We start from the raw sequence: 144,179 nt of genomic DNA on the forward strand, positions 1-144,179 counted from the left end.
GGATGGTGTTCTCAGGATGATGTGCAGTGTTAGGCTTGCGCCAAACATAGCGCTTAGCATTGAGGCCAAAAAGCTCTATTTTGGTCTCATCAGACCATAGAATCTTCTTCCACTTGGTCTCAGAGCCTCCCACATGCCTTCTGGAAAACTCTAGACGAGATTTGATGTGAGTTTTTTTCAACAATGGCTTTCTTTCTGCCACTCTCCCATAGAGGCCAGTTTTGTGAAGCAACTCAGTTTTTGAGGACAGCTTGTTCTCTCCATTTCTTAATAATGGATTTTACTGTGCTCCGCAGGATATTCAATGCCTTGGAAATGTTCTTATATCCTACCCCTGATTGGTGCTTTTGAAGAACCTTACTCCGGATTTGCTTTGAATGTTCCGTCATCTTCACGATGTAGTTTTTGTTAGGAAATGTACTAACCAACTGTCGACCTCTCAGAGACAGGTGTATTTAACCTGAAATCATGTGCAACACATGTGTGGACTCCATTATGTGACTTGTAAAGACAATTGGTTGCACCAGAGCTTATTTAGTTGTGTCATAGCAAAGGGGGTGAATACTTATGCAATCAATTATTTTCTGTTTTATATTTGTAATTAATATAGAACAATTTGTAGATTTTGTTTTTCACTTTAACATTGTGGACTTTTTTTGTGTTGATCAGTGGCAAAAACTCCTAATTAAATCCATTTTGATTCCATGTTGTAACACAATAAAATGTGGAAAAGTCCAAGGGGGATGAATACTTTTGAGAGCCACTGTATAAAAAACAAATTTCACAAGAAGACAGACAGCAAGTTTTATTCAAACTAAGTTTCATCGTTTGCAAAGACCTGCCAAAATACATTAAAACAGCATTGTTTACCTAGTAAATTATATCTATAATATATATATATATATATATATATATATATATATATATATATATATATATATATATATATATATATATATATATATTATTCTGCAAATTTCTAAATTTTAAAATTGATTTCTAGATATAGTATTGTATCAGGGAAATAAAGTGTGACAAGAACATTCATATCTGTCTCCTGGGTGTCAGCGGTTCAGTCTGGCTGTCAGTATTTTTTCAGTGAGTTATTGGTGTACTTCTAAAACATCATATTTTCAAATCATAAGCTAAGTGCAGTCCAGTGACAAATCAAGAGAAGCCGTGATTGTTTGTGTATAATGTTACTGAAACATTTTGGATGGTTTATTTTACTACATGATTTCAAGGGATTCAGTGTTCTCATTAAAAGAGAGATCAATAACAAACAAGCCTTGAATGAAAATGACCTCTGGGTACAATCAGAGTCTTACTTGTTGAACAGATTCATAATTCATACATAATTCACCTTATAATTTATGAAAACATAAAATATTAATTAATACATTCATTCATTTTCAAACTAGCAAATTTCTCCTCAACTTAATACAAAATATGTAGTGCAATGTGCAACCCGAGAACAAAGGGGCAATTACAGAAAATCTGTATTATCTTCCAACACTTTGTGCTTACAAAGCCTTTCAACAAAAGCTTTTGTAAATGATTGTAACAACCCGAGATACGGTGTCCATTTTAGGACATCCTCAGGTATCACTCCTTCAGGCATCAGTCCTCCTCAAGTCAGTCGTCGTGCATCAGGTATCAAGCATCAGTCCTTCTCGAGTCAGTCGTCAGGGATCAAACATCAGTCCTCCTCGAGTCAGTCGTCAGGGATCAAGCATCAGTCCTTCTCGAGTCAGCCGTCAGGAATCAAGCATCAGTCCTCCTCGAGTCAGTCGTCAGGTATCAAGCATCAGTCCTCCTCGAGTCAGTCGTCAGGCATCAGACATCAGTTTTAAAACCAAAAATTGAGGGGAGAGTGAGAGGGGCCAAGTCGTCTAAATCACCCAATCAAACAACAGCAAAAAACTTTCAATTATTCCAATTGATGACACAAATATCAATCAATTGTGGGTGAGTAAGAAGTTATTAAGAAAAAATGATTATATAATTGTCATAAAGACGTGCTGGAGTGGGGGGGGGGGGGGGGGGGGGGGGGGGGGTCAGACCAGAAACAGGAACCACGAAATAAACAAAGAGACATGGAGTTTGGTGAAGCTGAGCGAATGGTCTCACTCAGTATTTAATAATGAACAGATGAACAAAAGGTTGCAAGATCAACAAAAACACAGGACACGGCACATTCGCCAAATTAAAGAGACAAACAAAACAGACTAACACTAAACAAACACGGTGAGCTGATATTTTTAACTACTATTATTATTCCTATTATTATTACCTCCATGTCCAATCCCGTTCTCCACTCACCGAACACAACCCTGAGTGATTGAAAATATGCTGCTTTTATGCAGCTGTACCGAGACTCGATTGCTAATCAGTCATTCAATTGAAGTCGCAGTACAACTGCACATATTATTACTTTTTACCTGCACGTGAAGTGCTGTGCAATCCTTGTGCCTAAATACAAATATACATTTTAAACACTCGTGTTACACAGACCCGTTTATATCCCGTGTACCAGTGACTATACACCAACATTAACACAACATACAACACAAAATACACACAGGGGCAGGCACTTTGCCACAATGATTTAAAAAAAAAATATGAAAATGTAAACTAATTGCAAACAATGCAGTGTAGCTGCTGATTAGTTTATTATTAAGATTAATAAAGAAAGGTAAAAATTCATTGACTAATCATCTGTTACAATATTGTGATGCCTGACACAGGAAGGAGTGATACCTGAGGATGTCCTAAAATGGACACCATACCAGGGGTCTGCTTTACTACAACAGGACAAAATTGTGTGTTCACAGAGTTCTAGAATGTTCTTTGGCCTAGAGCCAAGTTAGTTGTTACTTCAGTGATGCCAAAAGTGAGAGAATTTCCACCAATCATGAGCTCAGCTTGTAGAATGGAGGGGCCCCAATTGCAAGGAAAAAAGGGATGGACACTTTGCAGAATGAGGGATGGGAGGTGGGGCAGATCATGCATGCATGGGATTGGTGGGTGATGTGCTGGGGGGGCGTGGATTGGACGAGGGCATATATTGGCGCGAAGGAGATCAGGATTAGAGAGCTAGTGGATACTTTACTATTTTACTGCTTTTTAGTTGGCATGGCACACGGCCGACAGTGTGCTTTACTTTTGTTTCTACAGTCTGCGACACTGCGTTGCTCAGTTGTTGCTGTACTACTCGTTTAAAAACAGCACGCTTTACTTGCCGAGTATAGAATCCCTGCCTGCAACAAACCGCAGAATTAGAGAACCTTCAATATCTGTGTGAGCCTGCTTCATTTCCTTCAGATAGGTTGGTATTTTATAATGGGGTTCAACTGAAATACAGATACCTATTCTTGTCACGTTGCATATACTGAAAGTGAGACGAAGATTTCCTATCTAAAAGCGATTGCGGATTTGTTTTTGTTTATGTACCATATATATTGTTAATTAGGTGAAGACAGCTCTCAGCAGGCTCAATGTCAGCTTAATGCGTGGCCCAAAGCTCAAAATAATTAACAGATGGAAATTTAAACTCTACAGAGATGAAGGCATGTGGCTTTCACCATCTCATTCAATTTGTGGATGTGTATTGGTTGGGGGGGGGGGGGGGGGGGGGGGGGGGGGTCATCCATTCAGTAGCTTTCTTTTCCTAACTGCTTAAAACTCACATTCAAACTGTTTGACAGATCATTTCATGAGAAGTCAAGCAGAGACTTGGAGGCGAAGACATGTAGCAAGGAGTAATGGTCAGCAGGGCCCCACACTGAGGGATCGAAACAGTGAATACATTATATAAGCAGGTATATCAGAGCTTTCATCACTAACATGTCTGGGGCTCAGCTAACTCACTAAAATGATTTATGTGTTGGGTAGGGAGTCTGAACTACAGTATAAAAATAAATGTAGATTTTGTATCATGTGTAGCTTCCTCTGGTGATTGATTTAAACCATGCTACTCAGGGCAGCTGCAACACAGTTAGAAATGTTCACCCTGACCAAGCAATGTTCCCCAGGTCGGGGAATTGATCCATTTTCATGTAACACTTAATATCTTGAAGTTAATTCTGTCATTAATTTCCAATGCCCCACTAGAAGTATGTACCATTGTACATTATAGATGTTCTAAATCAGATAACACCTCCTTACAGTTTAACATGCTGAATTAAGCTCTATTTCTCGCTCCTGTGATTTCTGACATCAGCCATAGCACAATGAACAGACACAATATGAACATGTTGCCGTGAGCATTAATAGCTTTATACATTTTTCATATATAATCAAAGACGATTTTTCATGAAAGCACGCAGCCTGTGTAATCAACCACAGCAGCTTTATTTATGCACTGACAGTGCAAAAGGATTAGAAATGTTTTTATTTCCTAACAACAAGTGCTCTGTCTGTGTCAAAGAATTAAGTGGTACATTGGTACATTGATAATTCCTCCATGAATAAATCATAGAAACAGCTCCTGCAGCTCATAAAAAAATAATAAAAAATTGGGCTTTTTGTACATTCCGGGAAATAGGATGTGCCTGGTAACCAATCGGACAGAGAGGGGTGTGTGTATGTATAATGTGATAAATGGGATATATTTCTCACTGTTAGGAAGGTTACCGACAGAACAATGTGAGTGAGGACTAGGAAACAGTTACCAGGAGACTGTACCTTTTGAAAAACAAAACTTGAGTTGCAACCTAACCAGGATAAAGGGATATTACTGTAATGTAACTTTTGGGTGTTAGTCTGTTTGTGAGGGGAATACAACCAACAAAGCACCTAAGGCAAGACAGGTTTGGGGTTGCCTGGAATTTACGTGAATAGTGGGTTATGATCTCTCAGAATAACTCTCAGAACTTTTCCTTGGGTGAAGCCCAGCTCTGTCTCCATGCCTTCTCCACGGAGATTCATTGTGGCTTCAACATCGTTGCCCATAAAGGTGAACTGGGATTTGAACATCATCATCTACACGGCGATTTTCATTGCCCTGCTGCTGCTGCTTGTGCTGCTGCTCGTCCTGGTGATAAAGCAGCTCAAAAACTCAATGGCAGCTCTCGCTTTGCAGCCGAGAAGCCAGTCCTTCAAAGGGCCCCGGAATTTATGCCGAGAACAGGCAGTCTAAAGACAGTGAATGCTGTGTTATGCCAGGAGCAGGCACTCTAAAGACAGTGAATGCTGTGCGCTGAATGTACCAGCTGAGCTTCAGTATCCTCGCGACCTGGGTCTGATGACAGACACGTCTCAAGGAAGGTGTATTGTGTTACAGTTAACTGGCTTGTGGTCCGCACCCTGCTGTTCTACAGAAAAGCCACAAAGATCTCCGTGATGTAAAATGTCTTACTGTAACTTGTTTCTGTATTTTGTATTAAAGGAGAAATACAGACTTAATGCATTTTTAAAACAGTTATTGGTAAATAGTCACAAATCTTGAGTAAATCCTGAAACATGAACTAATTTTCTTCTGCTTCAGTCTATCAGCTGTGCCATGCCACCTGCTATGAAAGCCTTGCCATATGTTGGACGTTATTAAACCATCTTTTAGATATAATTAGGAAGAGTCATTGTGCCTGGAATTATTTCAGTTTTGCTTTGCTAGATGACATTTTAAATTTAGCAGCTCTTGCATATAAAGATGTTGTCAGACTTATTAAGCTTGTGCATGTATATTCTGGGAAAATCCCCTTAGAAACTGGTACTTTGGTTATCATGGGGATGCTATTAGCTGCTGCTGGCTAAATATTTTACTATAAATCTATTGTCCCTATTTTAGTTCCCCTTATAAAACATATTGACATTAACTGCCATATTCTATAGTAAACCCTACAATATTTAGTAGTAACTTGTTGAAAAAAAATTGCTTTGAGATCTCATTGGAAGGTATAAAACTGTAATACATCCTATGGGTATATTCTGTGAGAAATGCTGTTCTTAATACTGTTGTAAAGAATCCTTAATATTACACATAAGTAAAGGTTGCAGTAAATGTTTTAATTGTCATAAAATTTCGTATTACAAAGATTCTGAGATATTAAATTAGGGGGTCTGATTTTTGACAGGTAGTGTATAGAAATAAGTTAAAACATAAGATTTTTAATAGGGGTTTCTATGTAGTGCATAGTGATAACTCATAAGTCATGATTCTCTTTAAAGGGGTGAACTTTATCGGCCAGTTTCACAAACCCTGATTAGCACTAGTCTTGGACTACTTTACCTAAAATAACATTAGTTAGTCCAAGATTAGTGTCTATTTTTAATCCAAACAAAATCCTGCCACATCAAGGCAACTTATATATATATATATAATCAACCCCTAGTGTTTATCTGCACATTATCAGTGAGCTGTGTTATCTAAGGTTGTGTTTATATTACACAAACAACACATTCAAAGCAGGAGGGCTATAATGGTAGAACTACATTAACACTAGTGAATGATGTTGGTCTTTCTATCAGTATAATGCAACAATCTGAACTATCTGATTTTGCAGATTGTTCAAGGATGAGGGGAAGTTCAATTTCCCCATCTTGAAATTGCAGCCTTGTCAAGATCACTTATTTAACAATCTGTGTAATTTTCAAAAACGATCAATATTACTTCCATTAGCCTTGAATCCTGCATTCCCCAATCATTTCTACACTATGATGATAGTAACTGTAATGCTTACGACCAACTGCGTTCCTGAAAAGTTGTATTCATGAACATCATCTAACATTTGCATTGCAGAAACACTGTATTTAAATGTAAAATTAAACATAAAATGCTTTAATTTTATAATGAGTGCATATACAGCATGACTACAAACAGTGAAAAAATATAATAAAATACACATTTCAGAAGAAACGTGTATGTACAGTACATATACCCATGTACTTATAAACACACATACAAAACTATAAAACCAAAATCATTGTTTCTAATACTACATAAAAATAAAATATAACACTACTTCCGGTATGACGGCTGCATTGTTCTCTGTGTTGTAAACACAGACGCAGTTCCATTGAACACTGTTGTGTAATCACATGTAAACTAGTACATACATACCTGCAAAACCAAAATTTTTTTTTTTCTAAAAGTAATATAAAAGAATATATAAAGTATGTTTCATATTAGGCACATAATCTGTTATCCTACCTGTCATTTCAGTTTGCTGTATGCATCTGAGTGCAGCTTGCCGTATTCCAATCAAAATGACTACTTTCAAGATTAAATATTTCCTTCTGATATATTCCCAGTTGCATTTGTGGAACAAACCGAAGGATTGTTGTCCCCCAGGTAAATTGAAAAATAAGTAGCTAGGCTTTTACTGAGTTGGCATCTTGACAAATCCACTATTATAGCAATCTCTGTCTACAAAGGCTTGAAATAAAAAAAAAACACATGCTAGGAGGAGGGGGTGTCTTGTTATATTAAAAAAAAAAAAAGACATGCATTGTAAAGCATTTGTAGTCATTTTTGTATTACTTTAGTATAAATACATGTTAATTTGGATTCATATGTTGTTTTTTTCTGACTTTATGTGAATGAAAAGACACACATTTGCCTGTTTTCCCACTGGAAATAGTGATATTTTGAAATATTACTGTCCTGGTCACAAAAGCAAAGTTTGTGGGGAATAATAGCCATTTTCTATACTTTTGAGGCATAAGCAATTAGGAAATAACACTTAATATCCAGGAACAAAAATTGTGTTACATCAAATTTAAAATAACATGCACAAACTAATTTCATACTTTGACAAAAGTATTTGGGCACTCTTGCATTAGTATTTTGTGTGCACACCCTTTACTTCCTTTACAGCTTGCAGTATTTTTTTTGTTTTTTGAAACCAGTTTCTGGCATCTTTCCAGATATATTTCTGCCCATTCTTCAGCACATACAGCTTTGAGCTCTGCAACCGGCTTTGGTTTCCTTTTTGCAACAGCAACCTTCAAGTCAATCCACAACATCTCGATGGGATTCAAGTCTAGGGCTGAGATGGCCAATCCATAACTGTTATCTTCCTTTTTTCAGAAATGTCTTTGTAGACTTTGCAGAATGCTTAGGGTCATTATTCTGCTGGAATACAAACTTCCATCCAGTAAGCCTTCTAGCACTGCATAACAAATGAGAGTGCAAAATGCCTTGATATTTTGCTGCATTCATTGATCCTTCTACAACACAAAGGTTGCCAGTTCTCAAAGAAGAAAAACAAGCCCATACCATCATACAACCTCCACCATGTTTAACACTGGGCATGATTAACTTTTCTTTAAATTCTTCTCCTCTCTTCCTCCAAACATATTGTTGCTTTCTTCGTGAAAAACATTCTATTTTGGATTTGTCTAAGTATAGAATTTGGTAGAAGAAATCATCAGGCTTCTTGAAGTATGGAAATCCAATCGGTTTCTTTTGTGTATTGAAATTAACAAAGGCTTGCATCTTTGTTTTTGCCTATGGACATTCATCTTGTTAAGGTATCAGTGAATTGTTTGTTTGTGAATTTCTTGACTATCTTCTCTCAATTCTTGTGTCAAATATTTTGCAGTAATCCGAGCTGCTTGAACGATTCCACACTTGGAGCTAGTTGCAGTAGTTTCTGTTCTTCTGTGTTTGTCAATAATAGCCCACACTCTGTAAATTGAGTCTTTCTGCTACTTTTCTGGCCATCATCACTGCCATTTTGAGATTGTTGCTGTACTCTTTAGTTTGAACAATGTGTGTTCCTTTTCAATTGCACATTTTCCATTTATTTTTCAGCACTTGATGAATATTTATTTATTTATTCTATAATTACCATCAGGTGTTGGTTTTCAATCATGCCTTTTTGGATTAGGCTGCAAGGGGCACAATGAAGCCACACCCACAGTTTAATACCAGGGAAGATGCAGAAGCCCTTCGCGCTGCAATGAAAGGGCTGGGTAAGTAGGGTTTGTTATCCGTTAACTTTGCTCAAGAAGGACAGCAAAAGTGAAAGAACTTGTATGGGAGCAGGTCAGTGACACCAAAAAAGGTGAGGTGGTAGGCAGGGCAAATTAGACCCAGTTGTATATTGTTTTTCCTAGCTAAAAAGGAAATTGAAAGACCCCTTGGAATTATTCTCACACAGGACACTTATTCAGTAGGTTTTGTTTCAGGTAAACTCCTAGAAATGTTGGGTATCAACAATCTGAATTGCTGTAGTTATCAACCCATAAGGCTTAGTAGGACAGTATTGAGGCGAACATGTTCATCTTACATCAATTTCGACCGTTTGTTTTCTAATCTGTTTTCAAATTGAGGAGCTCATTACAATCTTAAACTGTTTTATTAATCCACTGCTGTTCTGTACAATTTTCGGAAGAAAGTTTTTATTCTGTTCGCATTCATATAACTTTTTGACAGTCAATATAATTACATATGACTGATCTGTTTTTTCATGTAACATAACCTAGGCTATTTTGGTAGTTTTAAAGAACGCTGACCTAATAAAGGCTATGTCTCAAAGTGGAATACATCTTTACGGCTTTCAAAGGCTAATAGATTGACTTGAAAGTGTTTGTTGGTATGCAGGTACGGATGAAGATGCCATCCAACGCTTCTGACACCCAGGACCAATGATCAGCGACAAACAATAGCTGCAGAATACAGGTAATTGTTTGGAAGATTAAAAATTGTTTCCATGTGTTTGGCCAGGAAGTGAGCAGCAACAGAAAGGAATACGTTCAGTGTCAGCTGGGAGTGTCATGTGTTCCTTTGGGGGTTTCCCTCTAATGCAAATATTCATCCTGGAGTTTGAATGAAGGTCTTGAAAGCCACCTTTTTGAAAATGGCACCCGGTTGGCTGAGTAACTGACATCTGTAATTTTGAAACTTTGCATTTGCAAACTTGTTTGTTTGTAGTATACAAGGGGGCCCGATTGGGTATTTACACCACATTTGTAGTAGTCGTAGCAGCTGTAGTGGTGGTGAGGTGAACCAGCCCCAGATGACTTCCCTACCTTGTCAGTGGAAGCATGGAGGCAATGTAGTATTCGGCTCGCTAATGCAGTTAATCTAATTCAGTTTTGCTTTGTCTTTCTTAGGACCTGGTTGATGACTTGAAGTCTGAACTTGGTGGGAAGTTTGAAAGTCTGATCATTGGTTTAATGATGCCTCCAATTCTGTATGATGCCCACGAACTGAGACATGGATTAAAAGGTAAATCTTTAATTTATTGTTGTCTTGGTGTTCTGTAATATCAGTGGTATGGGCTGAGCCTGCTATGTAAGGACAAGGCTTCATTTAATTTTTGTTGTCAAAACATAGTTGGTTTTGGAGTCCCAGGAGAAGGAAACCGAGCTTCCCAGAAGCAGAAGCTCTTGTGATGTGATGTGACAGAGAGAGAGATACTAAAGAACCATTACACGCAAAATATAAAACTGAAAAAAATCATAAAACAAAGCCAAATCATGTTTAAAAAAAATCAATAGTAAAAAAAAGTCGAAAATATCCCGCAACACCTTGAGTAAGGGTGATCTCAGAAGCCAGACTATGGCATCCAGCACAACATGTAAACAAAGGGAAGTGCAACTGGGGCTCCCCCCACCAGGCTGCAGTGGACAGTGCAGTCAAAGCTGGTTATTGCTGTATTTAATATGCAAGTTAATGTGTGTGTGTGTGTGTGTGTGTGTGTGTGTGTGTGTGTGTCCCCCAATCTCTTGGTCTGAGTAGACCAATGCAGCTTTGTGAAGCTGAGTCGTGAAATTCCTTTGCGTAATCACGAACTGAGATCTCTGCAAACAGGCAGTTCTGGACATTTATGTGAACAACAAGACAAAGGAAATTAGACTGAACTGTCAATCACAAGCTGTGGGCAAGACCAAGGAGTGGCCAGAGACGAATTAACCAGTGTTTAAGCAAGTTACGTGATGTTAAACACCACCCACGAATTCAACGATCCAATCAAAACGCATCTGAGTTGAATTCAAAAAGACTGGAACAAGGTCTGATGTGGAGAAAGCCGACTATGAAAGTTAGGTGCTGAAAGTGGTCAGAAATGGAAGTGACTGAAAAAGAAATGTTCTAAGAGTTCAGAAAATGAGAGAGAAGTGGGTGTGAAAGTGGTTCTAAAACTCTGTTATGAAATCCGTTCTGAAGTGGAAAGAGAATCAGATACTAAAATGGCTAAAATCGTGTCCTGAGAAAGCTGAAATCAGTTCTGAAGAGAGAGACCTGCTCATGCCCTGCGAGAGACCAGGAAACAGGACACTGCATTGATATGAAAATGGATCTTTGTTTTATTTCACTGCTGGAAATCAACCACGAGACAAACTGAAGCAACTAGCCAGCAGCTGTGCATCTGGAAGGTCCCTTAGCTTTACCAAAGAATTGCAACAAGAACATTGTTACAAACTACATAACTTCTCAAGTGCAGCGCATTCTTTGAACTGCGAGTATGTCTGATCATCGGAACCCATTCTAGTCTGAAAGCCAAAGATTAATATTGCAAGACTGTTAGAAATCAACAGCTGCTTCCCTTTGAGAATAACTATTATCTTGCTGCTTGCCGACACAATATAATGCCTACAAGAAGCAAATAACTGTCTTCCTTCGGTGGAACGTCAGACCCAGAGAGATGGGAGAAGCTGCTAAGGATATTGACTTCTTTGTTGAAAATCGGTAAGTATTCAGCGTATCAAATATAAAACATTTTACGATTCGTTAAATTAACTGTAGCAAATGCTGTCAAGTTAGTGGATAAATTGTTCTAGGAATATAATATAACTTCCTGTTTTAGAGTGCAAGAAATGTAATTTGTTTGTTGAAATGTGTCATTCAAATAAGTTGCCTAGTAAATGCAGAGAATTTGATCATTGCTCCATTTCTGAGTTAATTTGATTATAGAATCAGTTGAGATTGATAATGTATTGTCAGTTTGGTAGATCACGTCTGAACTAAATTAACACAGTAAAACTAATTTGATAAATTAGTTATTGGAATGTCGGATTCTGTTCTGAATGGGAAGTTTGAATTATTTATTGTGCATTTTTATATGAAATATTGATTACGATGAGAAGTGAGTATTAAACACTAATGCAAAGTAGACACTTTGTGTGATCAATCATAATTAATTAGTATATTAGCTATGTTTGCTAATAATATTGTGGTCGTTGTAATCGCTTGATCATAGAAATCAATGAACTGTATACTATTCACACATATCTCTAACCAATCGCCTTTCCTTTCTGTAATCTTAGATTAGTTGTGCACCGTTTTATTCTTAAATAAAATCTTGTTTTATATTTCTGACACGTTGTGTGGACTGTTGATTTAAACTTGTTCTCTTGTCAAACCAGATGTACTACGTCTTTGAGAATGCCATCCACAACACAACACTATACACAGATTGATATCTGTATATATATATATATATATATAGATATATATATATATATATATATATATATATATCTCCACACAGACACACACACACACACACACACACACACACACACACACACACACACACACACACACACACACACACACACACACAGACACATACATACACAGTGGCTTGCAAAAGTATTCAGACCCCTGACCAATTCTCTCATATTACTGAATTACAAATGGTACATTGGAATTTCGTTCTGTTTGATATTTTATTTTTAAACACTGAAACTCAGAATCAATTATTGTAAGGTGACACTGGTTTTATGTTGGGAAATATTTTTAAGAAGATTAAAAAACTGAAATATCTTGCTTGCATAAGTATTCAACCCCTGTGCTGTGGAAGCTCCCAGTTTGCACCAATGAAAGAAATTCCCCAAACGAGGACACAATTACCTTACCATTGGCCTCCACCTGTGAACCATTAAAGTTGCTGTCACATTTTCTGGATAAAAACCCCACTGTTGAAGGATCATTGGTAAGGCTGTGAATCTGAAGGAAAATGAAGACCAAAGAGCATTCTACAGAAGTTAGAGAGAAAGTAATACAAATGCATAGATTAGGGAAAGGGTACAAAATAATATCCAAGTGTTTGGATATCCCAGTGAGCACAGTTGGATCAATAATCAGGAAGTGGAAGCTGCATCACACCACCCAGGCACTGCCAAGAAAAGGCTGTCCCTCAAAACTCAGCGCTCAAACAAGGAGACTTGTGAGAGAAGCCACAGAGGCCAACAATCACTTTGAAGGAGCTACAGAGTTCAGTGGCTGGGAGTGGAGTAATGGTGCACCAGTCAACCATATCAAGAGCTCTGCATAACACTGGCCTGTATGGGAGGGTGGCAAGAAGGAAGCCGTTACTCAAAAAGTACCATCTGAAAGCAGGTCTGGAGTTTGCCAGAAAGCATGAGAGTGACCCAGCTGCGATGTGGGAAAAGGTTTTGTGGTCAGATGAGACCAAGATAGAGCTTTTTGGCCAAAACTCAAAGCGCTATGTGTGGCGCAAACCTAACACAGCCCATGCCTCAAGACACATCATCCCTACAGTGAAGTATGGTGGTGGCAGCATCATGCTGTGGGGATGCTTCTCATCAGCAGGGACTGGGCATCTTGTTACAACTGAAGGAAGAATGGATGGAGCAAAATACAGGAAAATACTGCAAGAGAATCTGCTTCAGTCTGCTAAAAAACTGAAGCTTGGGAGGAAATTCACCTTTCAGCAGGACAATGATCCCTAGCACAAGGCCAAAGAAACATTGGAATGGCTCAAGAACAAAAGGTGAGTGTCCTGCAGTGACCCAGTCAAGGTCCTGATCTCAATCCCATTGAGAATCTGTGGCACTGTTTGAAAATTGCAGTCCACAAGCGTAGTCCTACCAACCTGAACAACCTGGAGCAAATGGGCCAAAATCACTCCGACACTGTGTGCAAAGCTGGTACATACTTACCCCAAAAGACTTTGCAGCGAAAGGTGACTCTACCAAATATTAATGTGTGGGGGTTGAATACTTATGCAAGCAAGATATTTCAGTTTTTTATTTCTTAAAAATATTTCCCAACATAAAACTAACGTCACCTTACAATAATTGATTTTGAGTAAGTGTTTTAAAATAAAATATCGAACAGAACGAAATTTCAATGTACTATTTGTAATTCATTAACATGAGAGAATTGGTCAGGGGTCTGAATATTTTTGCAAGCCACTGTATATATATTGAGCATCAAAAGAAACTTAACACTTATATTTAAGCATCAAAAGAAACGTATCGCTTATTTTTGGATAAAATTCACTAGATAGGATCGAAAAATTACAAACTGTTTTAGTGCAGGTGCAGTGACTTTTTATAGTGCTGATTAATAACTGACATCACGAAGATGCTGCAAAATGATCTGTCGATCTTGGCCAGGTGTTGTGACTCTTGGTCTCCAAGTTCGTGGCCTATCATTGACAGAGTGTGTGGTTATACAGTCTCGCCAGGTTTGAAGCTGCTGGCTGTGAGCACCCAAGAACCACAAGACGCTGCCCTAGTCCAGCCTCCTTTTTTATGTGATTTTCTTTACTGCTTTTATTCAAGCTTGCAATTCAACAGCTGAAATCACTCTATATCCTGTGTCCAATCAACTGTCTCACTAATTAAGTGATTAAGTGTATGTGCTTCAGTCACAGTCACTCAAAGTGTCATTGTCAAGCATGAATGATGGAGTGATTAAAGAAACCAAAAACATTTCTTCAATGGCCATCATTTATGTACCTTTTTTTTTCAAAAATAAATGTGTTATAAAAGTGATAAGTTTCTTTTGATGCTTGGTATGTATATTTCTCTACATTTTGGCACCCCTGGGTGGGCAACCTAGAGACTTATTTATTATTAAATAAATGGTATACCTAATTCACTACAAGACTTTGCACTTGCTTTCTCTCACAACCCAAATAAACATGGCAGAGGTTACAAGAGGTACCAACAACATGGTTCATTCCCTTCTGGTCTTCCAGGGGGCACTTCACTCCCCAAGCCCTATGCTTCACAGGTAAAACCAGGGAAGTGGAGAATTCTATCATGTTGCTACAAAATCATATGAGAATCTAACAGAAGTCCCATAATTTACTGTGGGTCTGTTCTGTTTGTATTTTAATTTTATAACATGTGGTACATTCAGTCAGACAACATCTTCAGTACTTCTTATATCAAGCGTTGATAACAAAATACTTAATTTACTCTCAAGTGTAAAATAAATACTGGAGCTCTTTCTTTTTTCCCCAGTCTTGCATTCATGACATAACTATACTGCATTAGCTTGCTTTAGTACTTGTAGACAAGTATTCATGCTCGGTTTGTCCTGCAAACATTCAGGTGACTATATATGGTGTTGAATCAATGATGTAACTTCTGTACAGTATCTATAACCATAAAACTGTGATCTAATGTGAGGACGACTTTGGATAAACAGAATATAGGACACTTTTCAATACATGTTACTGTTAATACATGTACTGTGTTTTAATAGTTGCTAAAATAGCTGGAACAATACACTCAAGTTGCTCATGCATGCTGCTTTTTGTAGGTAGCACACTGCCATCTAGTGGTTATATATGGAAATTATATTTCATGTCAGTAGTTACAGTTGAGTGCTGTCTTTTAGGAATGTGTATTCAGGTATGAACAGAAGATTCATCATCTGTTTTGTATATGTTAGGATCCTAATGTGAAATATAACACCTTCATAATGGGGATCATTGAGAAATCTCTCTCCCTGATTCATGGATTACTTTTTTGGTTGTTAAATGGTAAAATCAGATGCTTTGACAATTTTTAGCAACATGCAATATGTTTCGAAAAAATGTCAAATTGTAAATTCCTTTATTTTTCTTTGTCTGGTTAGAGCTGTTGGAATGGCATAATCACTTCCATCATTAATTCCTTAATTTCCATGTCATTTTTATTTTCAATGTAAGGGCAAACAGAATATAAAAGCATTCAAACTGCCTTTGCTTATACATAAAGGGTGGAGTCCTTCCATAAAACTGTATATTGAGCTTGAGGCATTTCAATTACAAACTGAGACAATGAGATTTCAGCCTTAACACTCATCAAGTAATCCACCCTCAATAGACTGAATTACTATGAGGCTGTATTGCAGCTTTTGATTCGAACATGTGGTATCTAAGCACAGCATTACAATCCCTAAACCCCAAATTTCCATTTGACATTGTGACTAATGTAGCATGTGTTTCAGTCAAATTGGATGAAATGTGACTTGTGTTTTAAGTGAGGATTAATAAGTGGGCAGAATTATGAAGCCTGCTTAAACTGCACACCACCTTTTTAAAATCCTCAATCTTGGTTTAATAAAATTACTCTTATCAGTTGTACTTTTTATAGTCAGCAGGGTTTTTTTTACAAAGTGAAACTTATCTCTAGTTCACAAAAGTCATGACCCTGACAAAGGGTGGATTTTATTTGTTATTTTTTTTACTAACAATCTTTCAGTATATCTATGCACCAGGACATCTTTGCTGCTGGGGAAGAGAAATGGGGCACTGATGAGGAAAAATTCATCACTATCCTGGGGAACAGAAATGCTGAACTCCTAAGAAGAGGTGAGTTACATCATTTATTTAAGTGAGGGCCTGTTGATGATGGCTCTGTTGTGTGGTAGTTGACCGCAACTGGCGATGGTGTGAAAGAAAGTCAAGGTCCACTACCACATGGTTGAGCCTTCATCGAGAGGGCACTATTAGTATTAGAATTTCTTTTTCATTTTTTGTTTAAAACATTTAAAAACCTACATTTACCTTGAACTTGTAGCGATTCATGGGTACCCTTCCACTGAGAAGTTTTAGGAGAATTGTCCCGAAAATGTTAATAAAGGATCACAAACAATTGGAGAAAACAATAAATAACTTTTTACTTCTCAGAGTCGTTTATAGTTAGATCTTTTTTTTTTAAGATTTCATTTTCACTATTGGAGTTTTATGTAAATAGTTTTTTTTCTGGGCTTTCGCTTTTTACATACTGTATGAAATTATTGTTTTTGGTTACTTTCCAAAATTCTTGGGTGTTTATGTTTTTTTCTGTCACAATATGTATAGTAACTCGACAGTACTTGCACACTTTAATTGTAACTTCTTTCCTTTGCTGTCTTCCAAAACAAAGTCCTCTGGGGGTTTGTTTGTTTAGGCATTTTTTTTTTTTTTTACATTGTCACAAATTGAAATTCTGTTTAAATTCCACTAGCGTGTAAATACTCCCTCTCGACCTGTAAAATAACTTTAAATCTCATGAAGAACAATGATCCGTTTCTAACTGTAATCTCGTTTTAAATCATGCAAGCGTGTTACAGTCCTCCAGTCTGTGGAATCTGTGGAGAAGTGTGGAGACCCACTGTGGTATGCCCAGGTATTTACATTATTATAATAACATAATGTAGTGGTGAAGAAGCAGGTGTGTCATTTAAGGTCTACTTTCTAAATTTCAAGCATACTTTTATAACAAATATGTAACATTTTGGTAAGAGAATGAAAGTCCTGAATCCTTTTACAGTTTTTTTTTTTTTTTTTTTTTTTTTTTTTTTTTTTTTTTTTTTTTTTTTACAGAAAATATCTGGGTATGAAATTGAAGAAAGGTTCTTTTGGCTTGCATTTATATTGTGCTTAAGGCAGTGCCATATGTTGTATATACCGTTAACTGTAAGGGTTTCTCAAGTCAGGAGGGATAAGAGAGTTGTAGGGTTTATCTTTAACACATTTTAGTTTAGCTTATGCTTTGACCCATGTCTTAAGTCAGTACTGTGCTATATTACTTTCTGAATGTGAGCACTATTTTAAATACTCAATTTCTCAATTTTAGTTTGACTTTCATTGGTGTAGCTAGTGAATTTGCACATTCATCGACTGCAGGCAGTGTACATGGTTACACATTGGTGGAATCTCTAATTGGGAGTTATGTTAAAGTGGCTTCTAAGAGTGTATAAAATGGTATATCAGGATTAATTTCCGAAGACTGTTTGCAACCTCTTTACTCAGTGATAGAGGTCAAATATCAACTATTAACTCTGGAAACAATACATTTATAACTGATGGGAGAGCGAGTGATGTAATGGTTACCATACGAGGCAAGGTTTAAAGAATAATTTAAAAAAAAATATGTTGCACCTTGCTCACCTACTGAAAGACACCATTAATCCCTTTTCATGATTAAATTTGATAGTAAATTTGACAAAAATGGCAACTTAATATTTTGCTATTGCTATAATACTAATAATATTTTAACATTATTAGAGCCTTGTATAGCCAGGATATATATATAGTATGCATGTAATTGTGTGTGTGTGTGTGTGTTTGTGTGTTCCTAATCCTAGCCCCAGAGGAAACAGAAGAAGCAGTGAAATCCCCTATCCATAAGCTGTTAGTCAAAATATCACTCCAGTAAAAAGAATGAGGTAAACAGAGGAAAATATTGAAACTGCCAGATCCACAAGTCCACGAGAGGGAGGAGAAGGAGAAGGCGGCTACAATAGACAAACTGAGCCAGTTGTGTTATAAGTCCGAGACCCCCCCCCCCCCCCCCCCCCCCGGCAATGGAAGTGATGCAAGTCTATAAGTAGCAAGGCCCCATAATAAGGAACTGTATCTTACTTCTCTCCTGGATCAAATAACCAAACCATCCTGATTTGTTGTCATGAGGTATTCAAGAAACTGAAACTGCAGGCCATATTCATAAAGCTTATTTATCTCTCAGACACATGTAAGCATTTTCACTGTGTTTAAACCCTGTGATTTTATTTAGTCTCTTATCCTTACACATGTTTAAGTCTGTTCCAAATTTGACACAGCTAACCAAATTACAGTATAATTGCTTAAATAAGGGAAGGGCTTTTTTTAAGCTCTTCCATTTGCATTAATGCCGAGTTAAAATGAATACAAGGTCATTCTTTTTTCTACTGTTGTAAATATTTACATGATTTTTGTTGTTGTTGCAAACCTTAATTTCATAATCTTTTGGAAGTTGTAAAAAAAAAGAAGAATCGTAGTTCCTGATGACTTTCTGAATTGATAGCTGAGACATGACAGGCAATTTGAAATAAATGTGCCCCCATCTCCAAGACTAATAATGGCACTAGTTGTGTTGACTTTCTTTTTTTTTTGTTTATTGAGGGTTGAAGTTTATATGCATTTTATTTTATATATTGATTTTATTAATTTTTTTGTTAAGACTTGAGGCTGCTATATCTATCTATATCTCTCTCTCTCTCTCTCTCTCTCTCTCTCTCTCTCTCTCTCTCTCTCTCTCTCATATATATATATATATATATATATATATATATATATATATAGTAAACTGGAGACTCGCCACACAGGCTCACTCGGGTTCTTTTCCCTTCTTTAAACACGACTCCACACACACGATTCAAATGAAACCGTGCTGACGCGCACTTTTTGATTACAAAAATAAATAAAAACAAACACCTAACTCTGTTTTGAGCACTAACTAACCACAACTGGAACCTAAACTATACAACAGGACAGCTAAGCTGTTTACCTGTGAACACACAAAACCAGAACACACACACAAAGGCTTTACACAGTACCTTTTTTATTTTTTTTCTTACAGTTGAAAGTACTATCAACCAGGCAATCCACACAGCAACAGCCCTGAGCACACTGGCTGCTTTCTTTAAATACCCTGCACCTGGCTCTAATTTACAATGATAGCCAGGTGCAGGGGATAATTAATAAAACAAATATCATTAAACTAAACCAATTAAACCTAAATGTGCATTCTTACTTGTTTTTAGGCAGGGAAGCTATTAATCCCCTCCCTGCCGTATTACAATATATATATATATATATATATATATATATATATATATATATATTTTATACATACACACATACATACATACATACTGCAAGGTCAATATAATTTGTATTTTTGTTTGTGAACTTTTCCATTATTTTACAGTTTTTTCCATTGTCACTGAGAATGGTTAAGTTCAATTAATTTTTTTTAAAACCCTGATTGTAAAATGTGCTGATTGGAACAGCACAGCCGTTTACATTTCTGTTTAACATTGCTTTTACATTTCACGCCTGCATGTTAGCAATGTCAATCAAGATGAACTAGGTGGGTGTTACCGTTTTACACCATTGGCCAATTCACTAGTGTGCAGTTGCAGTCAATTTACATTTGACTCCCAGCCTAGCCACTTGTATCTGCAAGAACAAAGCTAAACCGTGTTAAGTTAAAGGGTGTTTAAATCATTTTTTGAATACAGGTTGAAGTGTCATTGAAAGCCCTTTTAGCCAGATGCGTGTAACACTTTGCCACATCTAAAACTGTAAACACCTTTATGAATACAGCTGTGTATTTTCATCAAGAGCAGCATTTCCTTTTTCTCCGAGTAGTTGCTTTGAAGCCATGTGTGTGCAAAATTCTAAAATATTTGTAGTTCCATCTTATTAAATATGAAAATATATAAACAGCCCTTATCGTAAAGACCACAATATGGACACACTACAGTTGCATATACTCCAACAGTGATAATAATGCAGGCTGCCAGTCTAAACAGGTGACCTGGTCCCTTTTTAAACATTAATTTGGAATTGAATACGTACAGTACTAAACCTGCATTTTTTGCCAAAAACTAACTTGGTATTCCATGTCAGCCAGTCTGTGGAATTGGAGGCTTTCCATCCACCTCTTTTCCAGTCTGATGGAGAAACAGCTCCATATGGACAGAAAGTTGAAGACAGTCTGAACAGTTTTTTGCCTGCTATGGGGTGAAGTCCAATGGTCAAGCCCTGTCTATGCAGAGGCTGTCTAAATGGATAGCACACATGATCAGAAATGCCTATGAGCTGGCCAACTTGCCCCCTCCAGAAAAGCTCGCTGCCCATTCCATCAGGGGCATGTCAACTGTGTGGGCTTTGTTCCAGGGTGTATCAGTCAAGGACACATGCAATGCAGTGGTGTGGGCTACTCCACATACCTTTACTAGGTTCTACAGGCTTAATGACATGGATCCTCACAACCCTGGTTTTGGAACTAAAGTGTTAAGGGCACCTTCCCAGTCTACCCTTACAACACAGGCATAGAGGTGAAACTGTCCCTAAAAACTACTAGTTAGTAGGGTTCCGAATGGTAACTCACAAGGCAGCCTTCAGTTTAGCTTTCTGGCATTTCGGTCGTTCCGCAAATTTGCCCTTGTGACGGCTTTGGTATGCTCACCCATTTGGTTATGGTTACTTGAAAGGGAACATTATATCATAACACTACACCTACCTGACGATTCCCATGTAAACATTCTTATCATAGAGCTTAATTTAAAGAGCATTCCTCTTAAGTGCCAAAGTTTAATGTTGTCTTTCTGTTGTACTGAGAAACCTGATAACACTAGAAAAAAATGTATAGATTCCCAGCTGGATTTATAGTTATTTTTTCTCCATTTAGTATGGTCATGGTGTTTGTTAGGAACAGAATTCTAAATTATAAACCACTGATTATCTGCCATTACAATTTTATTATAAAAGGGTGAATAAGAGAGAATCTAGGCAACAAACTTAATCTATCCTTTACACAATTACAGTTCCTGAAACTGGTTGATCTGTCCACCATATTTTCCGCGAAGACGAGAGGCATCAGAAACCAACTTGGTCTGCATTCTTGCCTTGAGAGAGGGGCAGTCACCATCGAAGTGCTGGTAATCCACTTGCAGGCTTGGTTAAGGAATTGTAGTAGTCTTATAGTTCCAGTCCCCCAGGTACTTCAGTGGAGGATATCTAGAAGGCAGTCATAGACTACACCACACACATTCACTAGGTTTTATTGGTGCGTATGCTCCGATGGCTGGATGCCATTGGAATTGCGTTTTCAGAGGTAAGACCGGTGGTGGGCTACCTGTCTTGGGTCAGCTGGCTCCAGCTTTGGTGTGTATTCCCATAAATACATAGTCTTGATACATCTTAAAAGAACATTAGTTACCTAATATCATCCAGGTTCTCCTAAAGGTATCCATTATTTGGGAAAGGGGGTTGTCTTTTGCTGCTAGATTTCATCATAAGGGGGCCTCATCATATGGTCTGTTGCCCTATTGCAAACTATGATCTTGGGGTCAGGCTTACAGTTAAAGAAATCAATACTATAGTAGTACTGATTTGTTCATTTTTATTTATTAATTTATTTAATTATTTTCTCTGCTCCACTGGTAAGATTTTCATTTCATCTGTTTTTGTTACAGGGTGGTACATCTGGTTACTACAAGAAGGCCCTCCTTGTCCTTAGTGGGGGTGACGATGCGTGAAGCTGCTGAAATCACAATTCCATGCATAGTTTTGCTTGTGCCTTGTAAGAAGGATGCATAAAACATGTATGTACTTTTTAATGACTAATAACGCATTGGTAATTTTAGTATAGCATTTTAGTACAGTGTTAATTGCTTCCTGAAGTCAACAGCTTGCTTTGAAACTATGCTGTTTTCAATGTAATTTAATAATTTAAAATTAAACATAAATACTAACTACAGACAAACAGCAATGCAAATAAAAAAGAAAGCTATGTAACATTCCATATCATGTGGGTTAATTAAAAAGCGTTTCTGTTGAGAGTTTGTTTTTAATTCTTTCCAGCATCTTGCTGATAGACAAAAGGCCTCATTCACTAAACCTTAAGTAAAAATAAGATGTGTGTTAACACCGTCCCTTAACACGCACCTTATTTCTACAAGTAAGGTCTCTATTAAGGCATGGGCTACAAAATTAATTAGCATACCACAGCGCACGCCTGGTCTGATAAGGCATGCCTTAAGGAAATGACAGCATACAGAGGAAAAGATAGCCTCTATCCTGTTCCTTAGGGCTATGATACTTTCTTTTCCCCTCTCCTTTTGAAAATGCAGCCTTTCTCTGTTAGCAAGAAGTGCCTTCATGATGAGGAAAAAAAAAAAACTTTATAAGGACCTCAGCTCATAGCACCTGCTTTCCATCAATGCTACTAAGCACACGATTTAAGATGCACATTATGGTTAACATAGTTTAATGAGAACATTAGTGCTATCTTTCCACATCATTTTAATACATCATAATTAGGACTGTCAATTAATCACAGTTAACTTCTGCGATTTAACACGTTAATTTCTTTGGAGAGGTTTAACACGAGTTAATTGGACTCCAGTCAACACTCTTATCATGCCATAACTCATTCCCTGCATGTCATTTTAACAATATACTCAAGCTCATACAACTCAATGAGTGCAGTCTGCGTTTGCATAGAAAGTTAGTTATAAAACTACAATATGGAGCAAAGTGAAGAACTTCTGAATGGGAAGTTTATTAAAAAAAAAAAAAAACACACCACTGACATCTACTGTCAAATTGAGTTTCGGTATAACAAACTATCCATCCCGTCTATACAGAGGACTATCTGTATAGACGGGATGGACTGCACTTAAATAACAAGGGAACCAGTCTACTTGGAGAAAAGATCCTCGAGCAGGTTCAGAAGCATTTAAACTAGAAAGGAAGGGGGGAGAAATCAACAAAAAAACAGAAGGGAGACCGCATCAAAACAAGAACAACAACTCAGGTAAGACAACCATTAAATATATTTATCTAAATGCTAGAAGTATCAGAAACAAAATTCTAGAACTTGAAGCTACTGCACTAACAGGTAACTATGATGTGATAGGTGTTACTGAAACTTGGTTGTCTGAGAGTGATAGGGACGAATATAATATTTGTGGGTATACACTGTATAGGAAAGACAGGCAGGACAGAACAGGAGGAGGGGTAGCGCTATACATAAGAAACAGTCTTGAAGCCCAGGTGTTAAACCTGGACAAAGAAAATAAAACTGAATCAATATGGGTCAGAATAACAGACAAAAATTCAAAGGGCATAATAATAGGAGCATGCTATAGACCGCCAGATTCAGACGGTGAGCACAATAATCTGTTATACAATGACATTAGAAATGCGTGTAGCAAAGGAGAAGCCATACTAATGGGGGATTTCAACTTCCCCCAAATAAAATGGGAAAACCCGGTGGGTAGCACGAAGGATGAAATAGAAATGGTGGAAATGACAAATGACTGCTTCCTAACACAATTTGTCAAGGCACCGACTAGAGGGGAGGCATGCCTTGATTTAGTCTTTTCAAATAACGAAGATAGAATAACTAAAACAGAGGTCAGAGAACCACTGGCAAACTCAGACCACAACATGGTCTCATTTGAAGTGTTTTTTAAAACCCCAAAAGTAATGACTAAAGCTAAGGTTTACAATTTTAGAAAAGCAAACTATGAAGATATGAAACAGAGACTAACAGAAGTAGATTGGAGTAAAATAGAGAAAACACCCACAGAAGAAGGATGGTTGTTCTTCAAAAATGTAGTACTAGAGGCGCAAAACAATTACGTCCCTAAAGTAGACAAATCTAAATGTAAAACTAAATTGCCAAAATGGTTTAATAGATCAATTAAAAAAAATATTCAGTGAAAAAAGGCACTTTACAGAGCATTAAAAAAGGACCAAAAAGAAAGTACGCAGAAAGAGTACACAGAACTGCAAACTCAAGTCAAAAAGGAAGTTAGAAAGGCCAAGAGAGAAATAGAAATGAACATTGCTATTGGAGCTAAAACCAATTCCAAAATGTTTTTCCAATATTACAACAGCAAGCGAACATTGAAAGAAGAGATTAAATGTTTAAGAGAGACAAATGGCAAAATGGTAGATGAAGAAAAAAAAATAGCAAATATATTAAATGATTACTTTTCACAAGTTTTTACAAAGGAAGATACTGACAACATGCCCCACATGTCATTCAGTTCCTATCCAGTTTTAAATAACTTTAGCATAACTGAGGCAGAAGTGTTAAAGGGACTAGGAGCTCTTAAAATAAACAAATCCCCTGGGCCGGATGAGATCCTCCCAGTAGTACTCAAAGAAATGAAAGAAGTAATTTACAAACTGCTAACCAAGATCATGAGGCAGTCTCTTGACACAGGGTTGGTACCGACAGACTGGAAAATTGCAAACGTAATAGCGATCCACAAAAAGGGAAACAAAACTGAACCAGGTAACTACAGACCAGTAAGCCTGACTTCTATTATATGCAAACTTATGGAAACTATAATAAGATCCAAAATGGAAAATTACCTATATGGTAACAGGGTCCTGGGAGACAGTCAACATGGTTTTAGGAAAGGGAGATCGTGTCTAACTAACTTGCTTGATTTTTTTGAGGATCCTTTGATAATTGCAAAGCATATGACATGGTTTATTTAGATTTCCAGAAAGCTTTTGACAAAGTCCTGCACAAAAGATTAATTCTCAAACTGAACGCAGTTGGGATTCAAGGAAACACATGTACATGGATTAAGGAGTGGTTAACATGTAGAAAACAGAAAGTACTAGGACAGTATTAGGTCCTCTGCTATTCCTAATCTACATTAATGATTTAGATTCTGGTATAGTAAGCAAACTTGTTAAATTTGCAGACGACACAAAAGTAGGAGGAGTGGCAAACACTGTTGCAGCAGCAAAGGTCATTCAAAATGATCTAGACAAGATTCAGAACTGGGCAGACACATGGCAAATGACATTTAATAGAGAAAAGTGTAAGGTACTGCACGCAGGAAATAAAAATGTACATTATAAATATCATATGGGAGATACTGAAATTGGAGAAGGAATCTATGAAAAAGACCTAGGAGTTTTTGTTGACTCAGAAATGTCTTCATCTAGACAATGTGGGGAAGCTATAAAAAAGGCTAACAAGATACTCGGATACATTGTGAAAAGTGTTGAATTTAAATCAAGGGAAGTAATCTCAAAACTGTACAATGCGCTAGTAAGACCTCATCTTGAATATTGTGTGCAGTTCTGGTCACCTCGCTATAAAAAAAGATATTGCTGCTCTAGAAAGAGTGCAAAGAAGAGCGACCAGAATTATTCCGGGCTTAAAAGGCATGTCATATGCAGACAGGCTAAAAGAATTGAATCTGTTCAGTCTTGAACAAAGAAGACTACGTGGCGACCTAATTCAAGCATTCAAAATTCTAAAAGGTATTGACAGTGTCGACCCAAGGGACTTTTTCAGCCTGAAAAAAGAAACAAGGACCAGGGGTCACAAATGGAGATTAGACAAAGGGGCATTCAGAACAGAAAATAGGAGGCACTTTTTTACATAGAGAATTGTGAAGGTCTGGAATCAACTCCCCAGTAATGTTGTTGAAGCTGACACCCTGGGATCCTTTAAGAAGCTGCTTGATGAGATTTTGGGATCAATAAGCTACTAACAACCAAACGGGCAAGATCGGCCGAATGGCCTCCTCTCGTTTGTAAACTTTCTTATGTTCTTATGTTCTTAAATGTAGGCTACATCTAATCTGAAGCACCACCTGTGTGCAAAACACATTTCTCAAAATACACTTTCTAGCAGCAACAGAGCAATAAATGAAACCAGGCAATTTTGCCAAGAGTACACTTAGAAATTCAGGATGGCTGCAAGCCCATGAGTCAAGTTAAATGTGACTATATATATATAATATTTGAATATTGTAAGTTAATTGTAAAAAGAGAAAACTTTCTTTTTAAACGGCAATGAAAAACACCAGTAAAGGATACCCTTTTAAAGGAGACTGATAGAGAAGAAAATACACAGTACAATTTGAAATGCATTAAGGTGAGTAATAAACTGGTTCCATTGTGATTTAGCAGCTGGTTCAAACAATTTAACAAAAGCTGAAGGTTTTTGTGTAGAATTATGTGTAAATAAAAGTAATAATTATAAAAGGGGACTATTTGAATCCAGAAATAAGACAACAGGTTTTTTTAAGCTGGGTTGTTTTTTGGATGGTAATTTAATGACAATACAAATACACTTTTATATAGCACTCTTCATGCAAGCATACCAGGGTACTTTACAACAGAAATATAAAAAAGCCTGTGTCTAATACACAGTGCCGAGAAAAAGTTTGAACGCCAATGAGAATTATAGAAATTACCATGAGAGTCTTCTTGAATCAAAACCTTTTTCTTAACTATCCAATAGGGTTTATATTAACCAATTCCATGTCTTTTGAAAGAAAATGATGTCTGAATTAGACAAACAATGAGTAATTAAGATTCAGAGTATTGAAAAAGTAAGCGAACCTCTGGTTTTATCAGCTCAATTAAGGGGATAATTAGAGTCAGGTTTTTAAATAATTAGGTAGATCTTCAGGGGTGAGTCTGCAAGGCCCCATCCTATATAAAGATCAGAAACTTTGTGAGTTTGGTCTTCACCATACAGGTGTGTGGAAACACGTCATGCCATGATCAAAATAAATCTCTGAGGACCTCAGAAAAACAGTTATTGATGCTCATCAGTCTAGAAAACCATTTCAAGACCACAGTCACTCTACCCAGGAGCGGTCGTTAACCAAAATCTCTCCAGGACATCAAGGAAGTCAGGCCACTCTCGCCTTGGCTAATATGAGCGTTCATGACTCAAATATTAGAAAAAAACGGAACAAGAATGGTGTTCATGGAAGGATAGCCAGGAAGAAACCACCGCTCTCTAATAAGAACATTGCTGCCCGTCTGAAGTTCACCAAAGAGCACATAGATGATCCACAAGACTTCTGGAACAATGTTCTCTGGGCAGACAAGTCAAAGGTAGAACTTTTTGGCCTCAATGAGAAAACCAAACACTGCATTCGAACAGAAGAATCGTCAAGCATGGTGGTGGGAGTGTGATGGCTTGGGGCTGCTTTGCTGCCTCAGGACCTGGACGGCTTGCCATCATTGACACAACCATGAATTTTGCATTGTATCAGAATATTCTAGAGGAGAATGTCAGGCCATCTGTCTGTGAGCTGAAGCTGAATAGAAAGTGGGTTATGCAGCAAGACAATGATTCTAAACATACAAGCAGATCTATAAAAGAATGGCTGCAGAAGAAGAAATTCTGCATTTCAGAATGGCCTAGACAATGTCTGGACCTAAACCCCATCAAAATGTTGTGGCAGGATCTGAAGCTAGCTGTCCATGCAAGGAAATCCTAAAATGTCACTGAGTTTAAGCAGTTCTGTAAGGAGGATTGGGCCAAAATTCCTCAAAACCGATGTGAGAGACTGACCAACAGTTACAGGAAATGGTTAGTTAAAGTCATTGCTGCTCAAGGGGGTGCCACCAGTTACTGAATCTAAAGGTTCACATACTTTTTCACACATGGATATTGAATGTTGAATCATTTGTGTAGAAACAAATGTTGAAAAGGTATCATGTTTTTGTATAATTTGTTTAATCAGGTTATCTTTATCTATTATTAGGATTTAGATTAAGATCTAATAACATTTTAGGTTTGAAATATGTAAGTTCACAAACTTTCTTGGTACTGTATATTCCAGCTACAAATAAACAGACCCAAACAAATATTTTTTCAAACAGGATTTAAAAGATTCAACATTCCTGATATGAATCGACAGCACGTTATAACTAAATGCCCCGGCTCCGACAGAGTTCAAAAGAGTTTTAAGGACTATCAGAAGAGTTTTTGTTCTCAGGGAATGACCAGGGATATATGGGGTAAACAGGTCTTGAAAGATAAGATCCAATAAAGTTTAAAAGCTCTTTTAGTTATTTCACAGCAAAACACCATAAATTAAACTGATTTTATTACTATTATTATTGTAATATTGTTAATACTATTTATTTCACAAACTTGAAATTTTAATGATTGTTGATTTAAAGCACTAAGGGTATTATTACTAGTAAAACCAGATGAACACCGAACACAGAAGCGCACACGTGTCTTTGCTTTTATACCATAGCTAACATGCGGCCTTACACATGTTGATATACACTGTAACAATTTTGTGTGTGCTGTGCACATGAACAACACTCTGCATCTGCAGAGTAAAACACAACATCTCCTCACCCCTTAGCAGAAAACCCCCTTATATTCTTTTCTATAGCAGCATCTAAGCTTGGCCACCAAAACAAACAGCGAGCTAACATTTTAATTTTTACAATGCCTTGGTGCTGTTCGTGTAATTATATTAAAATTCTTGATTGCAAGATTTCTGGAATTACCACTCAAAAACCCCACAAAACACAGCCGTTCTCTACAGTTAGCTCTGTTTTCTGATTTACATAAGTCGTAAGACCATCCTCTTCTACAGGATTTGACCAGCCTATGAGTGTATAGTACCTCACTTTACTCAACACATCATCTTTATCCATCTCTGCTGCTATCTCTTTAGCTGTAATTGGCAGCTCATCTACGAACAAGACTTGATATATTGGATTTGGCTGTGGAGAGTTTTTTACATCTAACTGCAATCTGGATAATGCATCCGCATTAGCATTGTCTCCAGAACATTTGTACTTGATGTCATATTGATAAGCCGATGGCATCAATGCCCACCTTTCCATACAGGCAGCCGCCAATGACGGTACTCCTGTTTAGAACCCAGAATTGTAACTAAGGGCTTACGGTCTGTCACAAGAGTAAGCTTTATTCCCCACAAATATTCATTGAATTGCATAATTCCAAAAATTATACCCAATGCCTCTTTCTCAATTTGTGAGTAATTTCTCTCTGCTTTAGTCAGTGTACATGAGGAAAAAACTATGGGGCGCTCTGGGCCATCCCCACACACACTACTAGCAGCATCGGGTCATAATGCACTAACACTTTAGAAGACGTTAGTTTGGTTTTAGCTTCACAGAATGCTCGATCACAACCCTCAGACCATTTCCATTTTCCATTTTTCCGCAGCAGTTCAATCTAATCAGCGTGGACAAATTCGGAATAAACTTCCCGTAGAAATTTAGAAGGCCCAGGAATGATTTAAGTTCTGGCACATTCTCAGGACTTGTTTTCTCAGTGATGGGACTAATTCCCTGCGCATTTATTTCATGCCCAAGATATTTTACTGAATCCTGGAAGTTACATTTGGCTTCTTTAAGCCGTATGCCATGACTTTCTAGCCTAGACAGCACCATTTCCAGGTTTACCAGGTGTTCCTTGTCATTTTTCCCCATTATCAGTAAGTTGTCCAAATAACAAGATGACCCCTTACAGACCCTGCAAGATCTGGTCCATAATTCACTGAAAAACAGCGAGAGCGCTAGCTACTCCATACGGTAGTCGATTATACTTAAACAATTCCAGTGGTATGTTTATTGTTAAGAATTCATTCAGCTCCACCTGCTGGTAAGTTTGGGAGAGGTCTAACTTTGAGAATTTAGTTCCCCCTGCCAATTTTGCAAACAGATCTCTGGTTCTCCGGTATTGGTCCACCTAACCACGGATTTATGGTAACCTTGTAATCCCCACAAATGTGTACACTACCGTCCTGTTTTGGCACACATACTAAAAGGAGCAGCCCATTCACTAAAGTCAACCTTTTAAATTTCTACAGCTGGTTTTAAAGCATAAGGTACCAGTCTTGCTTTACAGAATTTTGGCTACAGAACTAGCCTTAACTCCGATCACACAAACAATTTCTGAAAACAGACTGGTATTTATTACACAGCTCCTACTGTATCAGTAACTAAAAATAACTTTCTCCAGTCTAGTTTCAGCTTGCTGAGCCAATCTCTGCCCAACAATGCATGGCCATTTCCCTTAGTAACTACAAGAGCCAAATCAAAGATTTCCTCTCGGTACGTTACACTGACATTTGGTTTACTCAACACATCAAACGTTTCATTTGTATATGTCTTTAACACACAATCAGTTGGCTGGAGCTTAACCTTAGGAAACTTTTGTCTGTACACTTTTTCCGAAATCAAAGTTATAACAGCTCCTGTGTCTATTTCCATTCTCACGACTACATCATTAACTTTTACATTTACATAGTACGGTTTTTCAAGATCAATGCTAGAATTGAAAGTGTACAATTCAACATCACAGTCAGACTCACGGTTACTGTTCTCAGAATCCGTGCTTAATGCTGGGGACTCTGGGGTGTCCACTGGCCGATTTGCGAGTTAGTGAGCCCCGCCAATGGCCCACGTCTTGTGACGTTCTCCAGCAGTCTCTATTTTCTTCTCCAGTGCAGTTGAACGGCAAGCCCGCTGTGCGTGTCCCGTTTTTCCGCAACCCGACACTGTAACTCCTTAATATAGCAGGAATCTGGAGCATGGCTCGTTCCTGAACAACAAAAACAATGGCTCCTTTTCACCATCGGTGCCGTCTTTCCCTTGATAGTGTTTTTAGACACAGTTGGCCTTTGAGAAAACTGCTTTGCACTTTTCTTCATGCTTTCGTACACAAGGCCATCTCCGTAGCAGCAGCCAGTGTTAGGTCCTTCGTAGAAGCAGCATTCAGCAACCTGTCTCTTCGTCCGGCAATTCGGAGTCCACAAACCAGACGCTCATAGAGCTTCCTCCAGAAATGTCTGAAAATGGCAATTGACCGATAGCTTCTTTAACTCCACCAGAAACCTAGCTACAGTTTCTCTTTCCAATTGGTTACGTGTATGAAAACTGTATCTCTCAGCGATAAAGTTCTTCTTTGGCATATAAAACCCGTTCAGCACAGTCTTTAGTGCATCAAACCCCTTTTCACTAAGTTAGTCTAGAAACATAAGGTCGGTGACCACGCCATGTGTTTTTCAGCCCACCATGTTATAAATAATGCCTTCTTTTTACGTTCATGTGCGATTTCATTAAAACAGAAGTACTTCTCAAGCCTATCTAGGTACACTTCGAAACTTTTTCATTTTCTTGGAACTGGAAATCCTCGGCTCTTCCAATAGTAGACATCCTTTTGCTCTTTTTTATTTTTAACTGTGCTGAATCCTTTTTAGCAATATCCCATCCTTATTGCCAATTTGTTATGAATTGTGGCTATTGAAATAAGTGAGCCCAGACAAGGAGAACTGAACAAAATCAAACGTTATTTATTCAGTCACAGTTTGTGGCAAAGTGCCCCGCCCCTGGGCTATTTGTGTTACACCATAAAACTTCAATTAAATGCCACTGGCATTTATTTACAATATTTGCCAGCAGACTCGACATGTATTTGAGACCGGTGTTTATATTAGATCACATGCTTCTTGAGTCATTGAGAAGCCGCTAACACACAGCCTTGTAGCAACATCGTAACTCAGTTTAAATCCAGCAACTTTGTTAAAATGTTGTGTGTGTGTCAGTGGGAGCTAAGTAACAGTTTTGTATTGTACACTCTCAAGTATAAAGCGAAAGTATTATTATGGTCTTCATGTGATTGGAGTTTGTGCCAAAATCCATTAATTGTCCATCCGCCCCCCATTTCATTATAGGTGAAATACGATTTTCTCTATGACCAGAATTACATTTGCTGCATGGAAAAGTGGATTAGTCAAGTTCATCAATGGATATACTCAACTTTTATTCTAGTAATCTTATTTATTTTGCCCTTGACACCGATGCTTGTGTTGTATGGCAAAATTGGATATGAACTTTGGATTAAGAAAAGAGTCTAAGGGGATACTTCTTTCCTTCAAACAATACATGGAAACAAAATTAGCAAAATAACCAGGTATTCAACTTGTTTTTGAGTTACTATAGTGTGATTTTCTGATTTTTGTGTACAGCAATAAACATTATCTTACTGGTATCATTTTAAACACATAACTGTTTGGTGCAGGAAGAAGAAGCGTGCAATCATTATGATGGTGAGCGTAGCTGCTCTGTTTGCAGTCTGCTGGGCTCCTTTACATGTGGTGCATATGAAGATTGAATACAATAAGCATTTCTAAACCTCAACCCTTGTAATATTAGAGAATTATCCAATCATTGGATAGCCCTGTTGTCTTTGCAGCCAATCATAGTAAGAATATAAAATTGGAACCAGTTAGGTTATACATAAACACACCCCCACACACACATCCAACTGCAACCATCGCAGACCAAGTTTTTTTTTTTCTCTTTTGCATTTAGTTTTATAAGGAATAAATAAACTGCATTCTTTAAAAATACATAATTTGATTTTGCTGAGCTCCCTGAATCTCTGAAATATAATGTATTTGTTTGCACTGAAAACAACAGAACATTGGTCACCTTCATAATTAAGTTTACTGAAAACAAAAATGAATGAAAAAAGTATAATCATATAAGTTAAAGTCATACTTAATTCACAGCAGAAAGTTGCTGTGTCATTAACTATTCTGTGCATTGCTTTTCCACTCATTCCCAGCACATGCCATCACTCTTTGCAAGCAACATCAATGAATTTACCTGGCAAATTTAAGTGTAAAACTAGGCACTAAAATCTCAAATCAAAAATTGCCTACTGTCAAACAGGAAGATATATTTCAGACTGATATGACAGAAGGACTACTTGGTAGCAAAAGAAGAACGACAACTTAATATCACTTAAATTTACCAAAATGAAAATACATTTATTATGGATGCAGGAAAAACGTTAACAATACACTGTGCAGTGTCAACCTAGAAATCTGTCTGAACTTAATTTAATTCCATTATGAAATACATAAATGTTTGTGTAAAAGAGAAAAGATAAAAAAAAAAAAATACTTCTCTGAAAATCTGAGATCAAATGAACTGAATCACAATCTCGTAAATGCTTCCTTGTATTACAGACTTAATACAAGTGCAAATGCAATGAAAGTGAAACATAACGTTTCTGTTTTGCAAAACAAATACAAATAATACAAAATTTACTATTTAAAAGCACAGTACATACAGTTCCGGCAATGTCTAAATCAGATTTGAACCGAATTGAAGTCACAGTAGATGCTATAGTTGGAGGTGAAAGTACCTTTAATTTCTTACCAGTGTAGTGTTATTTTCGTGTTAAAAAGTGGTGCTCCGCACACTGCGCTTGCACATGCCTAAATAACTTCCACTAAGACAGCAGGGAAGCGACCATTCAAATCTAGTAGATGATGCTTTAATTTATCATATTTCTCCACCGTTACGAAAACAGTATATTTATCATGTGCAATACACTGGGTCTTGTATGATTATTTTACTGCGCAACTTTGTGGTGGACTTCTCGTGAATAGTTTTTTTCTTCTTTTTAGAGACGTTATCTATTTCCAGTTTAAGTTTTAAAAAAAAGAATATCTAATTAATAGTAAATTCACCTATTTTTGACAATAGGAAAACACCCATCTGATCTCAATTGACCAAAATCTGTCAGCGTATCATTTTCTGACATTACACAGGTGAAGTTTTGGCGTGCATACCATATTTTGATGATGTCCCACTTTGTAACAGTACACCGGTTCTATAATCTAGATCATGGCTTCTATCAAAGTGAAAAACAACGTCCACAAGCATGAAGCTTATCGTTAAACTTCAGGTACATTCAAACAGTATTCCAATTCCAGTTCCAGTTGCAGTTCCAAAAGAAAAGATAGTGACAGACAAGTTGAAAAAGGCATGCTAATAGAATGATCTAGCTAGAAAAAATAAACACATTATTTTTTTGTTATGTGTGCATTTTTCCTGAGGGATATCACACATGTTAAGTAAACTGTTCCCCCACTACTACCACTAGTTTAATGAAAATTGATTGTAGTTTTGACTGAGATCCGAGACTCAAAGTCAAGGACTCGTGACTTGGACTTGACTACAAATCTGCTATATATATATATATATATATATATATATATATATATATATATATATATATATTAGCTCAAAGAGCCAGCTGCCCAACGTTTCCATATGTTGTACATATCTTTCTCAAGGGAGCCTGTCATATATATATATATATATATATATATATATATATATATATATATATATATATATATATATATATATATATATTTATAGCAGATTCGTGAGAACACTTCCAGTAAGACCTATTGGACGGGCCCCGCAACTGGGACAGGTAATTCCTATCAGGGTCTAGAAATGAACTAGAAGGACGGCTGATCTTTTCCTTGCGAAATGGACTATTAGAAAGGAACGGACTTAGGATAGTGGAGCGGGCGAGGCCCTGACTGTAGTAGCAGACCAGCGGAGCCAGACATGGAAACAGGATAGAAAGTGATTGCTGACTGAGGGCGACGATGCTAACACATCCCAGGGGCAGAGGACCCAGCAACCGAAACAGGATAGAAAGATGGTCACTGACTGAGGCGACGATGTTGACACATCCAAGGGGCAGAGGACCCAGCAACCAAAACAGGATAGAAAGATGGCCGCTGACTGAGGGAGACGATGCCGACACATCCCAGGGGCAGAGGACCCAGCAACCGAAACAGGATAGAAAGATGGTTGCTAACTGAGGGCGATGATGCCAACACAATCCAGGGGCAGAGGACCCAGCAATCGAAACAGGATAGAAAGATGGTCGCTGAGTGAGGGTGACGATGCCGGCACAGCCCAGGGGCAGAGGACCCAGCAACCGAAAACACCTACGAGGGTTATGACTTGGGGAGCCGCCTCTTGGGAGGAAGTCGGTCCCGGTAGACTGGGACATGAAAGAAGATAGAGAGGGAGAGGTACCCAGCATCTAACACTTCTGTAAGGGGTCCTCGTTAGACTCCTAATTGGCTGAGACTTCACGCTGCCTGGGACTTGAAATAAGAACAAGGCATAGAGGTTAATATGGGACTCAAGCACTGAGTAGCCACGTCCCAAAAGGCAGAGTATAGAACACAGCCTCAAGTAAGGTAAGTGCAGGAGCTCTCGAAAGAACAGACTGTGGCTGGGGGTCCACTCTGACTCACATGGTGAAAACCCCTTGAAGGTAAGGGAGGCGGATGCCTAGCCCTGAGGTCGGGGAAGTGAGACTCACTTGCCCCCCCCCCTCCCCAAAGGATGGACCTCCGGCTCCTCGCGAAATCTCCTACACTGTGAGACGAACAAAAGACAGCACATAAACAAAAGACCAAAAGGCCAAAACGGGAAAGCAAAAAGACGGCTGGAGTGGGTGACGTCAGACCAGAAACAGGAAATAAAAAACAAGAGAGAGGTGGAGTTTGGTGGAGCTGAGCGAATGGTCTCACTCAGCATTTAGTGCACAGACAGAAAATAAAAAGGTTGTAACAAACAAAAACAGGACACAGCACATTCACCAAAATAAACAGACAAACAAAACTGACTAAACAAAACACGGTGAGCAGATATTTTACTACTACTACTATTATTATTATTCGTATTACCACACCACCCCAAGTGAGTGAAAACATGTTGCTTTTATGCAGCTGTACCGAGACTCGACTGCTAATCAATCATTCAATTGGAGTCGCGGTACAACTGCATGTGAATTAATAAAGTGCAATTCCCCGTGCTCACATATTATTACTTTTTACTTTCAAGTGAAGTGATGTGCAATCCTCGTGCCTAAATACAAATATACATTTTAAACACTTGTGTTACACAGACCCGTTTATATCCCATGTACCAATGGGTATACACCAACATTAACACACAACATATAATATACACAGGGGCAGGCACTTTGCCACAGGGACAAACAGGAGGATGGTTAGTAATTTAGTAGGATGTGACTGTGTATACTGCTGCTCAGTGGAGAGGAAAACCCCCCTTGAGGCTAATTAGGGGGAAACCTCTGGTGGCCATGGCAGACAGGAAGCTCCCACTCTGGGCATACTAGCAATTTTAAAATGAGCAGCAACTATATCAGTGGAGGATGAATGAATGTAAGAATCCACTGCAGAGGAGGACCAGCTCCCCACATTCTTGATCAGGCTGTGATTGATGTTGGTCCTCGCGGAGGAGGTAGGTGCACCTATATGGAATTATGACCAAAATCACAAGCCGCCACAGGCTGAAATGGAGCATGAAATGGGCTGGATAGGTCTTTTAAAACATTGAACGTAGCTGATGGAAATCCAGGGCAGGATCTTCTGATGGAATGGTAAATTGTGCTGGCTCTGGGAGTGGAGGAGGGGCGCTTGATTGCAAGCGAGGAGTAAATAAAGATTCAGCTGACAGAGCTTTGTTGTGGATTTAAATAGATCTATGGCCAGGCAATCACTGACGACGGGAATGTCGATGTCTTGTCGAAGTATCTTTGAAAGTTTTAGTGGAGGGCCAGTCTTTCTGATAAAGACGCGGACAAGTTGAGTAATGAAACTGTGGTTTGGACAGCGCTGTTGCTGGGTTGGAGGCTGGATGGAGCAGGAAAGACTAACGTTGATTGAAGCTCCTGCAGCTGAGTAGAGAAGCTGAATGATGAGAAAAATCATCGGAGCAGGTAGGAAAATAATTGATAATATCTTGGGAGTGCTGAGCAGCGAAGTGATCTCCAGTGAAAGGCAACGAAGTGTAGATTAGTGGTGAAGCACGAAATGACGGCGTCTGTGCGTTTGGTACAAAACGAAACACTAGACAGCGAAGGTGCAAGTGATCAGGGCTTAAATAGAAAACAGGTACTAATTCACAGGAAATTAGAAGCCCCCAGCTCTCTCTCTCTCTCTCTCTCTCTCTCTCTCTCTCTCTCTCTCTCTCTCTCTCTATCTATATATATATATATATATATATATATATATATATATATATATATATATATATATATATATTATTATATATATATTTTACTATATAAATGAATAATTGTTATAAGATGTATAACTATTATACATATACTTATTGCAACATATATAGATTGTAAGATCTTATATGATAATATACATGAAATAATATTGTCCATGGTGTCCTGTTATTTAACAATCTATATAATTTACATGAGCAAGATACTCTGAATATGATTTGAATAAGTCATCCCTTTCATATGAATAGGTACTCAGTATAGTATTTCAATTACACTGTAAGTGCCTCTGGAAGCCGGAGATAAATTATATATGTGAATAGTTTATTTATGAAGGTATTTCTCTACTTGCACATTTCTAAAAGAGATACAAAATTATCAATTGTTTATTTTCTCTTCATAGGCAATTTTGAGCAAGAATATGATGAAGTAACCATCAAGATGATATTTGCTATTGTGCATGTAATTGGATTTTTCAATTCTATTTGCAACCCTATTGTTTATGCCTTTTTGAACGAGAACTTTAAGAAAAACTTCTTGTCTACCATTTGTTTTTGCATAAAAGAAAACACATTACTGTCAAGAAAATCACAGCACTCTGGATGTATCTCTTTGATCCCACAGCGATCAAGTTTCTCGAGGAGAGACATCATGCCTGGAGGTGAATGCTAAAAGGAAGGCTTTAGTGATGAAAATATTGAGGTCAGATTTCTGGACCATTCAGTTGCAAACAAAAATACCAAAAGACACTTGACCATATTTGTGTCTGAATCAACTGTCCATACTCCAAACACACAGCCTAATTATTGTAAATGTATTTCTAAATTTCACAAAATAGAGTTTCATATCTGTTCTTGTCAATGGTTCCTAGTTTAGTTTAATTGGTTCTAAAGATGGTCAGAAAATGACCCTTCTCTCAGACTTTCTTTTACTTTATTAAGAGGATACCACATTACTATTTTAAAACCGGCTCACAGTAATGCCACTAACTTACATTTACATTTTTTTTTTTGGTTTGAACCAATGGTATTACGTTATTTGATGAGAGAGAGAGAGAGAGAGAGAGAGAGAGAGAGAGAGAGAGAGAGAGAGAGAGAGAGAGAGAGAGTGAGAGAGAGATAGATTGACTCTGTCTATCCAGGATAGGTATAATAGGCTGTTGTGACGGAGAGCGAATGAATCTGAATCAAAAATCTCCCTCTCGACCAGTGAGGGAACTGTACAACAGGAGCTGCGGGCTTCCTACTGAATGGTTGGGCAGTTCATCCTGGGGACAGTCGGGAGCCAGCCATTCAGGAAGAGGGCGGCGTTACGGTACCTGGAGTCATCGCCCTAGTACGGTGAGCGAAGTTTCAGTCATGAATTGGAGGAGACGTGATTGAACTAGCTATTGGAGGGGACGGGGCTTAGGGTACTTTAGGGGGACGTGACGCCGTAATCGGCTCCTTTGTTGTGGTTAATGGGAGGAGACAAGGACGGAATCTTGAATGAAGTGTGGGTTCATTGAGGAGTATTGTGTTTGTTTTGCCAGACGGCTGATACGAAGCTGGAGCTGCAGCAAGAGGCCCGTTCCTGAACGCTCACGAGCACCAGCACTCACAGCACCGCACCTGCACCAGAGCACCCAGTTTGGAGACGTGTTTTTGTGTTTATTATTTCGGGACTGCAACCCCTTTGTTTTGTAGCTGGTAATACCCATTGCTGGGTAGAACCAGCTTTATTATTTTGGGTCCAGTTTTCACTGGCAATACCCATTGCTGGGTAGAGCCAGCTTTATTATTTGAAACCCAGTTTAAAAAGGACATTAAAAGAAACCTGACTGGTAGACTTCGTGTTTGTCCTTTGTTGGAGCACCTCAACTCACCTATACACCGGAGCACTACAAACCACTTTGCCACAGCTGTCCAGATATTTGTGTCTCAAACAATCTGTTTTATTATTATTATTATTTTTTTTTTAAATAAATGTAGGTTCTAGAACTCACAACATCCTACTTAAATGATTTGAGGAGGGCATTCTTACTATTTATAATATGTTAAACAGCTCATTAAACCTAACTGCAAAGTTGTTTAACTCAGGTTACATTTAATATGTTACTAGTTTTTATTTTGTATAAAAAGAACTACACATGAAATTATTATTTTCATATCCTGTCTTGCTATGCTCTATATTGAACTACACATAATAAAAACATACAACATATGAATATATACAAATTAAATGCAACAATTTTATCTCAAAAGATTAATTTAAAAGGCAACGACATTGCTGGAGCCTGATTGACTGGATGCTTAAAGATACATTATTTTGTTTTTATATATCTAGCCTGTGTGTATGTGTGTGTGTGTGTATGCGTGTGTATATATATATATATATATATATATATATATATATATATATATATATATATATATATCTCTTAAACGTTTGCTTGTTTTACCCTTTAGAACCACTTTCTTTAGCCTGCCGTCGACATTTCAAACTATACTTTACTCCTTTCTTTACTTGTATCATATTTCTTTTACTATACCTATAAAGAAACACCTAGAAAGTTATAATTTGTAAACATATGCTTGTGAGAACAATCTTCCTAAACGTGAACAAAAAACATGAACATGAAGAAACTGTACCTTTAAGAAGTTACATTATTTAATCTTCTGAGATATTGTGTAGTGATTGATTTCAAAACGTCAAATGTAATGTTCAGCCATCATTTTAAAAGTAATGACGGATAATGTCTTGGGTATTTTGACTGTTTGTCTTTGTAAAGTCTGTGAAACATGTCATAACTGTTTTTAAATAAAAGTTAAAAAAAAAAAAAAAAAAAAAAAGATAAATGTCCAGAACTTGCAAATGTTAGTACAGTATATGCACCTGAAAAGGGGTACCAACCTTTCAAATCTTAACTGACCACCATGTACACAAATTGGGGTTGGTACTAGATGTTACCAGTTATGATTGTATCTGTACACATGTGTTTTATGCTTTATTTCAAGTGTACCAATAGTTCCAGTCACTTATTTTCTTTGTTATATTTTAAAAGTTTGCAGATATACCTTGTTTAACTTGTTTTTTTGTTGGATGTTGACTGTTTTACTGCACATGGATATATTTTGAAGTGACACCCAGACTGCCCATGCAGAACACAACAACTATATTTCCTAAGACAGACTGGCAGCTGGAAGCGTACCTATTAACCTGTTAAACTAAACGGATGTTTGTTCAGTGAATAACCTCATTTAGCTGCCGTAGTCGGCAGGCCCGGAGGAAAGCTTAGGCAAATTAGGCAGCCGACTTGGGCGGCAAAAATAAAATAAAATGAAAGCAAGGAATCTGCATTGTGTGCCAAGCACCGCTCTGGTGACGTTTAGCAGCACAGTAACTGGCATTGCACTGAAGAATCCTATCCAAAAACGCTCTTTCGCATAGTATGGGCTGGAGTGATCCACAGTGAATTTAGTTCGCTTTATCTATTATGCCGTTCTATACAGAATTGCTTTATGACTGACTTAACCCATTGGTCAGGCATTGATTTTCGTCTTCAGAACAAGAATTTGGTACGTTAATAATATCAATTTATGTGAATTTACAATATTTTGACAGTAAATACCAATGCTAATAAAAAGTGTTCAATTCCAATCTCTGAAGTCCCAAATCAATCTATATATTTCTTAATCAGGATGTTGCCTATCCCATGACACTGGCAATATAAACCTGCAAATAGATTGGATAGTCATTTTAAAATGGAACAAAGCCAGAGGTGGCGGGACACTGAACTCCTGTTGACAACACTGCTGCCTGAAGCCTCAAATTCACTACTAACAGGTTTTAATAAAGTTAAAAACTGGCTTCTTTTTTTTTTTTTTTTAGTATAAAGTAATTTCTCCACATATATTATAGAATGACATAGGTTTGAAAAAGCAGCTAAAGTTTGGAATAAGCATGTTTTACACAGGATTGATCAATTATTAATCTATGTTTCTCTTTAGGAAATTGTAGCGATGTGGCTGTGTGGGATCAGAAATAATGCAATGTCCAGATATAATGTTCCCAAAACAGATCGTATTTATTATGATCCCTAATAATAATTCCGCCACTATCAATTATGGTATCTGGGGGGTGGGTGGGGGGTAGACAGCGGGTTACAGTCCCAAAACCAAACAAGGCTTCTGTTTATAATCCTTGGGTGCACGGAAAGTGCTTAGTGTCCCTTAATCCCAGTGCTGCTGTGCAGAGTTGGCCGAATGGCCTCCTCTAATTTGTAAACTTTCTTATGTTCTTAAGGGGTGAGTAGTGCACTGGATGCTGGCTCTGTGGTGACAGCTCCCTTGAACCTCAGTCCTATTTTACTAAAACACAAAACAAAAACGGCTCCAGATTCAGTAACACATTTCAGCATTAGGGGTCGACCTCACGTAACTGCATCCCCTTCGCATTACCAAACTCCTCCCTATGACCAGCCCTGCGCCATGGGGTATCCAATCACTGCAGGCCCCTCAGCTGATCACAGTGGAGCTAAGCGCTTCCTACATAATAGCTGACTTCCGGTTCTCATCTACCATCTTCCTCTCACGGTCACAGCAATATACAGTTTAATTTTATCAATAAAGTAAAGAGCGCCTTACTCCATTGATCATTTTTATACTGCATAGACAAAGGTCGCTTTGAAAGAACAGAAGTTTGGAGCAATGCAAGTGACTTAATCAATCTCTATTTTATATAGCGCATTTCATAGACAACCACCATGTGACAGGGTCTTGCTCGTGTCACATGTGTGGGTAGATGTTGAAACGCCGGCACAGGCGTGCAGGTTTTATTAACAAACAGAAAACGAAAGTAAATAAAGGTGGTCATGTGATGTTACCAGCAATGGTAACGCACAGAGGACTAATACAGCAAGCTGTACAAAAATACAAACTAAAACACAATACAACAAACTAGAAATTAAAAGTGCCGGATTCAAAACATTGTGGATGCATGTGTCATACGAATAAGAAACCTGAAATGGCAATTTAGACAACAGCTAGTAATAGATATCAGGTTTAAAGAACATTGAAAAGCAAAAGAGAACAAGTGGGTCTTAAGAGTTGATTTGAAGCAAGTGACTGTGGGAGCTGCAAGCACTAAAAAGCTGGGAGAGAGTTCCAGAGAGCCAGGGCCATGAAGCTAAAAGAGCACTCTCCGAGTGTGTCCAACATGAAAATACCCTCATCTACACCGGTGTATATTAGTCAATTATGGCTGGTCTTTCTATGCAAAGAACCCCTAGGAAAATATTAACTTATCTTGGGGAATGCTTTATTCATACAGACATGACCGTTGTGATGAACACATAACTGTGTGTGACCTTATTTCAGCAGTTAAAAGTATGTAAAATTGCATTGCCCCAAACATTTAACGATTTTTCTTAAGAGAGTCTATTGTGAAACATGTGGCACTGGCCTCAATTCATTAAAGTGTTGGTGTTATGAATTTTATTTATTTTTAATTTTTTAAAAATGTTTTCTGAAACTTTGTGCTTACATTTTTTCTTAAATGGGGAGTGATTCAAAGTTTTATTTTGAAAAATTGTCTTTCCTACAGCCTTTTCTGTCAGATTTTACACTGGTTTTATACATAAGTGAATGGTGCTTTACAACCCAATTTGAATGAGTTGCCTGAGTTGGTGATGTTTTTCAGTAATATGACGTTCAATATGTAGAGCGCTCTGCCGTGTGCCACAGTGTGTTAATAATGAAGAGAGAACTTTCAAGGTGGCAGAACACGCAACACTAGTATAGTTTTTAGATGAATTTATGAAAGATTGTGCAGAAAATCTGCTGTTTAATGCCTCTATGGCACTTGCATCGAAAGCCAACACCATGGCATTAGCAGCAGTGAATTCAAACACATGCAAGAGTCCTGTATGGATTGAAAACTGCATTGACAGCATTGTTCCTCAGTACTGTGATTGTAGGATATAGCATGTTTTATTTACAGGTGGCTACAGCGCAGTTTACATTTGCAATAAAGATGTTTCTATTATGTGTAGGTATTGCTATACAGAAAAATAAAACTGTCCAAAAATAGAACAATTATTTTCAACATTATTTAACCCAATAACATTTTTAAAGCAAATAATAATAAAAAAAACTTCCCAAAGAAATGTATTCAACGTTTCTTTTAATACATCTGTGAATAACCTTAGCAGTTAGTTTCTTTTGCAACCTCAAGTGCAACCTTCTGCATTTCCATGAGCTCCTGCCTTTTCTGTTCTTCTGCAGTCCTACAATTGAAGTACTACTGTTTTTTTCTCTCCAATATGATTTAAGTCTTATAGTCCTGTGACAGAATTACAATGAATCTTGGTTGTAAATCTCCCTCCTGACCTGTGAGGGCGCCAAGCAGGAGAACAGAGTTCTTTGGACGGGCTGGTCTGACAGTTCTTTCCCAGTGTCGGGAAGTCGGCTAGTCTGGAAGATGAAACTCCGTTGCAAGAACGCATTGACCCAGAAGGGAAACAGAGTGGCAGCTGTAGATTGGAGAGGTGGACGGAGAATTGTATTCTGTTCCTTCGCTTTGGTTACAAGAAATAACTCAGAAGGACCCGTGCAGTATTGTGATAACATATTGAGTGTTTGTCTTGTCTATAATTGTTCCTTATGTATAAATAGACGGCTAACGCGTTCCGGAGCTGTTGCTAAGGGCCAGCATAAAACCCGGAACAGCACTACACTATTGTCACGCATTAAACTATATCACCCACCACAAGCACTACAGCACGCACCCAGGACTGGGGACCCTGTTTGTACATTGTGGGAGGGATACTTTTATTTATTGTTTGGTACTGCAAACCCGTTATTTACCCTGTGCACTACACATTGCTGTGTATTGCTGGGGATCATTGTTTGGTCATCTGACCTGGATTGTAATTTTCTAAACTGGATTACAAATCTCTGTCTGTTCATTGCGCACTGCATCACTCCTGCCCCTGTACACAATCAACCACTTTGCCACAAGTACATATTGTAGCGATCTTGGTTCCCGCAGACAGGCTCATCACACAGGGCGAGGCAACCCACACACAGGAGGAGGGCGGGCACAAACCCGGTTCCTCTTGCACTAAAGCATAGCGCCAATACCGCTGTACAAAAGAGCCGGCTCCTTTGCAAGACGCGTATATTTTGTCTTTGTATGTGATTACGTCACCTACCAGCCCCGCTGCTGCCTTCCCCCGTGCACGCTACACTCTCGCCTGCCAGCCTCGTCCGCCCCAGACTTGCTCACCAGGCTACAGTCCAATGTGTGCGTGCCGGGGTACCTGTGTCCACCTCTGACACCAATGTAGTGTTCTCCATCGACTGACCCCACACAGGCACTCCACACCACATTGTTCAAGTACAAAGAAGTATTTATTGTCTTTCAAATGTTTACACTGTACAGCTCACGCTAACAGTGTACCGGAAAGTAACAACTAGCTCAGCTCTGCCTGGGGTAACCCCGCGCACCCCTATATAATCATTCCCTTATCCCGTCCACACAAAAGTCAATCTCCTATCATAATCTTATATTAAACCCACGAAAAACACCCATGGGACCCCCATTTGTCAATGAAGACCCCATAACATGTTATAGGCATGGTGTGTGTCTATGTAGAACCACCCTGGGAGCAGACGGGTCCCCAATACTGTTTCCCGTTTAAAGGGTTTAAAGTCTTCGGTGTAGATTTAGCTGCTGTGCTTTTTCGGCCGAGATACACTGTGAAGCCTAATCTCTCAGAAATAATAAAACTATTTAAAAAATAAATAAATAATAAAAAAAAAAAAAACTGTGTTACATAAGAACATAAGAAAGTTTACAAACGAGAGGAGGCCATTCGGCCCATCTTGCGCGTTTGGTTGTTAGTAGCTTATTGATCCCAAAATCTCATCAAGCAGCTTCTTGAAGGATCCCAGGGTGTCAGCTTCAACAACATTACTGGGGAGTTGATTCCAGACCCTCACAATTCTCTGTGTAAAAAAGTGCCTCCTATTTTCTGTTCTGAATGCCCCTTTGTCTAAACTCCATTTGTGACCCCTGGTCCTTGTTTCTTTTTTCAGGCTGAAAAAGTCCCTTGGGTCGACATTGTCAATACCTTTTAGAATTTTGAATGCTTGAATTAGGTTGCCACGTAGTCTTCTTTGTTCAAGACTGAACAGATTCAATTCTTTTAGCCTGTCTGAATATGACATGCCTTTAAAGCCCGGAATAATTCTGGTCGCTCGTCTTTGCACTCTTTCTAGAGCAGCAATATCTTTTTTATAGCAAGGTGACCAGAACTGCACACAATACTCAAGATGAGGTCTTACTAGTGCATTGTACAGTTTTAAAATTACTTCCCTTGATTTAAATTCAACACTTTTCACAATGTATCCAAGCATCTTGTTAGCCTTTTTTATAGCTTCCCCACATTGTCTAGATGAAGACATTTCTGAGTCAACAAAAACTCCTAGGTCTTTTTCATAGATTCCTTCTCCAATTTCAGTATCTCCCATATGATATTTATAATGTACATTTTTATTTCCTGCGTGCAGTACCTTACACTTTTCTCTATTAAATGTCATTTGCCATGTGTCTGCCCAGTTCTGAATCTTGTCTAGATCATTTTGAATGACCTTTGCTGCTGCAACAGTGTTTGCCACTCCTCCTACTTTTTGTGTCGTCTGCAAATTTAACAAGTTTGCTTACTATACCAGAATCTAAATCATTAATGTAGATTAGGAATAGCAGAGGACCTAATACTGATCCCTGTGGTACACCACTGGTTACCACACTCCATTCTGAGGTTTTTCCTCTAATCAGTACTTTCTGTTTTCTACATGTTAACCACTCCCTAATCCATGTACATGTGTTTCCTTGAATCCCAACTGCGTTCAGTTTGAGAATTAATCTTTTGTGCGGGACTTTGTCAAAAGCTTTCTGGAAATCTAAATAAACCATGTCATATGCTTTGCAATTATCCATTATCGATGTTGCATCCTCAAAAAAATCAAGCAAGTTAGTTAGACACGATCTCCCTTTCCTAAAACCATGTTGACTGTCTCCCAGGACCCTGTTACCATATAGGTAATTTTCCATTTTGGATCTTATTATAGTTTCCATAAGTTTGCATATAATAGAAGTCAGGCTTACTGGTCTGTAGTTACCTGGTTCAGTTTTGTTTCCCTTTTTGTGGATCGGTATTACGTTTGCAATTTTCCAGTCTGTCGGTACCACCCCTGTGTCAAGAGACTGCTGCATGATCTTGGTTAGCGGTTTGTAAATTACTTCTTTCATTTCTTTGAGTACTACTGGGAGGATCTCATCCGGCCCAGGGGATTTGTTTATTTTAAGAGCTCCTAGTCCCTTTAACACTTCTGCCTCAGTTATGCTAAAGTTATTTAAAACTGGATAGGAACTGGATGACATGTGGGGCATGTTGTCAGTATCTTCCTTTGTAAAAACTTGTGAAAAGTAATCATTTAATATATTTGCTTTTTTTTTTTCTTCATCTACGATTTTGCCATTTGTATCTCTTAAACATTTAATCTCCTCTTTGAATGTTCTCTTGCTGTTGTAATATTGGAAAAACATTTTGGAATTGGTTTTAGCTCCCTTAGCAATGTTCATTTCTATTTCTCTCTTGGCTTTTCTAACTTCCTTTTTGACTTGCGTTTGCAGTTCTGTGTACTCTTTCTGCGTACTTTCTTTTTGGTCCTTTTTTAATGCTCTGTAAAGTGCCTTTTTTTCGCTGAATATTTTTTTTAATTGATCTATTAAACCATTTTGGCAATTTAGTTTTACATTTAGATTTGTCTACTTTAGGGATGTAATTGTTTTGCACCTCCAGTACTACATTTTTGAAGAACAGCCATCCTTTTTCTGTGGGTGTTTTCTCTATTTTACTCCAATCTACTTCTGTTAGTCTCTGTTTCATACCTTCATAGTTTGCTTTTCTAAAATTGTAAACCTTAGCTTTAGTCATTACTTTTGGGGTTTTAAAAAACACTTCAAATGAGACCATGTTGTGGTCTGAGTTTGCCAATGGTTCTCTGACCTCTGTTTTAGTTATTCTATCTTCGTTATTTGAAAAGACTAAATCAAGGCATGCCTCCCCTCTAGTCGGTGCCTTGACAAATTGTGTTAGGAAGCAGTCATTTGTCATTTCCACCATTTCTATTTCATCCTTCGCGCTACCCACCGGGTTTTCCCATTTTATGTGGGGGAAGTTGAAATCCCCCATTAGTATGGCTTCTCCTTTGCTACACACATTTCTAATGTCATTGTATAACAGACTATTGTGCTCACCATCTGAATCTGGCGGTCTATAGCATGCTCCTATTATTATGCCCTTTGAATTTTTGTCCGTTATTCTGACCCATATTGATTCGGTTTTATTTTCTTTGTCCAGGTTTAACACCTGGGCTTCAAGACTGTTTCTTATGTATAGCGCTACCCCTCCTCCTCTTCTGTCCTGCCTGTCTTTCCTATACAGTGTATACCCACAAATATTATATTCGTCCCCATCACTCTCAGACAACCACGTTTCTGTAACACCTATCACATCATAGTTACCTGTTAGTGCAGTAGCTTCAAGTTCTATATATAGTTCACCTTATCACACATCCTACATTAAATAAGAAAACATAAATAACACTTTATATAAATAGTGAGTATTTCAAACTACTATGTATAAAAATCATACATGCACAACATACTGACCTACTTTAGTATAAAGTTGACCAGGGAAAGTATTTATTATAGGGTTAAATTAGGTTTAAGAAAGAGCTGAAGTTAGTGTTCCAATATATACAAGTAGTATTCCTAAACCATTGCATTTTCAACACATTGAACTGCTTTTGTATAGTGTTTAGCAGGGACAAATTAGTAGTGGGTTTAAGAAATTACTACAGTTAAATGCTCCAACTAAAAAAAATATTGACAAGTCAGTCATCAGACATATAAAATAAAGAAGCGGGAGAGAGAAATGCGAGAGATTTGAGAGACGGGCTTACTGAACTCTGTGGGTATCGCGAACACTAGAACCTCATCCCGCAACTCATTCTCTCATTTTGTTATCCTTCAGCCCCGGCTCTCAGCATTCTCCCATCGCTCTCACCCCCTCCCTTATATATTGACAACAATTAAGCTCCCTGCATTATCACAAGAATATTTCAATCAAACAAACAAAACGAGTGCATCATATCAAGTCCACACAGGGGAAGGAGGGGAAATTAGCTATAGTCATTACACATGCACTCATAAACAGCAGGCTGGCATTTGGAAATCCTCCTCCACCTAGTGGTATATGGCTGTACTGCATTTCCAGCTCATGGAACAAATCATCACTCATCTTATTGAGACAAAAATGTACTTCCTGAGATCACTTAAACTTGTTGCAAATCTTGTTTTAAGAAAATGCCTATTGTAGCTTAAAAAACCTGTATCCACATAAGGCAAAGTCACACATTTTAAGCTTTTCACAGCAGATTTTCCCAAATAACCCCAAAACATTTATACAGTATGTTGTAAACAAGACCAAGCTGGCCTTCTCAAAAAAAGAAACAAACCTGCAGAGACTTAGAGATACATTTGAGGTTTCTCACACTTTTATTAACACAAAACAAACAAACAGGCTTTTCCAAAAATTGGAAATAAAACAAACACAAGCATATGTACATTGCTATGAGGAATAGCTATTTTAATATAGCACACACTTAATTACTATAATATCACACCCATGTGAAATAACTTCAACGTTCAAGCTACAATCAAAACAAGCTACCTCTTTTTCTTGTAAACATTGCCATGTTTGTTTGTTTTTTGTTTTTCCATTTGATTTAGTCTTACTATACAGCTATAGCCAAAAGTTTTGCATCACCTAGAATTTTAATAATAATAATAATAATAATAATAATAATAATAATAATAATAATAATATAATAATAATAATAAACCTATATGAACATAATTTAGATCTTTTCTTTTACATCATGTAATCAAAGAAACTGATAAACTGAAAGATGAGGACTGGAATGAATCTCGAAGGCCAGAGTTGGGGGTGGAGTGTGGGGGTGGGGGTAATTTCATCCCTGCCATTTGAGGAATGTGGCTGGGTCTTGAATGAATGGTGATCATCTATCAAGCTGGGAGTAGCAGGGTGTGTGCACAGCGAAAGTCCTCAGATAGTGGGTGCATGTTTGTTTAAACCTTGTTGTCTGTTAATAAATTTGTGCTCTTGTGCTTCTACTGCCAAGCTCCTGTTTCTGAGCCTGCTTCCTGAGGTTATCCAGCCTGAGTCGTGATGCTACCTTTTCACAGATGTTTAACAGCATGACATTGATCAATGGTAAATGATTAGGTCTTAGTATTATTTAATGGGTGGGGAACAAAAGAACATTTCATACATTTTCAGTAATAAATTCCACAACATTACAGTACAAACACATGCGTTTACATATTGGTCCTAGTGTTCAAATGTTGGGTGGGGAACTTCTAACAAAATCAGAAATGTTATGACTCATACAGACAGGAGACTGTGTAGTCCAGTGGTTAAAGAAAAGGGCCCTAGCCAGGCAGTCCCTGGTTCAATTCCTGGTTCACTCACTGACTCACTGTGTGACCTTAAGTAAATCACTTAACCTCCTTGTGCTCTGTCTTCCGAGTGAGATGTTGTAAGTGACTCTGCAGCTAATGCAAAGTTCACACACCTTAGTCTCTATAAGTTGCCTTGGATAAAGGTGTCTGCTAAATAAACAAATTAATTTAATTGTGTACAGCTATGGCCAAATGTTTTGTATCACCGTATATTATTAACAAAGTGTGCTTCATAAAGTCGAATGAAACCTACTGAATAATGTTACATTAACATATTGAATTACATGTCGCTTTATAGTTTTCCATTTACTTAACAAAAAATGCCAACTGCCTTCATTTACTGTCACCACCAATCCTCCAGACTTTCAGGTTCAGCTCATCAGCTGAACTGACTTGCTTGATTGTTGGGAGCCATTCAGTCAACACAAGCAAAACTGCTTCCTTCTTTTTAATACACACTGATGCCTGTAATTACTGTAATGTTATTAATTGGAATACTTGACTAACCAACAGGAAGCATTGTCTAAGAGTTTAGTCCATCAGTAGGAAGATCCCCACATCAAGTTTTACTCAAATCCCAAGAACACTTGTGCATTTTACCGTCTCTTAGGAAATGCTCCTGTGTCTTTCACACTGTGATTAAGAAATGGTGTAACTAATTTTCCTTATACACAGGAAGCACTTCAGTTCACCTCTGAAGACCAGGACTGGCTGTGAGATTTGTAGAACTTTTTTTTGCTTTTCTCTCACAAGGCAGATGTGAGATAAAATGTTTCTCCAGTGTGATGTATGAGGGTAATTGGGTTTTATTTGGTAGTTTAATTATTTTACTGCTTACTATTTAAAGACACCCCTATCGAAACTGATTTGTTTTGAAATGTATTGAAAAGAGGGTTTATCTGGAAGTACGTATATCGTAAAATTGATAAGTTGTAAAACAATGATACGTATTTGTCATACAGCTGAGCACACCAGTGACTTCATACAGCAACATTAAATCGTCATTGAACAGACCCAGTCCTTGTTACTGCATAAACTTTCATTTCTCTCCTGAATGACTCTCAAGAATGTGCCTTTTTGGTACAAAACTGAAATATATGTGTAATGGTATTCCTCAATGTCATATTAACAGTTTATAAAAGATTCCCAAGGTCTTTATAACTACTTCAGTGTGTTTATAAATAGGCAAAGGTCATAAACAATCATGTATCATATTTGAATGATGTGAATTTGGAGCAAAAAAGCTTTGAGAATTGTATATGTTATCATTGGCTTCTTGTGGGTAAACATGTTAACTAAACAGATCAATTCAAAATGTCTATACATAACAGGAAAAGCGTTTACAGGCATTGTTTGTTGAAGCTCTGGAATAGGATACAGAAACTTAGTACACTAAAAGTAATTTCCTGTGTTAGCCTGGGATCAGCTTTCTGTTCGTCATACAATGTATGAGTCACACTGAAAGGAATTCCCTGCATTGAGTGAAACAGTATAAGAATGTGCACACAAGTCATGAATTCCAGACTGAACTACAGTACAAGCTACTTAAATTAAGAGGGTCACTGTATTTTTGGTTTGAAACCTTACCTAAGAATCTTATGTAAAAAAAAAAAAAAAAAATGTTTTTAAATGTTCGAGTCTTAATCACTGTCTTTCATGTTCATACATTAAACAACTTTCAATGTTATAATTAAACAGTTTATTTATAAAAAAGTATAATTTTTTTACCGTTACCATGGTGTACAGTGTATGTTTCTCTCATAACCAATATTTTGAGACAAGCATAGTAAATGACACTGCATTCAAAGTATGATTTATTCTATCGAGTTTATAAACAATGTAAAATACAGTGGAAAAAAAATGAAGCCATTTATTTTTGTAGTAAATATAGTACAAAAAAGTTACAATACAAAATCAAAGCAGCATAAAAGTGAATATCATCCTCAAGTTTAGAAAATAATCACTAGTGGCAGCAAAATAGATTAAACTACTGTACTGGTCAAAAACTGAAAGCATGCAAAAGCAAAAATCAAAAAAGTAACTGTGGGCATTCATTTGTACTTCCCCAACTTTCTTAATAAGCTTAAGTTTGAACACCACTCAATGTTGCAATGCAGAAAAGCCAAATGAAACATTATGCAGACAATATGATGTGCCTTCCACCTACACACCTAAACTTGTCGTCCTACACAGATTGTAATCTACAGGTTGCTGCCCCTATGGGTGTTTATCACTGCTCAAGATGCATAACGATAGCTTAAGAGATAAAAGCCCCTTAATATTTTCTGACAATTTGGGGAATACATGTGTGAGTCAATCACTGTGGGTAAGACCAATCTCTATGTTATAGGCTCAACAGAAAAGGAAACTGATTTTCTAATTGTGCTATCGCTTACTTTAGATTGGGGTGGAACATTAACACTATCTGGAGTATTGCTCCAGTTTCGTGTACAGAAGCAAGATCTTAATTGAACACACTGAAAACCTTGCATTAGCAAAACTCCATTGAGAGGATTTGGGTTATTTTTTCTTGTCTGCAGGAATGCTTACAGTATTTAAGATATCATATACTGTATATTGTGTTTAGCCATCCTCAGCTTTGATTAACTTTTTCACTAGACCTTACAACACTAAACTGTCTTTAGCCTAGAATCAGTAATGTCCACATATTTTCATCCTGTTAAATTCAATATCTGTGGAGATTATTGGGCCCCTAACGCATATTCATACTAGCCTGCAAATTGTTTGAACCTCTGTTTTGTAACGTGTTTTACATAAAGACTTGAGCAGTAGCTTTGATATACCCCAACGTGTCTTATAAGTGTTAAAAGTGTTTTTGAATATGCACTAGTACTGTCTATTTCATTTTAGTTGTTTAACTTTCATGAACGTGACTAATATCTGTGCAGATGATTGTTGCTAACTTCTGTTAGATATTGTAAAATGTGCTTTATTTGCTGTTTAATATGTGTAGATGATTCAAATTAAAATGCCAAACTGGTCTAAACAGATTATTGTACTGAATATTCCATGATAGCAAACACTACAATCAATGTTTAATGACTAATGTTTAAGGAAGATCTAAATGTCACAACTCCAGTCAATGTAAATGTCAGAAACATATTTTGATAGTGACTTAGAGTGAAAACACATTTATCTTCGTTTATTATTTTTAAATGTCAATGGATTCACAGAAATCACACTTTTATACTAAATCTAATAGACATATAACACATTGCCATGTTGTTAGCATTCAGTTACCAAAGGTTAATGGATGAGGACAATTTTAGATTAAGATTTACATTAAACGTGACATATGGCTCTAAATATTGCCATTTAATTAACTGCTTCATTTTCCACCATCTGTGTATTTGGCAACCATTACACATCCAAATTTAAAAAAGAAATCCCCAAAAGTCATTGTGTGTTCACTTTTTCTTAAGTACTGTTGTCAGAATATTTGTTTAGTGAAAATAAAACTTATTGCATTTACAAAACTTGGGGTAATTAATCCAAGAACAGTATATGTTTTCTTATAACGGTTTACCTGGCTTTTGAAATCGGAATTCCTTTTGAGAAACTTTACTGAAAACTTGATACATTCTTGTGTTTGTGTATCACACCGATTGGATAAATCAAAGATAAATCATGCATAACGATTAGTGCTGAAATTAGAAATAGTAAAAGAAACTTCATAAATTAATTGACAAACGTTTCGACTAGAAGTCTTGTAAAGACTTTGAAAAAGACCTAGTCGAAATATTTGTGATTTAATATATAATGTTTATTTTAGTGTTACGTAAGCAATAAGGCACGACAGGGTGTGGGATATACTCTGATATCCACACGCCCGAGACGAGCAGAGTGGTTTTAACCGCCCGGGGCTTGCGGATGTTGTAGTATATCCCGCACCCTGAAGTGCCTTATTGCGCTTATACAATGGATCAACCAACATTACAAAAAAACTAACAAACAAACAAAAAAGTAAAAACATGTTTTAATTAACAAAAAAAGTAATTTTTATTAAATATCCCTCCACCTCTGCCTGAACTTAGAAAAAATAGTCCATTAAAACATAAAAAAAAAAAAAAAAAATAATTAAAAAATAATTTCAGATGTTGAATTGAACATTGCTGTTGAAAGTGTAGTTTTGATTCGTTACACTTCTTGTAATTCTTGGTTTATTCATTACATTTTAAAGTAAAAATATAAATACTGCCTATTTTCATCACGACTCAGCAAAATGAGCCTGCCTTTAAATCACGCAGCACAAATAAGACTGCCTTTATTTTAAATCACGCAGACCCATCCTCACAAGACCTGCGACAGTATCAGGTGAGAGTGCGTTTTTTTGATCATCCTTTGTTATTCGGGGTAGTAACAGGAGGTATCCATAACAAGATTTGTGCTACAGCTTCACAGTAGCGCGAAAGACGTTATTTGCATGGAATACCCGCTATCAAACTGACTGCAATTCACAGCTTGGTAACGTGGAGGGCCAGTGTTAAGAAACAATTTTGAACAATGCAGAACAGAAGACATGATACCATCGTACTTGGTCACATTTAAAAGGTATGGCAGGAACTGCCGAGATGAATGTATAAATGTTCCCCGTTAGATCACACAGCTGCGAAGGGGGTGGGTCCAGTGGCAGCAAACAGGCAGACCGAAGAACGGACAGCGGGAGCAACGGCAAAAAAAAAAAAAAAAAATAACCCCAAATTCTCTTTTAAGAGGGACCCAAATATTTTGTGAAAAGCTGAAAGTTTAAGAGATATTTTTTAATATTTATTTTCAAAATGTGACAGGGAAACGCCGTAGTTCAGGGAGAAGGAACAGAGCGATCAGAATGGTGAGTTTTGAATTTATTTGAATACACTTTTTCTTTTTTTTTCACTACTTTAATTATTGGTGTCCGAGTCAGATTCATTTAATATCTCATGTACACTTCGGTTTCCCAAACGTTCAACATTTACATACATCTCGTCGGTTATGTTTATTGCGATAATTTTCAATATGTCTGCCTTTTTTGTTTTTAAATTCTAGTATATTGATATCTGCCAGTGATTTGCCCGTTTTTTTTTTTTTTTAAAAGTGCCGACCCATGGTGATATGCTGTAATAGCAACACCCCCATGTGACCTGTTTTGACCAATCAGGATAGAGTGTTTAAAATGCCTATTTTATAATCAAATATAAAAGTCTTTGGCAGGGTGAGTGCAATGAAATGGCATATGTGTTTTTTTGGTTATTAGGTAAGACAAATGTAATACAGCCATAATATATATATCTATATATATTATATCTATATTATATATATATATATATATATATATATATATATATATATATATATATATATATATATATATCATGGTATTATCATTCATAAAAAGCATATGTTGAGGAGAGTTGCCATGTAAACTTTTATTATTACACTGGGAGCGGCAACTTTGGTACTCCCAGACCAGGCCTTCTTTCCTATCATGTTGATATTGTGACGATCTCTGGGAGGGTGGGGGTTCCTCAGGGGTTAACTTGTGTGAGTGGCAGAGGGGTAGGGGAAATGCTGTTGGGGGTGACTGACTGCGAGTGCATGCTAGGAGCGGGAGTCGGGGTGTAGAGAGGAATGGATGCGAGTAATTGGAGAGGAACAGGAGTTGAGCAAGGGCATATATAGGGGTACACATGGCCTCGACACCTGCGCTCGACGTAAAAGGTAGATGTGACAGGATAGAGTGAGAGTGTGGAAAGAGAAGAAAGAAAGAAAAAGAAAGCTTGAATCACCACTTTATTTAGTGTTTGCTCCCCCCTTCCCATGCTTATATTTATTCTGTTGTTTCAATAACTAAAGCCACAAGTCTTAAAAATACCTACCTTATCTGACTCCATTCATCCTGGAACCCAGCAATGTTACACTATTATAGTAGCAAAGCCTTTGGCCAGGACTATATTTAATTATACCTGTTCAACTTGGAGTGAAATGAGTTGCCTAATATTACTATAACCTTGGAGGTGTGACATCACTGTAACAGAGTAACGTTTTTGCATATTTTCTTTTTTCCATATTATGTTTCCTAAATGTCACTTTTGCTTTGTTATCAGTGTGTAAAATGTACTGTATTTCTTTCTTTAAATTTCATTCTTATAAGGCTTGGTTTTATTGATATGTTTTGTAAAAACCTCTGAGATTAAATACCATGTGGTATGTGTTAAAAAATAAATGATGAAACCCATGAAGAGAATAACATTTAGAGGCAAGCCAATATACAACACTTACAAAAAATGACAACATTTACTGGCTGTAAGTACACTGCTTTTTCATAGTGTTTCCACTGAAGAGCAGTGCGTGCGTGTGTGTATTTTGTTCCACGGCAATCACTGTTTGCAAGGGAATCCTTGTAATGTGTGGGTAGGCTTTCTACATCAACCAAAGCCCTTGAAAGAAAGTTGACTTCTTAAAAAAGGGGGTTCCCTTTGAGTGGGTTAACCTTTATTAAAATGAGTAGTTCTACACAAAGCAGGATATTGTCATTTAACTTAGTCATAGTATTACATGTACATCATATAACAGCTCCATCCTATTTCTCAAAGCTTTGAAGAATGGACACCTCTTGTGACCACGAAGTGGTGAGTTCTAAACTAATATATTCTTTTTTTTCCTTTTCTTTTTTTCTTAAGTGTCCAAATAACACATACACATATCTTCCAGGTAACAATATTACATATTTCAAGCTGTTGTTATAAAAATAAAAAATAAAAAAGGTGCTATAGGTTTAAGCTCTTTTTAATGATGGTTGCAGGGCGAGGGAACAGTATAACTCAAATTTATTTTTGTGAGTTCCTCATCTTAATGCAAGATTTCAATGTATATTTGGCCTCACATTTTTTTAATCAGATTTTGAGAACTAAAGATTTGATCAAATCAATGGGCCATGTTTATTTATTTATTTATTTTTTTAATGCTGCTGTTTTTAATCAACATTTTTTTTTCAACAGGTAAAATGCCTAGTAATGTTAGAAAACCAGAACCCAGCAACCAAGTTATATATTTAAAGTTCTATCAAACAGTTTTGCTTTTCATTTTGTAATGTTAACATAAGTTTCTCTCCTTTAAAAAAAAAAAAAGGATTTAATTAAAGAATTAAACACTGCTCTGTATGATTTCAAAGAAATTCTCTTTAGATGTGTACACACTGTAAACTGTCAATGACTAATCTAAAACAATGTGAACCTTTGCAACTTGTGTCTCTAAAACAAAAGTGAAACAAAATTTTAGTTCTGTCTTGACCTGTTTTATGAATGTCCTGTTTAAAATGTATCATTGATTGCTGTAAGAAAATGAAAGACTTTCTTAAATCATGTACCACTTAAAGATGGCCTCTACGTTAGTATATATGCCTACATTATGATAATTCATACAGAAAACTTACAGATCAAAAGCAAAACCAGCTTGAATGAGAAAGGAAAGTCATGCAGGAAGATATTAATTTCTGTCAGACAATGTAGTTGTAATGCTTTGGTTATTTATCATTTAACGCACAGTAATTCAATAAAACTTGAAAATGAAAAAAACAAATACTGTAACAGCCGTTTAAATGAGTGGTGGGAGTTTCCTGGAAGCTGCACATACTGGTTTGCAGTTGAATGTAACCAGAAGTGTGGTGTTTTGACATATTGACATTTGTAAGGAGCTCCCACTTTTCTGGGGGCCTCCGACAACGGCAGATAATAATTGGTTTGCTTGTGATGAATGTTTAACTCATTGTTTCCACAGAATTTCTAGTGTGTATTGCGCAAAATGATGATACGCAGGTACCCCAAATGGTAATCCCCCAGGCCCTGTGCATTTGATAGGTTTTGAGTATTGTTATTGTTTCAGTAGCAGAGCATGTGACTCACAAAGTAGCATTTTTAGGTTCAGAGAGTTGGCTTCTATGTGGGGAAGAGGAGCAATATTCTAGTAAGCATGTGGGCTGATATTTTAAATGTAAATGTATCTAAATTGTATTAAATGAGTGTTTTACAAAACACACTACTGGGCAACAACCTATTTCTTTGTCAGTGTACAAATATTATCTTGTAAGTATGATATTATTTTGTTAAGTAGTAACATTAATATACAGTACATATATCAACCAGTTATGAAACTATTTTTTGAGAACTGGATCTTATTGTACAAGGTTGTTACTAATTAGATAATAAAGGTTACAAAATAACTCAATTTATCATTCAATTTCACATTTTAATGTATGTCTTGTAAATACATTTTTCATAAAATATTTGGTGGATTCAACAGTCTTTATTTACCTTTGTTTTAAAAAACCATGACGTAACAATGCTTGATGTTGTGTATGTATTACCACTCAGTTTATGTTATAGTCACATAGAAAATTTGTATAACTGCCATTCAGTAAGCTTGTGGTTAGAGTTATTTTATTACAGTAGACTATGGTTAATCTGAAACAGTTGGGACTGGACCCTAATGAAACAAACTTTTTTTTTTTTTTTTTTCCTGGAATACTGATTGTAATCTGTACCATACTAAAAACGCTCTGGCTGCTCTGGTTGTATGTTTTTTTTTTTTTTTTTTTTTTTTTTTTTTTTTTTTTTTAATCAGTAATAATAACCCTACTAACAAGAAAATTGAAGACTGTTGAAAATGTTTTGCACATTTATCATTGTTTTTAAAATACGAAGTTTGGTTTCTACAGCTACTACCAGCAAATTATGATGACATGGTTCAATTCGATTTACTTGGGTTTGGATTATCAATGATCTGCTACTGTATATGTAAATAATTGAAAAAAGTTAGGAAACTAAAATTCGGATCATTTTATTTGTATTTTTTTCAAAGTTCATTTTAATTTTAAATTACAGGTCTAATTATAAGTTTATACAACAGTACACAATAAATTTATACACTGACACGTATGTTAGGCGGCTGTGTGGCCCTGGTTAAAGCGGGGGGATGGATGAGTAATGATAAGTTGTAGTGATTGTGAGATTAAAATTGTTAGAAATGGAACCAGCATAAAATCATCATAAAATATTTTTGAGCTAGTTTTTCCTTTAAGTCTGTATTTCAAATACGTTTATTTGTAGCTTTTACTGTTGTGGACTGTTTGGTTGTCACTGTAGTTGCTGTTCTGTCTCTATGGCAGCAGGCTGTGTTTATTCGTTTTCAAAAAGGGAAACTCAAGAAAGAACAGAATTGTAGCCCTCTGACTGAAACATTTTACAGCCTGTTAATGCAGAGTCCTTATCGGCATGAGATGAGATATCGTGTGGTTAGTTGTACGTACCATGTGAAAGACTTCTGGGAGCGCGCCTGGATAAAAACATCAGCGAGTGTCGGGCATTGCAAAATAACATGGCAGGGGTGGTGCTATGATGCTCTATAAACAGATATGCTATAATTTGATTGGCGCTAAAATGTAAGATTGCACTGTTTCTAGAATTCGGGACAAAGGTCATCCCGGAGGCATTAAGCCTGGGATCCGGACTTGATCTTTACAATTCGGGACTGTCCCGCCCAATTAGGGACGGATGGTCACCTTATCCCCATTTCAAATCCAAGCTCAGCCACTGACTCACTGTGTGACCTTGAGCAAGTCACTTAATCTCCTTGTGCTCCATCTTTCAGGTGAGGCTCTGCACCTGATGCATAGATCACACACTGTAGTCTCGTAATGTATGTTGTAATGCGCTTTGTGATGGTGTTCCATTATGAAAGGCACTATATAAAAATTATTATTATTTATTATTTATTTTAGCAGCTTCAATACAAACTGCTGAGGGCAAAAAACAAAGAGCCGAAGAAAAGACTGGATTTTCAAATGCACAACTCTGAACTGTGTGAACATCAGAGGTATTGTATATGCTCCTTGTTTAATAGTACAGTATCTGCATTCTCTATAGCTGTTGTTTCTGCTTACCATAGATCATTACTTCCCATGCTGTCTGAAAGCTATTTATTACCGCGTCTCGTTGAAGACATCAGAAAAAAGAAAACATTTGTTATGTCGAGATCACAAGATAATTTATCTTATTGATATTACCATTCCGATTTCTCTTGAGCCTGAGATAAAGGATCTTGTGATCTCGATAAAACTAAGGCTTTTTTTTTCGATCTAATATATATATATATATATATATATATCTATATATATATATATATATAATATATAAAGAAAAATTAAATCACTGGTTCTTGAAATATAAAAGCTGAATTTATGTGAAGTGGTTTGGAAAATGACCACTAGGTGGGGTGCAGATGTGATTTCTACGTTTTTGGTAACCGGAATTTTTTTTTTTACAAACTCAGTTGCAGAGAGCGGAAATTACAGTTCCACACCCATACTGGTCATTTCTCTAACCATTTTCAACAACTTTTAGGAGTAGCTTTTTAGCTTTTTTAGAAGTAGCCACGTGGTTGAAAAACTAATTTTACTTTTATGGTGTGTTTTTCTTTTTTTTTTTTTAAATCAGCACCAAAACAGCAGTAGAAATAATGTTTCTGTTTTTTAAATGGTCACATTCCTGTTTTCTATATTTCTTGGTGTAGATCAAATTACAACACACATATATATATATATATATATATATATATATATATATATATATATATATATATATATATATATATATATATATATATATTCTTAGTTGCGTGCACAGGGAAAGGCAGCAGCATGGCTGGTAGGTTACGTAATCACATACAAAGACGTAAGCCCGATATACGCTCCTTGCAAAGGAGCTGGCTCTTTTGTACAGCGGTATAGGCACTATACTTTGGTGAGAAAGGTCCCGGGTTTATGCCCTCCCTCCGCCTGTGTGGATTGCCTCGCCCTGCATTAACCGAGATCGCTACAGTACATTGGTGTTAGAAGTGGACGCAGGTAGCCTGGCACGCACTCGTCGGACTGTAGCCTCCTGAGCAAGTCTGGGGCAGACTTAAGGCTGGCAGGGGAGTGTGTAGCTCTATGTGTTATTGGTAGATCTGAATCATAGCTATGACCTTTATTATACAATTGAAGTAAAGCTGATAGTATGAAGGACACACAGAATTACCAGGGATTACAGACCTGTCTGTGCTTATTTCGCGCTCATCTCATTTCACACATCACAAAATTGTGAATGTTTAAGAGACTAAAGTAATACAAAAAATGAACTACGGCAAGCGTGAAGTTACTTAATTCGAAAATGTACGATTGTTTAAGGGTTTTGTTATGGTAATTGTAATCCAAGCTGCTATTATATTTTTAAGTGTATCCTGTGGTATATTCCTCCAGTTTCTGTTGTGCCATTGACTGAAAATCATTTTTTAAACAGGACAACATTTAGTCAGACTGTCAATCCCATGATTTCTTATATTCACTTAAATGACTCAGCCCACCCAGAACATGTATGATACAACAGTCCTGTCTGCATTAAGGTATATGACTGTGTATGTTTAAATACCTTCAAACATTTACATATACGAGGAAGTTAACATGGTATACAGTTCAGTACATACATTATCTGTTTACCCAACTCCATTGAGTACAGCGTGTCCCAGTAACATCAGCACTCAAATGTTTTACTAAAGGTTATTGCCATATGTATTCATTCATGTGTTAATATAGCATATTTGTTCACAAACTTAAACTATATTTTAATTTTAACTTGAAATATATTTTAATTAAGTTATTGGAAGTACTATATCAAAATAAGAACAGCACAGGGCACACTGTAATGTGTCACACACCATAGCATTCCCAAACTCAGGTAACATTAATCAGTAGCAATTTTAATTTTGATGACAGTTGAAAACTGATGCAAAAAGTAAAGATAGATGCATGCTCATACTAGATAGGACTGTAAAGAACTTTTTATTTTTTTAAAAAAGAAAGCCAAACTAATACATGTAAGGCTAAAGTTTATTTTTAAATCTTGAAAGGAGATATCTGGTTATGCTTAACCAACAGCATATGATTCCAGTCGTCATAAAGTCTTCAAACAATTATCTTTTGAGCTACCTTGGAAACAAACACTGGGTGTTCTAAGACAGTGTGGATAATTAGTGACTGTGCTCACTTTAGCAGATGCAATGCTTTTCAGAATGTAGACATTATTTCTACATATATTTTATCGTTTTAATCTTGCATAGTTGTACATGAATGGTAATGGTATGTACAGTAAGTGTGGGTGTGTGCAGAGGAAGTCGTTTCCACGGACACCTCAAGATCTCGTTATCGTCTGGATAGCTCAGTATTTCAAGAACCCAATCAGTATTGTAACGAGTGTTACAGCATGTTTTCCAGCTCAAAGGTAGTCCTAAAATGTTCACACGCATGCTGTAGGTGTGAAAAGTCATTCAGGTAGACACTTCCAAGCAGTCTCGGTTTCAGTTTTGCATCATTTTTAGGAACAGTCAACTTTAGTGTTGTAAAAAAGAAATATGCTGCATAATTGTTTCCTTTTATTATATTTTTTAATAGATTAATTATTCCTGGACTGCTTCAAGCAGTGAGGCTTGGTTCACATTACATTACATATCACAAATAACACTCCATTATATCGTAATTATGCAGAGGACTGGGACTGCAGTACAAGAGTAATTATAAATGACATTTGTGGTGCAATTACTCATGTGGCTCTGTATTTAAAAGCCATGCAATAAAATGTATCATAAAATCAATTAACTTTACTAATGTAAACACAGCAGGAATCATAACGTTAATCAAACAATTAAGAGAATGTACCAACAATGCACACAGAAATCAAATATGTTTTTGGATCTTAAAGCAAAGCAGTAAACTGCTACACACCTAGATAGGGCCAGATTTACGAAGGTCTTACAATAAAATGTTACAAATAAAACACATATATTGATCTTTTAAAACAAGTAACACACAACTTGTAGATTCATTTAAGGACTCATTGGTGTGTCTGGGTGTTTGTTACTAGCTAGCATGGCACAAATTACATTTTGTTTGAAGATATTGATACTGGGCCCCTACACTCTTAGAAAATTAAAACACTGGCAGCAGTTGTTGCCTTACAATTAAAATGATTTTTTAGGCAGACTTCTTTTTATTTAACATGTGCAACAGATGAAGTGATGGGCATGATCATTTTTCAAACATTTGCTTGTCTTAAGCGAAGAAAACAATATTTTGTAACTACTGTATTGTTTTTGTTTTTGATATTTAATGAAATAAAATCAATGAATACATTTAAAATAATCTGATTGGTGTAGGTGTGAAAGCGTGGAGCTCGACAGTGGTATAAGATTACTTATTGCTGAAAGAAATACTTCCCTCCAAAAAGGAGAAACTGCTTGGAAGCATCGTCCAACATTGCAGGTAAGAAATGCATAGCTTTTTGTTTCTGGAAATATCTAAACATGAACACCATCACTGTGTAGCTGCTACAGTAAGATCACTTCCTTGACTGTTGTAATTGGGGAATGTACTATACAGTCAAACAAGTCAACTTCAATTACAGTAATTCTACTGTAAAGCAGAAATAAAGCTGGAAAAAAAAATGTTTCCCATAACCATGATGATAAAATACTCCAGTATAATCTCTATCTGTGTTGTGTTAATACATTATTTCATTACCATGCAATTCAATTTGGATAATTATCATATGGCTATATAATATTTGAAAATGAAATTACAAAATTGCAAATGTTGCAACTGCAGCAGTTGTACTCTAAACTGGCAAGAAACACAGTTTCAAATATTATCCAATACATTAGGTAGTTGCTGACAGCTCCAACTGCACATCAGTTTTCTTTTTAATGCCTAAACCAAGTCTGGTTTAAAACACGTCACATAAAGACCAGATAAACCCAAAGCTGTAATTGGATCATGCCCTGGTGCAAAATGTGAGAGAGGACCTAGGCTATAAAGCAGGACCCACTGCATCAAGCTACAGAAGTAATCTCCCAAATCTATAATGGTCTATAAAGCTTGTCAGAGCCAAGTAGAGGAATGTGTTTTGGGTGCAAGGGCAGTGAAAATGTTACCAACGTTTCTTTTGAAAGAGTTCAGTTTCAGTCACCTTCTCGTGTTATCACAAGTCTCCAGGAAAAGCATATTGCTTAGTTTACTGTCTAATGTAGTATACTGTACATGACCGGAATCACAATGCTGTGAATACAGCCAGGGAATGCATTTTTTTTTACAACTAACTTCCTCATTTAGTCTTCCTGTAATAAAAGAGACTTGTGAATTCCAGGTTGTGGCTTATTTTGGTAATATAAGCTTAGTCATGTCAATTGTAGACAATGCAGTTGTGACATTTTGGGCTGCCCCCTCTTATGGAAAGAAATTATATACCAACGAGTGATTACCATACTCTTGTGTATAACATACTATAATGTTATTAGAACTGTAGCATATTGAGGTGTGAGCACACAGTACACTTTAAACTGTACCACTGCATTTTGCTCTTTCTTTCATCTGAAGAATATTGATGTAACAAAGGACTTGGAAGGATACACAGGCGAGTTAAGCAGAATGACTGAAAAGCAGACAGATTTGTTGCAAACTGACACAGGAGAGGTAAGTTAAAAAAAACCAAACAACAAAAACAATTTTGCTCACTTATACTGTGGACTCTTATAGGTATTGACTGTTAATACATACAGTAGAGAAATACTGTAAACCTTTTTTTTTTTTTATGTCTGTGGCCTCCTTTCTTAGGGACTATAGAAACTTAAAGACTCTGTGCAGTTTAGCAAAACCATGTACAATTAGATATTTAGTTTGCAGTACATTGTACATAAAGAACTGCTGAAATAAATGTCAGACTGTATTAACAGAAGTAAATCTTTAGAATTATGTAATATAACTTAAATTGTACTACAATCATTTTTTTTTAAACTTAGCATTTACAATAAAACAAAACTTGCTTTGTATTACACATCCAAGACTCTCTACAGTTGTAAATAAGGCCTCATCTTTGTACATGATTAAATAAATTCACCAAATAATTAATCACATGTTATTTAATATTGCATTAGTTCAAATGTTGATTGAAACGTGTGTCTGAGAATCATGAAGTGATACTCTTATTTAAGAGGAACATTGCTGACACTACTGAATCCAAACTCGCATTGCATTACCGGTATACACTGTATCAGTCACCCTGAACTGCATCAAACGGGACACTTGTGTTGAATATCGAGAATAATTTCTCAGTGGGGTATATCAGGTTAGTATTTGCTTTTTTTGGAGGGGTCTTGTCATAGACTGTTTGTAGGTTTCTCAATTAACAGTTTAAAACTATACATGAATGACAAATAGTTTTTTTTTTTTTTTTTTTTAGTCAATGTTAGGCAAACTCACACAACTATTGTCACAAATGTAATACACATAACATAGCATTTATGTAAGGGATAAACAACGATGTGTTGAATCTTAACGATTCAACAATTTGAGTTGTTTATGCCAGTTAAAACACATTTTACCTCTTGTATTGCTGGAAGTTTGTGTAAATAGCACCATCTTGTGGTTACTTTTGGTGCAGTGTTTGATTGTAACAGCTCAACTAAGACCATCAAGATGAATATGGAGCAAGATAGATCATGAACAGCTATATGTATTGCTATGTGAACACCATTCACCTTTCATTATTGATTGGTGCTGATGTAATGAGCAAATGAGGGCACGATAACTACATAGACTCAACACTGTTTTTGTTTGTAGGGTATGACCTTGAACGGAAACCAAATGCAGACTTCCCCAGAAGATTTAAAACAACAGGTCACAATTCTCAAAAAACAAAGACAAGAGGTTAATAATGCAACTTTGATTAGTATGAAGCAGAGGTTGTAATCATTATAGATTAACTAATCAGTATCTCCAGTTTGCTTTATAGAATGCATGGATGCCAGTGGTCCATCCCCTTTAAAGTCACCTTGTAATGTTATCACAAGATGCCAGATAAAGGATTTTAATACCCTTGATTTACTGTGTACTGCATTGCACAGTACTTGGTGTTAATCCTCATCATCAGTAATATCCCTCCGAATTCACCACAAAATATAAAGAAAGACTTGTTTAAGCAACTATATTATTTAGCAAAAGACTACAAAACCTAAAATGCTTTAAACAAACAAATAAATAAATAAAGCAGATATAACTGTAATAATTTGATATTGACTTGCATACTTATGATTTAGGTGGATTCCAGCAGTTTTATATTAACACACCTTTTTTTTGTCATTTGATAGCTACTTGAAGTAAATAAGCAATGGGATGAGCACTTTAAAATCACAAAGCAGCGATATGAACAGAAGGTAAATGACTGTTGATCTTATTTAGTCTTTTAGTTCTGGACATTTTTTACCAGAAGGAGTGGAACTATTTTCAGCAGGGTAAATCTTTAAATTGATTTGCCCCAATGCCAAAATGTATAGACATACGTGCACTACAAGTATATAACATTTTGAATCCGCTTTTAATATTCAGATTTCAGAGACAAAACATAAATTGACTGATTGTCAAAAACATATCGCTGACCTAGAAGTGGAACGAGACCAGAAGCAGAGAGATTTTGACAAGAAGCTCATCCTCGCCAAAGAAATGATAGAAAAAAAGCAGGTTTGGTTTCTTTCTTGTCATGTTTTATGTGTAGTTGTTAATGACAAATATGACTGTAATACACATTAGGCTTTTTGGTGCAATGTTACATTTTGACACTAAAATACCATTGGTGATTGTTTGCTACTGCATATTCTCCCCCTGTTACTTCTGTAGTTACTGCTGCAGTATCAGCAGCTGTTTTTGAAAGTTGTATGTTGTACTGTAGCTGTAAAAACCAAAACTAATGTCTAAACAAAGCCCCTTCTACTTGCAATTAGTGTATACTCATAGCATTTTAAAGAAAACAACTATTAAGTCAGATGTTTTCACAACAGGTCATCCATAACTACATTTTTTAAATATGTCAACTATTTTTCTAAATTATGGATCGTCTTTTATCGGTGTTGCCACGTGTACTAATTAAAAAAATAAAAAAATAAATAAAAAATTAAGTATTGTTAGACAAAGCTATAGGACATGTTCATTTTGGATGCTGACTAATTATTGTATGTGCAAATACTCATAGCACTTCTTGATTGATTTACAATACATTTACAACATTGGTTTTGGTTTTGTGAATTAAAACAATTCCCAATTGTCAATTTTTATTTTTCCTCGTTGTTATGAATGGGATGTTTAGGTCATTGCTGCACTTAACACAGAGAGTAGCTGCACATAACAGAGATTAAAATATTATAAGAAATAATCTGTCAAGTGGCACCAGGCTGTTACATCTGCCTTTCCAAGGTAGACTATAGGCTGTAATCTATTGGTCAAAAGTTATATACCGGTATCCTTTTTATATCTTTATATCAGAAGCAATATCTGGCAAGACATAAACTAAAGCAATACAGAAACTAGGTGTTAATTGGTTCTGCCTTGTTATTAACAGGAAGAAAAGGAAATAATCTATAATGTCTTACAAGAAGTTAAAAGACAGAACCGATGTCTAAAGGAGCAAAATGCCTCCCTAACAAGAAAGAAGGAACACCATGAATGTGAAATTGGACGACTAAACAAGGTAGCGGAAATACATAAAAAGGCCCACACAACCTTAATATGTCCATTAAGAGACAATCTGTCCATACACGCTACAGATATGGCTTGGGTGGATTGGATTGGAGCTGCCAGTTTTCATGTATTTTGGAAATGTTCCACCAGCATGTATGATCTGCTTCCAGGATTCTGTATTGTATTAAATGTACTTATATACAGTACAGAGGGTGGAAACATTTTTGGAAATGCCGGTTTTATGTTGAGCACAATTGTAACTTGTAACATAAAGGCTAAATAGCCATGTCAGCTAAGCACAAAAATGGTCATACTTGCAGAGCATTACGGTACAAAGATTGTTACAAAAAAGGGAAGGCAATCAGCCATGGTCAGGATGTTCCCTTTTTGCCATCAAATGGCAGTGTTTTTGTGTGGCAGTTGCCCAAGACCGCTTACACCCCTGAGTGTGTGGTACCAGTGTCAAGGAAGTTGAAAGTTCTGTACTTCTCAGGGATTCATTTTGCTGGAGTGGGCAGTGTCCCAGCATTCCTCTGAAGGGCAGGGTAACAGAAAAACACTGTACCAGGAAATTGTGGCTGACCAGGTCCATCCATACACCAGTACTATCCTTGCCAGAGATGAACAGTCAGCTCCAGGCAGTGTTCTAATATCACACATGTTGCTGACTGGTTTGAAGAGGGAGACTTTCTTCATTTCCCCTGACCTGCTCAGTCATATATTCCTCATAGAAATTTACAGTGTTGTATGGGAAGTGTTTTTGTCCAGCCTTTTGAATTACGCATTTATTATTATTATTATTATTGTTATTATTATTATTATTATTATTATTATTATTATTATTAATTTCTTAGCAGACACCCTTATCCAAGGTGATTTACAGTTGTTACAAAATATCACAGTACAAATATCACATTATATGTATATCCCTATGTGGGGAGTTGTAGTATGGCTTTGTGGTACAATATTATTAACTACTTTGACTTTTAATTCCAAACCATTCTATGAATGCAAGCTGTTCAATAAATGCCCTTGAATCTAGAATACTGGCTTTAGCATAAGCTTTACTCTTGTGAATTAGAGATCATAGGGCCTCATTTATGAAAGGACACTAAACATTATGGTGCACCATAACTGCAATTAGTGTGCATGTTTATGATTTCCATATTTACTGTTGCAATTTTATTAATTATGGTGTGAAATCATAGGCAAATTATGGCACATACTGATTTTATTGTGTCACACCATGGTAATCAGATTTATATGGTAATGCATGATTATGTATTGATATGGACTTATTCACTCTGTATTTACTAAAGGGTTATAGTCGTAGTGTGTGCCTTAAAGTGAGCGATAATTAGTTTGGTTGGAAACCAGGCTTTACCCACTGATAGGCGCGCCATTTACCTGTTCGTCTGAGCTGGAATCTATCTGGCATCATGGAGGTGTTACTTGCATTAAAGTTTTCATATAGAGCAGTGAAAATTACCTGTAAATAAGTTATATTAATCGTGAATAAACATGCATTAATGGTATCATTTTTTTATTTTATTTTGTAGTTACATTGGTACAAATAATAGAGTGATTTAATAAACAACTGGATGAAACAAGGTATTATAATTTCAAAAACCTCCACTAGAATTTCTAACTCCTCTGTGTGCAGTTTTAGTTTGCGTTGCCTCTGCCTATCCCCTGCTGAGTGCTGTATCTGTTGATCGCTGATTTTCGGTCAGTGTAAGCCACCTCCACCTTTCACAATCAGCCACTGACCAAAATATGTACCTGGAGTCCTAGGGCTTTTGATATGACAGTGACAACTAGTCAGCATAACCACATTAAGCAGTAAACAGTTTTTTTTTCCCCCCAACGACAATATACTTAAGCTGGTAAACCACAAATGCTTCCTGAGGAAATACTGTGCTGCTAGAATAGATTCGTAACACCTTTAAAAAAGAATCTGAAATAACAGCCTGAAGTAAAGAAGGACAGATGAGAATGCTGTATAAAAAACAGGCACCATTGTCATTTAATTTCCAATCGTAAAAATATACCTTCCCTTGATGTAGAATATGGTGCTTTTTTAAAAAAAAATTTTAACCAACGTTAAAATAAGTGAAAGGCATTGACTGCTGAGCTAAAAATAAAGGGGGTTAGAAAGAGCCACAGATAATTCTGAAACGTAAACAGGAAGTGCTGTTTTACTTACATGTGCTGTTCAGACGGTAAAAACTGAAAACTGGTCTTATCTAGGGGCTTTGGAAGATCATACACAGTTGTGACTGTTAAGTAGGCTAGAAGTTAGTTGGCAACTAGGGGGAGACTACTTTATCTTTATTAGATAGAGATTTATAGTAATGGATTAAGCAGGTTCAGGATGGTTGGGTAAAAGAAAATCAATGCCAGGTTTTAAAGGTGTTGTAAAAGTGTACCACTAACAAGCCTTCATCAGAGATGTTATTTTTAAATCTTGGCATGGATTCTGTTTGCTCCACTGCTGTAATCTCTAAGGAGTTTTAAGATAAATGCTGGGCAATTTAGAGGATTAGGTTGTGCCCCATCCCTTATTCGTTCATTGTGTGTCTGCAAAATGCTGTCACTCAAAATAGTGTCGACTGTTCTATTCAATTACTATTTCTCTTCCATAACCTTGTAAATGGCATGTTACTCCTATTTATCATCAAAAATGATATTTTAAGATGTGGGTTGATACAGGATCTCCGAGAGAATGGCAGGCAAAAAGCTGTTGACATCCTCGCATTCCAGTGCAATCTCTTCAAAAGAAAACTGAGGGGCTAATGATCGGGGATTACACATTGAAGGCACTCTGTTTAGTATGCCTAACACAACACTGCAAAATCTGGACCCATTACATTTCATGTGCTTGACAAACTAATCCTGAAATAGAATATCTAAGTGTCTATGCGTACTGGTTGCTCACTATAAGTGTCTTCCGATGCATACAAAAAACCTTTAGAAAACTGTGAGGACCTACATTTGGTCTAAAATGTATTTTGTAAGGGAACATATGATAATACTATTGTTTGTTATATTATTTACCCCACGGTTTCAGATTCTAAACAAAATATATATATATTTATATATATATATAATTATATATTAATATATAATATCATTATATATATATATAAAACACACACCATACATAATATGTACATACACACACACCAACATTTGCTCCTTTCCGTGGAAGTGTAGACATGTATCTTAATGATGTGAACACAATAAGGACATGGGAGTTAGAATGTCTGTCTATAGTTGTAAAATAAGGGGCCTATATACCCCAAAACCACTTAAAAGCTACATGTGGAGCCACTTTATGGACAGTCAAAAGTGGACAGCTAATAATTAAGTGTCACAGCACCTTGTTTGTTATTATTTTTTAACGACAGGCCCTCTCAGAAGCCCTTAAAGCGTCAATTAGAAATGCTGGCAGAGAAGAGATGGTGACACAGATTGAAGTCCTTCAGCAGCAGGTACAGAAATATTACAAAGATAACCCTTATTTAGGGATACCCATAGGCTGTGGTTAATAACGTGACTAGCAGATAAATGCAGTGATGACCACATAGGAAAATCAGCAATGACATTTTTGACAAGCTCACTTAGCTGACCTTTATGGTTATGCTTTTATACCACAAGTAGTAAAATGTAGTTTAATATAGATACTGTACTAGAAACTGATGGTTAACCTTTCTGCTTGGACTGTGATTGTTAGAGCAGGCTTTCATGAGAAATCAGACAGTCTAATGTTCTAGCTTGTTTGCTTGTGCTAAAGAAGCTGTGGGTTAGAGTTCATATTTAAATTCTTCTATTGAGCAGAAAACAGCAGATGGTTAGTAGCAACTTTAATCTGATAGCATGATAGTTCATTTTCATATATGCGAGAACCCACAGTCAAGCTAAATGGTTCAAAATGAATTATTATTTAATGTATACATACTATTTGTCATTTATATCCTTTAGAAACATAAGAACATAAGAACATAAGAAAGTTTACAAACGAGAGGAGGCCATTCGGCCCATCTTGCTCGTTTGGTTGTTAGTAGCTTATTGATCCCAAAATCTCATCAAGCAGCTTCTTGAAGGATCCCAGGGTGTCAGCTTCAACAACATTACTGGGGAGTTGATTCCAGACCCTCACAATTCTCTGTGTAAAAAAGTGCCTCCTATTTTCTGTTCTGAATGCCCCTTTGTCTAAACTCCATTTGTGACCCCTGGTCCTTGTTTCTTTTTTCAGGCTGAAAAAGTCCCTTGGGTCGACACTGTCAATACCTTTTAGAATTTTGAATGCTTGAATTAGGTCGCCACGTAGTCTTCTTTGTTCAAGACTGAACAGATTCAATTCTTTTAGCCTGTCTGCATATGACATGCCTTTTAAGCCTGGAATAATTCTGGTCGCTCTTCTTTGCACTCTTTCTAGAGCAGCAATATATTTTTTATAGTGAGGTGACCAGAACTGCACACAATATTCAAGATGAGGTCTTACTAGTGCATTGTGCAGTTTTAACATTACTTCCCTTTATTTAAATTCAACATTTTTCACAATGTATCCGAGCATCTTGTTAGCCTTTTTTATAGCTTCCCCACATTGTCTAGATGAAGACATTTCTGAGTCAACAAAAACTCCTAGGTCTTTTTCATAGATTCCTTCTCCAATTTCAGTATCTCCCATATGATATTTATAATGTACATTTTTATTTCCTGCGTGCAGTACCTTACACTTTTCTCTATTAAATGTCATTTGCCATGTGTCTGCCCAGTTCTGAATCTTGTCTAGATCATTTTGAATGACCTTTGCTGCTGCAACAGTGTTTGCCACTCCTCCTACTTTTGTGTCGTCTGCAAATTTAACAAGTTTGCTTACTATACCAGAATCTAAATCATTAATGTAGATTAGGAATAGCAGAGGACCTAATACTGATCCCTGTGGTACACCGCTGGTTACCACACTCCATTCTGAGGTTTTTCCTCTAATCAGTACTTTCTGTTTTCTACATGTTAACCACTCCCTAATCCATGTACATGTGTTTCCTTGAATCCCAACTGCGTTCAGTTTGAGAATTAATCTTTTGTGCGGGACTTTGTCAAAAGCTTTCTGGAAATCTAAATAAACCATGTCATATGCTTTGCAATTATCCATTATCGATGTTGCATCCTCAAAAAAATCAAGCAAGTTAGTTAGACACGATCTCCCTTTCCTAAAACCATGTTGACTGTCTCCCAGGACCCTGTTACCATATAGGTAATTTTCCATTTTGGATCTTATTATAGTTTCCATAAGTTTGCATATAATAGAAGTCAGGCTTACTGGTCTGTAGTTACCTGGTTCAGTTTTGTTTCCCTTTTTGTGGATCGGTATTACGTTTGCAATTTTCCAGTCTGTCGGTACCACCCCTGTGTCAAGAGACTGCTGCATGATCTTGGTTAGCGGTTTGTAAATTACTTCTTTCATTTCTTTGAGTACTACTGGGAGGATCTCATCCGGCCCAGGGGATTTGTTTATTTTAAGAGCTCCTAGTCCCTTTAACACTTCTGCCTCAGTTATGCTAAAGTTATTTAAAACTGGATAGGAACTGGATGACATGTGGGGCATGTTGTCAGTATCTTCCTTTGTAAAAACTTGTGAAAAGTAATCATTTAATATATTTGCTATTTTTTTTTCTTCATCTACGATTTTGCCATTTGTATCTCTTAAACATTTAATCTCCTCTTTGAATGTTCTCTTGCTGTTGTAATATTGGAAAAACATTTTGGAATTGGTTTTAGCTCCCTTAGCAATGTTCATTTCTATTTCTCTCTTGGCCTTTCTAACTTCCTTTTTGACTTGCGTTTGCAGTTCTGTGTACTCTTTCTGCGTACTTTCTTTTTGGTCCTTTTTTAATGCTCTGTAAAGTGCCTTTTTTCGCTGAATATTTTTTTTAATTGATCTATTAAACCATTTTGGCAATTTAGTTTTACATTTAGATTTGTCTACTTTAGGGATGTAATTGTTTTGCGCCTCTAGTACTACATTTTTGAAGAACAACCATCCTTCTTCTGTGGGTGTTTTCTCTATTTTACTCCAATCTACTTCTGTTAGTCTCTGTTTCATACCTTCATAGTTTGCTTTTCTAAAATTGTAAACCTTAGCTTTAGTCATTACTTTTGGGGTTTTAAAAAACACTTCAAATGAGACCATGTTGTGGTCTGAGTTTGCCAGTGGTTCTCTGACCTCTGTTTTAGTTATTCTATCTTCGTTATTTGAAAAGACTAAATCAAGGCATGCCTCCCCTCTAGTCGGTGCCTTGACAAATTGTGTTAGGAAGCAGTCATTTGTCATTTCCACCATTTCTATTTCATCCTTCGCGCTACCCACCGGGTTTTCCCATTTTATGTGGGGGAAGTTGAAATCCCCCATTAGTATGGCTTCTCCTTTGCTACACACATTTCTAATGTCATTGTATAACAGATTATTGTGCTCACCGTCTGAATCTGGCGGTCTATGGCATGCTCCTATTATTATGCCCTTTGAATTTTTGTCCGTTATTCTGACCCATATTGATTTGGTTTTATTTTCTTTGTCCAGGTTTAACACCTGGGTTTCAAGACTGTTTCTTATGTATAGCGCTACCCCTCCTCCTGTTCTGTCCTGCCTGTCTTTCCTATACAGTGTATACCCACAAATATTATATTCGTCCCCATCACTCTCAGACAACCATGTTTCTGTAACACCTATCACATCATAGTTACCTGTTAGTGCAGTAGCTTCAAGTTCTAGAATTTTGTTTCTGATACTTCTAGCATTTAGATAAATACATTTAATGGTTGTCTTACCTGAGTTGTTGTTCTTGTTTTGATGTGGTCTCCCTTCTGTTTTTTTGTTGATTTCTCCCCAAACCCACCTGCAAGATATAGAAACAATAGACACTCGTGTGAAAATGTTTGACCACTTTGTGCTTTAATTAGGCATCTTAACAACTTCTAAAAGGTTTAATGTATTTTACCATTTGTGGCTGTGTTCCTGTCCTCATACGATTTTAAATGAATTGCATGTGTGGCCTATTAAAGTCATCCATTAAATTAGACAATCACTAATTTGCCTATTTTGACAATTTTCAGTCGCAGTGGTTTGATATCTTGCACAACAAATCAAAACAACAGAAGCGATGGGGAGTTCTAATAAATGTGCGCAAGACTGTATGACTCTTAAACCTTGATTACATTTTATTTGCTTTGCCTGCGTTGTTTCAAAGGTGCAGATCTATGAGGAAGACTTCAAAAAGGAGAGGTGCGATAGGGAACGGCTTAATGAAAAGAATGAAGAACTGCAGTCTGAGCTAAACTTGCTGAAATCTCAGGTACTGTATTTCACTTACCAGTCCTTTTGATTTGAGGTATTTGGAATCTTTTATGGCTCGTGCCTTATTTATGACACTGCATGTGAACTGTGAACTGTCTTTTTTTCTGTGATATTACATGTTATGTGAGGTCAGCACCTGGAATTAAACTATTGAATAGCTATGCTGTAAATTGTCCAAACTCTCTGCAATATTATGTTACCAGACCAAAGACTCGTAACAGTGATGTCCCCAAAAATCTTCCATTACCTGTTTTTACAGTTGCTCAGCACTTCGGAATTTGTTTCGCACACTTTATAGACATTTATATAGACACAGATATATCTATCCCTGATACTAATTTTGCTAAGTGTCTGTTTTCCCATCATGCATCATGTTTGCTCTTCTATAGCCTGCACCCACTAACATAGTAGAGCCTTGACTTGGTTTTCTATTCAGTTACTATCGTTTTAATGAAAAGTCTGGACTTGGCTTTATACCTGAACTTGTCTGAGCAAATGCTGATTGTGCTTTGACTTAAAGACATTGTCAAGTTTGGCCTAATTTTCTCCTTTACTTTAATGAGCAAACTTTTTTTTCCCCTTCATTATATACCATCACACCTTGCCCCAGTACAGTACATGCATTCATATAGCACCCAAATGGTGAAGAGCCTTAAGTATTTCCATGGATGCAAGGAACTGCTTCTTGTTTAATTGTTTGTTTGAAAAACATGCCAAAATAACACAGTCCAGCTGCATCATAAGCTGACCACCAGTGCAGTGTTGATCCTTAATGCTCTGAGAAGTTTTTATTAGGCAATAGTAAGTATTAATTAAAAATTAGTCGTCTTTTTAAAAAAAAAAAAAAAAAACTTAAAATCTTTCTCTTTCAACGTGTTACAAAATACAAAGAAAATGATTATTAATTGTTGTTTTCTTATTGTAAATCTTCTCCTGTGCACAACAAAATTATTCTTTCCTCCTTCCCACATTGCTCTTTAAGCCACAATGTTTTGTATGCTTAATTATCTTTTCTCAAATTTTACAATTACTACCATTATGGAATCCATTTTAACACTGACAGCAGGTTCAGTTCTGTTCATGTTCACACTAGGAATAGGTATTCTTGTCATGTAAACCTGTATTGAATTAGTAGTCCTTTTCTGAATGCTGGACTTTGCCGGCACCTTGATCTTGCTTGGTTTACGTCTGGCTCTTCCTGTGTTATTAGAGCAGTTAGCATAGTATTCAGCATTCCACTCTGTGTGAACAGGATATTCAGAACACAGCATTGTGTAGAAAACTTGGGATTTTCACCTATAAAAATAATGGTAATGTAACACATTCTGTTTTTACAAAAGCCAAATACATTTGTATTTACCCACAGGTTAAACATTTGTACAAGAAAAAGGAGGTAATCGGGAACCAGGTGAAGCAGGAGGTATTGTAACAGAATATATATTTAATTGCTGTTCTAATCACTGTCCCAATAAACATTGTAGGCACTTGTCAGTACCTCTTTCTTAGAGCGCAACGCCTTGTTATTAAAAGGCAACTGATACATATATTATTACCTGCAAAGTAGTCATGAACTAAAACAAATGGATGTTAATGTTGTGAAAATGTGGAATTAATATAAACAGTCCAAGCTGTTATTAATTTTCACCCCTAAAAAAAAAAAAACATTGGGGAACTAGGAATAAAATATGAAAGTAGAAAGACCTGCCTCCAGACTGTGTAACCCCCACTAAAAGTAGATTTTTGAACAGTCACTTTTTATTAATTCAAGTGGATTAAGTTTGGACATTATATTGATCATAAAATATATTAGTCTCTAATAAGTGTAACGTAAGAACGACATACTGTTTTATAAATGAAAATGTTTTACCTTATACAGAAAGCAATAAATCTCATAATTCTGATCTACATTCAAGGGGTTATTTGAAAATACCTTCAACCAAGTCTCTTTAACAACATTTTAAACCATATCTAGTTTGCATTTGAAGGAAGATATGAATGCCTTATAAAAGCAATACATTCTATAAAAAAACACTACTAAAAATACTGTTTACTTCAGTACAGCATGATCAGCATTTACATAACCTACTCCATAGGCACAATATGTCAAATTAGTTAATTTTTAAACTCATTTTAAACTTAAAACCGACATTTTTTGATCATTTAAGTGAAGCGGTTTACTATTTAATATGCTTTATGTTACAAAATAATAAATTACGTTCAAAAAATATTTAATGAAAGCATTGCTTTTATAACTGGTTTCCAACCTTTGTTTTTCTGTCTCCACAGGCCGAAGAGTTTTCACAGCTAGCTGCCAGCCCACATTTCCCCCCACCTCGTTGCTGCTCACAATGGGTAGCATTACCTCACAGGGCCAAGGTCTGTAGATTGTTGCCTCACTACACAGAAACCACAAGTCCACGCATACACCAGGACAGACAGGAGGATCAGCGGCACTCAGTGAGTGGTTCTGTTGTATAGTCATCTTCTAATTGTTTCAGCATGGCTGGAGATGTCAATACCACAGCAAATTAAGCAGCTGCTAAAAGCCTAGGGGTTTTTTGTTTAGTCTGTAATGCTTCCTTCATCCCATGTAAAAGTTGACTATGGTGCATTTGCATTTCTACAGTGCTCCCTTGTTATTTTGGTTTTTGAATTACACAAAAGAAAACGTAAAATAGTGAATAAGTGAAGCGTCCTTACAGAGTAACGCACTGTAAATGTAGAAATCATCATGACCTTCATTGCATATTTCTATATTTTACCGCACTACCGAATGCTTTACTACCGCAGTAACCGTTTCTAAGGTTTTTTTTTTTTTAAATAGGCTTTCTCGTCTATTGAACTGTCCCCAGAAAGACTTATTAGTTCCCTCTGTATATATAATCGAGGCATTTTTTGTACATTGTGAGGCAGTTTAAAAAAAACAAAGCCTAATTCAGAAACCGTCTGCTAAATAACTACATTTCAAAGCCTGACAAAGGCATTTCCCTTCTAGGCACTTTTCTTGTTTCCAAATATTGATCTATAAACACTAAACCTGAGCTAATAATTTCATCTGCAGCAATCGAACACAGCTTAAATAATTTTCAAAACCATCCCCATTATCTGCATTACACACCATTACTATATGCACTCCAACTGTTAATCCAAAACATCAAAAGATTTATTGTATGGTGTGACATACTCTGAACTCAGTATGACATAGTGTTTTCATGTGTCTATTTTGTCTTATTCAGCCAAACTACCAGTGGTTTGTTTCCTCCTCTGACCATCTTCCTCCAGATGTTCAACACATCCCGCCTAACCACACGGCAAATGGTAAGACAACAGCACATTACCTTATTCATTTACATTTTTTGTTTGTATGAAGTGCCACAAGCTTTTTGGCTGAAATTTTGTATAGAAAAATAGATCCTTGATTTGAAATGTAAAACTCTGTTTTGTTAATCTCTATGGGGTCATTTAGAATTAAATAAAACAAGAACAAACACATTCTTTCCAGATGGGTTCATGGTTACTGTATAATCAAATTAAGGTGACAAACATGACAGTAATTCTTGACTAATACAGAACTGTGTAAATTTATTAGAACACCTCAAGATTTGTCATTCATATCCTTTATATACTGTACTGTACCTACCTGCATGAAAACCTCTGGGTGTGAGAATTTAAATTTCCGGTCAGTAATCAATGATATAGAAACAATAGCCACTCGTGTGTGATAGGCCACTTTGTGCTTTAATTAGGCATCTTAAACAACTCCTGCATTTTATCATGTGTGGCTATGTGTTCCTTTTCCATCAATTTTCCAAGATTTTTAGTTACAGTGGTTTGATTTCATATGCACAACAAATCAAAACTACAGAAGCAACGGGGTGTTCTAATAAATTTGCTCTTTTTTAATTTTTAGGAACAACAGAAAAGCTAAAGGTGTGATTTAGTTTGTAATGTTATTGTTAGTGTCAGAAATGGGTTAATTCAGTGGGGCTCCCAAGTGGCGCATCTGGTAAAGGCACTCCACATTGAGTGCAGGATGCGCCCCATAGCCTGGACATCACCAGTTCAAGTACAGGCTATTCCACAGCCAACTGTGGACGGGAGCTCCCAGGGGGCAGTGCACAATTGGCCAAGCGTTGCCCGTGGGGGGAGGGTTTAGGTTGGCCAGGATGTTGTCGGCCCACCGCACACCAGCAACCCCTGTAGTCTGGCCAGGCACCTGCGGGCTTGCCTGTAAGCTGCCCAGAGGTGCATTGTTCTCCAACGCTGTAGCTCCTGGGTGGCTGCATGGTGAGTCTGCAGTGTGAAAAAAAGCAGTTGGCTGATGGCACACGCTTCAGAGGACAGCATGTGTTCATCAGTGCAGGGGTGATAGCAGTGAGCTGAGCCTAAAAAAAATAATTAAACATATCAAATTGGGAGAAAATAATTAAAAAAAAATAATAATTGGCAACAGCTAAAAAATTTTTTTGTTTTTTAAATTTAAAAAATAAAGAAATGGGTTAATTCTAAGATTATTCAGCCCAATAATGCTAGAATTATCCATCATATATTTCAGAAAATATTACCATAGTTTTAACTTACTTCTACCCCAGTTCAGTTGCAAGTACTGTTTTCCTCAATAAAGTCACATTCTTTACATACATTTCCACACAAAAAAGTTACAGTTGACAAAATAACATTTTTGCGGGGTGGTGTGGGGTGTCATATTTTTACACATCATCAGATGATTTTGTTTCTGAGATTCCGTTTTAACCTGATGAAGGGACGACATGTGTCATTCCAACAGCTTGTTTACATTTTGTGACACTTAGTTGATCCCAGTAAACTGTCATCACATTATTGTGAAAAATAACTATTTCTTAAAGAGAAACTTGTTGTGGGTATAAAAGATCTCAGTAATGTTAACGAGTGCTTTCTTCTTCTTGTTTAGATTCACATCCTGGTGACTTTTTTTTAAAGCTCAGATGTTAAAGCACATCTATGACCTCTATGACTCTCAATCTCAAACATGTCTTATCTCTAAGTGCAACTGGTAAAAGTTGTATGCAAAGACAATCTAAGCAAGGAGAAGAATACATTACTTAAGATAGCTATGATATTGAGTACCCCTAGTAAGTAGCTTGTTAATATGAGTAGTGATGCTATAAATTCATAATGAAGTACACTGTCTCTGTGAAAGAAGGTCTGCATAGTAAATATATGTTTTTTTATGTTTTTCCAGGTACCCCAAAAAACGATAACGTATAAGAACATGCTGACTCATCAGTGTCTTATAGTAATTGTTTTCTGTGCAATACTGATTTATGTTAAATGTACATGTAAATAGCTGTGATATTAATATATATAAATTGCTATTTTTATAAATATAAACAAGTACATCGAAACATATATTCTGCTTGTATAATAAAAGACTGTAGATTATGCGGCGTTATTTTGTTCATAACTTAAAAGTACAAGGTAGGCCACAGAAAACAAAACATAATTTCCACAAATAAGATACAAAGGCAAGTATAAAGCACACATAAACTGTCTGATGGTTAGTTTGGAGCATAGTGGGTGTCCTATCCTATTATCTTTTAGGGCTGAGTTTACTATCTATGGTTCCAGACACTTAAAAAACAAACAAAAAAAAACTATTATTTTAGATTTACAATTGTAATCCTCCAAATTACAAAAAAAAGCATTTAAATTATCAGTCTAACCAATACAGATAAAAAAAACAAACTCCACTTAAAGCATAGACTAAAAACTGATCCACACTGTGGCTCTTTCAGTCCATTTCAAACCAGGGCCTCACTAACACATTGGTTCAATTAACCAGTTAAATGAGCAAGGCACTGGACAGCTCAATTCATTAAATAAGGACATGATTGAAACAAGGCACAAGTGAATACCCATGGCCTAATACATTTGCATTTGCTGTGGTTATTTAAGCTATCAATTTATATCTGAGTATTTTAAAGCCTACTACTTTTCATGTAGTAAACACTTTCACAGATACGTGAGCTGTTCCAAAGATAGCCGGCTTATAATGACTTGCCATGTTTACTCAAGGACTAGCAGAATGTTTGCAAATGCCTCAGAGAAATACCACCGATGGGGCTTTTGGCTACAGAGAAAAGTGATGATATTGAAGTGGTATTAAAGCAATGGTTTTGAAGTTTCTTATGGGCCCACTCCTGTCATAACCTTTGACCTTTTTGGTAATCTTTCTTGCAAGAATCAGTCCACAGATACTCAGCAGCACTTTTTTTTTATTTTCAAATGTTCTGCATTTTTCATCTGGTTTATCTTGCCAGCACTCACCTCCAACTGATCCACTAGACAGATAAGAGTCTTCCTGGGCCATCTTCAAAAAACAGACAGATCACACATCAACTGGATTTGTGAAACGTGTGGTTCTCCCCTGCTGTGGCAATGTTGAGCATATTATTAAAGTATTTGTACAAAAAAGGTTGAAAATGTGTGGGCATGGCAAGATTATCTGGCAGTTAGAAACACAACTTAATTGGGTTACAACGTTACAGTAATACATTCTTTGCTAAGAAACACTAGTTAATAATAAACAATATCACAGTAAAACATGTCTACAGTACTGAAAATATTTCCCTTTCACAAACCTGTTAAGGAAGTATGTAGAATGTAGTTTTTATGTCCCAACCCAGGGAACTTCATAACCCTGCACTAGGCATCACATGAACACACAATGACAGTGCTTTGACTTGCAGTATAGAATTTAAACTCACTGAGTTATTTACTAGGGTGTGAGAAGAATGTTAATTTACATGTATGCATTGCCTGTGACATTTGGAAAGAATTATACGGAAATGTACTCAGAGCTACTGATGGAAGTAAACCCTGGGAAAGCACTAGATATCTAGACTCTTTGAAGTCTGCTAGTGTCATACTGGAGTGCAGTAACTACTGTAGCTAGCTATGGTAAGGTAAAGAACAACTCCTTGCTGTCAGCTACTCCTAATCCTTCTCTTACGTTTAACACACATCAGAAATGGCTTATTTGTTTGGACTATATCTTTTGATATCGTAAGTGTCTGGAAACTGATAAGCTGTTAAACTCCCTCTGAAGGATGTGGATGTGTCTACAGCATCCCTGTGAGAGCAAAGCCTGAACACTGATAATCACAGCAAAGTAAATTTGCGAAATGTATTATTATATTATTATTATTATTATTATTATTATTATTATTATTATTATTATTACTGGTTAATTTATATATCAGAACATTATCAGCAGCTGAAGACTTGATTACAGCATAGTTGCATATTGAGAAGTTTTAGGAAACTGCAATACACAAAAGCCAACCTAATGAACAGTATAATGTAGTATAATGTAGGTGTTACAAAATTATTTGTTTTAGTGCATAGGCCATAAGGAATAATACTTCATTCTTGAAATAACAGACCACATTTTCATTCAACTGTAGGAGGACTGGCAGTTATTCTCAAATTAAAACATCAGTGAAAGTACGTCTCAAGTCTTGTATGTAAGTGACTTCACTGAAGTTTCATGTGTCAAGACATCAAACTGAATGATGTAATAAGAGCAACCTGCTAACTTTTAAAAGCACAGCCCATCAGAAACTTCAAACTTGTTTTCCTTCATTATTTTTTTAAAACAGAATTTACTCAGTCTTATAATGTCATTTGAAGCTTAGAATAAAATCTGCTAAACCAAACATTCAGAGACTACAAGAACATTTATGAATACTCAGCTTTGAACATTAACCCAGAAGGTTAGATATTCACTGTACTCTTGATCCCTTTGGTCATTAGAAAAGAAGTGATCACCCTACACCGGCAAAACCTGTCTCTTCCAATACACTTCTTTAGCTGGTCTTTCATTAAAACTATACCTTTCTCTTAAGATAACACAGATAAGGATGATAAAGCATTGTAAAATATGTGTAGTAAAACTTAGTAAATGCATAGTTTAAGCATGGTAAAAGCATAATAAACATATGAATTAGTGTGAATCTACTTTGGTATAAGTGTATTTTCAGATGGGGAAATGTTTTATACTGTGCAACCTGAAAGGAAGTACATGTTTTTAGAATAATTGAATGTAATCCACAATGTAACGTGAGATAAAGATGCTTTTTAGATTTGGACAGCTTCCATGTATGGAGTACAAGTGTAAAAATAAAGCACTAATATATTGAGTGTTTTTTAATGTAAATCGTGTAGTCTTTCCCAGAATTAACCAAAAAAAAAGTTCTGATTTAGCTTGTTGTTTGGCATGTTAATAAACTTTCAAAATGTTTTGAAATGTATACATTTTGTTGGTATTGTAGTATGCAGAGGAAGCAGAGAAGCGGAGACATTGGCTTGCAGAGTGTAAGGGTAACTGCAGCCAAACCAAATGCTTCAATGGTCAGGGGATCATTTAGCTTCAGATTTAGCTGGTAAAATAAATATTTTGTGAAAACCCAGATTTATTTTAAAGATTTAATTTCACAGATTTTGTCGTGGATTTATTTGTTAAAACTATTATAAATGTTGACTCGCCAAGTGTAAATAAAAAAAAAAAAAATAAATAAAAAAAATAATTAAATGTGCTGATTTATTTGTTAGAAAACCAGATTTAACGTGCTAGCTAAATGTTGACTCGCCAAGTTTTAAAAAAGATTTATAGACTGGTTTTAAATGTTTAAATTTACGATTCATGTTTTCAACATTTATAAATTATATCTGAAAGTACAATTTTCAGAACTCGTTAGAATGTGTTTCTTAACATGTATGTATTTAGCTAAATCTAGATTTTTTGTGGTTGAATCTAGGGAAAGATATTGGGATTTATGAAAAGTAAGGGGGGCAACATATAAAAAGTTTGAGCACCATTGGTCTAGAAAACCAGCTGAGAACGTTGCTGGATTTGATTGGTGCAGCTAACAGGAATGTTTCATTATTGAGTGACAATACAGTCACACAAGTCACCACTTTAATTGTGTTTAAGGCTGTCCCATCATCAGATGTTCTGTTATCCAAAATCCCTTCACTTGCAACTGTTCCTCACCTTGCCAATATCCAGTGCAGAAGCTGAGAGAAGCTTCTCAACCTACACAGTTTGGTTTTTTATCTATCTCTTATAAAAATGCAAAACATGTACAAGAATAAAAATACCTGTAACTTTGTATGTTTTAATTATGAAATGAGTACACATTACTGTGTTTGTGTACATTTAAGTTACCATTAGTGCTAAAAGTATTCACGATTTTGAAAGTTTTAGTAATTAAAGATATCTAGTAGACTACATATGTTATGGTGATCTTGCTGTTTGTAACTTGTTCAAGTGCTCATAAGTTATTATTAAAAACCGGAAATTAATGGTGAAAATTTGACTTAGCTAAAAGTTGGGGGTGGGGCGATTGTTCAAAGTGTGGTGTTGACTCGGCAGAATCCGGGTATAACACAATTATAATTCAGGCCTGGTTCAATTACTTAAATGTCGTTGTCTGGACTGTACTGCCTGTATCAGTTCCATAGAAAATGTAATTTGATTATCATTGTTATCAAACATGACATTATAGGTTAAATACAAGATTCATTAAATGCACTCAATGTCCACCATACAATTGCTAGTACTACTATCAACCTTCAGAGGATTATTATTATTATTATTATTATTATTATTATTATTATTATTATTATTATTACGCTAATAAATTTGAATTACAAATAATATTTAGCAGAACTATGCTGTCTTAAAAACCCTTACCGCACCAATAATAGGATGGTTTTGGATTCCATTTGTTAAGCAGCCCCTAGATGGAGCCCATGCATTAACATATTTTGGTAATTCCTTTACAAAAGTTTTTGGTAACAGGGTTTGCAGCTTGGTTATGAACAATTTGGTACACACAGGTAGGGGTTTTAGATACATGCATTCTTGTATATGTTTTTAATTTTTTAAGAGCTCTTTTCAAAAGTTAATCTGCTGTTTGCAAATATGTGAAATTTAGTGCTGATATCAGTTATTTTGCTTAGTGTTGATATCACTTATTTGTAATAAGACTTATTAAACAGAATAGTATAAGACAACGTATTTATTATTATTATTATTATTATTATTATTATTATTATTATTATTATTATTATTATTATTATTATTTAACAAAACAGAATAAAAGAGGACGAATACTTCTCAAACTGTAAAGACTATGGAATAAATTGAGATGTGGAGGGCCAGGTGCACATACACAGCCTTCTGAGCGTTTTGAATTTGTTGCCAATAGTCGGGTACACACAGTAATAAGGAAGAAAAAGAATGGCAAACAAAAACAAAGATTTATTATGTGGCTTGTTAAGGACACCTGCCTTTGTTGTTGCCTATGAAAGTTTATTCTTATCTTATCAAGCAGTAAAGTTAGGTTGCAATTAACGTTCATCTCTAGTACGTTTTTGTAAACGACTCATAGATATGTGTTTACCAGTGGATTGCAAATTGACACTTACAAATAGCAAAACAATAGCCATTGTATAATTTTAACGTCGCCGTTTGTCTAAAACTAAATACTACATATAGGTTATATAATTTGGACAATAAACGCTTTAAATACAAACGACAAAGTAACCAAACGACAAATAATCAAACAATAAGAATACAATATAAAACACAAAAGTGAAATACATCCTGTTTTTATTTATGTATTTATTTTACAATTGCTTATTTTAAGTAAGTTTGGATTACCGTGTTTGCGAGGTAATTTTTTTTTTAATGCATCAGGGCTACTTCCATAGCATAGGTCTACAACGTACGTGACGAAGCAAATCTGGTGGTGAGTGTTTTAGGTCTACCCAACTGTAACAAATTAACACATTCTCCAAATTGGAATAAACATCTCCCACCACAATACAGCAGTGTGTAGGAGATCGCCATGTTAAGGAGTCTAACATAATAAGACACATTTTACATCTCAACATGTCTGCAGTGTTTTCAGTTGGAGTATGTACTTTTCCCATGGCTGCAAATTCCTCTCTTTACTACAACGGTCACAACTTTTACAGGCTTCTGTTGTGGATAAATACGCAGCAAGTAGTTTAATGTACAGTTCATTTAACGGGCATTGGGGACAACATTGTAGCCTGTAGCGAAACCCCAGTATAATTTCAGTTGGCAAAGAGGAAAACAAACATGTCAAACTTCCTGATCAACAATCATACCAAAGCATTTTTAAGGCTACGGTACATTGTTATTTGTTTTCAAGTACTTTACAGCAAACAATTCGCCATGTACAACTGTATTTATATATCTTAGTGAACATTGTTTTTCATTCATAAACTGATGCCAGCCAGAGACCTTTCCTCTGATAGGCCTTGTCTGTAAATTAGCGTAAACTGTGGTTGGTTTTGTGTTTATTGGGATGTGTGTCTAGGACTGGTGGGCTGGGTTTAGGATTACTATTGAGTGAGTTGAGAGGGAGAGATTGCTCCAGTTTGCTGCTTAATTCAGCCCGAGTCTCAATAGCATTAACACTGCAGGGGTGGAACTCTCTGCCAAATTCGGGATACTGAACAGATTGAAGACACGCTAAATCCTCCAGACCTCAGCAGCATCACAAACCCTAATCCGATTCCCTTTACCATAGCTGACTCAAGGAATCTGCGAGACAGAAAAAAGGACAACTCTATCTCTGTTTAATCCGTCCAAGGCATTAATCCCAATTTATTTTGCATTTTCTTTCAACTGATCTGATTTTGTGTTATTCACAAAAGCAAGTTTAGCGGATCGGAAGTCATTTGCATAGCTGTAAAAAAAATCGTGAAATCACAGCAAAAAAACAAACAAGCCAAAAAAAAACAACAAACTATAAGGTAAGGGTGTACATTTTAAGATTTATTTTCACTTGTTTAAATCATGTAACCGATAAAAACAAAGCAAAATTATTGTTGTAAAGAATAGTAATAGGTATCCTAAATTGTTATATTTCACATTCATTTTAGTCTTCTTTAAAAACAAGTATCAGGATGATCCTATTTCGTCTATTACTTTTGCTGAGCCATGGATATTGAAAACAGTCGGTTTATTAAGAGTCAAATTTACTAAGGGACTCATAGAATGAAGTTACTTTAGTTTTGAAAACGATAGCTTTGAAGCCAGTTCTGAGACCAGTAGATCTTACGTTATTTATTTATTTATTTATTTATATTTTAGTAGTAGTAAAATACAGCTTGCATAGTACTAATGTTATTTTTTTAACAATTAAAACAGAGCATCCTATATATATATATATATATTTTTTTTTTCCTGGGGGAGTTGCTTTGTTGTAACTGTTGTTAAACAAGCTGGTATGATGTATACGCTACTACTAGATCAATCAATGTGTAACATTTATGCATTTTTGCTGGGCTGTATGTGAAATGCACTGTGTGAATGGATTTCGATAGTGCACAACGCGCACCTGTTTCACTCCCAAAGCCACTTAATTAGAACTTCGATTCCCCTGGATCAGTAAACTAGTTATCTTTTGTTACCGCTATTGTATGAACACTGATGACATTGTTTAATTTGGATTTACCTTTGCTGTGGGAGGGTGTATAGTTTATTTTAGCTCACTGACTGTTTCTACAGTATGTGTAGCTTTCAAAATGTATCATTGCAGTAACTTTTGTTTGTATTCCCAAATCATGAAACTCATTCATCTAAATTGGGTTCTAGTTTTGGATAAAGATTCGCCAATGTTTTATGTTGCAACTGGCTTTATTCTTTTCAGCATTCTCTTTCGTTTCCATTTTAATGTCATTTTAAACACTGCGCAATCATTGCATTTTTTTAATTCAAAGTGAAGTTCAACAAAAATGAATCCTACATCTATAACAAGACTGAATCACTCATCATTACTTAAATGTAATTTCTATCATTGCGTAAAAACGAATTCTTCATCATGTAACACTGCAATTCATATTTTGTTTTAAAATAAAATAGTATTCAACATTCACAATAGCTATAAGACCAAAAGATATTTGTGAATAGAAGAAAGAGAAACGAGAAGACCATAACATACCGTAACTAAATCTAAATTTGCATATGGAAACTAGAGATGAAAGAATCAGTACGCATTTTTGTATGGTTACTTATCCAGCAAGCGCCTATTTGTAATTGTTGCGTTTGGGGTGGCTGTACTGGCTAGCTGACATTTATCTATCTATCTTTATTTTTATTTTTTTAATATTGTATGCTTTTCCCTTTCAAATAACAAAAAACGAGCTAAAATTACATCCCAATTCTATAAAGCTGAAATACTGTGTTTATTTAAAATAAGTAACGTTTGATGGGCACTGGAATTAATTAATGATATTATTTCACTTTTGTGGTCTCCAAAAATAAATACATAAATAAATAAAAAAAAGCACAGAATAGCAATTATCTAGATTTGTTTGCATAGTTAATGCATCTTGTTGTACAATAACCTATTTTGTACTTTGGCATCACAACTGGAATGCTATTAAGGGCCTTCCAGCATCTTTAATATGTACATTCTATATTTGTTTGCAATTATGAATGCTGTAATAACGTTGGCTATAATGTTTTACAGCTGGGTTATGAACCTATATTAGTTTTTGTTGTCTATGCATCTCCGATGTTAATTCTGTGATTGTTTGTGTCAAACTGACTATCAATTAGTAAAATTTACAGTTAAGGGATAGACAAATATAGTATTATGCTAACTTCAAATAATAAATAAATCATGTTCTGTACACTATGCTAAAAAAAACTGATGAAGTGAAAAATATCTAGATGGCTTTATGTAGTATATGCTTTTCTAAAATAAATACATTCCCTATGTAAATCTTGTAAACAAGATTAGGATTTGTGATGTAAATTATTAAATTGAGTGGGAATACATACACTTACAAATCATAGCTAGGTGGATACTATTTTATTACCTTTAATTACAATAACCCAGTACCCCTGAGTAGCACATATATACCCTATGGTTATTGCAACATTTGGTAGTGACTTCTACCTTTCAGTGTATGGTCTAGAAAAGGCCATGTATCCCTTTTAGTAATTTTTGTGTGCTTTTTTTTATACTCAGATTGCCTGATTTAAACATCCTGTCAGTTTCTGCTTACATGTGGCTGGCAACTGTGGGCAGGATTTGAGAAACAACACCCTCATGCAAACGTTTATTGTAAATTAAGCAATAACAAGCAAAGCATGTTTTTAGTATTTTTTTTTTTTTTTAATCTTTGTTCAGTCTTCTTCACCAGGGTTCATTTATCAATTCTTTTTTTTAAGTGTACAAGGACTTCTATCAGACTCAGATTGTTTTGTCAAGCTTCACTGCAATGCTATTTATAACAGCGTTTAAGCCGACGCCACACCTGCAATAACCTTCTTGTGGAGTTGCACTTTGGTGTTAACTGGGGATTGCATGTCTAGATTAAAACAACAACAGGATTAAATGACAGGGTAGACGCTTACAGACAGCTTTTTTTTTGTGTACTGCTATTGCAGTACAACGTGTTACATGAGTGGTTTCCTAGACATTTCAAGTAGAAACTGGTTGTTTCTTGGTTTGTACTTTCAAATGGCTATGAGTCACAGCGATCACATAAAAGAGCAGCACTCTGTGGATAGTGGGAGCAGAAAGAGATTGATGAGACAGTGTCTGTTTTGCATGTAGATATTAATGTACTTGCTGCATATTAAACCATAATTAATGCTTATGCCAATGAATAATACACTTTTGTAGAGTTTGTAGGCTTCAGTAGTAAAATCATCATTAGTGTCTTGAAATGAAGATAATTTGGATACATGTATAATGGGTGTGTCATTTAATATTGCAGTACACAAACATTTAGGCAGAAGTAGTCCTTTTTGCATATTATACAGTACTTCAAAGTTTAACTTATTTTATTTATGTTAGAAACTGTGGTAGCTTTCATTTAGATGTGGTGAAATTGTTTTGAACAACAAAAAATGCCTGGAGTTTTGAATAAGGTTATTTTTAAGCTGAAAAAGAAGCAAAACAAAGCTGACATGACTGTGGCTGGCTCTTGCCTTGAAATTATCCCTCTCCAAATTACAATCATACATTCTCTGTTCTCTGTAATTAAACATTAAGCCTTACTTGTTCCAGATGCATTGCTTCAATATGAACCCCTGTAGTTTTATTTTTGTAAACCATGTTCAGGTCTTAAGGACCTGCACACAGACAGGACCTGAAGTTAAACATTCCCATCTTAAAGCGCTCTGGTTTTATTAAATTGCTTTTCATGTTGTTTTTACATTTTTTTTCTATAGTACGAGTTATTATTTTGATACTTGCTTAGAGCAACAGACAATTATCTGTAAACCATGAATGTAGCAACACTATAGAAAACAATGTATTTGTTCCAGTTGGCAGCCCACTGAATCGGCTTATTTATCAAGTCTGATACTGTAAAATGTAAAACAGAAAACTAAAATATTTATTCGCTAAAAAAAACAAAAAAAAAACAAAAAAAAAACAAACAAAAAAATATTTAAGCAAATAGCTTACTGTATAATGTGCTTAATTAGATCACAAAAACATGAACAGTAGTTGAGTTTTGTTTTGAAGTCCTGTGTAAACAAGTTTAAGTAACTTACTTTGGTGCTTTCACCACAGGTTTTAATGGGCATATTTCCCTTTCAAGTTGAACCCAACAGTTCAGTTTTAAGGAGGTTGACAGTGAAGTGTTTAATCCATGGATCAAATGCAGCACAAGTACAGATAGCTAAAAGGCAGACAGTGAAGCACTGAACTGTGTTTTACAGGAGTTCATTAAAAGGGCATGCCTTCACAAGCAGTAAATGGCACTGAAGTACCTGTAGATAATCGGCTATCATTACTTTGATTAAATCAGCAGGGATTTACTTCCCATCAGCTCTGATCAATGCAGCAAAATCAATAAACACAGTGTTCTATTACACAGAAGATCGTTTTACACTTGGAAGATGCACAATATCTTGTGACTTTGGTGGTGCATGTCAGTGGTCCATTTTGTATAATTGAATATGATTTTCATACTTACTAGATCTGTACACATGATACACAGTTACTCTAAATTATACCCAGGGTTTTTATTGATATTTTTAATAAAAGCATGCTAAAATCTGCTTTTGGAGAATAACCCCCTTTGAATCCTGTCTTGGCAATCTGCTGACAGGGTAATCTATGTCTGTTAAGTGGATATATGAATGTAAGGTGCTGGAGCTGAATGTTTTTAGACAGGTCCTGGTAAAATTTGTAACCGCCTGGGATTATTTAAAGTGAATATAGCTTTCTCATGAGAGTCATTTGATTGCTGGTCACTGAACTGCACTTGGAAGATATATTTGTTGATAATTGTTATAGGTTTCCTAACCCAGATATTTCTCTCACAGGATGAGGGGTTTTCCTGGGTTGTTGCTGGTGTTCACAGTTGGTGTATGGACACAGAAACTGCCCACCAGAGATGAGGAACTTTTTCAAATGCAAATTCGGGACAAGTCTGTTTTCCATGATTCCTCTGTGATACCAGATGGAGCTGAGATCAATGGATACCTCTTCAGGGATACGCCCAAAAGGTATTTTTCAATTTTTACAGCAATTCTGGCGACATTTGGTTTCTAGTGCAGAAAAACTACACAATTTCACAAACAATTACATCTGGCTATTACATGTTTTGATTATCAATTTGTGACTGTTCAATTTCAATTACATGCTTCAAAAGAACTTGTTGACAGAGTTCTTCAAAGCATGCAAAGAAAATTGTCATAAAATTATACATTATATACAGGCCTGTCCATTGTTCTAGAAAATGACAGTTACAATTATATAATGGACCCAGCTATTTTATGCAATAACAGACTTGAAAGTGAGAACGTATTTGCAGTGCTGTACTATAGCATGCTGTCTGTAAGCAAATGTTTCATTCATCAGTCAACTGTCATCCTAATGAGCCCAACATACTTCTATGTAAATAGGTTGGTCTACCAGAATTAATTACCATTAACATACTGCTCACAGATGGATGGAAACCTTCACACTACACGCACATCTGTGTTTGTGCATATTCACTCATCAAATATTATAACTTCAATAACATGAGCAATGACAGGTCTGGAGACAGCGTATAACAAAGGCCCATTTAAAAAAGGAAACACAGTGCCATATAGCATTATAAACTTGTAAAACAAAACCCCTGTGGGACTTTTCTCTGCTTATCATTACATGTAATTGTAACCATGGCTCTCTACAGTTTGATTTATAACTTGATTTCCTCAGAGTTGTGGTAAGAATATTACTCATTAACCCTACTGTCTGCACTTTTCCCTTAGGTATTACTTTGTTGTGGAAGAAGACAATACTCCTTTGTCGGTAACAGTGACACCGTGTGATGCTCCTCTGGAGTGGAAGCTAAGCCTCCAAGAACTTCCGGAAGAGTCTAGCGGAGAAGGCTCAGGTAATAAAATCCATATAATATTCTTAAACAGCTGACTTTACAAATTGTTGTGAAGGTCACAGTCTACCATATATGGACATTTTTACAGGCAGGGCCAATATAGGCACTCCCTTAGCCCACCCAGTAGGGTTCACACTTGGGATCAGAAGGTGATGAACTTGAATCTCATAATACTCCATTTGTTTACTAGTTTGGAAAACTACTCCTGTGCATTAGCTGGTGTTCTTGCTACTCAAACTGTTCAAAATGACACCTCTTACTGTATAATAAGAGACACCATACACACAGCATACTTATACTTATCAGAAAAAAATTAAGATTGTACTTGGTAAAAGCTATTAAAGTATTCTCTTTTAAACTTACAATTGCTGTATGTTGCCATATTTTTTAGTGCAAGGGATGACATCTGTAGACAGGATAAGATATAATGGAACTGTAACTGTGATTGGGTATAAACCACCATATCAACTCTCCCAAACTTGTAGTTAGGACATTCTGTCTCTGAAGATAAGATAAAAATGTCACTTAGGATGCTTTTGTAATATGGCCCCCGGAGAATAATTAGTTGTTGTTCTTCTTTTACAGGAGAACCAGAAGCACTAGAGCAACAAAAGCAACAGATTATCAAAGAAGAAGGCACAGAGTTGCTGTCATACAAAGGGAATGATGTTGAATCATACATGTCAGCCAGTTCCCCATCTGGCTTATATCAATTAGAACTTCTTTCAACTGAGAAAGATACACATTTCAAGGTGTATGCCACCACAACTCCAGAGTCGGATCAACCTTACCCTGAGCTGCCTTATGACCCCCGAGTTGATGTGACTTCACTTGGACGCACCACTGTTACCTTGGCATGGAAGCCTAGCCCCACAAGTTCTCTTATGAAACAACCCATTCAGTACTGCGTGGTTATCAACAAGGAGCACAACTTTAAGAGCCTTTGTGCTGTAGAGGCAAAAATGAATGCAGATGATGCGTTTATGATGGCACCTAAACCTGGACTGGACTTCAGCCCTTTTGATTTCTCTCACTTTGGATTCCCATCAGAGAATGACTCTGGTAAGGAACGTCCATTAATGAGTAAATCTACTGCCACAAAGTCTCGTCCATATGCTGGCAAGCAAAAAGTAGATCTTCAGAAAGTCTGTATTGGAAATAAGAACATCTTCACGGTGTCTGACTTGAAGCCAGATATGCAGTACTATTTTGACATTTTTGCAGTTAACACTTTTACAAACATGAGCACTGCATACGTCGGCACATTTGCCAAGACTAAAGAAGAGGCAAAGCAGAAGACCGTAGAACTGAAAGATGGGAAAGTCACTGATGTGTTCATCAAGAGAAAGGGGAGCAAGTTCTTAAGATTTGCACCAGTTTCCTCACACCAGAAAGTTATGTTTTACATTCACTCTTGTTTGGATGCCATCCAGATCCAAGTTAGAAGAGATGGGAAACTTCTACTCTCTCAGAACTTGGAGGGGGTGCGCCAATTCCAGCTGAGAGGCAAACCCAAGGCCAAGTACCTTATCCGTTTGCGAGGAAGCAGAAAGGGTGCATCGATGCTGAAGATCCTTGCCACCACCAGGCCAAACAAACAGCCTTTTCCTTCTCTCCCAGAGGACACCAGAATCAAAGTGTTTGATAAGCTGCGTACCTGTACGTCTGCAACTGTGGCGTGGCTAGGCACGCAGGAGAGGAACAAGTTCTGCATTTACAAAAAAGAAGTGGATGAAAATTACAACGAGGAGCAGAGAAAAAGGGAGCAGAATCAGTGCATGGGGCCAGACACCAGGAAGAAGTCAGATAAAGTCCTCTGCAAATACTTTCATAGCCAGAACCTACAGAAGGCTGTCACCACAGAAACAATTAAAGGGCTAGAGCCTGGAAGATCTTACCTTCTGGACGTTTATGCTGTGGGGCACGGAGGACATTCAGTCAAGTATCAAAGCAAACTTGTTAAAACAAGGAAGTTCTGTTAATGACTCTGTATATTAAATAAAGTTTATTTAACTCTAAGTGATATTCTACTAAAGAGCGTATACAGCCTGACAACTTACACAACTGAGAGGTTGTAACAGCGTTCGAACTGTAGAAAGATATCAACTTGTATATTTATGTTTACATTATTCAATGGTTGTTTGGACAGCCTGGTGCTCCCAGACAGCATCTGGCACTTGCATTAACATGGGTCGATGTCTGAGCATCTTATGCAGTATGAGGAAGAAGGCAGAAGATTTTCTTGAGAAAACGGCTCCATCCATGCATGAACTGAATTAAGTCATTTAATAGTACTAAGAACTGCAGAACACCCCATTTCAAACTAACTAACTGCCCTGTTATTGACACAGTAAGTAAAAACAGTAGAAAAATGTAAATTATTTTATACATTTTTTTTCTTAGTATTTTTTATGATTGTAAGCTATTAAATTCATAAGTCCCATCTCCATTTAAATTTAATCTTAAGTGTTTGCTGGGCTGCATTCTTACCAGTTACATTAGCTATTGTACATTTTTTTTAATGTGATGGAGTTAAATGTTTTATTATGTCCATTTATGTACAAAGTTGTCTTACAAATATTTGTGTACATAAAAATTAAATATATAACATATAATTCTCTGTCTGATTTTTTGGGGCTGAGAGGGGAAAAGTAAATAACCAGTTTATTCCAAGAGAGAGAAAAAAAGATCATATACATTTAAATAAAAGGAAAAAATACTATGTAAAGATTTTGATATATATTGTATACAGTATATAAAGTTAGCATAACAGTACGATACAGTGGTACTGACATTCAGATTATAAAACTTTTTCACTTGCCAAATGTGAGGATAAATATATTACCACACTGGAACTATTTCATATTCTAACTATAACATTGTTCTGAAAACTGAATAGTACTTTCCATTATTGTTTGCTTTTCAGCTATATTTTTTCCAGAGGTTTATAAACAAAACATCAATGTTCTCCCTTCTTTTCCCCCCCTTTTTCTTTCTTTTTTTTTCCCTTTTTCCCTCCCCCTCTTTTTTTCTCTTCGCTTCCCCCCTCTCTTTTTTTTTACTTTTTCCCCTTCTCTTCTTTTTTTCTCCTATTCCCTTCCTCCTCCTCTTCTTTTCTTTCCCTCTCCTTTTCTTTTTCTTTTCTTCTCCTTCTTTTTCTCTTTTTCTTTTCTCCCCCTTTTTTTTTTTCTCTTCCCCCCCCTTCCTTTTTTTTCCCCCCCTTTTTCCCCCCCCTCTTTTTTTCCCCTTTCCCTTTTCTCTAGTTCCTAGTCTGTCCCCTTCTCCTCTCTTCTCATCTTTGATCTTGGAGCCTGCATTTGATTTCATTTAAACCTCTAATAGCTAGACTAATTCCCTGGTTTCTAAATAGAGGGTGAGTGAGGTCTTGAGGCCAATCTGGCATGTAAACAATGCCAGACAAGAGGGAATATACCATCTACTACATGTACTAATATGTCTTTAAAACATGCCATTCATTAGAATAATGTGGGGCTTGTTTCCTGAGACCAATGCCTTGCTATAAGTGGTCAAGTGTTCCTGGTGTAATCTCATTAACACATTTAACATCTACCAAAACAACCAAATAGAAATAAAATCACAAGTTATACAAGCAAAACAAGGTCAGCAGGTTTAATACAGTGTACATTTCAGCATTACAAGAGTAGTAACTGCATACATATGTTCTTGAGAAAAAAAACTTTGCTAATGCATCAGTTAGGGTTTTTAACCCTAACTCTGCATTCCCTCCCACCCCCTTAAAAGCAATGGAAGGGACAAGGCAACACAAGCAACCACGAACAGCCATCATCTGTTAAGACAAACAACATACAATTCTCTGCAGAAAGAAAAATTAAACCACCATATCAGCTCTCCTAAACTTGTAGTTAGGACATTCTGTCTCTGAAGATAAGAATGTCACTTAGGATGCTTTTTTATAATGTGGCCCCAGGAGAATAATTAGTCGTTGTTCTTCTTTTACAGGAGAACCAGAAGCACTAGAGCAACAAAAGCAACAGATTATCAAAGAAGGCACAGAGTTGTTGTCATACAAAGGGAATGATGTTGAATCATACATGCCAGCCTGTTCCCCATCTGGCTTATATCAATTAGAACTTCTTTCAACTGAGAAAGATACACTTTTCAAGGTGTACATATACAGCCCAACTGTGACAGTTAGGCCATCCCTCCCATTAAACTGTATTCTGTTGCTCATCCAGTGTGACACTGAAAATCTCGGTGGATCTGTATTGTTGGTGCTGCCCTCTCAAACTGACATGACACAGCATGTCCCACTCGCCCATGTAAACAGAGTTTAATAGCAACGTATCTCATACACTTCCATTTGTGAAGGTGACAATATCATTGTGGCATACATCTGTCGCATGGGTGTCCTGTTCTTAAAGCGCTCCTATTCCCCCAATCCATGTTACTATGAATGCTAATGCTGGCTCATCACCCCTTTTTCTGTGGCAAAAGACTATATTGTACCATTGAACATCTGCAATTCCATACAACAAAAAGTTAGGCTAGGACATAAACTCAAATTGTTGGTACTGTTGGTAGTCCTTCTGTCATTCCTGTGTCTCACGATTTACCATGCATACACTTCCACTCATGTTGCCCTGCATGCAGTTCCACACCCCCCATCCAAAAAACTGACACACATTAAACTTGATTAAACACGTCACAGGTGTATATATGTTAAACACTAACACAGGTTTATATATAATACATGCGTTTTTATAATATACTGTATAATAAATTAATTTTTCTTCACCAGTGTTTAGTAATCTTTGTTAGCCCCCGCCCCCCTCACCTAATGCCGGTGCTAGAATTTACTGGGCAATGGTGCAAGACTGTGATGCAGGCGAACACGTTTGTGTAAAAAAAAACCAAAATACCCAACATGCGCATCTCAAAACCTAGCCCACAGTGCAATTGCATTTATTTAAACTCATAAGCAAAAAACATAATTCTATGAACAAAATTACCAAATTAATATCCCAAAAGCATGTGTTTTTTTTTTTTTGTTTTTTTTAAATATTGAATTTTGACCATACGTTAGTTAAGGTGGAATTTTGTGCGGCAGACCAACTGTGACGCGTTCAGTTTGTTCTATATGGAATACGAACACATTTTAGCCTTTTGGCTGACAGCGATTTGGGGATGCAGTTTGTGCATTGTGGAGATTTTGTTTTGGCAAAAAGTTCCAAGCAGTAGTTACATCATATGTAATAAATTAGAACATTAATATTATTGGGTCAAATATATAAAAAAAGCTCGCTATACAGTAGAGACCATCATAAATCAAGCTACGTTTATTATATTTTGCCAGTATTGCGTGTACAGTTGTAATTTATCTATCAGAATACAGTGAATTAGCAGTACAGCTATGACTAAACCAGCATACATGCTATAGCTTAGAATATTATGCCAAGAACACTTATATTTCATTACCTGTTTCAATCACAGGGGTCAGGATTCTTCTTAGGGTGTCACTGTAATGAATTGGCATCTGAGCCAATTGAATTGAATAGAAAGGCAAGGGCTGGACAGGAACAGCAAACCATAAGATTCAAGTCAAACGACAGGTGATTCATTACTGTGTCCTAAGTCTATCTCCACTTAATTTCTAACTCTAGTCCTGATAAATGATAAATGTATTGGTTAGAGTTAACAACTTTTAAGATTTAAAATACTTCAATTATGTCCCATCTAATTCTTAGTCTAGTTGCTCTTCGATGGACTTTCCTCTTGGCCATAACTTCCCTTTGGTACTGTGGTGACCAGAATTGAACACAGTCCTCTAAGTGCGCTTTCAGCAGTGCATTATACAACCTCATCATAACCTCTTTAGATTTGTACTCTACACTTTTGGCTATGTACCCAAGCATTCTGTTTGCCTTTTTAATTGTTTTTCCGCACTGGAAGCACTTTCTGCCCAAATGGATAACAGCTTACTGGGTACATGTACCAAAACATCCTCTGCGGTTGTTTCTTCCCTCTTTCCTTAAAGAAGTCTGAGGCAGTGGTCCCTGATTTTACTGTACTGCTATTGTAATCTGGGATGCAGAATCCTCTCCCACTATAAAGCCAACAAATTACAACTGCTCTAAACCTTACAGCACAATTATTTTAATTACACTTAGCATGGCCTCATGATGTGCTTTCCTTATTTATTAACAGTACTGGGTGGATTTTTAGTATAAAATAGTTGTCGGTATATCATTAAAATCAATACTTTTCTAAACAGAATAATTTAAATGGCTACAATTAAAACTTATGCATATATAAAAGAAGTATAGGTTTCACATTTTTTTTTACCTTTTATTTTACTGGCCTGTTTAATGCTTGTTGTAAAAATAGTATTTCAAATCAGACTTTTATGTCCTCTTCTGTGCTTTACAAGATATTTAGTAGCCCGGGAAGAAAAGCATGTATCCGGTCTGACGGGTGGTTGTAGTAATAAGGAAACACTTGGGAGGTCAGAATTATTTTTGTTCCAGATCAAAGATGTGCTAGGGATTCATGTTCACATAAATTAAGCACTTACTGTCCTCTTTTCTTCAAATGTTTTCTTTTAACTTCCCTTTTTTCATTTTTATCGTTGCAGCTTAAGTGTTCTCTTTAAGTTAAAATACCAAACTGCACCATCTATGTAATGTTGTTACCCTGTGGCCACTACATAAATTGGAAATCTGAACCTTACACCACCCTGAGTAATCAGTGTATTAATTCAAGCATTTGTGGACTGATGATGTTCTTGGCTAACAAGTTCATATTAAATAGAAATGTGCCTTATTAAACCTCATTAAACCACAATGCACCTGCATGTTTCATAGTCAGTATCTTCTCCCAGCAGTATAACTACTCTCTGTGTTTATCAGTTTGTTGAAGCAGTGTGACACCATCCAGATCATCAAAAGATACTGTGTATGTAGGTAACATCATATAAATATCTAATATGCTGTACAGCACGGTGGCAGATATGAATATTTTGTTTTGTCAACACATTATCAACATTTTTTTTAGATTTGAGCTAATTCCAAAGGTTGTAATTAATCATTTCCTTATGGTAGGTCCAGTAATAGGCTTATGTACTTTCATAGATTTTGGGTTGAGTATGTTTTCTTTTCTGGTGAGATGATATATCATTCCAATTTAGCATTTTTTTTACTAAATTAAAAATAAATATTGGATTTATTTTTCCAGGAATATTGTACATTGAAAATACACAAAACAGTATCTTATCAAATGAAAATTAGATTATAGGAGAAAGTCATCTTAAACCAACAAGAAAAAGTTACATTTAAAGTCAATGAAACAGGAATGTAAAACAGTCCAAAACTCCCAGCAGATTCTCATAAAATTTGACATATTTATGTATATTTATGGTTCTGTTGGGATGAGTTGTTTATGGTTTTAACACATTTAATTTCCAATCGTTAGATTTGTAACAGCTTTTGGAAAAGTCAGAACTAAAACACCTGAGCCTGGTGGAATAAGATAACAAGTAACACAGTATTTTGACTAGCCAGCTCAAGCTTTTTAAAATTTCTATGCAGGCAGTTAAATAGAGTGAGCATGCGCTGTGGAACTTCACAAATAATGATGCTTGTCGGAAATCTAAGGTGGGTTACTTGGTGTTTACAGTGTCACAGTGTCTATTTCCTGTTAGATAGATTGTGATAAGATGAAAGATTCATCTTATGTTTACCAAGGGTGACACTGCTTATCTCCAAGGGCAGTAACTCTGAGTGTTATTCCTGAACAGGAATGTTAAGTGATGAACAAACTACCTAAATTATTAGCTTAATCTTCCTCATGGGTGTTTGCAACTAATGTTGCTGCTGCTGAGGTACTGGTGGATGTAATTAAATGCTTGCAGATATTCCAAAATAATTTGCCCCCAATCATTCTTTTTTATTTTATTGTGTTCCCATGTGTTGCTACAACTGTTTACATAAGGTGTGTGTATTGTTTTTTTTTTTTACATTTTGACCACTTTTTAAAACTTTTAAATTGCATTCCCTGCCTCAAGATGGCTTCCCATGCAACCGAATGGACCTTTCAGAACTACATTTCCCATCATCCTCCTGCTCACTGGTAAATCCATCTCCATTACATATGTGAGCAGAAAGTTTTTAAAAAGTGGTCAAAATGTAAAAAAAATTAAAAATGAATAACAATGCATGCACCTTATGTAAACAGTTGTAGCAATGCATGGGAACATGTAAAACAATGAAATAAAAAGGTCCTTATGTACCCTTTGAAACCTAACTTTTCCAGTGTGTCGTTTTCTTTTCCTCCCCTTCACCTCTGACTGCTGTGCAGCTGCATCTCTCTTTCATGGGTGAATGGTTTCAGTCACCTGGCCTTGGTTAACCCCTGAAATCTCTCGGAAACCCTATAATAACTTTCCTGGTCTAAAGAAATGAACGAGTATTATTTTAACATCCTTTGTATGAAAGGAAGTATTGTTGATCTTGCTGAATATGGCAGGTTAAAGTGTTTTCTTTAAAATACTAACCAGGTGAGATCTTGGGCCAAACTATTAGGCTGTTTTAGATAAAGCAAATTTAATCCTTAATTTTTTTTTTTTGGTTTGTATTGAATGATTATACTCAAACAACACACCAATCCACTGCCACTGCTGCAATACTTTGACTGATACAAACCCTGGCTAATGTAACTGCAAATGTAACACCATAGAACACAGTTTGTAGAAAGCATTTTTTGTGGTTTCTGTTCCAAGCTTTCTTACAATCAATGTGAATTAGGGAGAATTGCTTCAGTTTTTATGGTCTGTGCATTTCATATTGCTCAAAGTGGCTTATATAACAGGCATGTTTATGCAACGCTCCAGTGTAACCAGGCTCTTGATTTTACCAGCATTGGAATACATGCAGCCTAAAAGTTGAACATAGTCATACTGTTCATACTGTTATTTTCTGTTGCATATAATTTGTCTGGGAGATATTCTATTAAATAACAACCAAGTCAATATTATAAAAGGAAAACAGTGTGAAATTGTAGTACCATAATGATGTCTGAAATTTGAACCTTCTGAAATATCAAAGCCATGATGTCAGATGTATTAACTGTTGGAATCATGAACTGCCTGAAAAGCCTGTCAACCAGCTTTGACTGATTAAAGTATTGTAGCCCACCACTGACTGAGGGAAGGATAACCTCAAGCTTTACCCCAAATACTGCTACCTTTAGTGGCTGTACTTTTCACTGTTTCCCTCAGGGAAGGTTGGATGTAGGTGCCAAGCTTGTAAAAGATGTGATGTATTTTAAAAATAATGAAACACTCTGTCCATCAGACAGGTGTGTCTATACCTGTCTGAAGCGAGTCTATTACATTTTGCTTACAATGCAGTGTATACTTGTATATATTTTTTAAAAATGGTTATTGCTATGAAACTTTTATCAGCATAATGCTTTACTTGTAGTACTCTAAAGGTTATAGAAATCATTAACAGGAGAATTAATAAAACATTAATAAAACAATAACTTCCTTTATTGGCATCTGCTGTGTGCTTTGTATTTTTTATATTTTTTTATGCCATAGCTCTGAGACCATTACAGAAAAAACAGGGGGCTTGAGTTACTTGTTTTCAAACTTATAACATTTCTTTTTAAATGATTATTTGGAAAGCTCCTTTTATAGTTAGGCAGTTGTCTCACCCTCCAGGGGTCCTGCATTAGTTTTGAATTAGGCAGAAATTGCCTCAGTGTAGGGCCCCCTGGTCCTGGTATAATACCCCTTTTAAGATTAAACGTTTGGACATTATCATGCTCACAGTTCCAGTTTAAAGCTTGACTTTGCACAAGGCTAAAAGTGGATTGTAAATGTTTCTAAATTGCACCACATTATTTTGCCTTCATGTATAATTACTCATTAATTGTTCTGTGCATACTCAGGATATTTGTACACTATAGAAGTTCAAACCAGTGAATCCAGGGGAGACTGCGACCTGAGCTCTCTCGGCTATCCTGAGTCACTAAAACCTTAAAATACTGTACTTGTTTTATTACTAAATACCACTTTGGCTACAGTTACTCCATGCTTCCTAGTAACTATGAAGATGATTGTTTAACAGAAATCATGGGGGAGAAAAACAGATCAAAAAAAGCTAATAACATTTCACATCAATCGTAGTTGCAATGTTTCTTGAAATTTTTCTTTTGTTACTATATTTTTGATTTATTCAACAAGGAGAATAATAACCAGATACAGTATACTATTTGTCAAATCTCTTGGCCCCATTCACAAATCAGGGCTGCCTTTTCTCATATATGAACGCTCCATCTAGATTTAGGTCCCTTTTTTGATGTGGGCCTGCAATCCAGGACCAGGTATATATATATATATATATATATATATATATATATATATATATATATATATATATATATATATATATAGCATATATGAACGAGACTTAGGGCCTTTTTGTATCACATGACCAATTTGGTTACGTCGCTCCCATACTCCCACGCACGCGAAAGGTAAATAGAAAGGTGAATGCTCTGCTAGCCAAGACGGCAGTGGATCAGTATTGAATAGTAATTATTTCTACATCATGCAACTTTAATTATAAAAATATTAAATTAATAAAATCTAGTTGGTCAACATTCAGGTTGTTTCTTTCACATAATATACGAGCTGCAGTGCATTCATAATTAAGCTTAATTTGTCACAATTATCTTTTCTTCCTGTTATTTAGTAACTAAGTGATAAATGTAAAAACTGCAGGATTGTGGATCTCAATATTCATATTCAGCCACCATTGTTTATTTTGCACGCAATGATACACATAGCTACAGAAGAGTGCGTCTTTACATTAAAATGCTGATACTTTCTTTTATACACACTTAAAATACTGTTCTCATCCAGAAATATTGTTGATAAAACCTAACATTAAGTCAGAATAGTTTTTAATATATATATATATATATATATATATATATATATATATATATATATATATATATATATATATATATATATATATATATATATATATATTCTAAAAAAAAACCCTGAAACTTTGCATATACTGTACAGGCAGGCATGGCAGAAAACATTGTGATCATCAGCAAAGATGTCGACAAATGAATACTGTCTTTAAAATCAAGCAGTGGAACTAATTACATACCAGCAGAATAGTGATCAGATGGAAGAAGTGTACATGAGGTGGGCTGAGCTGCAGAATAAAGGTCTGTAAAAAAAGAATCATAAGAATTGAATGAGTTGCATTGTCTCAATCTAATGTAGTACAGAATCTGGACATGAATCAGTAACCATACACTCTAAGCAAGCGTCTGAACCACTGCACAAAAGAGCCACAGCACAGTAGGATAGTTTGAAAATTCTGTTATGGAGCATTTAACCTTATCTCCGTGACAATGGTCAGAATCTTTAAAGGTAGTGCATCACACAAAACTGCTTCTGTTAGACTTTTATTAGTGATCTCCCCTAAATCCCTTGTTTTGAAAGATACAGGGTATTAATGCTTGTGACAGAGTAGCTGTCTGCCGTGTGGGTGCGTGTATTCACTGCTGAGTGACAAGCAGGACATACAGACAGTGGTTGATACGCCCTCAGGCAAACAGGATTTATTTACATATCGACACACTAACAGCTATAGCAGCCATGGAGCACATACAACACAGTGTATGGAAGCTTTGGTAAGATCACAATCTCTGAACTGAACTGATCTGTTCAATAATAAACTAATGTTGCTGAAGAGATTGATCATGGTGGATAAACAGTTAGGTGGATACGGGACATATATATATATATATATATATATATATATATATATATATATATATATATATATATATATATATATAATATAAAATTTTATATATATATATATATATATATATATATATATATATATATATATATATATATATATATATATATATATATATATATATATAGATATATAAAATCTATATTTCTCAAGGCTATAAGTACAAGCAGCTGTTTGTCGAAAAGGTGGGAGAGAGCAGTAACTACAGAATTATGATAATCGGGATATGCAAATATACGCAACATTCAACGTTCACAGTTTTAAGTATGCAAAAAAATTACTTTCTTTTTACAAAAGCTGTGACACTAGAAGTCTTTTGGCAAAACTTTGATGCAATTTGATTGGCTCTTGTAATGTTAAAATTTGCACATTGCATAACGTATATATATATATATATATATAGTATATTATTTATATACAGATATATATATATATATATATATATATATATATATATATATATATATTTTAAAAAGAAAGGTAATTACAGGTACGGAAAAATGTGAATTCCGGTAATTGATAAAGAATCTATTATATCAGGATGTTTCAAACAACAAGTCCTTCAGCTGGATGTAAAAAGCAGTGACAGCTTGTATACAAAACTACTTTTTCTATCCAGCTGAAGTAGTTCGAAACATTCGAATAGAATTGATTTTTTTTAACAATTGTTCACATTTTTGTGTACCTACATTATCTTTTTCTTTTTGATTTTGCACCTTATGGTACACAGCAATTTTCTTTATATATATATATATATATATATATATATATATATATATATATATATATATATATATATATATATATATATAGGGCTGGCTGTCACTCGATTAAAAATTTTGATCGGTTAATTTATGGGCATTAGTTGATTAATCCTTGCACATTTTTAATAAAGTTAACAATCTTATAGCAGCTGTCCTGCATAGTAATACTAAAAAATCAATAAAATCTACAAAAAAAATAAGCCAATGGAAATTTGGTCTTTTTAAAAGATTATTATTATTATTATTATTATTATTATTATTATTATTATTATTATTATTATTATTATTATTTATTTTAATTAAGAGTGACCAATTATTATTTATTTATTTTCCCCCAATTTGGAATGTCCAGTTATGTTTTTTCTCCTCACTGCTGCAAGTCCTCACACAGCACAAACGTTCTGATGGCGTGTGAGAGTCCTCCAATGTCACAAGCCTAAAGCCAGAATCTCTTTTATGCCAAGAAACCCTGACCAATAGGATTCGCTGTTGCTCGATGAGGTGAAGCAACCCTGCAGGTTTCCCATCCCCCAGCCCAGGAGCGTCAGAGCCAACTTGACACCCTCTCAATTTCCAACATCGGTTGTTTAATCTACCATTACAGCTATGTACTTGGCTTCCTGTACTGCATTTAACAGAACCTGAGGCACCGAAGAGATTAAGCCATTTTGAATCTTGTTAGAGGTAACCGAAAATACTGTGTCTGTTGACAAGTGATTATTTAACATGCTACCGGAGTCAGAAATCAGAGAAGTAATCACTTTTATTTGGGGAATTGGTGCCTTAATCGTTCCCTCTGAATGCCAGTTCTGCTTGACAAGGTAAACAACAGAACCAGTCAAGCATTTAAGAACCTCACGATTTTTTCTTACTTGCTAATTGGGATGTATTGTATCCCTATGCTTCTGCTAATCCAGTTGAACATCATTCCAGGCTCGACCAAAAGTTTTGTGTCTAACAATGGCTCACAAGTGACTTTGGGAATGCTCATGTTTTTGTGCTGACGTTAGACATCCTAGATTGCTGTAGCCAGTGCTGCTCCATATCACCTTTTCTGTACTGAACAAAATCCAGTTCCAGCAGTATACTTTTTTAATTGACAGCTACTGCTACCTTTTCATAATTTGAATTTTGGAAGTGGTGAATATATCCCTTACCTTCCTGTGTCAGCTCGGGTATTTGTGGTAAATACCTCTATTTGTTCTGAGAAAGTTGCTCTTGAAGATTGATTCATAACCAAATCGACTACAATGTCTCCATTGTCTGATGACATTTTTGTTTAAATCTGTAAAAAGCAATTTGAAACATAATCGATCAAAATACAACTATTATTACACCACTTACCCTAGCATATTTATGTCCTGCCTCTGCTCACTAATGATTGGTCAGCTGCAAAACCAGGACAGATCTTTGATTTTCCCATTGTTTCAAACTTCCAATTATGTCCTGCCTCTGCTGACTCATTCCTGGTCTAATTGTAAGGAAGCGCTGTTTCCCACTTCTGAACACCATATGCCACAGATGGCTTGTGGTGACGTCAGGCAGGAAGGACAGACAACAGAGTGAGGTATGAAGCACTGTTATTTTGTTTATTAAACAAATTAAATACTTGAACAAACAAAACAAAAGGCACGATGGTCAAACAGAAAAAACACAACAAATTCTAAATAAGCAAGTATCGTGTTGGTTTTAGGCCAGCACGAGTAGCAATTGTTTATACTGTATTTCTCTTTAGCTCTCTTTATCTTAAGTTCCACCTCTGAACAACCAAACCATGATGAGCAGCTCATCTGCTCTTTTATACAGCTGTGTCGGGGCTCGATTGCTTATTAATAATTTAATTGAGCCCAGGTACATTCTGCATGACCTAAAACACCTGTGCACCCCAAACATTAATTTAAAATAACACACCACAAATACAAACTAATACATATAAACACAGGGGTGGGGTGTACCCCATCATAGCCTGTTTGACAACGGATGAGCAGATAAAATATATTGCTTCTTTTTATTTTTTTTTACAGTAGGTCAACAGTATGTACTCTATATGCAATTTATTTGTTATTTCTGAATTGTATCTGTTGAGAAAATTCTCATTATTAAAACAATTATTTATGGCAATGTGGGCAAAACAAAGATGTCATATATTCATTGTTCCTATTTTACACGAACAACATAAAACCCCAAGTGGAGCGCTGCAGTACCAGTGTTTAGAGTCACTGCTCCGGTTTGACATATGTTTAGACAGTGTAATCACTTTCATCAAAGCTGAGAATGTTTTTCCACATCCAGGTCATCCATAGTGCGATGGATATAAACATAAGGCACGTGGAGATCCTTCAGATAGAAGCCTTGCTAATGTAGGGGGGTTTGCAGCCTCAAACAATTGAAAAGCATTACCTGGCACTAAATGCTAAGAGTTGCTTTTAAGCCTGTCATTTCACTTCTGAAAACCAAAGCTTGTATTGGTAGAAAAAACACATTGGCCATAAAATTAAAGATGGGGGGCCTTTTTCTGGGAAAATTGATGGCCTTGGTCGTCACATCCAGGATGTGCTGTGCTACAAGTCCGGAAGCACCTACCATGTTTTCTTTCAAATTGAGTTCCACCATGACAGCACATGCCCTATTTAAAGCCAATCTGACAACACCAATTCCATTGATACACAACCAGCAGTCCACCCGTGTAATAATCAAGCAAACTCCCCTGACAGGTTTGTAGAGGGTATATAAGCCAGTCTTTCTCAATGTTACAGTTATGTTGTATATGTGCATACTTTATTTTGCAATAGTCCCTCATAGCAAATAGAGTGCAGTTAGAAAACTGGGGTACACGTACAGTACATAATCTCATAATATGAAAGCATTTTAAAAATCAGACGTCCAATGTCTTAGCAAAACTAGATTTTAGTAAGTAGAATATATGTATATGTATGTATATGTATGTATAATGCATATGTGTGTATATATGTATATGTGTGTATATTTGTATATGTTATGTAATACTTTTCTAAAGAAAGACTTAAGAACGGTACTTTGAAATATTACAATTTAATTGCCAAAATGATGAACATTTTCTGTCAACCCTTAAAATGACCTTATAGACAGCAATAATCTGGTGGATAATAGCAGGATGGTATACTGTAATACAAGCATTCTTTTATTGCGTCTGTTTAATGTTCAGCCGTTAGCTTCTGTAAGTTCTTTTTAATAACATATGGCTTTATCTCAGCAATGTGGCTAATTGTTTTTTTGCTTCTTGACCTTCAGTTATTAAAATATAATGTGACCTTAACATTTTCATTATAGATGATGCCTTTACATTGACATAGTGACATACAATTTCATAATGTTATTAAACAGACAAGTTTGAATGCCATGGAATTTATCCTTCATGATTCAAAATAACCATCCCGTAACCCTTATGTTAACATACTGTATTATTATGCTACAGTAATTATTATATTAGAAAACAACTATTATTTCTAGACTGACACAGAGGGAAAGTCCATCGTTCTTTATTCTCTGAGATCACTACCAATCTGGTTGGATTGCCATTTTAACTTCTGAGTCGTTATATCAGGGATGGCCAAACATCCTGACTCTACTAGCTGCATACCAAGATTTCCATATGATCAAGAGCCACAAGACACATACTGTAAAACGTGAAATTTTTCTGAACAAGACATTTTAAATACTAGCATTTTTTTTTTTTTTAATTGTCTTGATCATTATAACGGAATCTTACACTTACTCTGTGCAGTACTGTAGTTATCTCTTGATGGAGTTTCAGCGTCATATTTGTTTATACTGTGGCACTTTACATAAACAATATATTCAGTTATTATGATGTAAAATATGGCAACTGCCCAGATTTCACCAAAAACACCACATAAAAAGGCACATTTTGGTAAGGATTCTTTTGAGTGCTTTGTGGGTGTTAGCCTGTTATTTTTTTTTTTTTTTAAAGTTTAATTAGTTCCTACTGACTTGTAAAATACAATAATTACATCAAGCAACAAAAACACTATAAACAGATACCTGCAAATATAAAGAGAATAATATTTGGACTCGTGGTTGTTACTTTGCATTCAGTTCACAATCTGTCGACAATTAACATTTTTAGAAAAATAGACCTTGTCAGTGCATTTTCTACAATGTAGTATAAGCAAATTGAAAAGCCATGTTATCCAAGTTATTGACTGGTACTATCCATTTAGCCTTTACAGACCTCCAAAGGGATATCTCATATTTCAAAGTTTCAGTTTTCTCTGTTCACAAAAGCAAGAGCTGACCTGCTTTTTAAAGTGATTGTTGGCAGGGAGTGATAACAAAAATATATTTGGCACCTAAATAAAAATCCAGCAATGTTTCGATAGTTAAGAGTAAGTGATGTTATATCCCAAACAAGAGGGATTCAACAAGTAACATTTGCATTGGATAGGACAGCTATGTGTTTTTATGTCACACTAATGCTTTAGGAGTAAGGGATAGGTTTTGAGATTGTGGCTTTGACAAATATATTTTGCATGAATATTTTTCCAATCAGTCTCTAGTTCTGAACTAATAACCCAAATAACTGGACCATCCACATAGGCAGATATTTTATATGGCCCTGTCAACTCACAATTTATCCACAACAATGTAATGTAAGGCTAACAGTATTGCATGTTAAAATATCTTTACTTGTAAACAGTAATTTATATTATTTTCTTACATAAAATTGTGATGGGTACAGTTTGGATTTGGCAGTGTGCCAACAACCATTACCAATTAGCAACATACAAAAAGGACTTGGAGCATTACGTTTGTGTTCTTAAAATAAAACGTCTGTTGGGAGTATGAGGATGAAAAAATAACATTGCTGTACAAATGCAACAATAACAATAACCGTAACTGTACCCAGACACATTAAGAAAGACTTAAGATAAGCTTGTCATTTAACGTATTATGCTTCTTTCATTATTTCTAAAGACTATACCTTACCTCATTAGTCCCCCATTAAAAATTATATAATAACTGATAGGTTATGTGTAAACACACTTGGTTACAGCAGTTAGTGATAAGTTGTTCAGCTAACGTCTATTTGCAAATAGAGTAAATCTGCATATGTTTTGGGTCAGGCAACTTGTAGGAAGCCACACATTAAGGTCTAAAACCACTAAAAGAAATTCAGAAAAATAGGCATAAAACCCATATCCTGTAGGTTATGCATTTTCTGAATCCAAAAATATAGCTTTTAGAATCCCTTTTAAAGGGTAATTCAATTGTTGTATGCCTCAGAATCCCTTGCTCTCCCTTATCTGTATTCTTTCTAATGTATGATCTAAACAATCTCTGATCAAGGACCCTCTAAAGAGAATGCCGGTGAATGCTGGTGGCTCCTTCCGAGGCCCGAAAACACCTCATCGGTTCACCACCAGGTTATCCACCCCCGTGCTGATCCAAGCTACAGCCCTCCCCAGCATCTCCCAGGCAGAAGACGAGTAGGACTTCCCACCAGCCGTACCTTTCCTGCAGATGTACCATGTTTTTGGTCTTGAACCATACTGGAGACCACTTGTCCTCTACTCTCCACAACAGTTCAAGCAGCTAGTAGACCTCCAAGCCAGTAGGGGACCTGTCCTGTCTGTTCGACTTTGTCACTAACACTCTATTGACCAAGTCCACAAGCACTCCATCTCCTTTCGTCTTTGCAGGCGCCCAGTGAAAGCAATAAAAGGAGCTCTTTAGTTGCAGAACTGGAATTCAACATCAGTGAAATCTTAAAAGAATGAATGTTTACATTTACTGTTTTAGAGTTTATTAATGTAAGTGTAAACTGTCATTAAATGTTGAATTAATGACTCAGTAATATCCAATCTTGAACTAAAAATATTCAGTCCAGTCTTACTGGTAAAATGATATTGTGACATTAAAAGAAACAGTATAGGCCCTGAGTGTTCTGTCTGGACTTCATATCAAAGAAACACTCCTTAAAGGAGGTAAGATTCCTCTGCTAAGAGAAATGTGGGAGTAATGTAAAATGTTATGTTAAAATCTGTAATGGATGTTAAGTGCTCTTTGCTAAAAGGAGAACAAATATGTGCAGTCTGTCATATTGCTGATGTTAATAAAATAACGTGTAACTGTCTTCAATTTTGCATGGTTTATTAGTTCTGCAGGCTCTGGACATGGCTTGAAAACATCTTTAGACTTACCACTGGGGACGAAGTTGAGACCACGAAAACATAATTTATTTAGGTTCCAAATGACCTTCATGAATGCATGAAATTACTTACTGTTTCTTTAGCCTTGACAAGGTCTGAACTCAGGTCGCAAAGGTAAAAGGTGAGTGCCCTTCACATATGGCATACCCACTTCCTGTATTCAGTGGTAGATCCAATTTTATTGATGATCTTTTTTCAGAGTGTGTTTCTGTTAAACTGTAACAGTTTAAAAAAACAAAAAAATCAAAAAACAAACTTTAAAGAATTGCATAAAGCTATTGTATAACTTTATTCTGTGAAAGGTTGTGCATATAGGCCCATATTTCACAAATGGCACAAGTGTTGTTCTAAAAAAATGTAACGTTCACATTACAAAGTTTCAAATAAATAACTCAGGAAGTTAAATTAGGGGTTACAGCATTCAAATACCAGACAGTTTAACTCCAATATTAATTAAAAATGCAACGTCAGAGTATAACCTTTAAATATTAAATGTAAATATGCGTGTATCCAGTTGATAGTATCAGGTACAAAGCCTAAGAGAGAGAGAGAGAGTAGTTATTCTTTAGAAATACCAGGTGAATAAAATGTATTCTGGAGTCTTGTGTGTAACACCAGTTACCAAAAGTATAGAGACTATTACAGGTCTTTAAAATAGCACCTAGCAGAGCACTGTGTGGTCCTGCAACCACCAGTGGTAATTTGACTCTAATGGTGACTTGTTACTATACACAATTTCACTGTCCTGACATGGAGGCCCTGCCCTGAGACTTGGCTGAAAAAAAAAAATGTCACTGCACTTTTTTTTTTTTTTATCAGTACTGTGCGCAGTATTTAAATAATTAAATAAAATTATTTCTGTTACACTCATTGGCATTTAGCCCATTATTATCAAAAGGGTTCATCTGTTTTCTTTACTTAGACACAATGTAAGACACATGCCACTAAGATGCATTTATTTATTTTTCTGGTTTTGAAAATGAGTAAAAACAAACTAAATTCCCAAAATAAACAAAAGGCCACAAATGAAAAAAGAAAGCTTACATTCTTGATTTTCTAATATATATATATATATAATCAGAAAATCAAGCCATATCTGGTCTAACACATGTTTTGCAGATCACTACAAAAAGGTAGACAAAGCAAAAACATTACATACATCTATTATGGGAACAATCTGCTGGAGGCTAGAGGAACAGTTTTAATAGTGAATAAAGACAAGTGTAATTGTTAAGGAAAGTTTAAAAAAAAAAAAAGTTTTTGATTTCTTGGAAAGGTATAGTTCCTAATCAGGAGTGCAACATGTGGTTTGTGTTGAGGTCATGTCAATGTGATTTGTTCCGGATAGGTTGTCAGTAACTGTCCCCTCTCCATCAGCACAACACAAAGAAAAACACAACGATCAGATACAGAACATTAACAGGAGCCATGGTCGGCAACACTGATGACCTCCATGTGTGACCCGAACTATCTTCTTCCTGCACAGTGTATTAAAATGATGGAACCTGACATCAAACAAATCTCACATTTCTAATTTCAAACTGCCATTTTGCTTCATCAGCGAAATCTCTACATTTCCTCATTAAAAATTACTGTATGTATTTAATAATAAAATTAATCTAATTTGATGCCATTTCTCTTGTATTTCCACAGAGGCTTTAAACCACTGGGTCGTGTGTGTGTGTGTGTGTGTGTGTGTGTATTAAATATGATATTTACTCACTATATAATTAAAATGTATACATTTTCTGATGAATATGTTTAAAATTGACCATTTCTGATCAGAAATATTTCCATGTGGTCATAGTATGACCATAACAAATTATACAATGCTACTCTTATAATGGTGTAGTCAGGAGCCATTCTATTTGTGTCCCACATTTTACCGATATTGGAAGTGTTATTGGAATGATATTATGGGGCAAATGGGAGCCAAGATCATAGTGCCTTATAACAGAGTGCAGTGCAACAGGCTCCCTAATAAAGGGGAAGCACTGTACATTGTCTAATAAAGACATATAGGAACTTCAATTATATAAATATATATATATATATATATATATATATATATATATATATATATATATATATATATATATATATATATATACCTGTAAAAATAAAACCAAATTGGTAGGATCACATCGTTTGCAGCTATTGGCATATTAATGTGTTTGTATGGGACAGAATGAGTGGTAGCTCAACAATAAACCTTGACACTGCAATACCAAGCAGCAAATCATTCCACTGTCTGAATCAGCTGATACTGTTTGAATCCTAGCATGTCTGAACTGCAAGACTCGCACATGCATGTCTGAACTAAGTAGAACTAGCAGACTCAAAAGCATACTGTATAACTAAACCCACTTAGACTGCTCTCCATTGCTTTATGTGAGGTCACTTTGCTGAATGCAATTAAATGACCAAGAATATTTAGAAAATGTTAAGTCAAGCTGTTCTTTTACCATAAACTCTAGTCGTTTTTAGAAGCGAAGAAGTTAATTAGAATTTTTTTTTTTTAATGTGAACAAAAACTAAGCACCCAAAAGGCACACTCTAAAAACAAAGGCATATCGAATCCAATGGTTTGTAAATATAAAGTAAATGGATATGTCTGAATTTAGTTTTTTACGGCTACGAAAGGGTTCATTCTTTTTGTTTTGGTGTTGTAGTTGCTACAATACCTTTGATTAGACTTGACTAGAATCTGAGAATACAACTGGGCACTGAGTACGAGGCCAGTAACCCTGAGGTTTAGGTCTTTATCACCCTGAGCCAAAGAAGTTACATGGTCAGATGTCAGCCATATTACGTTTGAGGTAAAAGTTAAGGGTACAAGAAGGTTTTGCCCACAAAGATTCCACAACATTGAAAATACGAAATGACATCAGACAAGGTTAAGAGATATTAGCAGTTGAAATAGGACCAGCAGAAGAGTTACAAAAACATACAGAACCCTTGACAGGGATGCTTTAAAATGACTGGAATACAACTAGAATTTCTCAAAGTATCTGTTTCATTTTTTATATCAGATTACTTGTAAAAGTGTGACTCATGTTTATTTATTCAATTGAATTTTTACCTCTAAAAGCAAGTGAAATCATGACATTTGTCGACATATGTTGGAGGTACTGTATTATGTGGTCCTGCAGGTTCAACTGCAGTATCTGTGTGAATGACAAATCAGAGCTTCACAAAAGGCTAACAAAAACTTATGTATATTGGAATAAAATTGTACAGAATCGAGGTTTTGATATTTTTTTTAATAACACGCAGGGTTGTTGAAGTGGCAGTTTGGGTAAGTCAGTCATTTACAGGTATTGGTTATTTTGATAACTTTGTAATTGTACCGGTATCAGATTGAAATCCACATCATACACGGCTCAGTAGCCCTGCACTTCTCTCTGCTCTCTACAGCTTTGTTTTGGACACAAACTTTCAACCAATAGGAACACAGTATTCTGTTAACGCAGACTGCAACAACATGGAATCAGAGACTCGACTGAAAAACTTTGATTAACTTAAACCTGTTTAATTAATAAAAAATAAATACAAATAAAAACAACTGAACGCACAGTAAATTAGACATAAATATCATTCTCTATACACGTCTTTTTGGAAGAAATGAAAATGCTCGGTATGTACGTGCCAGACAGATTTTCGTTGAAGTCCTCTCAGGTCCAAGATGGAATCGGTCTTTACACCGACAGACGGGTGAAAAAGGTTGGTTTATTTAAAAAAAAATAAAAAAAAAAATAAAATAAATTAAAAAAAATAAAGCATATTCAGTGCAAAAAAACCAAATATTTCTAACTTTTGTGTGTTATGAACAAAACCCGGAATAGTATTATGTCGTATTTCGAAACAGCTAGCTTGTTTGACGTTGTTGCTGACTGCCTGGAGATCTCTGAGGTTTGGAGTGCCACGTATCTACTGCTGTGCTGATTGAGTAATGTAGGCAGGACCTTTTCCCAGCCTCTCAGATGATTTGGTATAGTGCAGCGCCGTAGTAATTCATAATGCAAATCAAATTATTAGAAGATATTCGGGTTCTGGTTAATTTCTCATGGTAATGAAATGTACTTCAAAGTCATATTGTTGTAAAAACGTTTAAATTCAGACTTCAGAGTATTTTGTAGGCTAGCTTTAAACATGTTGCTGTACGACAGTATAAAATTGTTAACAAGTAGACATAGAAAGTCACAGATATTTTGTTTATTAAATCAACCTTGATACTAGTTTTTTTTTTTCCCCCTTCTTACCAAAACAATGAAACAGTACCCTGTTTGTTCTCAAAATGGATACAGTGTACATTAGGTTATTACTGGGGTTGGAATATTCCTTACATGACTGGTAATGAAAAAGGTGTGTGTGTGTCCTGTAATCCACAAAAGCAGCATTCCTGTTGAAAGTCAGCTTGCTGATGGTAGGTGTTCAGTTGGCAGGTGCTTGCACACCTAAGTTTGCACACATTACTGATGTTTAAAAAGGAATGCTTTAAAGCTGTTACTATAGACCAGGGTTCTCCTATCCTGGTCCTGGAGAGCTACTGTGGCTGCTGGTTTTCGTTTCAACCAATCTCTCGTTTACTTAACTGAACCAATTATTGTCTTTACTAGTCAAGATTAACAGGTGTTTCAGATTTTTAGCCACTGATGATGTAAAGACACTTGGAAAACCTGCTGGATAGGGGCTGTCCAGGACCAGTGTTGGAGACGTGTGCTCTGTGACTTTGCTGCATGGTAGTCACTCCAGATTAATGACGTTTGTGTGTTTTTTTAGTCAATCTAATAGAGAAAAGTTAACCTGAAAACTTTGTGTATTTGACACTTTAGGTGGTCTGATCTTGAAATCTTGATGCACCAAATGAATAGAAGTTAATGCAGTAAGCTAATTTATTACATTTCCTTCTTTGAAGGGGGAGAAATTTGGTCCATTTGCAGGGGAAAAGCGAATGTCCCAGGAGTTAGATGACAACATGGATCCTAGGTTAATGTGGGAGGTAGGTTCTCTAAGTTTCCTATTTCAGTACCGCAGTGGGACATGTAGGATATTTCTATCCCAAGAGGACCACATTCTGGAATGGTGTTTCCTCCAATTGTGGTTTATGATACTGTATGTAAACCACATGTGACGGAGAAAAGAGCTCCAGAATAGATGTGTTCATGCAAAAGGAGAACTGTGTTACTTATGCCTCACATAAGTATGAATCTTGCAAATAATCCCTTTTTGATGACCTTTAATCTAAGTTTCTTCCATGTGTGGAATAGCTTTTACAATAATGCTTATATCATTTTAGAGCTTGTGTAGTGATTCTACTTGTGCCGGAATGACCCAAAAATCAAATAGTCTGAAGCAGAGCTACTTCATGAAATGCCCATGTTCACTATCAAAACTGATCAGGCAGACTGAAATGTTAAATATTTTATTTCAAATGATGTAACAGCCTGTACTATGTCTGCTTCCTTTTGTCCCAGAATAGTATCCTGGGAACAGCCTTAGTTAAAACTTTTTGATTACTTATGAGGAAAAGGTACAAAAGAGCTGATGCCCTATACATGTCAAGAGGGTCTTTTTATTTTGTTTTGTAAATAAAGTTAGTTTCTTTTGAAAAAAAACCAAAACAAATTTGTGCTAAATATGGCACAACTGGGTTTAGAATCCCTCCCAAATAAGACAGGTGTGGAATTTGGCCAGGTATTAATTGATTTATTGAATTTCAATTAGCTCTGGCCATATGCTATAACAGAGAAGCTGGAAAGCAGCGAGACTTTCCTTTTCAGTGGGAGCGCAATGCTGAAGCCAAGTGTGTGGTGAAGAGGGAGCTTCCAGCCAGGACGACATGAGGGGAGGAGGTCCATGGATTATTCCAGAACCCTCTTCCGGGACTATCAGACTGAGGGGGGAGGTGGCCGTTGGGGCCATGTGTGCGTTGAACAAGGGAGGGGGGATGGGGGGGGGGGGGTATGTAACAGGACGAGCATCCCTGTTCAGTTATTTTTAGAACGGGGTCTCCCCCTCCGCCCCTGTGTCGTGTTACTTTGTGTTTTGTATTATGATTTATTTATTGAGTTTGTATATTATTAAATATGACAGTGAGGAGCCGTAGCGCTTGTTTCGTAGTGTGGATGGGAAGCCCCATTCACTAATTAATAAACTCATGTAGATTGTGGCCAAGGGGTAATAGAATAATTACTAACTAGTTAAACCCCTTGGCCACAGTTTAAAACGCCTGCAGCTCTCCATGTTCGGGGTGGGGTGTTCAGAAGAGGAACGAGAGTGAGTGAGGAGCAAGAGATTAATTTAAAAACTAAGGAAGTATAGGATCAGTGAAGGCGATTGCCCAGTCTGACCTGTGTTTTTGTATTCGTGATTTTGTTTTGTTTAAACCTTTTATTTTTCTTCTCTGTGAGCAGTGTCTTTTTGTTTAAATATGTATTTTTGTTGTTTGAATAAACGGCGCGCGCTGCACCTTTGAACTGCAGTACTTACCTGCCTGTGTGTGTTCTACCTAGTTCTGGCCTGACGTCACCTCAACGCCATTGCCTGTCACAGTGCCCTATGTCTTTCAGCTGTCATTCACATGTTTTAATTGTCAGTTATAACTGGAAAGAGACTCTCTGCCCTGCAAAAAAAGCATTGAGGCTGTACATTTTGATAAAAGCCTTTTGCATTGAATAAAATTAAACATTAAAGTCTATGGGAAGCGATTGGTTCATGGGAAAATGTTGTCTTTATCAGGGTTGCTAATACCGTCGTCTACTATAATTTGCTTTGAAAACATACACTGATATAATCTCAAAAAGTGAGAACAGTGTATACTGTAATATTTAATTTAAGGTTGATCTTACATTGATGGTCTGACTTTTGCCAGGTCTCCAAACGTCCTAGGAAAAAATTTCTTTGCATTTGAAAATTGTGTACCTGTATTTTTGTGAAACATAGAACAAATCAGTCTTTTAGTTCAAATATATTTGTGTGTTTTAATTTTGACTCTGCCTCTTAGGTTTGAAAACGCTGTTATCAGCACAACGAAACAAATGACATCTGTATGGTACAATAGTAAAATTGTGCTTAACTCATACAGATGTCTTACAATGCACAATCTTACAATGCTAAAGCACTGTTAATGGATAAAACATTTAAAACATGAAGCAACCAGAGCTCAACGGGCATACAAAACAAAATCATTCTATAGATGTTACAATGATAACAATGAAATGGTTTTGGAGAAATAAAGGGGAAGAAGATCAAGTTGATTTGTACTGTTGTAAAGGTAAATTGATGGAAACCCACTGAAGTAACAAGAAACTATTGCTCTGTTCGCAGTGGTCCATAGGCCTTATCTCACTATGCAAATATTAAATCTCGCTTGTAAAAACCGTTTGGTGTTTCAGGTTCGTGGGAGTAAAGGAGAAGTGCTTTACATTCTAGATGCTAGTAATCCACGGCATGCAAACTGGCTGCGCTTCGTGCATCAGGCGCCATCACAAGAGCAAAAAAACCTGGCTGCTATTCAGGTAAAGCGGTCTGCTTTCAGATGCTGGCCATCTTCTTATCTTTGAAAGTGTGTGTTTGTATTTGCATGCTTTGTTTAGTCTGTTTTCAATGTCTGGGAAGTTCTTCCAGCGCACTTAGAAAATAAATTGCTGAAATATACTGTAGTACACATTGGAGAAATGTAGCGTATATAAAGGGGAATCAGTTAAGAGGTGTTTTGAAAAGACTATAGCTTTCATAAAAACACAACTGTAGGAGTCTTAACTAACCATGATCTTTTGAAGAGCAGCGACTTGTGGAATTCAGGGAGACACAAAAATAGATAACTTAAATAATTTCTAAACACATTCAAGGAGTTTTACTGGAGCTTTCAGTTTCAGGAATGAAGAAACACCTCTCCAACACATTCCTTGAACTAATCTGCCAAAGAGTGAAGCAGGTGTCAAGAGACATATGCAAGATTCTGTCTGAAGACTTGCTGCAGTTCATTTTTTTTAAAACTATTTTCACTATCATTAAAAGTATATTGATGATGAACAGATGATTTTAATATTGTTGTACGTGCTACTACAAATATAGTGTTACTGGAAGCAAACATGGTTAATTCAGAAATTAGTTTTAACAATTTTTTTTTCATAAATACATGATTCTAAAATATAGCGCTATAGTACTTTTGTTGTAGGTCACATCGCTTGGCCATTAGAGTGAGTATTGATACCAGGATGCATCATCAATTTGTAATCTATAGAAAAAACAAAACAAAATATCTTCAACTGTAGAAAAGAGGGCAAGCAAAGGTATTTCTAGTGCTAATAACAGGTCAAATATAGATTTTTAAAACAAAACAGGTAATTTAAAAATAGGTCGTCATGCAGTGATAGATAAAACACATTACAAAAATGTCAGTAAACTTTAATTACAGTTAAAAAAAAAAAACACCAAACTCCTTTAACACCAGATTTCATTATGAGATCATCCAAAGGCATCTAGCCTTAACCCCCAGGTTCCAAGTCATTAAGAATCTGACGCAATGTTGGTCTGTACTAGATCAAAAAAACAAAGAACCAGATTAATGCAGCTGGAAAGGTTAATCGGAGAAGAGCTATTTACTCTGAAGTTGAAGACTTTTTAAAGGCCACACTTTAGAGATGTTAAAGTGAAAGATTAGTGATGAAGAACAAGCCAGTATTTTTATGCATCAGGCTATCTCTGTATAACAGGCAAAACATTTTGGAAAAAGGCAAGGACAGGTTTTGATAAGCGGATTAGTTCATTTACATAGAGTGTAGCAGTCACACAGACATGTGAAGGCCTGAAGTCTAGTCATGGTATCTTAATGGCTATTCTGTTTTTCAAAGGAGTAGGATTAACTTGTTATGAATCAGGACACCAGATAGACCACATTAAGGATATTGAGGATGGATTTAACTTGTCTGAATGATGTATTTATTTTGTGGGGGAGATTTAATTTATTCACTTTCAAGGTCAGATATTAAATTAAAGTAGTCATTTAACTTAGTCATTTACTTCTCCATTACAACCCTTTTAACATTCCAATCATTGCTATCTAAATAGACTTTATTTTGCCTTTAATGATGAATGTAATTACACTATGAGTGATGCATTTGTTTTCCTGTCTCTCTTGCCTCTTTTTCACTGTACAACCGAGCCACGCCAGGACTGTACCGAGCCGTCACGGTGAGGTTAAGGGGAGCCTAGGTTGCTTTTTTTACACTGCAGACCAAGCCGAGCCATGCTACTAACGTCACACGCAACGAAAGACAGTTGTTATTAATTATTGTTGTTAATTACCTCTGTTTGCCAAAAGGTGCATGAACAAATCATGTTAAAAAATTAATTGAACGGTACAGCTGTATCTTGTATCGCTGTGTTTTGGAAATATATTTAGGAATTTCTTATTTAATCCACACATTATATTGACTCACTATAGTTCAGTTAGTTCTGTTGAAGGGGGAAAAAGAAGGTTTTAACAATATGATTTGCTAAAGATATACCATTGAAGGATAGTTGTTGTATTTTGTTTGGTGCTTAAAAAAAAGAAACTGCGTGAGCGCAATGAGAGTCATAGTTGTGTGCGTGGTACACATGTACAGTATTTTGTTTGACTATTTTTAATAAATAAGTTTACAGTTTTATGTTCTGCGTTTTTTCTTTATATTAATATAATAAAGGTCAAGGATGAGGAATTTCTGTACACTTCTGTCTGCCCACAGAGAAACTAGAGCCTGCACTTCCTCAGCGTTTCAAGGCTGTACTTTTCTCTCATCACACTTGCTGCCCGCCATGTTTTTTGTTTTTCTTTCTGGAGCGTACTGACTGACGCAACGTAAAGACGAAAATTCTTAACTCCGCCCCTGGCACGGCTCGGTTCGCAGCCGGATTCAGGTGTCTTGTGAGGCCAGAGTTTCACGGTTTGGTTCTCGCTCGGCTTGACAAATAACCAGTGGAGACCCACCCATACCCATACCGTACTGAGCCCTCACAGTTTGGATGTGCCAGTATCTGTGTAAAAAGGTTTTTGGGTCCCAATTTATGTGCAAGAGATTCAGTGAAACATTCTAGACAAGAATCTTATTTGGCCATTCCATTCTACTTTGTCTGTTTTTGTCTTAGAGTGTTGCATCTTGTGATGCTGTCATTTGTGAAATTACTTTATCCTGAGGACAAACTTGGAGCTTAGATCTTGCAGTACTTATAGATGCAAAAAAAAAATAAAAAAAAAGAAAGGCCATCGGATCATTTTTTGTTACAACTTAGTTGTTTTTGTACATGTCAGATATGGTTAGATACTATTATACTGTATTTAAATATAAAGTTATAAAGGCAGTTCTGTTGGGAATGGAACATTATGCAAATTGTTGAGATTTATTCAGGTTTTTATGTCTATTTTTATCATACAATTAGCTGCATACTTGATCGGTTGACAGTAGAAGTTAATCTTGTAATATTACAAAATTAAAAACCCTTATCTAGAAGTTTGAAGATGGACATAAATGCATAGTATAATAAAACTATGGCAGGAAGTTTAATTAACTGTGCTGGATGTTAATCAGTTCAACCTTGAGATTTATGACGCTGTTTTCAAGTCTTTATTACAGAAACATTGAATGCAGCTATTCATGGAAGTAGACACTTTTCTAGCTTTTTATTAAGCTTGCAGGTGAAATTGTCGAGAAACAGCACATTGAAGCAATCATAATTACACATAGCCGACATTACTAAAGTACCAGTATCCTTGGCATTTGCATCATTTTGGTTGGTTTACTTCATACATACCTTCAAAGTCAACCAGTCTGCACCAAAATGTGGGTGCAAAAAACAAGAAAATTACACATGGCTTAAACCTGGCCAGCAAAACCATCCTCTAGGCCAAAAGCATGGAAAAGTAATAATCATAATAATAATCCTTTTCATGACAGGATGGAGAAAATATATTCTACCTGGCTGTAGAGGATATTGAAACAGACACTGAGCTTTTGGTTGGTTACTTGGACAGTGACATGGAGGAAGTAGAAGAGGAGGAGGAAGAGGAAATCCTCATCAAAGTAGAAGAAGATAGCATAGAAGCCCAACAGCCTGGTGAGAGAGGTCTGAATGGAGCAGTGTTTAATAATCATTTTTCCTCTCAATGTGAACATAAATGATGCAACATCTAAAAAAACTGTTTATTGCAAGAAAGCGTTTTATCATTCCGTGGTTTGATAGCTTCTGGTTTATAGTGTAAAATGTTTATATTGATTCCTAGACCTAGGGACAGATTCACTAAGGTTTTCACTCCAGTGAAGGAAAGTAAAAACAAACAAAACCAATAGGTACTAAACAACTTAGGACCCCTAAAATTGGGTTATTTATATCTGGTTTTGTAATTTTATTAATAAATAAATAAAGTGTGGCTCAGTATACTGGAAAAAACAGTAACAGCCGTGCTTGCAGCCTTGTTGATAGTCCTGTGAGGGTTTTTCATGGTTTTGAACCATCAAGTAGCAACCAGTTTATGCAGTCATATATTAGGGTAAGGAGCTGTATATTTCACTATTACCATTGTGATTTCACAGGAAAGGATGACCACCCCTGTCCACACTGTGAGAATAGCTTCCCTAGCCAAGTGATACTTGCTGCACACTTACAGACGCTTCACCAAAAACCAAGTGAAGAGAAAGAATTGAAGTGTAGGAATTGTGGGAAGAAATTTCCTGTCAAACAGGCTTTCCAAAGACAGTAAGTGTTCAGTGATTTTTTTTTTGTTTTTTGTTTTGTTTTTTGTTTTGCTTTATATTTTTAGAGCGTATTGTGTAAACCAGAGTACATCAATAGCCAGCTAAAAGCAATATATGGATATAAACTTAAAATAACACGGGCCAGACAAAATGCTGTTATCTAGTATAGCTGATATTGTATGATATGTCTGGGTAATGTAAAAGCCTTTTTTCCCCCTTGTAGTGGCACTTCTGAAATGAATACAACATCTGGGAGTCTGGTAGGTCAGGTTGACTGCAGAAATTCAAAATTTCAAAGGCTAAGTTAAACATTTTTAATGTAAGTAGAATGGGGGTGGTAGTGTATTTTCTGATAAGAGCGCAAGCAAGACATTTTTCATTGTACTTCTAATTAAAAAAATAAAAAATAAAGAAACAGTTCAGCTATTTCTATAATAAATTTAAGGTTGTTAACTTAAAAAATTAACTTATGCATGTTTTTTGTAAAATGTTATTCATAAAATAAAAGCAGCACTATTTTATTTATTTATTTATTTTTTTAAATCAAAGGAAAAAAAAAACTATAATAAAGACAAAGAGAGGATTGCTAGAGTATTGCTGGGGGCTACTGGGGGCTGCTGTGGCCGCACAAAATCATGCTGGTGGACGCATTTGAGAAATGTTGGACTAGAGCCTGCTACTTCTACAAATAGAAGCATGAGCAGGTCTATTGTGTGATAAGGGGTGTGGGGGCAGCTTGTGCCCCTATACCGTTAAATCTATCTTTGTGGAATGAAAACAAACAGACTGTTAACAAGCTGGTCAGATTTCTGAACAAAAAATAAGTACAGAGCAGAGATGGCTGACCTTTGGAAGGCTGTAGTAGGATTTATAATGGAGTGAAACTTAACATGATTGTAGGACTTTAGTAATGAGCCAAGTCATCGTGAAATTGATTGAGGAACTGGAGAATGGTATATAGGGACTATTGTACTAGATTGCTCACTATCTCTCTTGAACAGACTGATCTTTTGTGTTACTTTTACTGCATTTACATGGTGCTGTAAGACTTCGACATGAAAGTGATTTATGGTGGTATAGCTAGACATTGGTTGAAGGTCATAATGCTAGATGATGTTTTAAATTACTATTGTTTCCTTATTTAGACGACATTCTGGTGACTTCAAAACATAGGATAGTTTAGCATGCTGGCAAATTCAGAGGACTGATAATGGTATACCAGCGGTTTTTCAAAGTATCTAGGGAAACTGCAGGTTTATATATATATATATATATATATATATATATATATATATATATATATATATATATCACTGAGGTTTTTAAAGGTTCAATAGCCGTTCTGAAGCAGAAACTGATGTTTAAATAGCACTTTGGTGCTGTTTTATTATTTACAGAAAATACAAATCTGAAAAAACAAAACAAAAACCTAACTCTCCCCTGGAGTACTAACTACACTTAAACTAACCAACTGGACAGCTAAGCTGTTTACCAGTCAAAAACATAAACACTTTTACACATCCAAAAATGTTACACACAATGGTTTCACACAGTACCTTCTGCTACTGACAGCCTCTTGCCTTCACACCGAGTGCAGACTGCCCTCAACAAACATTTGTGAACTGTTTTACACCTGCCTTCTTAATCACAGACAGATGACATTCATTAATTATTAGAGCCAGGTGAGTTTTGTCCTGGCTCTCTCCTGTGGCATTCTGGGGAATGTTGTCTTTTAGTCAAAATTTTCACCTTTTGTTGCCTTATAGCCTGGAATTAAAATGCATTAAAAAAATTTTTTTAAATTTTTCTACACATCCTACCCCACAACTTCCAAGTGAAAAAAATATTCTAGAAATTTGTAGAAAATTTAATTAAAAATAAAAACTGAAATAGCTTGGTTGGATAAGTGTCCACCCCCCTTGTAATAGCAGTCCTAAATTAGCTCAGGTGTAACCAGTTGCTTTCAAAATTACAAACCAAGATAAGTGACCTCCACCTGTGTTAAATTGTAGTGATTCACATGATTTCAGGGTAAATTCAGCAGTTCCTGTAGGTTCCCTCTGCTGGGTAGTGCATTTCAAAGCAAAGACTCAACCGTGAGCACCAAGGTGCTTTCAAAAGAATATCTCTTGGAGCATGGTCAAGGCAATTATTAAGAAGTGGAAGGTGTATGGCACCACCAAGACCCTGGCTAGATCAGGCCGTCCCTCCAAACTGGATGACCAAGCAAGAAGGAGACTGATCAGAGAGGCTGCCAAGAGGCCAATGTCAACTTTACAAGAGCTACAGGCTTTTATGGCCAAGACTGGTCAAAGTATACATGTGACAACAATATCCCAATAGCCTGTATGATAGGGTGGCAAGAAGGAAGCCATTACTCAAGAAAGCCCACCTTGAATCCTGTTTGAAGTATGCAAAAAAAGAAAAAACGTTTTGGCCTAAATGCAAAGCGCTATGTTTGGCACAAACTCAACACACCGCATCACCCAAAGACCACTATCCCTACTGTGAAGCATGGTGGTGGCAGCATCATGTTATGGAGATGTTTCGCATCGGCAGGGACTGGGGCACTTGTCAGGATAGAAGAGAAAATGACTGGAGCAAAGTACAGAGAAGTCCTTGAGCAAAACCTGCTTCCCTCTGCAAGAAAGCTGAAACTGGGATGGAAGTTCACCATTCAGCATGACAACGACCCAAAGCACACAGCCAAAGCTAGACTGGAGTGGCTAAGGAATAAAAAGGTAAGTGTCCTTGAGTGGCCCAGTCAGAGCCCTGACCTAAATCCAATTGAAAATTTGTGGCATCACTTGAAGATTGCTGTCCGTCAATGCTCCCCAAGGAACTTGACAGAGCTTGAACAGTTTTGTAAAGAAGAGTGGTCAAATATTGCCAAATGTAGGTTGGTAGAGACCTATCCCAACAGACTCACAGCTGTATTTGCTGCCAAAGGTACTTCCACCAAGTATTAACTTAGGAGGGTGGAGACTTATCCAATTATGATCTTTTAGTTTTGTATTTTTAATATATAATTTTTTTCTCAATAAAAACTTTTTTCCCCTTAATGTGGAGTATGGTGTGTAGATAAGTGGAAAAAAATCCTCATTTAAATGCATGAAACTCAGAGGCACTGATACAACAAAATGTGAAAAAAGTTCAAGGGGGTGTAGACTTCTATAGGCACTGTGTGTGTGTGTGTGTGTGTGTGTGTGTGTGGTATATATATATATATATATATATATATATATATATATATATATATATATATATATATATACACACACACACACACACACACACACACACATGTCCTGCAATTGTAAGATTCATATCAGATAAGGAAAAAAGTATTTGTTCATAAACCAATATTTTCTTCTATTTTTGTAGTATTCTGCAGTGCACAGAAAATGCTAGCCCAGGAGATGCTTCAAGAGTTTTCCAGTGTTCCTTCTGCAGCATCCCCTTCAGCTCTGAGTCAAGGTTTATCTGAGAAGCTTTTCTGGACTGCCTTTGTTTTGCATGACTGCTTACAAGCGTAGCTGCCTGCATCTTAACTAACACAAGCACCTAAACTCTTCTTATCTCAGTTTGACAAGGCATGAGTGTTACTCTCTTCTCTTTGGTTGTCTTGTACAGTTTCAAACAGCACAAGGAAGCCTGCAAATGTGATGCCAGGTTTATTTGTAAATCTGTTGGCTGTGGAAAGAGGTTCAAGAGCAAGGATTCTCTGAAGAAACACAAAGAGAACATCCATACAGGTAAAAAAATAAAAAGGGCTTCTTGTTTTTCTGACTGTTGTCTGTGTTCAACAAAGTCCTAAGCAGATATGAAATTCTTGTTAATGGGTTTTACATATGTGGTAAGTTTTATTGATTACAAGAAGGAATTTAGATGAACCAGTACCTACCCAAGTCTGAAAAAGAGTTTAAAATTACATTATTGACACATTCGGCATGAAGAAGGTTGATTTTAGCCAGTGGATATTTTGGACAGTAATCTAAATGGCGTTGGAGCTGTTTCATTTGAAAAAACAGTACAACTTTATGACCCTAAAGTATGTCCTTATTCATTCGATTGTTCCAGGCGCTTCAAACATCAAAAAAGTATACCTACCACGCCTGGAAAATGTGATTGGATGTTGCCTTTGAACAGGGAAAAGGTGTAGGTAGGCAGCAAGCAAGTTATATTTAGTAACATATTTATTGTTGCATCTTTACTATATATTAACTGTAAGTTGTGAAACAGCTGTAGTGATATTAGTTAAAATGCTTACTATTTCTCATTTTCCTAATGTTATAATCCCATGTATACTTTACACCCCTCAGATTTTGACATTTGTTTGAGAGTGCCTTTAGACTTTGTTAATTCTGACAAAAGATTGAATTTCACATGATCATATTGTTTGCTGTGTGTATTTCCACAAAGTAATAGCATAGTATCTTAGGAGAATTACATTTTATGTGCAAGTAGCTATCTAATGATAAAATGTAACTTGCAGCTCACCCAAATAATTTAAGTATTAAAACATAACAAAGAGCATTCCGTTTCAGAAAGTCCCCCAGATGTTTGGCTCAGATTGCGTGCCATGTGTAGACCCTGCTTTGTGGCCCCTCCGAGACTTCCTTATTCTTATCACTATCAATCTTAAAGCCTGTTACTTTAACACTATAGATCAGAGTGGCTTTTCTGCAAGTAATCCCATTAGGTCAAATCATGTCCCAGTTGTAGGTTACAAGCGGTAGTTATTGCATATAGGAGGCCTTCCTAGATGTTGGTGCATAAGGGTCCTGAGGTAAAATTACACTTCAAACATATTATAAATCACAGATTATATCGAGTGGTGATTTTGAATAAGTGATGTGAAATTTGGAAAATGTGTTTGAAGCCCCTACAGGAATGTAGAAATTACATTTTCATAAAACCTATTTGAATTGGAATTGAGGATCTAAAACAAGGATGTGTTCTAATCTTTTTAAGCAACCCTTATTATTGCTATGGCTAATTTGATGTGCAGCGTGATGTATACAATGCCTACCAAGGGTGTGGGTAATTTGGGTAATTTAAAATATGGTATTCATTATGTTTCTTTAAAAACAAGATACAGCTGTGGATGGTAACTGTATCAGTGAGCCAGTTAATCTGCATTGGAAGAAAACAGTGCAGGCATGCATGCATTTTACCAAAACGTAAGAACCTCATTGCGCCATATTGCTAGTGCTCTGAGTGATACCATATTTAAAACGCTTCATTCCAACACACTTAGAACTAGTTTTCTGGATTATTTAAGAATTAAAAAGTTTTTGGAAACTGATAATTGTTCCCACTGGTTTAGTAGATACTTTAGTTTCTAAAACTTGGCACTGTGACTTTTTTTTATAGCGATCATTTGGAAAGATTGCAGTTTAGAGATATTGCAATTTCTTTACAGCAGGCTACTAATTTCATCCAGTTTTAAATGTGTGTGTGTGTGATTAGCTTTCCCAGTTAATCAGAGGCTAAACAGCAATTTTAAAGTTCTAATCTGTATTCATGACAGAGCCTGAAAACGAAAATGTGACTGGTGTCACACATACAATAGTGTGTGTTGTTGTTGTTTAGTTTCTTTTGCTCTACACAATTTAACTAAGGGGTTCTAATAATAATTAATAATAATAATAATAATAATAATAATAATAATAATAATATTAATTAGGGATGCCCTCCACCTGTACAAGCCAGTGTACTGCAAGCAAAACATTTTCCCAAATGAAGTTTTTGATAATTACAGCTATTGCTACAGGTGTATACAGTTTCATGCTGTTATATTTATTGGGTGTGTTGATCTTTCTGCATGCTTCACTGCTCATTTTAAATAAGTATGTTTCACCATCTCCCTATTTTCCCCTCATTTTTTTTTTAGCAGCATATAATTGGAAAGAGGATTTGAAACATCCACTGGTCATGTGAACATTTTTGATATAAAGAAAGAATGCAGGTCTGCAATAATAGTGCCCTGTAATAAAATACATTTTATAGTCTATTAAAATGAACTTGAAGTCATTGGATATAGACTCACATAATTAGATGCTCTGTCACTTTTTAATCCAACTGTGAAAAGGAAGGGAAATACATCTGGTAATTGACCTTCGACCTACCATACAATTTTTCATGGGTGTTCAGATTAATAGCCTCTTGCTTTGAGCAGAGCGCGCATGCCTGTTTCTATTGTGAATCACTGCGTTACACTGTCAAGACCAATTCTTAATGAGATGCTATGTTAACTTTTATGTGCTTGAATCCACATTATTGCATTTCTAATATGTTTGAATTGCCACTCCATTGGTTAACATTACTAGCTTTTACAATAATCTGCCCTAAATTAACTTGCTGTTGTTTTTTCATTTATCGTGTTTTTCAGCTACCTATTTCTAGTGTTTTTTTTTATTGCCATCCATGTGCCATGTTGATGTTTTATGGCACTATAATGGAAATTCTTAAATATACTGACATTTGTTTGTTCTAGAATTGAATATATAGTAGCCTATGAAAGCTACATGCAGTTGTGTTTTAGCATGCTAAGTTTAGCATGCTTTTATAATTGCAAATGGTGATTCTTCTACAGTTTTCTAGTTGATTGAGTGTGAATATTTGCATTTTTATTTTGCACATAAATGAAAAATTGAATGTCTTTTTATGCCTTGGTTGACTGCACTCTCCAGGCACTTCAGTGGTTTAGTTTTTGTTTCTTATATTTGCCTGGGCAACATCTCACAATTGCAACAGGTATTAAAATAATCATTCCTCATTTTCTAACTGCTCACAGGTTTACACAAACAGCCCTTAGGTGGTTTCTAATTACACAACAGTCGTTATAACTAAGTGGGGTCTTTTTTTGTTGCCGTTGCAGTTGCATATTTTAGGTTTTGTAGAGTGCTAGGCAAAGGAATGACCTTTCTGCCTGTTCTTTAATTTGTCATGCGATATACTATCAGAAATTTCTGAAGTTACAGAACCCCCATTGAGATCCTCAGCAACCAGACACCATTAGAGGAGTGTAAAACGCACAGTTTTGATGTGTCAAGTGACCTGTGTAAAACCACACAGCCACTGGAAGCATTTAGGGGTCACTAGTGCTCTTCCTGGTCAAATGTTGGTGGTATTTTGTTTCTCTTGTAGGAAACCCTCGCAAGAAGCTGATCTGCTCCGTTTGCAACAAGAAGTGTTCTTCAGCTGTGAACCTGCAAGAGCATCGAAAGGTCAGTTGGGTAGGGCTGTCTCTTGATATGCTCTGCTTGCACTGAGGTCAGTAGGTCATGTCTTTTGGACAATGTTTTTTTTTTTATATATAATATATATATATATGAGATATATAATATATATATCTATATATAATATATCCTATTAACCTAACGTGTGAATAATGCTCAGAGTATTATATGAAGACAGGCTTCTCAATGTCTCATTTCTAAATTGAATGGGTTTGTTCGAGATTTGGCATTTGCTTTTCATGTAAAATGTTGACACCGTGAAAAGAAAACAATAAACATTTCCTATCTCCCACATTAAAATTTCGTACAAATAAGAATTTGGGATAGATAGGACACAGGCTTGTTTGGGTTAAAGTTAGGATTTGGTTTCTTTGGCTTGTTGGCATTTGGCAATAAATAGTGTCCTGGTTTTTATAGTTTTGTTCAGTAGGAAGCCTCTGAAGAATTAAATCACCAGTTTTACACTTTCCAATGAAATGTTACATACTGGGGTTAGTAAGACATTTCACAAGCAGGTTTCTGTAGATTCCCTTAAGATTCTACTGTGAAATCTAAAACCTCACAAATAGGCTCAAGATCTTTAACTGCCCCATCCAAATTCCTTTCCATCATGCAGAGTGCACCGGAAGTGTTACAATGAGTAATATATTTCAAATGCAGCTTTCTGTGGGGTGTCCTCAAAGTACATATATATATTAGTATATATATATATATATATATATATATATATATATATATATATATATATATATATAAGTCCGGAGACTGAGATGGCCATTGCTAAATGTTAATTTTGTGGTCAATTAACCATTTCTTTGTGGATTTTGATGTGTGCTTGGGGTCATTGCCTTGCTGGAAGACCCACTTGTGGCCAAGTTTCAGCCTCCTAGCAGAGGCAACCAGGTTTTTGGCTAAAATGTCCTGGTACTTGGTAGAGTTCATGATGCCGTTGACCTTAACAAGGGCCTTGGGACCAGTGGAAGCAAACAGCACCATAACATCAAAGATCCACCACCATATTTTACAGTAGGTATGAGGTTCTTTTCTGCATTCACATCCTTCTTTCGACGCCAAACTACCGCTGGTGTGCATGGCCAAAGAGCTCTATTTTCGTCTCATTTGACCACAGCACCCGGTTCCAATCCACGTGCCAATGCTGTTTAGCAAACGCCAGGCGCTTACATTTGTTGGTTGCTCTCAATAAAGGCTTTTTTTCTGGCAACCCTTCCAAATAGGCTATTGGCAGGGAGGTGCCGTCTTATTGTAGATTTGGAGACTTGGTGACCCCAAGATGCAACCAAGTTCTGTAATTCTCCAACTGTGGCCCTTGGATTCTTCTTTGCCTCCCAAACCATCTTCCTCACTGTGCATGGGGGCAAGATGCACTTGCGTCCTCTACCAGGCAGATTTACCACTGTTCCACTGGTTTTCCCATATTTTTCAGCATAAAATATAGATCATTACCTGTGTTGTTTATTTTATACATCCTTTTTGCTCACACAGGCATATATATACACATACACACACACACATTATAGGAATAAGGTACTTTTTTTTTTTTTTTAAATATAGCAGTGAATTCAAATAAGCTATTTTTATACAACATTAAAGTTAAAGTATGCACCTACAAAGTGATACAGATTCATGTTTTTCAACTGAGTCCTTGTATTTGCCCATTATTGAGAAGAATGGGTAGATATATCTTTTTTGTACAATTAAAAAAAAAAAAAATTAAATGCACCATTGTTGGTACAGTGTGACACATACTGCAATTGCATCATTAATTTGCATATATATATAATTTTAAAATTAACCCAGACACAAGACTTAAAGTATTTTAAAGCATTTGCGTGCCAATTTTAAAATTTACAATAATAAAATAAAACAAAAACAAAACAAACACCTAACTCGCACTCCGAGTGCTTACTAAACTTTTCTTTGTTTCCCTAACTAACCCACTGGACAGCTAAGCCGTTTACCAGTCAAAACAGCACTTTAACACACACACAGCGTTGCACACTACACACACTATCCAAAAGGAATATATATAATCATCTTCAGCCTTTTTCAATCCACTGCTGGATGAAGGCCTCCTCAAGATTCTTCCACAAAAGCCTGTTTGCTGTGTCCCTCATCCATGTTGCTCCACCATCACAAAGTGCTTTACAAGATGCGAGACTAGGGTGTGTGAACTATGTATTAGTTACAGAATCACTTACAACAATGTCTGACCTGAAAGACAGAGCAGAAGGAGGTTAAGTGATTTGCTTAGGGTGACACAATGAGTCAGTGACTGAGCTGGGATTTGAACCGGGGACCTCCTGGTTACAAGCTTGTTTCTTTAACCACTGGACCACACAGCCTCCTATAAAAGTCTCTGGAGGTCTTCTTATTGGTCGCTTTATATCTCATCTCAGTGTAGTATCCTTAGTCCAGCGATGGTCTATTGTTCTTGCTACATGTCTGAACCACTGCCATTTCAGTTTTTTTTGTTCTTATAATAACATTGCATACTTTTGTTTGTGCTCTTATCGTTTCCTTCCTTTTCTTGTCTCTTCTTGTTTTTCCCAGCATGCATCTTTCCATACTCTGAGTCACCAAATCATCAGCAAATCGTAGTTGATGCAAGTAAGCTACATTGATCTTCAGCCCCTTATTTTCCCAATCCACTGTTTTGAAAATGTCTTCTAGGGTGGCTCTGAAGACTTTTGGGGAAATATCTCTTCGAAGAATTCCTTGTAATCTTGATTTTGTTGCTGTTTTTATGGAGTCTTACTATAGGTGTTACATTCTTGTATATGGTGCTGATAAAGTCTCTGTACTTTTTCTTAATTCCTTGTTTTTTCACAGAGCTTAATACAGATCTTGTGTAAACAGAGTCAAAGGCTTTTTCATAAGCAGTGAATCCCAAGCAAAGTGGCAGTTCGTACTCGTTGCTGGTTTGATTCACTTGTTTTACAACTTGAAGATGATCTATTGTGCTAAATCCACTCCTGAATCCTGCTTGCTCATTTGATTGTGCCAAGTCAAATTTAAAGTCTGTTGGTGAGTATTTTGATAAAAATGTTGTAGATTATAGGAGGTAAGCTAATGGGTCTGAGGTCTTCTTTATCTCCTCTCTTATGTAAAGTATCACTGATGCGTTGCTGCAGTCGATTGGCACTTTCTTTTGCTTAATACAATCTATAAAAATGCGGCACAGTGTTTCTTCACCTCCTTCTTTACTATGTCAATCATTATGCCGTCTTCTTCGGGTGCCTTTCCAGTCTTCATATGCTTGTTAGCATGTTTCACTTCTTCAGGTAGAACGTCTGGAACTTCTTCCTCGGGTTGGGTCTCTTCTGTCTCTTCTTCGTCATCTGCTGTGTTTCTCTTTTCATCTTGATATAATTTTCTGTAAAAGTCTTCGACTCTCTTCAAAATTAATTTGCGGTTCTTGGTTCTCTTGTTTGATTGCTAAAATCGTTTTTTTCCCGACAATTAGTCTTTGTTTTGCTTTCTTCATGGTTCAGTTGTTTTCAATAGTTTTCTCTACAAACCTACAGTTGAACAACCGTATATCTTCAGCAATGTGTTTTCGTACCGTCTTGCAGAACTCAGTGTATTCAATCTTTGACTTCAGAGCTGCTTTCTGTTTCATTTTTCTTCATGAAGTCTTCTGTCTCTTGAGTGATCTTCTTGTTGCATTTTCTGCAATTACTTGCGTCACTTCCTCATTGATTTTATTTACCTCGAATACTTCATCTTTTGCAGATCTTGAAGATCTTCTTCAGTTCCAGTTGAAACATCAGGCTTTGCTTCTGGAACATTTCTACATTAATTGTGTTTGATTTTGTCATCACGAGTTTCGCTCTCTCCAGTGCTGTGTTTAGGTGTATTTTGCATCTTACAAGTCTGTAGTCACTTCCTGTGTTAAAATTGTTCAGTACTAAGACATCTTGTACAGCGTGCTTCTTGTTGGTGAGTATGTAGTCAGTTTCATTCTTCAATCCGTTGGGTCCTCTCCATGTCCATTTCCTCATGGGTTTCTTCTGGAAGAAGGTGTTTATGATGAATAAGTTCTTGTTCTCTGGAAATTCAACTAGTCTGTTGCCCCTCTCGTTCCAAATTCAGATTTGCCAACTGAATTTTTGTCTTGTTGCTGGGCTCTTGTTGCTTTTGGCGTTGAAGTCACCAATGATGAACTTATAGTGGCTCTTCCCATTTTTGTGAAGTTCTTGTATTTCTTCATAAAAACTTTTGACTTCTTCATCCGAATAGCTTGTTGTTGATGCATATGCTTGGATAACCTGAAGTTCATCCTTCCTTGAAACTTTCACTATCAGTCTTGCGGACCTCTCTGACATGCTGTCAATCTCTACTATGATATTCTTGATTCTCTTGAGGACAATAAATCCAACGAACCTTGGTAGAAAAAAAGATGTTTCTCCTTGACTTTCTCCTCTATACAAGGCTATTTGGCCTCTTCAGTAGCATAACTGATTTTTGCTGAGGCTTTTCCAAATAACTCAATTTCATGCTGCGTGACTTTAACCGTAAGGATTCTCAGCTTCTCCTCAGAAAATGTTTCTTTCTTTTCCGTGCACCAGCAGGACTTTGCTGCCCTTCCTCTGACATATTTTTTTGTTTGGTTTGATTTTCGTGCTCCACAAATCTTATGCAGCGCCTACTAATGTCTGCACTAATTCTCCTCACCTGCGAGCTGTAAGTGCAGCCGCTAAATAGCTTGATGCACAGGCGGCACTTGTTACTACCATCATTATCATGATTGCGGATCATTATTTGTGCGTGTTGAGTAATTTGCATTGCTCTTAAGCTTATACAGGCTGCAATGCAGAATAATTGCCTGGTCGCTAGGCAATTTGGAGTTTTCAGGCGCAATTGTTTGCACTGCGCCTATCTGAAAGGAAAACAGTACAATCAAAATTGAATAACTGAACTGCTTAATAGCATTTTTCGACTGTCAACCAAGACAACAGATTTGAAGGCAGGTTTTTTAATTTATTTATTTATTTATTTTTTGGAAGAGGTCTGTAAACATTCATAGGTAAATAACTAAGAATAAGGGCCAGATTGCTGCCAATCAGATGGAAGACACTTTTTTTTTCTTTTAAAACAGGCAGCAGTGGGTGATTTTAATTAGATGTATTTTAATATATTCTACCAAGATCATTATCAGTTGTTGATATTCTCATCAGGAAGTGATCCAAACTAACAAAAAAATAACCTTCTTCACAATGCATATATTTTATTAGACATTGGCTACCAGTCTACTGTTACATATGAGTTACGATCCTGGGTCAAAACTCTTGGCATTAAATTAACATTTTGAAAGAGTTATAATAAACATGTGTTTCTGTGCTTCAGGTGCAGTTCTTTATTAAAACTAAAGGTCAAATGGTTGCATTAAATCGTGTAACTGCCTGAATGGGGTAAAAAAAGACAACATTTTAAACATGTGTGATATTATTGTCTTGGCTCACAAGAAAGCTGTGATTTCTTGTATTGTTTTTATTAAAGGGCCAATCACATTCAGATTGTATTCATTTTACCTGTAATCTGTTCCCCATTAAACTTTTTTATATTGGTGTCTTATTTGTGTTTTTTATTTATTATACATGTACAACTCTCTTGTCCTAGTTTACTGGTATGAATAAGAGGTGGTTGGTTCTTTTTCCCAGAATTCTACTGTAAAAATTGTATTGTAGTTCAGTAGAGATTTCACCTCTTAATATGTCTACATACAGTCAGTTCCCCAAACTGTCCACAACCAAATTTGAGAGAGGGCTGCGAACAGCATTAAACCAGTTACTGCAGTGTGAGGGTTCAAGATGCTTGGTACTATAGACAGTGGCAATGGGAGCTCAAGCCAGCCCTGGGTGGACCTCCCGGCATGGGGATGAGCTGATGTAGAAGTTCTAATGTCAATGTGCCAATTCTATAAAATTGTGTATTGGTTTTGTTATTTCCAGTCCTTTGCATTTTTATGTGTACACCTGGAAGCTGTTATGGAGAACACTAGTTGGCCTAAGCTAACTCAAACCCCAGAGCCCTGTTGTGCACAAGGCTGTATAGTAAATGCACAAGAACGATTAAAAAAAAAAAAAAAAAAAAAAAAAAAAAGGTTAAACAAAAAAACTCAGTGAGAGTATGTGACGGAAAGATGAGTTCTGGTGATGAATCTTCCTCCCAACCTGTGAGGGCGCTAAAGAACGGGAGGAGAAGTATCTGGAAGGGCTGGCCTGACAGATCGTTTCCGGGTCAGGGAAGTGGGTCAGTCTGGAAAGAAACGAGACTCTGTTGTAAGGCCGTATTGATTTGAAAGGTAAACGAGAGGCAGCTGCAAACGTTTACCTAGATATCATGCGGGATTACATATAGGGGCCAGGGTAACGCTGATCTTTTCCTTCGTTTGGGTTAAACAGTGGGAGAGAGAAGGATTGAGAGAGGAGCTCTCAGTGTAAAGGATTTACTTGTTTTTTCAACACCAGAAGGGCTGTTCCACTTTAAAACCATGCCATTTGGGCTACATGGTGCGCCCGCTGCCTTTCAGAGACTGATGGACCAGGTTTTACGCCCACATCATGAATATGCAGCAGCGTATATTGATGACGTGGTGATACACAGCTCCACCTGGCGAGAGCATTTGGCTAGGTTTACAGCCGTTCTTCAGTCTCTAAGGGCAGCCCAGCTGACAGCTAACTTGAGGAAATGTACGTTTGCCAAAACATAGACTGAATATTTGGGATTTTTAATGGGGAATGGAAGGGTGAGACCTGTAGTCACCAAAATCCAGGCTTTGGTTGATGCAGCGATCCCCAAAACCAAGACTCAGGTGAGGTCACTACTGGGCTTAGCCGGTTATTACCGCCGCTTCATCCCCGAGTACGCCACAGTGGTTAACCCGTTAGTCGACCTCACCAAAAAGAGTGCTCCATATTTAATTAAATGGTCAGCTGAGTGTCAGGGGGCGTTTACTACTATTAAGCGTACACTTTGCCAGGCCCCCACTCTTATCACACCAGATTTCACCAAGAGATTCATCCTCCACACCGACGCATCAGATGTAGGTTTGGGTGCAGTCTTGTCCCAAAAAGTAGCTGGAGTAGAACACCCGATATTATACCTCAGTAATAAAATGTTACCTCGGGAACGTAACTACTCCTTAGTCGAAAAAGAGTGTTTAGCCATTAAATGGGCTATTCACTCTTTACGATACTACCTGCTGGGACACTCATTTGATCTGGTCACAGACCACACCCCACTCAAGTGGTTAAGCACAGTGAAGGACAGCAATGCCCGGATAACTCGGTGGTATCTGGCATTGCAGCCCTTCATGTACCACATGGTACACCGTGCGGGGAAAGACCACCAAAGTGCGGATTATTTTTCCCGGGAGGGGGGAGTAATGGGGAAGGTAGATTTAGCCGAGTGTTCCTTCGGCTCCACTCTGAGCGGTGGGATATGTGATGGAAAGATGAGTTCTGGTGATGAATCTTCCTCCTGACCTGTGAGGGCACTAAAGAACGAGAGGAGAAGTATCTGGAAGGGCTGGCCTGACAGTTCATTTCCGGGTCAGGGAAGTGGGTCAGCCTGGAAAGAAGCGAGACTTTGTTGTAAGACCGTATGGATTTGAAAGGTAAACGAGAGGCAGCTGCAAGTAATAAGGCAGCTGCAAACGTTTACCTAGATATCATGCGGGATTACATATAGGGGCCAGGGTAATGCTGATCTTTTCCTTCGTTTGGGTTAAACAGTGGGAGAGAGAAGGATTGAGAGAGGAGCTCTCAGTGTAAAGGATTTACGTGTTGTGTGTTTATTTTTGTCTGCGAGTCATTGTCTGTCTTTTTGTCACACTATTAGACAGTTAACGCACACCTCCGGAGCTGTCGAAAGAAAAGCCCTATCCGGAGCAGCACTGCACAAACCTGCGTACACCGAGCACCTGCACGTCTGCACGCACCCAGGACTGGTCACCGCGTCTTGTGTTTTGTTCGGGACTGTGCCCAGTTTTTGTTATCTCCGCGCTATACACATTGGTGTGTATAGCCGGGGAGTTATTATTTATCGGTCACCAGACCTGGATTACGAATTAAAACACTTTGTTCACTGAATCACTGTTGTCTGTTCATCACTCCTGCACCGCATCACCGCTACACCTGTTCCCCTTACCAACCACTTTGCCACAGAGTATTATAAAAATAAAATGCTGATTTAAAAAAAAAAAAAAAAAAAAAAGCTTGGTGAATAGAACATCCAAAAACCAACGTAACAATGTCGCCAGGATCAGTACCAGTACATATTATATACATATAGGTACGATGTAATTTTGTTATCTACACTGATTTCCAGGTTTCCAGGAGACTGCTTTGCATGCTGATACCATCTGTAGTTGTATCTTACTGTAAAGATAAGAAATAAAAGAAAATATATCTAAAAAGCTTTACCATCACTGAGAGACACTGCTCCATGCAAGAGTTTATTGTTTGTACGTATTAAATAAATAATAAGTATTGCTTTATTAAACGTTTAACTCAGCAAAAAAAAAAAAAAAGTAGGCTTAAAAGAAGAAAACGGTCTCGTGCGTGTTTCGTTTAAAGGTGCAACAAACACAACATATATTATGATAATAATAGGAATAATACATATACTAATATTTTATATTGTAAATTATTCATTTTAAATTATTCAGTATTGTGTGCAAGTGTTCGATATATGTGGTCAGTGGAGCATCTTGAGGCATGTACTGTTTTTTTTTTTTTTTGTAAATGTCAGGATGTTTTAGTGTTATTTCTTTTACTATTTGCTTAATACACGGCAGCTTTCGACAAGTTTGAAGTTGACTATAAAATCCGGTGCTGTGAAAGTCTTGCGATGTGATTTATAGTTGGAATTGAGTAGATTTGGTCAGGGGATAGCAAACCACTCTCCCTTCTCAACGCACTTGTAGTCAACAACGATAGCTGCTTTTTGAAGGGCGAAAAAAGCTCGTTTTGGTTCCTCGAGATTTCGCTTGGAATTTATCTTGTGTTTTATTACCGCAAATGCTTTCGCATCCTTGTTTGCTAAGTGCTAACTTTGATTTGATCCAGCCATAAGTGTATCCAAGGAATCAGTAACAATAAATAACATGTTTGTTGACTTTATTTGTATTGTGTTGTGTATTTGTAACAAAAATAATAATCTTTCACTTAACACAGAGTTATGTATATAATTGGAACTGACACAAGTAATTCTACGCAGATTTGGAGCCAATCAGTGCCTTTGACATTATAGTATATTTAATTCTTCTGCTACAGAATTTATAGTAGACTATCATTAGTACAAATGTTTTCAAAACCTGCAGTATCATAGACATTAAAACCCCCCCCCCCCCCCCCCCCTTTTTTTTTTTTTCTTTTTTGCACTGGTTAAATATTGCGCATTGCATATTTGTTTTGGAATAATGTCCTTGGTACTGTGAATGTTATAATAGCTGCAGACTGGGGTATCGTTATAGCCCATCACAAGTACACTTGGAAGCATGTGTGTTTTGATGTGAAAGTTCTCTATAAAGTGTGTTTAATTGTCACCATTTGTCTACACTTTTGCAGGTCCATGAAGTCTTTGACTGTCCGGAGTGTGACAAAAAATTTATTTCACCTAACCAGCTTAAAAGACATATGATTACCCATTCAGGTAGGGAGGCAAGGTTGTGTTTGTTGTAGGAGAGAAACTCACCCAGCACAAGGAAACACTTTGGAAGTAATGGCACATTGTAGATAGATTTGTAATGAAGCCACTCACATTGGAGGAGTCATGAGTGCTCTTACATTCATGTTCTTTGTCATGTCTGTCCTCTTTGAAGTCATTCTCTTTTGATTTAAGGTAATTGATCTGAGTTTTGCATTTCGAAAAGGGGATTGCTGAGAATGTGTGCCAATTTCTCAAGATTTACTAGTGTTCATCTTTTAAGAAGTGATTTAATAGTCGAAAAATTAAGGGCATTAGATGCCCATCTAATTGGCTTGAACTTAATTGCTCTGACTTAATTGCAGAATTCTCTCTGAGGAGAAGATTCTAGTCCCTTTCATCTCTCTCTGATGTATTATTGAAGATTAAATGCCCCCCCCCCCCCCCCCCCAAACCCACAGAGAAACGCCCCTACACCTGTGAGGTCTGCAGCAGGTCTTTCAAACGCCTCGACCAGGTAACAGCTCACAGAATCATACACAGTGAAGATAAACCCTACAAGTGCAAGCTGTGTGGAAAGGAGTTTGCACATCGAAATGTGTACAAGAACCACAAGAAGGTAACCTACTGTTTTTTTTTTTAAAGATTAACAAACATAAGGGCTTTGCAATAGGTTATCAAAATAAGAGACACAAGTTTTTCTATTTGTGGTCGTTGCTTCAATACAATCCAATGGTTTAACAATCTGGCTGATTTGAAATCATTGATAATCATACAAGTTATATTCAAATCATGTGTAATAAGTTAACCAGTCACCAGATACATGTGTTTAATATAACTCTTTCAACTCTACAGACCTATATGCAGGTCTGGAACAGAGAACTACACTCAAAAAAGCAGACCAGTAAATCAATGTACTAATATGTATGTCTGACAGTTTTCTGTAAAGTTACTCAGTGCTGAAATAGTTAGTTAAGAGGATTGTAGATATTAAAGCAGCTGGCATTTTAGAGGTAAAATTTGAATGCAAAAGTTTATTGTTTTTTTTAAGAAGATTGGTACTGGACTTACAGTATGTAGCAGCTAAATCAATCACATGAGCTGATTTTTAAATGTCTAATTTTAAAATCCCTAAAAATAGTTTCTCCTAGAAATGTGCCATGTTCCATCAATTGCCCTATGGTGAAGCCTTCACAGTCCTATGCTACTAGTGATACATATCTCTTCTAGAGCAGAGGTCTTGGGGCCAGCTCTTGTGGTCCCCATGGTGATTCACCTAGCTAAACTGTGGTTTTATATCCAGTTTCTACACATCGGTTAGTATTGTTTCCACAACCAAAAAAAGCCTGCTCTGTTTGGATACAATTTTGATCTCAATACAAATATAGTCCATTACCACACTGCCAGTGCTGAGCAGATTGAAACACGCCTGTTTAGTTCCAGCGGCATATCTGAATCTGCTTGGTTTCTGCTGTTGTTTTCAAGATGCACATGCAGTGGAACTGAGAAGTGATCCAGTGCTGGGCAGTGTCTGTACTGGTGTTTTTGTTGCTTCATTTACATGGCTTCATTTGTAGTTGTTAAACGTTTAATGTTAGATATATTTACAAAAGAACACCTCATACAAATTTTGGTTGAGATACCCTAAGTGGACACATTTACAGATACAATTTATTTCTAAACATAATGTACAAAAACAACTTATATTTTGAAAGAGTTGTGTCTACCATGTCTGTAATTTTTTGGGATTCTGTAAAAATTGATAAAAGATCACTTTCAGTCAGGTATATTTGTAAAATAACTGGGACACTTGCATACAAAGGGTTAATGAGCACAATGAGTTCACTCAAACTTCTAATCCAAAGGCATGTTTATTCCAAGTACTAAGCCATTTGATCAGTTAACTGAGCTGTACTGAGCAATATTTATTCTGATGTTTAAGGTAAAGAATACGTCTTGTACTCTGTACATCTATTGAGACTTCTAGAAGTTCACGTGGGTATTAGATGAAACAATATCCTGAGAGTGTGGCCCCGACCTGCCTGGCTTAATTTCTGTAATGTCTGTCATGACATGTGACCTAAGGTTATACTTTCAACCAGCAGACTTCTCTAACTGGGGCTCAGAAATTATTAGACTGTAAAAAATGACTTGGCTGGTTTCCTGCCCAGTCCTTGGAACCACACTCCCATTGCTGGTAAAAGTGATACAAGATACTTGCAGGCTTTTTACGGTTTGGCTATGCTGTATGTCACCTGGGATTCGGTATATGATATTTGCATCATATCTCTCATATCTTTCAGTCATAAATCAAATGAAAGCAATGAAAATTATTTTTTTCTGAGTGACATAAATCTGTTCACACAGTATGGCTGTGTTAAGGCCTATAATACTGTTTGTATACATAGACAGTGTTGACTGTTTAATTAATTTATGAGAAAGCAGTTGAGGGCAAAGTAAAGGCAAGTTAATACAGTACTATAATGCCATTTATGATTCACTTAAACATTTGTACTGAATTCATTCAATGGCCCATTGTCCCACAGTCATGTTCAGCTGTTCACTAACAAATATAATTACTTGGTGTCAGCTTGCAGTATTCTTCCACACTTTATCCATCTTTTCCCTCTACTGTGTGGAGTGTCCATTTTGTTTAAATGTCATGCTTTCAGTTAAATAGGCATGTTCTGGCTACTGCTTGCAGGAGTATTATTATAATTTTAGTTGAAATTACTTGTTTTATCTCAGGATGAAAATCAACTTTTTTTGTCATTGATAGCATTTTACTTTTGACTAAATGTAGTTAACTTCATGCTATCAGTTGTGTCATGCTTTCAAGCTGTTGCACAGGCAACATTGACTTAACACTTCTTGCTGTTTGTAAGTATCTTTCAGCTTCTTTTTTCAATTTTACCCTAAAGAATTGACCAAAGCGTTTGTCTACTCGACTTAGCTTCTTATAGTTTTACATTAGAATTCTTATTTATGGTGTTCCTTCAGTTGTCCTTGGCTTACTGATTGGTTGTGGCAAGCAAGCAGTTATAACAAATATTGTTCTGATGACTTATCACAGTGTAAATATACATATATTAATGATTTTTAATAAATATTAACACATTTATCAACTTTAAAAACCATTTTCAAACATCCTATAATTAAATATGGAAAGTATTTCAGGTGCACTGATATATTTGTGCTTATGTTGCTAATAATGCAATCAGTGTACTGCCCTCAGTCATTCACATATAATCTGAGAAAGTTTGCCAGCAGGCTGTAACATTTTTTACAGCTTATGTTTTTATCAGACTGCACAGTTAACACATCAGCAGGAGGGCCGGGAAACTATAGAAGGTTAAAACTAGATTAATAGGATGTTTTGGACACCAGAAGCTATTTTCAATTCAAGGCAAATCTGAACATTTTCTATGAGCTTTTTCTAGATACTGGGGGAGATGAGGGTGATGGGGTGGAAGGATAAATAAAGCATTAGCAGTTAGCACTAGGGATGTGCTTTTGGTACTTTTATGAACGTTTAAATGCTATGTAGGTGTTATTATCATATCTACACACACACACACACACACACACACACACACACACACACACACACACACACACACACACACACACACACACACACTGGCAGCCCTGGTTAGTATTTTCCACGCAAATATTCCTAAACTCCTAAATAAGCAAATAACATTTTTACATCGCAAAGACTTAAAAAAAACAAACAAACAAACAAACAAACACATACACACCAAAGTATATATTGAAATGTGGATGTTTGCTTTTTACTGAATTCAGTAACTCCATCCACAGTAATTTGGAATGTTTTCATTTCAAATGAAGCATTGAACTTGTGTTTTTGTGGTACGGCAGTTTTGTTTGGCATAATTATTTGCATATCAGGGTTTTCCCTTCCGGTTCCTCAAAATAGTTCCAAATGTGGCTTTGCCTCATTCCTTTGTTTAGAGAAAAAATAAAAAATACATAACAAACATCATAAAAAAAAGCTTTTCTTTCCCCGTGTCGACTGAACAATACCACACCCGCTACAGCATGAACACACAGTGTACCAATGAAGCGCCAGATCGACCGAGAATAAAACCCGCCCCAGTGTCAATCTTTCTGTTGCACCAATTAGAAAAACTAATTGGAGGCAATTGTCAGACCCGTTCCTTTTTATAATATCTGCCCTTACTGTGGCACCACAGCAGTCGGATACATGGCGGACTGCTATGTATGGTGATAAATTTATAAAAAAATGAATACATAAAAAAATCTGCATTTGGTGAAATTTGTCACGTGACCGGTTACACGTCTAGCATATTATTCAATGTTTAGCCACTTCTTTAAAATTTATA

The 144,179-nt window shown here is 36.4% G+C and overlaps 2 protein-coding genes and 1 pseudogene across 6 annotated transcripts in view; all 3 read left to right on the forward strand.

Annotated features, from left to right (window-relative positions):
* Window positions 1-30,506: 30,506 nt before the first annotated feature.
* Window positions 30,507-78,854, forward strand: LOC121325818 (annotated as a pseudogene).
* Window positions 78,855-86,633: 7,779 nt separating this feature from the next.
* On the forward strand, window positions 86,634-94,909 carry LOC121323765 (protein NDNF). The gene is made up of 4 exons (XM_041264971.1): window positions 86,634-86,750; window positions 91,291-91,473; window positions 92,227-92,351; window positions 92,937-94,909. Exons 2-4 carry the CDS (start codon window positions 91,292-91,294, stop codon window positions 94,331-94,333), a joined length of 1,704 nt encoding a protein of 567 aa, XP_041120905.1. The 5' UTR covers window positions 86,634-86,750; window position 91,291; the 3' UTR covers window positions 94,334-94,909.
* Window positions 94,910-114,193: 19,284 nt separating this feature from the next.
* LOC121323776 (PR domain zinc finger protein 5-like) overlaps window positions 114,194-144,179 on the forward strand; it is an 83,224-nt gene continuing 53,238 nt past the window's right edge. For 2 of the 5 annotated variants that reach the window (XR_005951177.1, XM_041264982.1), the window contains exons 1-10: window positions 114,202-114,881; window positions 116,077-116,160; window positions 118,556-118,678; window positions 122,099-122,267; window positions 122,735-122,897; window positions 126,281-126,373; window positions 126,530-126,651; window positions 130,049-130,128; window positions 139,734-139,818; window positions 140,274-140,431. Coding sequence is in view for 3 of the 5 variants with exons in the window: in XM_041264982.1 (XP_041120916.1) it covers window positions 114,783-114,881; window positions 116,077-116,160; window positions 118,556-118,678; window positions 122,099-122,267; window positions 122,735-122,897; window positions 126,281-126,373; window positions 126,530-126,651; window positions 130,049-130,128; window positions 139,734-139,818; window positions 140,274-140,431 (1,176 nt within the window). In the remaining 2 variants the exon portion in view is untranslated. Of the gene's footprint in view, window positions 114,882-116,076; window positions 116,161-118,555; window positions 118,679-122,098; window positions 122,268-122,734; window positions 122,898-126,280; window positions 126,374-126,529; window positions 126,652-130,048; window positions 130,129-139,733; window positions 139,819-140,273; window positions 140,432-144,179 lie in introns of all 5 variants that reach the window. The other 3 variants (XR_005951185.1, XM_041264995.1, XM_041265002.1) reach the window with 3 other exon arrangements.

This window comes from Polyodon spathula, chromosome 1, assembly GCF_017654505.1.
Source record: "Polyodon spathula isolate WHYD16114869_AA chromosome 1, ASM1765450v1, whole genome shotgun sequence".
NCBI lineage: Eukaryota > Metazoa > Chordata > Actinopteri > Acipenseriformes > Polyodontidae > Polyodon > Polyodon spathula.

Coding starts and splice junctions, on each gene's coding strand:
- LOC121323765 (XM_041264971.1), top strand. CDS start 91,292: ATGAGGGGTTTTCCTGGGTTGTTGCTGGTGTTCACAGTTGGTGTATGG. Junction 91,474..92,226: donor TTCAGGGATACGCCCAAAAG/GTATTTTTCAAT, acceptor CTTTTCCCTTAG/GTATTACTTTGTTGTGGAAG. Junction 92,352..92,936: donor GTCTAGCGGAGAAGGCTCAG/GTAATAAAATCC, acceptor CTTCTTTTACAG/GAGAACCAGAAGCACTAGAG.